At 39.5% G+C, this 144,179-nt stretch overlaps 1 protein-coding gene across 1 annotated transcript; it reads left to right on the forward strand.

Annotated features, from left to right (window-relative positions):
* The first annotated feature begins 5,074 nt into the window (after nucleotides 1–5,074).
* On the forward strand, nucleotides 5,075–91,247 carry LOC149173698 (cyclin-L1-1-like). The gene is made up of 5 exons (XM_089424703.1): nucleotides 5,075–5,263; nucleotides 89,586–89,853; nucleotides 89,978–90,419; nucleotides 90,712–90,750; nucleotides 90,961–91,247. Exons 1-5 carry the CDS (start codon nucleotides 5,112–5,114, stop codon nucleotides 91,014–91,016), a joined length of 957 nt encoding a protein of 318 aa, XP_089280829.1. The 5' UTR covers nucleotides 5,075–5,111; the 3' UTR covers nucleotides 91,017–91,247.
* Nucleotides 91,248–144,179: the final 52,932 nt, after the last annotated feature.

The raw sequence follows: 144,179 nt of genomic DNA on the forward strand, positions 1-144,179 counted from the left end.
AGGACTTCAGTCCTGTTCAGTTCTGAGGCTCCAACCTCTTGGGCTCCAACCCAACCTTGGTATAAACTGGTATGTTGCTAATCTCTGTTCAGCTGAGGTTCTCCTTCACTCCTACTCTCCTGCCTCTGCTGCCTCTACTGCTTCTGCTACCTCACACTCTGGTTCTTCACCACAACAACAAGCAACCACAGTTCTCTGTTTTTACTGTTTTATTCATTCCCATGCCTTTGTCCATTCGTTTCCGCTTACACCGCCTCTTAGGCTTCCTCCTCTGTTGTTGCGGCTTCCTCTGTGCTGTGCAAGTTTATTGACTTTATGGGGACACGTAGATTCATTATATAGGTCCAAACGATCCACGGAGAACACATCTTCCTGGTTTACCGTAATAGTGCTCCTTTAGGCAATAATTGCGGACATACACAGAGTTCTTTCAGTTAAACAGAGATGTTTTGTCCTGGTCGCAATTATAATTGCCATGATTCATCCCTTTCAACTGACGTTCAGCGTTCTGAACCACTAGAACAACCATCGTAAGTCTTTAGGCTTAAAAACACCCTGCGCAAGCCAAAAATTCCATTGCACAGAGAATATGAGAAAAACAGTCAAACAGACTAAAATGCGGACTTGAGGAAATATTACAATCACACCTATTCATGTATCGGGTCCATAGTGAAATCGTAATCGACGCTTTAGACTTCCGGAGGTCCTTTATACATCAAGACCATGGCATCGCTGATGGCCAATGGTCGATCCTCCACTGGACGCGATATTATATTAATCCATGTTATAATGTTTAATCGGGTCCACATGCTTTATCGCAATCGGCGCTTGTAGTTGGACAACCCTTTGTGTAGCATTGCGATGGGCGGATGCGATATGGTATTAAACCATAGTAAATATGCCCGTCGTGTCCGCAGCCTTATCGCAATCGGCGCTTTCATGTGGCAAGGCTTTACGGCTTGCGATATAGCGACGAACGCGATATTACAATTAAGCCAAGTTGTGATGTCGCATCGGGTCCGCAACGTTCATCGCAATCGGCGCTTGGGTGTGGCAAGGCTTCATAACATATGCGATTGTGATGGATGCGATAATAGATTAACTTATATTGCAATGTTGCGGCGGGTCCGCATATATATGTATCGCTATTGGCGATCACAAAGGGGCCGCTTAACACTGTATTACCTTCGCTCCGAAATGCTAATGCGATAATCGCTATCGGCGATCACAATGGTCCACTGGACACATTGTAATGCCGCTCCCGAAGTGCCGATGCGATATGAGGTGCTAGACCCGATATGACTCACCACTCCCGTGTATAAAGTTACAAGTCTGCAATCCGCCTCCGATAGTGTAAAGTCTATATATATGGGCTTTCTGTTCGCCGATAGTGTAAAAGCATGCATTCATGGGTTTTCTGCGCCTCTGATAGTGTTAAAAAAACATATGTATGATATATGCTCCTCTGCCTGTATCTTCTTTTGTGGCCCAATAGCTCCCGATAATATAAATGCACCCATTGCTCCTCTGATGGCTTTGTCTGCTTCCTTATAGCTCTGCTTGTTCCTCTTTTGCTCCGATGGCTGTTTGCTTCCTCTGTTAGCTCTGTTTGCTTCTGTACTTTGGCATATATATATATGACATATACATATGTGGCTCTGTCTGCTCCTCTTGGCTCCTCCGATAGCTCTATTTGCTCCTCTTGGCTCCTTCGATAGCTATTTGCTCCTCTTGGCTCCTCCAATAGCTCTGTTTGCTCCTCGAATATTGCCATAATAACAATCTGTGTCCAACAGTGGCATCATGCATGGAGGATAGGAGGTTTGTCTGGGTAGTGTATCTCTTGATTTTGGGTACAGATTTCCTGTTGAATAGAGCCGCAGTCAGAGGAATGCTTGTTGGATGGTTTTTTGTGCTATTTGGTGAGGTGTATCTTTGTTACAGGCCGCAGGAAGAGAGCCGCTACAACAACTAGTTGTTAAGCTGTTTGGAGGGTATGAAGACATGGATAAGTCCTTCTCTCTAGGCCGCATATGCCCAGGCTTGAGCGCAGGCAGGTCAGAATTCTTTCATGAGTTTGGGACTGTTTTATCTTGCCACTGATTTAGGGTTGTTGTAGGGTTCGTTGAGGAGGAGCCTCAAAGCTCTAAATCAGTGATTGGATGTCTTCTAATGGTAAATCACAGTAATGGAGAACGAGGGCTGAAGCAGGCAGCTCTAACCAGTGACCCAGATTGCAGAGGAAAGACATCATCTCTTGAAGCTAACTGTGTTTGTGCCCTAACCAATGTTGATTTGGGGTAGCATTGGAGGTGCCCTAGCCATGAAAATTGGTGGAGAGGCTAATGCACATGAGATCTCCAAGACCCAGAAATGGTTTGTGCAGATTCTACCTAGTTTGGGAGATATTAAATAATTAATTTTTTTAATGGAGTTCCTAAGGCTAAACCTAGGAAAAATAAAATATTAATGGGTATTAATATAAAATTGGGTTAGAAGGTTCCAAAAGACAGGGATCAAGCCAGATCTAATCTTAGCCGTTCATTAGAGATGTAATCTCAGCCGTTGAAAGACCAACAGGAAAAGTATAAGAGGAGGCTTGAGGGTCAGTTGGAGAATACACTAGAGTGATCAGTCATTCGATTTTCTAGAGCGGGGTTTGCTAAGAAAAGTCGAATCAGTGATCAATTTGCAGTGAGGGGCAGTGAGTACTGGACAGAGAGGCAGAGATAGTGCCAAGAGACCAACGTAGAGGCAAAGAGGTAGACGTAGAAGCCAAAGCAGGCCACACAGAGGCTAGCTGAGGCAGCGCAGAGGCTAGACGGCCTGCATCATCGACGCAAAGTGCAGCAGGAGTGGCGCAGAAGGCCGTAGAGGTTGCATTGTGACTTAGAGGGCTGACACAGAGGCCAGGAGGGTTGACGCAATGCTTCAGTTGTGCTGGAGAGGGTTTCGTGGGGTAGATTTTCTGAATATCTGCTTCCGAATAGAGAGGTATTACTGCCGGTTATTTTTCTCTGTCGGGTGAGCCAGTTTAGCACCTAATTTTGAGGCTGATGTAGAGGCCAGGAGGGCTGCACAATGCCTCAGAGGGCTGATGCAGAGGGTTTTGAGGCTAACGCAGAGGCTAGGAGGGCTGACGCAATGCTTCAATTGTGCTAGAGAAGGTTTCGTGGGGTAGATTTTCTGAATATCTGCTTCCGAATAGAGAGGTAGTACTGCCGATTATTTTTCTCTGTTGGGTGAGCCAGTTTGGCACCTAGTTGTACCCAAGGATATGCTGCAAATAATTAACCATCAGAATTGCTGCACCGGTTGTCCCAAGTTGGGTTTTTCCGGGGATGAGTTGTCCAAAAATAACGGTGTCACTTGTGTGTTTGCTATTTCTTTTAGCTGTTGATCTGTAGATGGTTGAGACTATATTGTGTTTATTTCGATGTTTATATGTTTAAATAACTTGTTTGTAATTAACAAGTAGGAGAAATAAACCAAAAGAATACAGATAAAATTTCTAATGGTTAGACTTAGAAATTTCAACAACCAGTATTTAGAATTGCAGTATAGAAATCTCCAGCCCTTGGTGCCAGAATTGTAGTTTCATTGAGTCATCTTCATTTTTAAGAGCTTTGATGTCAGATCTTCTATGTGGCAAGTCGGTATTGACTTTAAATCATCGTACTCTATCTCTCTTGCTACTGAACTATTGAAGAATATAAGAAGAATTGATCAAGGGTCTCCCCACATTGGGGTTTGTCCTTGGCTGGTGCCACATCTTGTGTCCTCTTGTCTTGGCTTGTCTTCCACTGTTTATGTTTATGTTCTATCTGCGTTTTACTATCATGTTGATGTGATTTCTAATTTGGATATAGATATTGGGCTAATAAAGAAATTGAAGTAAAATTGCTCTAAAGCATAGAACATACCATTGTTACCTAAAATTAACACAATCCAATGATGATTCAAATGAATTCAATCCTCTTGTATTTATAGATTTCCTAGTTGGGATTGTCTCCCTAATTGATTGAGTAAAATTCACACCAAACCCCAACTTTGGGTTTTTTTGCCCAGCTACCCAAAAACTTGCCTAGACATTGGGTATTTTGGGGTTTTCCCCTTTATCAAGGATTATAACCTATGGGGATCGATAGACTACTTTGTCTTTTGGGCAATTAATTTCTTGGGAACATTACAATCCGGTACACATAGAGATCAAACTTCACTAAGCTTTAGGAAAAAATGCTAGTTCCCCACTCTGTCAAAATGTTCTACGCTATTGTAGTTTTGCTTCCTTAGGATCTTGTGGATATGTTCTCTTCAATGTGATTGTGTGCTTCTACAATTCAGATGCTAAAGCCCTCCATGTTTCTGTGCCCTTGCACCAGTACAAATGCACAGTAAAGGGGAGAATGGGAATATACCCTAGAAAAAGAGTTGCTTGTTGCAATTTGTTTTCTTCCATATGCTTATTGATGTTCTTCATCCAAATGTGTATAATATGAAGCTTAGTAAAATATTTTTAGTTTCCTGATTAATGATATGTTTTCGAATTGACAAAGTTTTGTCTTTAAAACGATATCCAATCGTCAAAAGTTAAAACCCAAGGTTAAAAATCTTGGTATTAAATGACAGGACAAAGAGGTGAAGTCCCAGTTGAATTTTATGTAGGGAAAAATATAGGAAGATTTATATACTTGTGCATTCAATGAAAAGTGAAATATATAGACACTGCATGTATGAAATAATACTCCGGGTTTACAATAATTATTCCCTAGATTTGGTGGCTAGTGTGTCTACTTTCTTCACGATGTGCATAAACTAAGATCATTTTTCATTTTGTAGGTGAAATTAGATGTAAACCTATGGAAAGAAAGAAAACCTCTTGAAGGGCTTCAGCTGTGAGATATTATATGATATATCTATCAACATTTCCACTAAACTATGAGTTTTGATATACAGAGATCATACTATATGTTCTTAAAGCTCAATAATGTGAAGAGGTTGTCATATAGCTGAATCATTATTGTCAATATTAAATTTGCTCTATTAACCTAGAAATTAAGAATCTCCATATTGACTTGTGCTTTTAATTGCAGAAATATGCACGGTTGAAGATGGAGTTGAACCGAACAGAACGACATCTGTTGAAAGAGATGGGTTTTATTTGCCATGTTGAACATCCCCATAAATTCATCTTGAACTATCTAGCTCAAGTGGAAGCACCTCCAGAATTGATGCAAGAGGCCTGGAATTTGGCAAATGACAGGTATCCTTGAGGTACTTTATTGATTTTTTATTATTATGCAATTATTTAATAAATTCAAGTTGATTGAATTATATTTATAATAGGTTGATATTGTGGCATTTGATTTGTGACTCAATTAAAGGGCGTAATAAGGTATTCATAACTGAAGCAATAAGCTGAAGCCAAAATATAACTAAAAGTATCTTATAGCTGAAGCTACATCCATTATGCTCACCTGTGCAAGCTATTGGTATTGATCTTGCTTGTGCAGTAACTTTGAATCTACACAGCATGTTAATTGTGCAATATCCTTGCTAGCCCAGCCAACATAATAGTGGCCTGTATGCTGTAACTATAATTTGTGTTTTATCTGGCCAGTATACATTTGCACGAGTATTAGGGCAGGCTTGCTAAGTACATTATAAATGTCTGCTGGTAAATTGATTTGACTGCAATCTAAAAAGCCTATTGCTTGTGAATTTTGTTTTCATTTTAGTTGCATGTACCAATTTTTGCCTGCAACCTTGCCTTTTGCTTGAGTACAACCTGCAGAAATTTGATCTTAATTTTTGGAACATGTTTGTCTCTGTTATTTGAGCTGTGGCAATTGCTTTCCTTTGTATTTTTTGTCCGGTGTAATCTGGCATATCTGATTGTAGGAACATGTTATCAGTTTATTCCATTGACTGTACTATTTTTTTGACAGTAATGGTTACATTATGTATTTAAAAAATTTCAGCTGAACTGGACAGTGTGGTAATACAAAATTTATAGGATTGGCCATAACCTGATATCAAGTACATAAAGTCTGTTTTCTAGAAAATTCCTAATCCCTTACCCTCCAGTTTCTGCCATTATATGCCTGGCAGGCATTCTGCCTTACAAATTGAAAAAGCAAACACTGCACATGGAAAGCAAATGCCAGAACATTTAAAGATCTGTGTACGTAGCAGAAAGTGAATTCTGAGTACCTCTTGCTTTGTTCTTTTCGGCTTCTATTCTTCGATCTTAATGTGCCAAAGTAGAATGTTTCAAGAGCAGGAAGGGGGCCTTCCGTCTCCATTTGCTTGATGCGGAGTTTTTGTGTGTGCCTGGGGCCCCTTTCCCCTTTTCGAATGCCCCCGTGTATTGGGCTGCTTGCTCTGCTCTTCATCGATAAAATGGGCTCTTGGAGTTTCAGCTTCTTCTTGAACAGCCTCTTGATCACCTTTAGTCATGCTAGGGGGTTCAATTTCAGCTCTGAGATTTTCTTGGATTGGCTGCTGCTGCACCTTCTCACTTTCCTTTTCCGTATCTTTAAGGTTTTCAAGGGTCTTAAATCTATTGGAGTTTGCTTTGGATGGTCCTTCCTGGGATTTTTGGATTCTGCAGTATCGTAAACTGCTGTGGTCTGCATCTGCTATTTACTGGCCTAAATGGGTTATGCTTGATTTGACTGGAAGAGTCTATAGCCTGCTTAGGCAGATTCTGGTTCTCCTGATTCTTTTAGCAATTTTTAGCCAAATGCCTGTACTCATGACAAGAGCTGCACCAAATCACATGGTTTTCCAGATTTGAAGGTTAGGGTTCGAATTTAGATGAATCCCAATGGTGAAGGTAAAATTCACGGAACTGTTTCACAAATTCGATTCTGTTTGCAGGGGTGTTCAATAGGTGAACAGAAATGGTTGCAAATTATGAAATTTCAAGCTCACTCAGAGCATTCGATGCACATAAGATTGAAAATAAGTAAATGTAAATAAGAGACACTATCTCCAGCTAAATTCACTGAATATCACCACATATAAATATGATTCTGTTACCTGAAATCTAAGAGCCCAACTGCGATTGTTTACTGTGTTTTCCTAGAACATTTCAATTGTATGTTTTTGGGAGATGCAATGTCACATGGTTTGGGTTCGAATTCGAGTTCGGCAACGATTAAGTCTGATTCGAATTCGAATGCTCTGAGGGGGTTTGCCATCAAATTCGTTTATATACATATTTGAAATTTTCAAAATATAAAAAAATATTTGGAATTATATATATATTTTTATATTAATTTATAATTAAGATATATTTATAATTAATATTGTTGAAAATTTGTAGCTATGGTTGGTATTTTCATTGGCAAATCAAAGAGGAAATTTTGTATTTTTGAATGTTGATCAAGTTGGCCTAAAGTGTACAACTCGGCTCCACCCAAGTGAATGGGTTTGACCGCAGGTCAAAACCTTCCTCCTAAGTCACATATAAATACAAGTTTGTTGGCCTCACATTTGGCATCTCATCTCATCCATCATTCGATCTGAAACAAGGAGAAAATCACATATGCGAAGGAAATAAGAAGAGGATTTGACTTCTGCGTTGACCAACCTTTTGACATCTGTTTTGACCAGCGTTGACTTTGGGTCATTGCTCTCTGTTTGACCAAATTATTGACTAGTTGTGGAGGTCGAGATTCTCTGTGGTTCATTGATTGATGTCAACCGAAAGTTGCTCCTGTTTCTGGCTCGTTGATCACAGGTCAACTTTGTGCTTCGATTGAGATTTTGACTGTGATCATTGACTGAGACTTTGACCAAAATTTGGCCCTCCTGTTCAGAGCTACCTCAGGCCGAAATTCGACCCTCCTATTGCATACTTGACTTTGACCAGCATTGACTATATTCTCTCTCCTTTGACTGCTTTGACTTGGCATTTGTTAAGGTCAGGAAAATTGGAATCTTGTTTGGAATATTTTGATGCACATTTAATGAACTGAATTTTCTCTCGTAAGGAAATATTTTTGTGTTTTCGCCTTGTGGGTTTTGCCCTGGTTGCTAGGCTAAATTCTGGTGTCTCTTGTATCTTGTTTCATTGTTTATTGTGATCTCTATTGCTGTATTGAAAAAAGTGAATGGTTGAATTTTTTTTATGTATAACTGTTTAATGATTGGAATGCTATAAGAAGACTAATTGTATCATTGGAAGTAGTTATCAATTTGAAAAATTGTAGTAGTCTTGATTGCACTAGAAAATCAACATGGTATCAGAGCTTTGGTGAAGAGAAAGAGCATTGAGAAGCACTTTGAAGAAGTTTTGAGATTCTACTTTCTATTTTGATTGGACTTCTTCATCATGAATTCCTTCATGAAGCTTGAGAACAAGTTTGAAGGAACTACAAATTACATGGCATGGAAGGCTAGAATTGACCTAGTGCTTGCAAGGCATAAGGTCTGTTACCCACCACTAGTGGGTGATCCCTCTAGGAGAATTTTTCTCCTAGATTTGTCTTTAGCCGACAACCAACAACCCCTTGTAGCCACCAAATAGCTCGATGTACCACCATCTTCTGCCACCTGAGCTAGCCATTATGTGCCCTCGCCCATCTGTTATGATCATATGTTTGAAGGTGGGCTTTCCAACCCTGAAAGTATGGCTTTCATTATGTAATTGGGTATATTTGCTTGCTTTTCTTGGACATATTTTGACATGGATTAGTGGGGGGATTCGGCGAAAAGAATGGACTTGGTATGTACTCTTGTTCCCTTGTCCCAACTTGGTGGTTAATATTGTATCCTAGTCCCGTTTGATCTCCTCTATTGGCTACTAGCTTTAGGAGTGGCACTCCAGAGTCCATAGGAAACCTTGATTTTGGTTGCATGGTCCTGCTTCCAGACACCATATATCTCACTCCTCTCCACTCATTATAACCCCTTTCACACTTTTCCCACTTGGGTCCACATTTGTCCATTGGGTCCATAAGGAGTTAGCCTCCTCCTCCCCTTGTCCACACTTTGGGTCAGGCTTGGAACGATGCCTTGGAGGTTAATGTAGCGAAAAAGAAAGTTAAAAGCATAATTTGGCCACTTACAATAGGAAATGTACCACAAAATGTAAAAGATGGTTGGGACATGAGAATTTAGCACGTGGGAAAAAGCCAAGCATGTGCTCTACCCCTTATCATTATGGCCATCACCTTGGTTCCTAGCGCCCCTATGTGTGTCCCATGCATCATTGAGGAGCCCATGATTGTCCCAACCCTTGGTGGGCGATGAACTGCTCAACTTTAAAGGGGTAATCGCTGCTTTATCATACGCATCATGCTCTTATCCCTTGGAGCCTCGGGCAGTTAAAAGAAAGAAAAATCAATAAAAGCAAAAGGCATATGAAGAAGGGTGGAAAAACAAAGATCGGGGTATCTCATGTACCATAATTGCTCCCTCCTACATCCGTATACACATGTGTGGGCTTCCCTTATCATAACTACCCTTGTACCATGACATGTGGCTTGGAGCCTTCCCTGTTGCCCCATTTCGTCCCACCATCATTTCACATGACACCTACCATTGACGAATGTCGCATGGACCTATCACTCCTAGGTTGAAACCACCTAATAGGGTCCTTGATTAACCCCTCTTGTGAGCTTGGTGACACTTGTACACTCTTAAGCCCATGAGGAAGGGCATGCCACTATGAAATGTCCACTTTTGACCTTGATTTGCAAACTTATGTACTCAATTGCACTAATGAATTGTTGTACTAGAAGGTGAGGAGACACATTGAATCTTATGCAAGATTGTAGGTGGGTCTTCATCTTGAACTTGGCCTTGCTATACGTTATTCAAGCCCTCGAGAGGGTCATAATGGCACTTGTAGGGTGAGCGTTGAAAGCAATGGGCCTCCACCACTATAGAGCATTCATTGCCATGCCATGGGCTTCTTCAGCATCACATATTGATTGTTCATGCCCCAGCCATACAAAGATGATGATGCCCTTGGACCACTTTTCCCAACCGACCACACACTTGCATCACACACTTGGCAGCTAATCCAGGGCCCAAATCGGGTGTTGTCTCATCCAGAGAGACGCGAGAGAGCTTGTATCATTGTTTTAGCCCTTAGTGATGGAGCATCGACATGTTCGCTCCAGTTGGAGACCCATGAGAACATTCATTGTGCCCCACAACCACTTGGGAGCACCACTGATGTTTTGCTTGGAAACCAAGGGGCCAACCCCTTAGTCCTCATTTTGAGAGCCCTCCTCTTCATCTTGGCACATGGAAGACATATCTTGGCCTTCCAACGACCCTTTTGCATCATTATTCTATCATTTCAACCTTATTAGGAAGGCTTGTTGTACACTTTTGAGCTATTTTGTGGGCCTGTCACTAATAGGTTTGTTATTTTGCACATTAAAGTTATTTCTGGGGGCTCCTTAGGCTAATTAGACTAAATTGAACTCCTTGAGGCTCATATAAATAGAAGTAGAGCCTCATTTGTAAATCATCACACTTGGGTTTTTCGACCTCGCTATTAGAGAATTTCAGCCTGCACTCTGTGGAGTGATTTGGATGATTAAATGCATTTTGATGTATGGAAAATTTTGGCTCTTTCTCTTGGAGCTTCTTGTTGGCAAGATTGTGGATGGATATATTCTTCTTTGTCTTGTAAGTGCAATATAATGCTATACTTCTGTTTTAATGGATGTCTAATGCATGGAAATATTTTCTTATGGTGAAATAAGTGGCCTAATTGATGCGAATTAGTGTAATCATTGAAACTATTGGAGATTTTTGCATGTGTTACTCATTAGACAAAGAATGAATTAATGTTCCTAGGGGATGATTTGCATTTGTATCCTTGAAACTCCATAATCGAAGTGTAAAAGTCTAAAGTTGCTGTGTAACTGCATCCATAATAGTGAAGCTGCTTCTTTAGGCCTCCTTGAAGTGTGAAGTTTGCCAAGTCGAGATCATTTTGACTCCAATCCTCCCAATGGCTAGGCACTGGTCCTAGATCCTTGGTGATCACATTAACTCAATGAAATATCATTGTTTCACCTCTTTTCTTTGTCCCTCTAAGGATAAGGAGATTTTTTTAGGGCTTGGTGCAAAATTTTAGGGAGGAGGAATTTTGGGATTCCATCCAGGGAAATTTCTTCATTTGTGTCTCCTCTAGGCATCCTCTAGTTTTGAATGAATTATTATGGTGGAATTTCAAATAAATTGATGCCTTAGCTATCACACCAAGTGGTAACCCTTGGAGCTGCTTTTGACTTGGGGATTTCTTGAAGGTTTGTGCTTAACTACTTGTTGAAGTACATCATACAAAGCCTTTTCTCTTAACTACCCTAACCTTGGATGAACCCATACTTTGGTACATACATCAACCCTAGGTCTTGTGTAGCTATCTATTACAAGGGGTTTTTCATGAAAAGCCTTTCTAGTTCATCCTAAAGCTTGCACCTTTCTTGAGCCTTTCCATTGAATGAGCCACCTTGCCTTACTTCAAACTTATCTTAGAAATTCTATCACAAGTGAGGGATACTGGGACTCCTCCCGTCGGTGAAAATCTGAGAAGAGAAGGGGACATAGGCTGTGGTGACAATGGGCCTTTGTCCCAAATTGTTGCTGTGCCCTAGTAGTTGTCCCTTTAGGTTCCCCTCTAGGACCCTTGCTAGTTTGTGTGGTAACAAGGTCTTGGGTATTATATTGGAAAAAGTCAATGAACCAGTTGACCAAGTAGGAAAAGACAAGTTTCAAGAAGATGATATCTTGGCTAGGAGCCTCATTGTGGAATTTGATAGGGATCATCTAATTCCCTACATTGCTGATCACAAAACTTCCAAGGAAATGTATGATGCCCTCATTGGTTTGTACACCATTAACAACATCAATCAATCTATAAGTCTAAGGGGTCAACTTCGTGATATCAAGATGACAAAGAATGATACTGTAGCATCATACTTCATTACTTTGTAAGAATTTTGCAAATAAGAGTTCAACTCAAGGCTATTGATGAAGAAGTATCCGACAAAGAATTGGTAGTTGTGGCAATGGGTGGCATGCCTGAATCTTGGGTCCTTTTGCAACAAGCATTACTGGTAGAGAAAATGCACCTTCCTTTGACAAGCTGTGGGTTGTTTGCACTCAAGAAGAATCAAGGCTACTATCCAGGGGTAAGATTGCAAATCCAGGTGAAGGCTCTCCAACTTTTGCAGTCCACTCAAAAAGTAATAGAAGAAGGCCTATTTTTGGAAGATTTCAAAGAAGTTTAGGTGGACGACCTAACTTAGGACCTGCTCCAAGATTTGCTCCAAGAAGGGGACCTGTTTCACAAAGAAGACCTCCTCCTTTCTCTCAAGATAAAAGAGATATGACAAATGTTCAATGCTATCGTTTTCAAGCATATGGTCACTATCAAAATAACTGCCTTCAAAGGAATGAGCCTCGAAGGGATGATGATTGAAAGAGGAAAGAGAAGCACCATGCTTCTGCTGCTGATCTTTATGAACCCTCACATAAGAGGAGGCCTAGAAAGAGAGATTCTAATGATGAATACTCATTATATTACGCATTTACAGGTTCCATTGCAGGTCATGATGAAATATGGTTGGTGGACAGTGGTGCCTCTAGGCACATGATTGGAAGTTGTGAGAACCTCTCTGAATTGGTTGAAAAGAAGATAGCTCAAAGGGTTGAGCTTGGAGATAATGGAAAATACGAAGTCAAGGGCATTGGTTTGTCATCCTTCCAATTGGAATCGGGAGGTAATGTATCGATTAACAATATTTTATATGTTCCTAGTTTAAAGAAGAATTTGTTGTCCATTTCATCTCTTGAATACAAAGGGTATAAAATTACATTCGTTGATGGACAACTTCTAGTATGGAAGAGGGACTCCTCCTTTGAATTTGCCAAGGTCATTGGTGTGCGAATTAGAGGACTATATCATCTCCTTAGTCGATCTATTCAAGCCTTGTTACACAACACCACCGATCTTTGTGAGCTATGGCATCGGAGGTACACTCATGTTCATTATAAAGCTTTGTCTAGAATGAAAGATTTTGTTAAAGGTACTTGAGATCAAAATTGAACATGATGGAGTATGCAATGGATGTGTCCTGTTACCACTGAAACTAGCAAGAGACCTAAAGGGGATCCATAAAGGGAAAATGCTAGGCCAAGGGCAACAAATGGAGACTTGGTCCACTATCACCTTAGCTATGGCTCCCTTCTATTTACAATCTTTCATCGATGGGAGGAAACTCTATATATTGTGGAGTCACCAATGAAGGATAAATCAATGAATGGATATGAGTGACCCAAATAACCCCTTTCCCAGAAGAGCTTGAAGGATGGAGCTTGCTTGCTTTCTAAGCAAGGTACAATGTATTCTAGGGAAAGGAAGGGAGGATTTAAGGGTTAGGTTTATGGGATACAACTTGTGAAGGAGTTTACTAATCGCTCAAATGCTTATTGAAATTGGTATCTCAAATGGTTCTTGAAGAATTGTCTTTTCAAAGGAATGGGACCACACGGGACCAAGTGGACCCAGTCTAGGGTAGGAGGAAAGAGTATGGCAACCAATGATGTTCTTACCCTAGACAAGGTGGGGGAAAGGATCAAAGAAAGAATTTTCACTTGAAGGTGTTGAATTGATCCTATGAGGCACTAGCCTTGGGGATGCTAGGGCAAAGTTTGATCTCAGAGCTAGGGCTTGGCTTTTCTCACAACTCCACCGTCGGAATGGCTTCAAAATTGGAGGAGGCCTTGAGGAAACACCAGCGCAGGAGACCCTAGGAGATCGAACTTTTTGGAGGGATAGTTTGTCGGGAAAATGATGCCCTAGGTGACCCAACTTGGCTAGACTTGGGAAAAGGTGAAAAAGATGTGATTTTAGGTGACCACCTCTTGGTAGATCAATGCCTTAGTCTTGGGAGAATGGAGTCTATGATGAATATGAGTGAGGGCCTTTGGTTCTTGGTCAAGGAGGCCTCAAGACTACTTTGCTAGCCTTCTAGGTCAAAGAGAAGCAATCTTGCAGCTTTTATACTTCGATGTGCAAAGGAGATGGCTTATCAAGGTCAATTCATTGTTAGAATTACCCCTAGGAGATTTCATTCACATTACATGGCCCATCTATTAAGAGATGCCATAATAGAGACAATTCCACAATTTAAAACAGTAAATGCATGCAATAATTAGCCCTAAAAATAGCGAAATCCAGTCCAATGTATATGACAAAGTAGAACAAGAATACCATTAAAAGCATGTACTTATATGTAACAAAATATATCCAACCATCCACAATTGACAAAAGAGAAACTCCAAGATAAGATAGACCAATATCAACACATCAAAATTCATTCATAAAGCACCAATTCATCCTCTAGAAAAAAGTGCGAAATTATCAAGAGAGAGAAAAGATCCAATCCAAATTGATGATGAGTAAATGAACTCATCTCACTTGTATTTATACACTAATGAAGAGTTCGAATTAGCCTCATTGGCCTACATAAGCCCCAAAAATAAAATAATGTTCTAATAATCTAACTTTTGGTGACAAGCCCACCAAACTAGCTCACAAATGAAAGAATAAGCCTCTCAAGAGGTCAAATAATAATATATGCATGTCATAGGGCCCTCTAAGAGGCCTAATGAGGTCCATGGGTGCCATAATGAAGAGTAGGACCCTCAAAAGTGATGGACAAGGGGTTGGCCCCTTGTTCTCCAAACAATAAACCTGTGGTGCTCCCAATGGGTGTGGGGGCACAATAATAACCTCACGGGTCTTCAAATGAGTTGAAGATGCCTGTAGATCGTCTGTAGGGCTTTGATGATAGTGTGGGGGATGCCACAACGTCCTACAAGTCCTGGGTCAGCTGCCAAGTGCATGGTACATCTGTGGGGCCAGCTGGGCAAAGGTGAACTAGGTGCATCTTCCTCGTCCAATGGGAGTATCTCGAGCATCTCTGACCATCCTTGGGGATCCATGGAGTGCTGTCTACTGCTGTGGAGGCCCATGGCTCTCAACACACACCATACATGTGCCAATTTAGCCCTTTGGAGGATTAGGACCTCGTATAGGGAGACTAAACCCAAGATGCAGACCATTTGCAGTCTTGCATAAGATCCAACGCATCCCCTAGCCTTCCAATACAAGTTGTTAGAGAAAATGCTTAAATGAGCTTACCAACCATGGACCACAGGTGGGGACTTCATAATGGCTTGCCCTTCTATAATGGGCTTTGGGATGTGCCAGTGTCTCCTAACTCCAAATGGGGTTAACCAAGTATCCTATTAGGTGGTTTCTACTTCTGAAGGGGATAATAAGTTAAAGGTACATCTTTCAAAAGGTGGTGGCATGTGACAGATGGGTGAATGAAGTAGGGGATGAGAAGGGGCAGCGCTGGGCCACAAGCTGGGGTACAAGGGTAGCTAATAAAAGGGAAGCCCACACTTGGGTTTATAATCTATAGGAGGGAGCAATCATGGTACATAAGGTGCCCCGACCTTGATTTTTCCATCCTTATTTATATGCCTTTTGCCTTTTTATGATTTTCTTTGATTATTTGCTTGGGGCTCAAGGGGTAAGAGCATGATGTATAAGATATAGCAGTGAATACCCCCGTCTAAGGTAGGGCGGTTCATCGCCCACTAGGGGTTGGGACAATCATGGGTTCTTATATGATGAAGGAGGCTCATAGAACTTGTAGGAACCAGGGTGATGGCCATGATGATGGGGTAGAGCTCATGTATTGGCTTTTGCCCATGTGCTAAATGTGTTTGTCCCAACCATCTTTTGCATTTTGTGGTACATTTTCCTGTTGAATGTGGCCAAATATGCTTTTGTCTTTCTTTTTAGCTGCATCAATCTTCGGGCATCATTCCAGGCCTGACCCAAGGTGTGGGCAAGGGGAAGGGGCGAGCTAACCCTATGTGGACCTAGTGGAGGAATGTGGACTCAGGTGGGAGAAATGATGAATGGGGTAATAATGAGTGGAAATGGGATAATATAAGTGGATAAGGGAGCGGGACTATGCAACCAAAATTGGGGTTTCCTATGAAATACCATCCCTAAAGCCAAATGATCAATAAAAGAGATCCTACAGGACTAGAATCTAAGGTTAATATTCAAAAGGGGTCTAGGGGACAAGAGCAGAGACCTAACCCATCATTTTTGCCAAATCCCCCCATTAATCCATGCCCAAAAGTGTCCATGATAAGCAAACTACCATACTCAATTACCAAATGGTAAGGCATACCTTTAGGTTCGGGAGGACCACCTTCAAACATACGATCATGGCAGATGGGCGGGGGACCACATGGTTGGCTCAGGTGGTGGAGAAATGGCACAATGAGCTAGCTAGTGGCTGGAAGGGGCTGCCGGGTGAGGACCATCTTGGAGATTTTTTCTTTTTCTTAGGGATATCACCCACAAAATGGTGGGTATTATGTCCTTTAGAAAAATGTTAAAGGATGATGTACTAGCAGTGATAGTAGATCCGAAGGAATCTTGGATCTTGTGCATTCTGATGTTTGTATGTCTATTAAGTCCTTGGGTGGTCATCTCTACTATGTCACTTTTATTGATGATTACTCTTGTAAAACATGGATTTATTTTTTGAAATACAAGGATGAAGTATTTGAGAAGTTTTGAGAATTCAAAGCACAGGTTGAAAATGCTACAGGAAGAAGAATCCAGACTTTAAGGTCTAACAATGAAGGAGATTATGTATCCAAGAAATTGATTGCCTTCTGCAAGGATGCTAGAATTAAGAGGGAGTTGATAGTTCCCTATTATCCTCAATAGAATGGTATTATCGAAAGGAAGAATAGGACCATTATGGAAGCTGCTAAAGCCATGCTTCATGATCAAGAGATGCTGATGTTTCTGTGGGGAAAAGTTTCAAGGACAACTTTATATGTTCAAAATAGATGCCCACATCGAATATTGGATTACAAGACTCCTGAAGAAGTCTTCACAGGTGAGAGACCAAATGTTGAACATTTAAGAATCTTTGGTTGTCCTGTTTATGTCCATGTGCCCAAGGAGAAAAGGACGAAGTTGGAACCTTCCGGGAAGAAAGGAATTTTTGTTGGCTATAGTGAAAATTCAAAGGCCTTCAGGGTCTATGTATTAGGACAACGTTTATTGAAACTTGCAGGGATTTTATCCTTGATGAAGATGTTGCTTTTTGGAAGTCCAGGGTTCACACTTGGACTCCGATGACGAGATACAAGTGGCTCCAAAGAATGTGGAATCGAAATCTAAAGAACTTGAACATATGGAACAAGATCCTCATGAAGAGTTTGATGATCATGAATTTGTTGACTCTCCAAGAGCCATTGTACCTGAGACTAGAAAGAGACTTGCTTGGCTTGAAAGAACATTGAAGGACGCTGAAGGTCGTACTGCGCCTCGTGGGACCTTCAGGGAAAGCAAGAAGCCAAAGAAGTATTCAAGTTATGCAACAATGATGTGTAATATCATCGAGTCTGAGCCATCCACTTATGAAGAAGTAGTTGAGCATCAAGTTTGGAAAGATGTTATGAATGAAGAGTACGTACCAGTCTATATTGAAGAATGATGTTTGGGAAATCATGCCAAGGCCTGAAGGGAAATATGTTGTGTCTTCCAAATGGATCTACAAAATCAAGCATGCAGTTGATGGAAGTATTGAGAAGTACAAGGCAAGATTTGTGGTCCAAAGATTCTCTCAAAAAGAGGGAGAGGATTATGAAGACACGTTTGTTCCCGTTGCCAGGTTTGCTTCTGTTAGATATGTCATTGCTTTTGCTTCTATTAGAGGTTGAAAATTGCATCAAATTGATGTCAAGATTGCTTTTTTGAATGGAGTCATTGAAGAAGAAGTTTATATTGAGCAGCCTCAAGGCTTTGAGATCCATGATAGAGAGACACATGTTTGCAAATTGAAGAAAGCCTTGTATGGGCTGAAGCAAGCTCCTTGTGCATGGTACTCTTGCATTGATAGCTATTTGTTGAGCCTTGGTTTCAAAAAGAGCAATGTTGATCCAAATTTGTACTTCAAAGTTGTCAAAGGTGAGCCTTTGATTTTGCTACTATATGTAGATGATCTGTTTCTGATAGGGGTTGAAGTTCTGATTGTCTAGTGTAAGAGGGAGCTGATTTCTGAATTTGAGATGAAGGATCTTGGTCTTATGCATTACTATTTGGGATTGGAAATTTGGCAAAAGCCTGATGGAATCTTTGTTGGACAAGGCAAGTACACTATTAAGATCCTTCAAAAATTTGGCATGATGGATTGCAAGTCCATGGACACTTTGATGGTGACAAATTTGAAGAAGATACGTGATTGTGATTCTGATCCCTCTATGTATCGCAAATTGATTGGCTCATTGAACTATCTTGTGAACACTAAACCTGATATTTACAATGCTGTGAACACGTTGAGCCTGACCTGTGCATTAGGTTGCAACGAAACATATATTGAAATATATGGTCTGAGATATGTTTCTAATGGAAAATAGCAGCTGCATGGTTTTACTGATGCTGATTGGGCTGGAAGCTCTGATGATAGAAAGAGCAGTTTTGGGTTTTATTTCAACTTGGGCTTTGCAGCCCTGAGGGTTAGCTTAATTGGTCGAGTTCTTGTCGATAAATCACCTCACTAATGGGAGGTCACAGGGTCAATTCTCCTTTACGCCCTTGGGGTTAGGTTCTGCTAATAAGTTGATGGGATGTGATCCCTTTTGGTGGATCTGCCCGGATATTTCCTCAGAAAAAAAGAAGCTTGGGCTCTGCTATGATTTCATGGTCTAGTAGAAAGTAAACTTCTGCTGCTCTGAGTACGACTGAAGATAAGTATATAGTTGCATGTTCAACTTGCTTCGAAGCTATGTGGCTTTGAAAGTTGTTTGCTAGTTTTTTTGATCAAGTGTTGGAATTGACCATTGTATATTGTGATAATCAACGCTGTGTAAAGTTTTTTGAGAACCCGATTTTTCATGACAGGTCGAAGCACATTGAGATCAAGTATCATTACATCCATTGTCTAGAGAGGAGCTTTGAAGCTCAAATATGTCCCTACTGATGAGCAGATTGTTGATGTTTTGACAAAGCAATTGTCTTGGATGAAGTTTGCTTATTTCAGAGAACAATTTGGAGTTGTTGAGAATCCCTCTCTGGGAGAGAGAGAGCGATGATTGTATAGCATTATATAATTGACAATCTTCCTTAGGCTGTAGCTGAGAGGCCATAGATTATGGTCGGGAAGATTGTCACTTCCTTCGGTCAGTTGATCGAGAGGCCAGTGCCTTGGATCATGAGGACTGAGAAACCAGTTTGGTCAGGGACACTGATTTTGAGATTCTTTCCCTTGGGTCATTTTATTGAGAGACTATATAGTCGGGGATTGAGATAGGGATTCCTTGGGTCGTGGATTGAGAGACCTTGTTTATGGTTGGGGAGATGGAGCTTGTGTACTCTCTTGGGTCATTGTGCTTGACTGAGAAACCATTACATATGATTGGAGAGTTTGGCCTCGTTGATTGATCTTGTGGTTGGTTGGGCACTGAGCTTGATGCCATTGGGTTTTGGCTTATGGGATATGTGGGATGCTATGCATCTTTCCTTATGATGAAACTTGTACATTTGATCTCTCCCTTGGGCAGTTGCTGAGAAACCTATGGTTTGGTGAGGGAGATTGATCTTGAAAGAGAGAGACTTGTACATTTGATCTCTCCCTTGGGTGGTTGCTGAGGGACTTATGGATTGGTCGGGGTAATTGATTTTGAGAGAGAGTGAAAAGTACCTCCCTAGCTAAGATGGAGTGTTGAAAATTGGTAGCTATGGTCGGTGTTTTCATTGGCAAATCAGAGAGGAAATTTTGTATTTTTGAATGTTGACCAAGTCGGCCTAAAGTGCGTAAGTCGGCCCCACACAAGTGAATGGGTTTGACCCCAAGGTCAAAACCCTCTACCTAAGTCACCTGTAAATACAAGTTCGTTGACCTCACATTTGGCATCTCATCTCATCCATCATTTGATCTGAAACAAGGAGGAGAAGATCACACGTGTGAAGGAAAGAAGAAGGAGATTTGACTTAAGCATTGACCAACCTTTTGACATTTGTTTTGACTAACATTGACTTTGGTTCTTTTCTCTCTGTTTGAACGAACTATTGACTGGTTTTGGAGGTTGAGACTCTCTGTGGTTTGCTGATTGAGGTTGAATGAAAGTTGCTCCTGTTTTGGCTCATTGACTGTAGGTTGACCACAGGTCAACTCTATGCTTTGACTGAGATTTTCACTGTGATCATTGACTAAGACTTTGACCGAATTTCGGTCGTCTTGTTCAGAGCTACCTCAGGTCAAAATTCAGCCCTTTTGTTGCAGACTTGACATTGACCAACGTTGATCGTATTCTCTCTCCTTCGACTAGTTTGACTTGGCATTTGTTAAGGTCAGAAAAATTGGAATCTTGTTTGGAATATTCTGATGTACATTTGATGAACTGAATTCTCTCTCATAAGGAAAGATTGTTGGGTTTTCCCCTTGTGGGTTTTGCCTTGGCTGCTAACCTAAATTCTGGTGTCTCTTGTCTCTTGTTTCATTGTTTATTGTGATCTCTGTTGCTCTATTGAAGAAAGTGAATGGTTGAATATTTTCATGTATAACTGCTTAATGGTTGGAATGCTATAAGAAGGCTAATTGTATCATTGGAAGTAGTTATCAATTTGAAAAATTGTACTAGTCTTGATTGTACTAGAAAATCAACAAATATTATCTATTATATTAATAAATTTATAAATTCCTATAAATATAAGCTATATTAATTTATAATATATGTCAGATGAATACAATTTATAGTAACACTACCCCTAATTCCTTTAATTATATATAATTTAAAGTATGTTAAAAAATGAAAAATAAACAGGTAGCTTATATTAATCAAACTGGTAAATGGGCCAGTACCCTTACATAAACAAACTGTTCATCATCTGCTGAGTTCCAAAACTGATCAAAATGGATTCTACTGCTACCTTGCCTATGCCCTACTATGCTTCTAACCAAACTTATCTTATATAGTCTCCAAAATATGCCATTATATAATATTGATTTACATAACATTTATCAAAAAAGGAGATGCTGAAGGATGACTACATTCCTGGGGGCTCACTGTTTACCATCGTGTTGCCAATTTCTTCTGCTGTTTGCACTAGAATATCTGAATTCACCAGATCTATAGGCTTGCCTGGAAATTCTATTTTTGGAGGAGGGTCCTGGAGACCAAAGACTTCTTTAAGGAGACCCTACGACTGTCACTTCCACTATCACCTCAGTTCCTTCCATCTTTGCGCTAAGATTGTCAACCTTGGTGGTCAGATTACCACTATCATTCGAAGCCACTCCACATCCTCCCTCAAGACTTCCACCTCTCCCATTAGCAGTGAGAATGTGATCTCCCTTCCTCCACTAACTGTGCCTTGATGTTGTCCAGGTTGGACAACCTATCCTTCATTGACGCCGCTGCTTGGACGGTCCCCGAGCTTTCACCACCTGCATCAACTGAGAAGGCCATTCTATACAACAGTCCTTGTGTCGTTGTGACTCGATGCAATTCCATCCCTACCTCTTGCCATTTATAACCAGGCATGTTTCCGATTCCGATCTCAGCTATCATTGCCTTGCATTGAATGCCCTTGATGCACATTCGCTTGCTGATTTTACCTCTGTCCTGAAACCTTCCCTTAATCCAACAATCAGACCTGCCACATTTACTCCACTAGTAGGGGAATGAAGAACAAGCCTGTGGAGTGATATATTCAATGGCGCATTCGCATGAGGAATGGCAACAATTGTTCTTGATAACGACAAATTTCTTCACCGTTATCCTCCTGGAGGGGTAGTCCATCATTGTTTCCAAAACCAACAGCCGTTGCTTCAGTCCCATCCCTGCTACCTTAACCATATTATTTATTAGCGCCAGGACAAGCCTCGGGTGTCGTTCATTCCGTCTTATCATATTATTTAAAATATTCCTTACCATAGTTTTAATATAACCTTCGAACATCATGGAATATGATGAAATGTTAGATCTCCTTGATCTAGGAGTAATACACCTTGTTCAAGGGATGCCCCTTTATTAGCTTGCTCATCAACAATTTTGTTGTTCTCTCTTCTAATATGATAGAAGGCAATGGACTCAAATTTTTGAATTTTCTCCTTGATCCGAATGTCCAAGGGAAGCCAATCTTGTTCACCAAGATCTTTAGCTTTATGGAATTTTTGGATGATTAGCATTGAGTCGCCCAAAACAATTAGTTGTTGTATACCTTTAGTGATGGCTAACTTCAGACCTTGCCATAGAGCTAAAGCTTCTGCCTGATTGTTGGTAGAAATCCTCAATCCCCATGCATATTTTATCTCTATTTTTTCATTGGGGCAATAAATTGCCCCATCCCACTCCTTAAGTCGGGACAAGACTTAAGTTCTGTGGAAATTTGAGATGTATGATTTGATACAAACGAAGGTGCGATAATGAGAGATCTCGAACAATAATTCAATTACTCCTGGACTATAATGCAATGTTCTTCTTCATATGAATGCAAGTCATATGATTGTGATACAATTCACTCTTATTATTCGAACTACGGCAGGATCCTAGGTAGGAATTATCTTCTCTGATGCAAGTAAGTACTAGTGATGCGAGAATAATAATGCAAGTTATGAAGTTGCTCTATGGCCCAAGTTCATCCTTCAATATAATGTGAAGTGATACAAAAGAATGCGAGTCCTTGCTCTGTACAATGATAAGAAGCTAAGTTACAACACATAGTGACCTTGTCACAAGTCTCTCTGATGAGTTACTAGATTATGACAGGAGTGACAGTGATCTAAAGTCAACCACATTCTGACAAAAAAAAGAAAATCTAAAGCAAGGTTGACAAATAATAATACACAAGGCATGACAAATTATGGCAGTATTGCAAAGTTCTGAAGAATTCAAGTTGTGTGATCTACTGCAACATGTGAGCTTCCCTCTCTCTCTCTCTCTCTATATATATATATACACGTTTGTAGCATAAACACAATATATTGGGCAGTGGGACAACAAATAATCTAAGACAATGTTGATGACTTGACAACATTTGACAGTGAGAGGTCAAAGATCTCCCTTCTTCACCTAATGAATGACATCATTCAGAAGAACTGAGATAAAGTAATGATATATACTTCAGACTGAAGATTGAAGACTGATGGTAAGTCAAAAGGACTTGATCTCTAAGGTAAAGTTTATATAAGGTATGTATAATCTTCTTTCTTATAAGGTTTGACTCAACTTGATTAGGGTTTTGAAATCTCATTCTTGGATTTGTAACCTTTTGTTGATAAATGTTAAAATTCTTATAAACCCTAGTTTGTTTAGAATCCCTAATATTTGGTCTATAGGAAGTCTAGGATGAATGGCAATCCCCTCTAAAGATTCCATGAATTCTCTAGTTTGTTATCTTGCTCTTGTACTTGTATACCTTTCGTGGTACTTGTCTAGCAAATATTGCAGGTACATAAAGAAATGTTAAATTTATGCAAGAGGGAGCTCTTCAATGGGAAGCCCTACAAGGTTTGTAAAAGAAGCAAGGTATGTAAAAAGTCTTCTTCATTGAAAGTATGATCATTTCAAATTTCTCTGCTTGATATTACTAACTCTCTTATGTCTAGGTTTTTGAATCATAAAGATTCTTGTTAGGGTAATTAATCTCTTGATTAAATCTACCCTCATCATATTATCTATTTTGTTTATGAAACCCTAATCTTAGGGTTCACTGTAAAACCCTAACCTAAGGGTATGTCAATGAAACCCTAGTCTACTTAGGGTTGTTGATGAAATCTAGAAAACCTATTCATTTTATGGTTTTGGTATTGTTATGATAGAAACCCTAGTCCTTTAGGGTTTGCTGTCAATGTCTAAGTTATGTATTGAAACCCTAGAACTTTAGGGTTTATAAGCAAGACCCTTGTATTAGCTAAAATAAGGTCCTAGGATTGAAACCCTAGTCTAAATGAAATTGTTGTATATCTAACTTTGATGTATTGAGTTTACCTAGTAGAATTGTTATCTGATTAAATTGTTGATATCTAAGGCTTTCATATCTGATTATTATTATTACTATATATAAATATACTATATATCTAATATATTGTTATTTTATTTATTTTGTGATCTATATATATATATATATATATATCAGAACCTAATCGCAAATCTTACCTAAACCTCATCAAAAAATTTGAATTTGAACTAAATTTCATCATTGTCAAACTCAAATTAGAACTTGAACCATGTGACTTAAAAGGATTTTGCTAATATTCTAGTTGTTGATGGTGTATCCAACCATCCATATTATTTCCAACGCTTTCGGAAGGCCCTTTGTGAAAATTCCTAGATCTAACAATCTCAGGAATCCTACTACAACCAGTTGAATCTACTTCACCTAGATTGTAAATTACATTACAAACTTATTTCAGATTTCTTCTTGAAATATTGAAGTAAATTACTGAAGTAGCCTACACCAAATTAAATATGATTTTGAAACATAGAAACTGAGCAAGGAAATACAAACACATAGGACACTATTATTTTTGGACAAATGTCCCCGGAAAAACCCAATGCGGGAAAATCGGTGCAACAACTCTGAGGGTTTATTATTATTAAGTAGTAGCAAATTCTGAATACATCTCTAAATACCTCATAGGGTTATTTAGTTATAGAGAGAAATACTAGCAGAAAGAATTGTGAGGTTACCTCACACTATCACTGGAAATCCTGACTGATCCAGCCCCAGATTGATTGCCCTCGACTTTTCTGGCTGCCTTTGCGCAGTATCTGTGTCAGCCCAGTGTCAAGCTCTCTGGGAATTGTGTCACTCCTCTGGTTGGTCGATTTGTTGCCTAGGAGATTCAATTTCTGCCTCCCAGTCTCACACCCTGGCTCCTGGCTTTTGAAACTCAAATTCCCTTTGCAAATTTTAGACTCCTCACTGGCTTTTGCGTTGCCTTTGCGTCAACCCCTTTGGCTCAGTGCTGCCACTGCTGGATTACTCTCTGCCTCTCTCTGTTGATGATTCTCTGGCTGAGAAAATCACTCTCTTCGCAAGCTATCCCGACCCCTCTGCTGCAAGAAATCTCCTCAATTGAAATTTCCTCCTAAGAACTTATCACTTCAGAAAATCTATTTCTTGATCTCTCTTGGTGTGTTTTCCAAATGACCCTCAAGCCCCTTCTTATATCTTTTTGTTAGACAACCAACAGCCTAGATTAACTCCTAATCAAAGGCTCAGATCATTTTGGCTTGATCTCCATCTTCTTTTAGAAGTTACACTCACAATTAGATTGATACCCATTAATATTTTAATTTTCCTAAGTTTAGACTGAGGAACCCCATTAAAAGTATTAATTATTTTAATATAATCGTCTCTGGGTGGAATTTACCAAAACGGTTTTTGGGTTCTTTGGAATGCATGTGCCTAAGCCTCCCTGCAAAATTTGAGGCCTAGAACACATCCAATGCTACCCAAAATCAACACTCCCTCTTAGCGAGGAATGTGCTCTAGCAATATACGATTGCTGCATACTGCTTTGACTTTGAAGCATTGTCCTCTGTGCTGTTGATGTCTGACATGCTGTCCACCAACTACTGTGCTGCTACTGCAACTATACTATTGCCTTTGACACTGCCACTGCCAATGCTACATTTATATTACAACTTCCTCTCAAATGCTACATCTGCTATGCTGCTAGCACTGCCACTGCCAACACTGCATCCGTACTGCAACTCAGTTGCTGAGATAAGCAATTGAAAAACATCCAAAATTACTGAACTAATCGTGTTCAATATGATATCACATGAATGTTAGAACTGACTGTTGCTTGTTTCTGCACTGACCCTCTGAATCTACTGCGCTGCTGCTAAGCTCTGCTCTGTGCCTTCTGCACTGTTTCCAAATCTACTCTGCGCTGTTCAGTCTTTGGTGCTCCAAGCCACTTCAACTGTCACTTTGGCACTCCTCAACACCATCCGACGCTAGTCCATCCTGCTATTGCAAACGGGGCTCCTGTAGCAAGGTATTGATCCAAGAGGTGGAATCCTAAAGGATCCTGCCCATCTGTAGCTCTATCGAATTACAGTTCTAAATCAGCCCGCCTCCCTCCTGGAGGTATCTTGGCTGTCATGGCAAACTCCTCTTGTTCGGTCTTTGCGGTTGCAACCTTAGTATCATGCTTCTCATGTCCTTTTTCTTCAAAGGACATGGGATGAATAGTGGCCCATTTCGCCACATCTGAAACACTTCACCTTGGAGACGCCCTTCTTTTGTCTTTGTTGCCCCTGCTGCCCTTTCGATGCAAGTGCTGCATTATCCTCCTCCTCCTTGGGCTTCGACCCATTGCTGCTGCTGCTTCCGTCAAGCTTAACCTTGAGTAAGTCTCTCCTTAGCTCCTCTTGTTTTAGAGTTGGCCACATCTCATCCCAATTCGGCAATGCTGCTTTGCCTAGGATACTTTGGACAAAGACTTGCCACTCATCTGAGACATAATTGAGGGCCAGTATAACTAACTCTGAGTCCTGAGGTGTATGCCCCGCAACAAACAACTCATCACTGGTTTCCTTCAGCTTCGCGAGGAATGGATCCACATGCTCTCCTTGCTGCATCTGAGTAGATCTCAGCTTCTGCTCCAAGTATATCTTTCGCTGCTCAGAAGATCCCTGATACAACGTGGCCAAGGCATCCCACATCTCCTTAGCAATTGCTCTGCTAGCAACGTGGCACACCACGTGATCCTTGACTCCATCTAGGATCATCGTCTTGGCCTTTACCATTTCAGCCTTGTACTTCTTTAGCGGACCTGCATCCGCAAGTTCAGCCACCACATTGTCGACATACGTCTTGAGGGCATGGAAGGCTGGAAGGAAAGACATTCTAGCCTTCCAAATGACGTAGTTGGATGCTCCGTCCAACCTGTCCTGATCCCTCAAGCCACTGGTTGCCATATCCTCCGAAAACTATCGAACATCTCCCTCTTTCTCCCTACTACATAGCTTCTAGGCTGGCTTACGTACTCCCTGATGGAGCTGGTAAGTCTGCTGCTCCTCTGCTGCCCAACAAATGAGAAATACTGATTTCCTTGGCAAGAAACCACTAAGGAAGTATTCCCTCACTATGCGATCTGCTTCCTTCTTCCAACGTCTTTTTTGCCCAACACTCATCTCACAGAAAACTGCGTCCCTCTAGCTCTGCGCTGAGGCTCTGCGTGGCTCCCTTTGCCTTGGCAAATTCTCGATTCGACAGTCTTACCTCTCTCTCGATTCACTCACAGAGAGAATCTCGAAAATATAGCCCTCCTGGCTAGAACTGCGCAATCCCTCAGGAGATTTGAACTGCTACTTGCTGCAGCAAGTTGGCCCTTGTTTCTATGCTAGATCTGCTCTTCTTGTTTCACATCAACAACTCTGATACCTTGTGAAAATTGCTAGATCTAATAATCTCAGGAATCCTACTGCAACTAACTGAATCTACTTCACCTAGATTGTAAATTACATTACAATCTTATTTCAGTTTTCTTCTTGAAATATTGAAGTAAATTACTGAAGCAACCTACACCAAATTAAATATGATTCTGAAGCATAGAAATTGAGCAAGGAAGTACAAACACATAGGACATTGTTATTTTCGGACAAATGTCCCCGGGAAAATCCAATGCGGGAGAACCAGTGTAGTAGTTCTGAGGGTTTATTATTATTAAGCAGTTGCAAATTCTGAATACATCTCTGAATACCTCACAGGGTTATTCAGTTACAAAGAGAAATACTGACAGAAATAATTGTGAGGTTACCTCACACTATCATTGGAAATCCTGATTGATCTAGCCCCAGATTGATTGCCCTCGACTTTTCTGGCTGCCTCTGTGCAGTATATGCGTCAGCCCAACGTCAAGTTCTCTGGGGATTGCTTCACTCCTCTGACTGGTCGATTTGTTGCCTAGGAGGTTCGATTTCTACCTCCTGGTCTCACACCCTGGGTCCCGGCTTCTGAAACTAGAATTCCCTCTGCAAATTTCGGACTCGTCACTAGCTTCTCCCCTGCCTCTGCGTGGCTCTGCGTCAGCCCCTCTCGGTCAGCGTTGCCACTACTGGATTACTCTCTGCCTCTCTCTTCTGATGATTCTTCGGTTTAGAAAATCACTCTCTCTGGAATCTATCCCTGCCCCTCTGCTGCAAGAAATCTTCTCAATCGAATTTTTCTCTTGAGATATTCTCACCTCAGAAAATCAATTTCCTGATCTCTCTTGGTGTGTTTTCCAAATGACCCTCAAGCCCCTTCTTATATCTTTCTGTCGGACAACAAACGACCTATATTAACTCCTAATCAAAGGCTCAGATAATTTTGGTTTGATCTCCGTCTTCTTCTAGAAGTTATACCCACAATTAGATTAATACCCATTAATATTTTAATTTTCCTAAGTTTAGACTTAGGAATCCCATTAAAAATATTAATTATTTTAATATAATTGTCTTTGGGTGGAATTTCCCAAAATGGTTTATGGGTTCTTTGGAATGCATGTGCCTAAGCCTCCCTGCAAAATTTGAGGCCTAGAGCACATCTGATGCTACCCCAAATCAACACCCTTCTCCAAGTCCACTTCCACACATAAATTGCCATAGGAATATGAATTTCCTTTAGGTTCGACCTAATTAATGTATTGACCTAGTTCGTCTCCAATAGCTCTCCACTATTGATAACACAATGAAAATTAACAAGTCATTCCCACATATATTCGAATTTGTTTATTAGATTCACAAGACAAGATTGAGTTTCTTCGTCTTGAATCACAACTCTAACATGATGAACTACAGTAAACCAATCTACATTCTGAACTAGTTCTTGTTGTAAACAATTCTGTATTTGAGATTAATTTCCATTAGCAGCCAACGCATGATCAAATCAATGACACGACTTTAGGAGCAAATTTAAATGAAGATGCAGAAGTTTAGCTTGCACTTTCTAATCCCATCATCAGACCTCGGGAAGAATTCATTAACAACAAGCACAAAACTGATCCTGGATACCAAAAGGAAGTGACCTTTCACTTTCCAACCTACTCCAGAGTCCAAACCAAGTCCTTCCAATTTCAACTACTCCAATTCCACATCAGATTCCCAAATGCCAACATTGTTATCGAGTTGGCCATATGAAATATTAATGCTTTGATCTTCACCTTTGTGTGCATTGTGGAAAAAATACTCATCATTCAGACAAATTTTCTAGTCACAAGAACCCCGCAAGAGCAAAGATTCACCTTGGATGGATCGCTTCTTGTCAATGGCCTTCAATAGCCAAGAAGATATATCAATCATACCATAGAATTCATTCTCTTGTATTGACACATCTTGCAACAAAGAGATTTTCATCTTTTCACCTTGCATTTGACCAGGGGGGAGTTGATAGTCAACTGCTAGTTTTGAAGTCATATCAAGTGAGCCTAAGCCACAACTAGAAGTAGAGCTAGTAGCGAGAGCCTAGAGCTAGAGTTAGCCAGAGTTAAAGCACTCATGTTCCATGAGCACTTGCTGGTTTGTGGTCTTCCTTAAACCACCACTCAACAAAAGACTTACTGCTTCTACTAGACAACAATTTGTGGTCAACTTCAAACCACCATTTCAATAGTTTGTGGTTATCTTTAAAACATCATTAGGGAGCACTTCCATTTAGCATAAGACATCTACTTCTAGCTAGATTTGAATTGTTTAAGGAATTTATTCGAATTAAGTTCCAGAGTTGGTGGTTAGCCTTCAACCACCACTGGCAGAAGACTTTGGCTTCTACTACCCTTTTGGTTTGTGATCTTTAAACCAATACCAGTAGAAGACTTCGACCACTGCTACCTCGTTTGGTTTATGGTCTTCCTTAAATCATCATATTCAACGAGCACATCCAACCATTGACTGCTATCCACATCTATATTTCAACTCTCTTCTTGGACTCACATGCAACCCCTTGGATTAAAGAGGGGGGTGGGGGGCGGGGGTGGATGTAGGAAACATAATCCGTAGGGGAGGGGGTGGATGTAGGAAACATAATCCGTAGGGGTAAGTAAATTTGGCATATTCTCTTGTATAGAAGGCGAAAAGCCATAAGTGAACATGAAGAGTCACGAGGAGTCCAAGAGACCTTTCGGAAGATGAAACCAAGGGTTATTAAAGAAATGTATTATGTGGATCAATAAGAAATGCATCACACTTATTTATCTCTTGTGTATATTTGTGAGTGTTTCTAAGAGTGGTAATCACCAGTGTATGGGCTAGTCCAACATGCATCAGGGTGCACCTATGTCTTACTGCATGGTTACATGTCCATTGAATCTGTATGTGGCCTTGGGCTTGGTGCAATATCCCTCAGATTGTTCTCATACATGGCAATCTCACAAAGTCAACTTTCGCATTTCTCGAGGTAGTTCACGTTTTGCAATGCAAGTGGTCTTGTAAGTCAAAAGGTCAACTTGGTCAAATTGTTCAGTTTGATGAGAAGATGACACACCACATTGAATTTTTCCTAATTGTGAAGGCAATGTCAAGTTATAATCGGTCAAAGTTGATCAATAGGTACTGTAGGTTTCCAAGTGGCAAAATAGGGGCAATGTTGGGCAGTTTTGGACATGCATTACTTCAAAAGTGGTCGATAGGAAGAGAGGAACAAAGCTGTAGTCTTAGTTTTTTAGGAACATCAAGGGCGTTAGAGATCTTCTACTTGGGCATGATGATGTGGCAACACAGTGGACTTTGGGAGCTATTGATGCTCTTCACAAGTTAGATCACGGTGAATAGTAACCAAAATAGGTGGAACACTGGCCTAATTTATCAATGCATTGGAGATAAGGCAAAAAAGGTGGTGATGTTGACTTTACTATCCATGAAAATTCAAGTCAACTAGCTGTTTGAGGGGATAAGGTAGTTGTTGGAAGGTCAAGTGGAACTCTTGAGCATCTTGGATCAAGAAGTTTGTTGTTGCAAGTCAAAGGGAGGTCATCTTCAACCACATCAAGCCACTAGTCAAGCAAGTCGAACTACTTTCGAGCTGTTGGGTTAATGTTGGAGTTTTCTTGGACCAAACATCAACTTTCAGACCACAAGCAAAGGGGGTGTGGACCTCCAAGGGAATACTTGAGTTAATTTGAGCCCTTATTGGGCAGATTATAAATGCGATTGCAATATTTTATTAAAATTACCAAGTCTTTGACATGTGGATGACTAGTCAATATTATTTTGTAGAGGAGGATTCCTACTAGTCGTAAGCTAGTTGTTAAGAAAATTTTATAAAAGGCTAGCCTCCCTCTAGTAAGAGGTTGTTGTTTTGTGAGATCATATGCCATAATAAAAAGAGCTCATTTTGTAGACCCGTGTTCGTGGCTTATTGTGGTAATTGGGCTTAAATCTAAAATTATTTTCATTGAGTAATATTACACAAAAGTTGCAGGAGTGATTTGTTGACAGGTTACATAACCACACGAAGGAGATAGACCTGGGCATTAGGCCGCTTCATTTCTTTGTTGCAGGTGGGTCGCTCGGACAAAGGTTGGACCATTCTAGAAGGGAGCTTCAACTAGGTGAAGAGTTCGTATTTTACCGCGCAGTTGATCCGAATGCCACACCAGGGGCTGCTCCTAGTTAGATCTGGAAAGTGGAAGGGGTTGTAAGTCAAAGGTGGGGGCAACTTCTCTTAGATACTAGTTTCACCTCCCTGATCAAATGCAAGGTTGACTTAGAGACAAGAGTGTTTCACAACCCAGCTCTTACCAAGTAAGCATTTTCTTTTAGAATCTAGTGGGTAGGCTAATCTTAATATACTTGCTGATATTTCAATTTAGAGTCATAATAATAAGTATTTTCAGCTGTTCTTTCATTAAATTTCTTGTTGGAAATTTTCTGGGCATAATACCCAAAAGGGATTTGATCCCATGACTTAAGAAATTCAATTTCTGGCTTGTTGGAAATTGTAATTTGCTATTGTCCAAAGGCTTGGGAGTGATCTATTAAGGTTAATGTAATGCCTCCTAGTTTTCCCCACCCCTAGATTTTGATATACAGTGCTTTGGTACTGATTGGGTGGTCTTTAAAGGAGAAATTGATTGTTGATCCTTTATTTTTCTACAGATTTTACAGTTTGCAATCATAGGGAAGCAAGTAAATTGACTCTAGAACCCCTCTAACAAGTCATCCAATTAAATAAATAACTTTATATCTGGTTAGAATATTTTCTATACACTTAGTTTGACTATTTACATGCTATCTCGTGTTTTTGACTGTATTATCTTCTTGGTTTTTAGTTTCTGATACAGATTTACACAGAAAAAATCAGTAGGAAAGACTAAAATTAACTCGTCCACCTCATCCCATGACCCCAAAAAAGTCACTGGTGTTAACTGGGTTGGTTGTGGTACAAATTGGGAATTGTCCCTTAGCCTTTTCAGAGGAAGTTGGGCTTAAAGAGTGTGGATTTGGGCCGAAGTGATTGTGGGCCCTTACCCTGTGTCCCTGTCTTAGCAGGTTGTAGGGACCTTTGCAATGCAATTAATTCAATTGGTAACATGTCCTCTTAATTCATCCTTTTTGCCAAACAAATCCTCTAATTTGGTCCATCCATGATTAGGTGTTGAACACGCTTCTACATGGAAGAGCAAATTTGAAGATAGAGACAAGCATAACAACCCATAAGCTTCATCCATCTTGTTGAAGTTGTTTGCCTTCCCTATTGTTGAATGGTGTTGTCATTGATGCCAATGATCATTACTGAACGCTCTTAATATTTGTCTGATTTGCATCAGTTGGAAGCTCCAAAGGAAGAAGCCCTGGAAAACCCTAGAAGTCCCACACTTGTTTGAATTTTTGAGGACAAAGATCAGTCAGGTTGCTCCTAAGATCACCATCATTGGATGCTCCTTGTCAAGTCGATTCCAACGGTATATGGCATGCCTTGAGACTCCACACGGTTTGAGTTATGTTCAGTCAAAGATTGTGCAACCATCTTGTGGGCAAAAGCCCCAAAGGGAGATGATGTGGCACGACATTATAAATTGGCCTAAGGCACATTAAATGAAGAAAGTAAACTTTAATATAATCTCTCCATGGTCTAAGGTCAAAAAGACAATTCAAATCAATTATGAGAGGGAAAATTTGGAAATTTAAAATGGGCTTTCCCTCCAAGGAAAATCGGCCTCAAGTGTAGGTCAAATATTTAATATTTAAAATTATTTATTGCTTTCCTCCTTCATGGTTAGTAGGCCTACTAAGGTGCCTATCCTTTACTATAAATATGTCATGGATTCTCCTAAAAAAATCATCAAGTGAATTCACATTTTTCTTCTCTCTGGAATTATGTGGCCCTGAGGAGTATGGTAAGATTAAATGAAGGCCAGTTTGGAAAGTTTTTTTTTTTTTTTGAAGTACTTTTTGATCAAGTTTTTTTTAAAGTACTTTTTGGCTCAAGGGATTTGTGGGTTTTGCAGATGGATTCTTGGTAGCATTGTTCTGTAATTAAAAATTACACTGGGCCATTTCTGAAATGCCTTTTGACCAGGACGGAGATTGAAGGGTATATTGGGGTTGTAGGTTTTCGCTATTCTGTTTTGTGCTTGCTTTGAAGCTCAAACCAAACTTCTGTGGCATTGATTAGACATCATCACTAGTATTGTTTGATGGAGGCTTAAATTTCTGTCCATTCCAACCTTCCTTTTCTTTTCTCGTAAAGGATAACTTCGGCCCTGGAAAGAGCATTCTTCTGGCACTGTTTAACACATATACAAGAGATTTGTTTTGTGGTTAAATACAGACTTATATTACTAACTTCTGAAAGTTCTTCTATGCAAAAATTAAGAACCAATATCTGTGGCCTCGGTTAATCAACTACACATTTGGAAGAATTTGAAGGAGCTAATTCATATAAACTGATGCTGGATTCACTGGTAATTCTGAGACGTTAAAAGCTGATTTGAAGTTGGTTGCAGCCCTAACCAAAGATGTGGAGGGCCTAATATTTGATGATGCACTGAGCCATTTCTTGAAGTCTGGTGTGGCCTCTTGAGCATGGTTTCAGCTCCTTTTTGAAAACCGCATCTACGACTATCCCTGCATATATCTGCAGTTAAAGTATGGCATGTTTGCAAAATCTGAAGGCTATACTTGCACCTAATTTGAGTCTGCTCTGTTGCTAAATATTGGACACTGCCTTCTCAACAAAACATAATCAGAAGTATGTTTGATTACACTTAAACAATCAAACTCTCGACCTGGCAAAAGAAATCTCCAGCCATATATGACAATGACCTGCAACAGTACGCCAACTATACATAGCTAAGCTTGGCATGATATATGGACAAAATTCAAACAACGTAAGCATGCTTAGTAGAAAGCATGACGTTTAAGAAGGTTAAGACTTTGGTCTGGCAGAATTTATCATTTAGCAATGGTTGAAAGCAAATTTGAATGATGCCCACCTTTTCATTCATCACATACAATATAATAAATGAGGATTGCATATTCCATATTCACCTGACCTGACACGTGTGCGTGCGCACACACACACACATATATATGATCGCCATCGTCTAGAATGTTCAAGATCAAGAGCCAGATTCAGATTCTTGAGCCACGTGGATTTTGTTCACTTTTATAGCTAGCATGACTCTAGTAAAGTCGACCACTTGAAAGTTCCATCTGGATGGGAAGAGATGTATCGGTTGAAATGTGGAGTTCAGTTGATTGCCAACTTTAATAAAACAACAATGGTCAAAGGTTCGATGTTGACAGGTTATTTTTTATGATTGCCATTTTGTAGAACAATTTGCAGAATTTGGTGACCTATATAGAATGCCTAGAAAGGAGCAAATTGTCGAATATTTAATTTATATATGGTCCTTTTGAAATATTTAATTCAATTTTGATCTGAATTGAAAACCAAACGAAGTATCGAGACTAGAATTCAATGACTGACAATGTCTTTACTATTGTGATAGTGTTGCAACAACAATTTTGATTATTAGACATAGATTAACGTGGTACAATGACATCAATGACATTAACAACAATAGTGCAGTGATCAAGTGCAATGGCTAATTGCTGATATACTAGGGTTTGACTGAAATTGTGAAGCAGTGTTTTTGGCCCATGTAGGCAGATGATTGCGCTGGATATTGAGAAAATTTATTGTATTAGTGTTAGGTGTTGCTACATTGTTCAACTAGCGTTTGATGTGCATTTGGAGCATAGGCAGAATTGTTTTGACAGTTCATATTGACAGGTAGGGTTTGATATGTAGTTTGAGCAGAGGCAGTATTGTTTTGACAATTGTTATTGATAGCTAAGGTTTGATGTGCAGTTTGAGTAGAGGCAAAATTGTTTTGAGTCTTGACAATTGATATTGACAGCCAGGGTTTGATGTGTAGATTGAGCAGAGGAAAAATTGTTTTGACAGTTGATATTGACAGTCAGGGTTTGATGTGCAGATTGAGCAAAGGCAGATTTGATTGACAAAGGATGTACTGCAATTTTTGGTATTATAGTTTCTTTCATCTTGATATTGAGCATAAGTGGATCTAGTCTGAAAATTGTGAAACGTGGTTTGCCGACTGATTAGGGTGGCAGGGTGGTGTGAAGTAGGAGAGTGCAGTCTCCTTCAGGTTGGAGCTCGTAAATGAAGGGGTTGGAGCTTCCCTCAGTTGGAGTTGAAAATATTGATATACATTTTACTGATGACAAATATTAAGAAGCGTTCGGTGGTTTTTGTCCCGGAGGGGTTTCCAAAAATCTTGTGTCTACTGTTTTCACTATTGTGCATTGTTGAATGGTGTTGTTTACTGTTGATTTATGTTTCATCTGATGATAATGTTTCATCTGATGATAATGTTAATTAATTCTCTGTGAAATTAAAAATATACTAATTGAAGAGACACACTGATTCACCCCCCTCTCAGTGTTTATTATCTTCAACACCTATAACTAAATTAGAGTTTGGTAATTGAAGGGAGTAAGAATCATTGATATGGGTTGATTCTTTCTCTATGTGCTATGCAATCCTATGTCACATGCAATGAAATATATGTGCTTCTTATTACAAGCTCCTCCTATGCTTTGATACCATGTGATGGGCTTCTACAATGTTCTCGTATAAGCCTTACTTTAATATCAATCTGGGGTTGTTTACTTACAGAACACTCAACAAAATATATGCGTTTTGGGCTCTATGCATTCCCCAACTTGAGACAGTGAGGATACTAATTACAGTTATTTACAATAATTACAAGAAAAAATGTATAAATCATTGTAGCTGAAATTCTAATTTAGTTTCTATTTAAGCACAAAAATAAAGCAAAACAAAATTAACTACAAGAATGCTTACTAATCAACGAAAGAAACTAACTATCAATGAAACTAATTAATAGCAAAGAAAACTAACTACCAGCAAATCTAACTAATCTATTGTGCTGAAGGAAAATAAATCCAAATAAAGTTGATATAGAAATAAAATATAGCTAATTATGAGTAAAAATATAAATAACAAAAATAGAGTGTTGTTGAAAAAGAAACACTGTTAAACTGAAATATATACAAAAATGATTTCTTGCGCTAAGAAAAGTGAGGTCAAGAGGTCAATTCTCATCGACGCCCTCGGGGTTAGGCTCTGCCAATAGGATGGCGGGAAGTGATCCCTTCAGGTGGATCTGCTTGGATATTTCCTTGGAAAAAAAATGTATACCAGCAAGAAAATAATCACCATGACTGTAGAGTGGCCCTTGCTCTACACTCCACTGGTAGATTGAATGCCTTACACACTCACAAGAACCAAAAACAACTGATTTCTATTAACAAAAGATGATAATAACAAATTCCAAAATATCAAAACCTTTTAGTTTGGTTCTCATAGTTTATATACAAAAACTAACATGATTGCTTGCTACTTTTTAGTCGTTCTTGCCAAGAATAAAGGAGGCAATCATTTTCAGTTATAGCATTTCGATGTCTCAAAGTTTATCCAAGACATAAACTAATTTAACTACTTTTTTTGAATTTCCCTTCTTCGACCTATTTTCATGCCTCGTGTGCTGAATGGCCTGAAGTGGGTTGAGACAAAATCGTAAGGCTATGTTGGCAGTGAAAAGTAGTGTTATAATTTTTCGAACCCAATACCCAATATTCGGTCCCATCAATTATTAATTGAACGAATACACGGCTAAGTTCCCAACCCAAAAAATATTTAGCGGAAGCAAAATTACTCGATCTGAATGACATACACAAACATGTTTTTTCCTAATCAACAATTCTTCATCAATAAATTAATCACAAAACTTACTTGGGTTCCCATCTTGGGATAATGGCTCAACTGAGAAAATACTGATTACAAAATTGATTACTAGCTTCACTGCACTCTCTCGGACCCAACACATGCTCACTGAGAAGCCTCTCTCAATCTTGTGATGTTGTTTTGTCTTAGCTCCTTACCTGAGGCTCAATTTATAACTTTCCTAAGCTAAGATTGATGGCTAAAATTAACTCATCAAGTTAACTGAAGATAAGTGACTTTACTTTATTTAACTATCCTATCTTTAGCTTTCTCTACTTCAAAGTACAAGTCATAAATTTAGCTTGCTTTACATGCACATCTCATGCATGTCACATGTAACACATTAGTATGCGTGCAATGCACTTGCCTACTCCACATGTCGCATGCAAGCTCCTAAAGAGGCAAATCAAGGTCCTTCTAGTTAAGACACAAGATTAGAAATACTTGTTACCCATAAAAGGTCTGTACCCGTAAGAATGCTTTTCTTCTATTCATATTCTTCTAGCCAGCAACCAACAACCCCTGACAACCACCTTGTAGTTGATGTGACGTGCCACTTTATCTCTGCCACTTACATCAGTTGGATGTTTCCACGCCCATTTGTCAAGAGCATATGTTAGAAGGTGGGTGATTCAACCCAAAAGTTATGTTTTTCATTGTGCAATTGGGTGCTTATGCTGGTTGCTCATTTGGGCATTTTGGCATGGATTATTGGGTGACTTGGAAGAAGGAAGGGCTTTGACTGTGGTTTTGCCCCACCTTAAATGGGGGGTTAATCTTCAATCCTAGTCCTGTGGGATCTCCCTTATTGACCTATGGCTTTAAAAAGGGCACTACTTGGGAAACCTTGATTTGGTTAGCGTGGTCCCATTTTTCCGTTCCATATTTATCACTTCCCTCGCACTTTACGAGCCCTATTCACCATTTCCCTTCTTTTGGTCCACAGGGTTTAGCACACCCCCTCCCTTTTTCCACATATTTGGGTTGAGCTTGGAAACATTGCCTCAGAGGTTGTTGTAGCTAAAAGAAAGTTAAAAGCATAACATGGCCACAAGCAAGAAACAAAAGAAAAAGAAAATCATAAAATGCAAAAGATGGTCAAGACATTAATAAGAGCATGTGCGAAAAAAGCCAAGTGTGAGCTCTGCCCCTTATCATTATGGCCATCACCCTGGTTCCTAGGGCCACTAGATGACCCATCATGTCAATAAAGGAAACCATGCACATCCCAACCCCTGGTGGGCGATGAACTGCCACACCTTTAAAGGGGTAATAACTGCTATACATCATTCATAGCATGCTCTAATTTCCTAGAGCTTTGAGTAGTAATACAAAGAAAAATAAAGAAAAAACAAAAAGCCAATAAAGAGGGGTGGAAAAACAGACGCTGAGGTGACTCATGCAAAGACGATTGCTCCCTCCTCACATTTGTACACCCAATATGTGGACTTCCTCATTAATGCTACCCCTTTGCTCGTGGCATTTGGCCCTGAGACTCCTTCATCCCCATTCTGTTCCATCAATATTCACATGCCACTTGTTGATTGATGTACTAGGGACATGTCTTTCCTCGTAGGTGCTGGAAGACCTAATAAGGTTGCCAATTAGCCACTCCTACCTAGGAAGGTAATACTATTACGTGATCGAAGGCCCAATTTTGAAGAGAAGCCCGTATGAAGTGTAAATTTGCTCCTAATTAACAATCTTGGTTCACTTAGATGCACTAATGATTAATTGTATGTAATTGTGAAGATGCAACACTGGACATTATGTGTGATTGGTAGGTGGTTTCCATCATGCGTGGGCAACCTAACTGGGGCCTAGTTCCACTAGAGGAGCATCATGACACTCTATAGGTGAAGCGTTGAGAGCCATGGGGCTCTTATCACTTTCAGAGCATAGTTCCATTCCATGGGCACCTACAACACCTCGACTGTCTGCAGTTTGCCCCACATTATCCATGAGATGATGCACTTGGACTAGCATGCCCCCAACTAGCTTAGTAGTGTATACACGGTTTGATAACTGATTTGAGGCCCATATGAGGTTTGTCTCACCCCTTGAGACATGGCAGGGCTAACACCATCCTTTGAGCCCTCAACGTTGGAGCAGAATCGACCTATTCTATCACCAGGAGACCCATGAGACCCATTTTGTGCCCCAAACACAAAACTGGGGTCCACAGATGATTTGCATGGAGATTTAGCAGCCAATGCTTGGATCTGGATTTTTGGGGCCCTCTACACTCGACTTGGCACTAGAGGAGCCCAACACATGCCCTATAAGGGCCTATGCATGCATGACGTTAGCCTTCAACCAATTTTTGTGGGTTAATTTTTGTGTTTTGCATTGGCTATGAGGTTGGCTTGTAACCTCACTTAGTTTTGCTCATCTATTTACAACTTGGAGGGGTTTTTAGACTAAATTAGAGATCATTAGACATGTATAAATAAGAGAGAGGACTTTTCACTCTCTTATCATCATCACTTAGATCATTCGACTTCTTTAGAGAATTTCACACTTGTTCCTTCTTGGCTATTGGAGATCTTTTGGATGCATTTCAATGTTTGGAAGCTATTTGGATTGTCTTTGGAGCTATTTCTTTGGATGATGGATTGATATACTACATGTTGTCTTGTAAGTGCTTAATGTTGATGAAATTTTATCTTGAAATCGTCTAATGTATGGAATGGCTGCTTCTATAATATGCTAATTTATGCTGTGATTGTTGAAAATTAATTTTTGAAAGGCTATTTAGTTGAGAATTGCATATGGTATTCATTGTATGACATGTAATGGATGTTCCTAGTGGAGGAGTTCTTTAAACTCTCCATTAAACTCCATTCTTCGTAGAAGTGTGTAAATGATAGAAATTGATACATAAGGCATCAATTTTTAGCCCTTTTAGAAACAATTTAGCCTATCTTGAGCTTTCGAGACTCCATATGCCCAAAGGACAAGGCACTAATCCAAATCCTAGGTGATCATCATCTCTTTTGATCAATTAATCTTCTTTTTGAATTTGCGATCCTCTTAAGGAAGGCCTTAGAGCAAATTGCCTTGGGAGAGTTTTTGTGGGAATTTAAGAGCCAACATCAAGCTAAGGGTATTGGCTACTTGACCTCCAAGTTTGGTGGGCATCCACTTAAATTTTCTCCATAAAATCTCTTGTCGTAGGTGTTGCCCTATGAAGGAAACCTTAACTATTCTTCCTCAACTTGGGGACTTCTTTGAAGGTTGTATGAGCTTAGTACTTGTTGAAGTATATCACAAGAAGCCTTTTCTCCTTATTGCCTTGATCTCGGGAGTAGCTACAACTAAGCAAATTCATGAAACCCTGGGTCTTATGCATTTTACTCCTAGATTTCTAGTTGAAAGAGACTTGCTTCTTGAAGCCTTGTACCATAAATTTGGGCCTTTCTTGAGAGATTCTAGCCTATCACCTTATTCCATAACCTTAGAATATGATCCATAGGTGATCATATCTTACCGGGACTCCTCCCATTGGTGAAATTCTGTAAAGAGCAAGGGGAGTTGGTTGTGGTGAAAGTGGGCCATTTCCCCATCGTCAGCACTTTATCTAGCTCGTCTTGTAGGGTTTCCCTCACCACGATCTACTAGATTTTGTGGTAACAATACCTTTCGAGCTACGAAACTCAACACTCCCTCTTAGCGAGGGAGGTACTTTTGGAAGAACCTCCTCCACTTGGATCTATCTCCAACACCGCCATGTTATTCGCTATTGTAGCTGCTCCCTTTGAACTAGAAGACATCCCTGCTACCTGCTTCAGAATATGATTTGAAGACATGTTCTTTCCAACCATGCTCCTAGGATCTTACTTTTGAGCATCTAACATTGTCATATCATACCATCTGAGGCTCCTGGCAGTACCTGAAAAATGACTCTTCCTCGCCACTTGTTCCCTCTCAGCAACTAACACTGATCCTTTATCCAAGATCCGCTTAGATATATCCACAGGTTGTACCAACAACCTGTATGACTGCCTCTGTTTGATGCCAAGCACTACAATTGCATCCAAGGTCACTCCCACTGAATACAAAAGCATTTGTCCATCCTGGAACAAAACTTTATATCCAACATCCTCCAAGGCTAATGCTGAGCATTGTTGCACGACTCGTACTCGTATAAGACTCATCGACTCGTATAAGACTCGGGAACGACCCTTATAAGACTCGTCAAAATACAAAAAAAAAACTTAAAATATGGTGAATTTTAAGCACAAAAAAGAATCTAATGACAATTCCAATCCTGATAAGTTATAAAAACCACAATATATGCAATAATTCATAACATCATGTCATCTATAAAAGTACAACATAACATATTCGATTTTTGTAAGCAAAACATTTAGACACTGAATAAGAAAAGGACTCATGATTCCATAATTAAAATAAAAAATGTCAGCAAGTTCAAAATTCAAATACATATGTCATAAATGATAAATGATTGTCTCATAACAATCTTGAGTCTCATCACTCATGGATGACCATGCCTAAAATAAGCCCTCGTGGAGCTAGTGGTAACATCGGAAGGCTGAAGCAACTGTGAGGCAGGTGTATTTGGAGTCTCCATTTGAGATGGCAAACTAGAGAGATCCTCAGTCTCTTCATCAAGCCAACTCAAATCAAGGGCCTCCTCCTCCACAACCCAATTAGACTCTAAATCAATAGTATCCAATAAAATTGGATCTGTATCCTTTGGTTGCACTTGTTTTGTGAGCATTCAAAGGTTGTAGTAGATGAAAACCAACTTCTCCAACCTCTCATGCTCCAACCTGTTTCTCTTTTTGCTGTGGATGTGCTCAAACACTGACCAATTGCGCTCACAAGAAGAAGCACTGCAAGGTTGACTCAAAACTCTGATGGCGAATTCTTGTAATTGTGGTGCCTCAATGCCACAATCTATCCACCAATGAGCTGTAAAAAAATAACAACAAATATTATCAGTTTGCAATGCCAAACATATAAAAGAGAACTAGCAAAATTACAAGCTAAGTTCTAACAATTTGCACTTACAAGGCATTTCCTTGTCCTTGAGACGTTGGTTTGAGCTGAATCCAAACATGCCAGATGCTTCCTTGTACGTATCTCGTTGTATCTTGATTTGGTCTTGGATATCTTGATCCGGGAACATCTTCTCAATGCATATCATGACACCTCTCATCACCTCAGGATCTCTTTGAATGCTAGACCCCTCATTATAGAATAAGCTTGGATTGAGATATGCTCCTGCTGAATGCGATGGTGAATGTAGTTTCCTGTCCCACCCGGAATCAATAATTTGCCATAGAGGGAGATATTTAGATTCATTTCCCTTATAGAAAGTCTTGATGGCCTCTTTGGCCTTGTCCATGCCCTCATAATTTAATCCCATTGCAGGTTTCTCTCCATCAATCAATCTCAAGACTTTGACAAGGGGCTTAGTGAAGCTGAAAATCTTAGTCACTTTGTCCCACAAACTATCAGCAAAGACAAATGTTTTCACAGACATTGCTTCTGGTTGTGTGCTATCTTTCTAGAATACCCATCGTTGGCTACAAAACATTCTTCTCAAAGCTTGGTACTCATACAAAAGGCTTTGGAGGGAAATAAAGTTTGTGGCAAACCTTGTGACAGCTGGGTGACTAAGCTCAACTTGTGTGAATTCCCTAAGAAGGTTCAACACCCAAGCATGATTATAAATATACTTGGTAATATGCTTGCATTCTTGCACAACATCTTGCACCCACTCCAACTTCATAATGTCCTCTAGCATCAAGTCTATGCAATGGGCAGCACATGGAGTCCAAAAAATGGTGGGATATTTGGTAGAAAGCAACCTTCCAGCTACCGCATAATTTGCTGCGTTGTCTGTGATTACTTGGACAACATTTGCAACCCCAACTTCCTCCACCACATTAGCCAATAATGAAAAAATCAAATGTACATCTTTTACATTTGCATATGCATCAATGGATTTTAGGAACATGGTTCCTTTAGGGCAAGCTACAACAAAATTTATTATTGTTCTACCCCTCTGATCTGTCCACCCACTAGACATAAGTGTACAACCTGTAAATTTCCATGAGCTTTTAGTGCTCTCCAATTGTTCCTTGACACACTCAAGCTCCTCATCTAGCTCTTTCCCCCTAAGTGCATTATAAGATGGGGCTTTGTATCCAGGGGCCAGCACATGCAATGGCATCCACCATGGGCTAATAAAAATAAGACTTTGCATAATTGAATGAAAGATTATTATGGTGCCAAAACCTCCTCACTGCCATATCTGCCTCCTTCCTCTTCTTATCATTGAAATTGTCCAAGGTTGGTTGAGATCTTGGAGTTGTATGTGTAGGAATTTACAGGGTAAGTTCCTCAGAAAGAACACCAAAAGGACACCGCTCACAACTAGATCTCAAATCAATACACCAGTATTTTTGACGTGGTTAAAACCCTCAAAGTGCAAGGAGGGAAACAATCCACGACCTGTCCCAACGTGGGTACTACAGGCAATTTATTAATCAAAGAATGAAAATTTACATAAGCTTCTCTCATGCACGGATTACCCGAACAAAGACCCTCCATGCGCTTTAAATAGAACTCATGGACCAATCGGGTGTCAAGCCACGGATCAAGTGTCGGTAATACCGAGGAGAGAATGAACCGTCGGATCACTACATATCGTGACCGTCGGATTGTAAGTTACAAAATGTACAACGGTAAAGAAACACACTTTACCTAACTCTATACCTAACTCTACACTAGACCAAGTTGAACTTAACTATATCCTATGTGTCGGAATATCCTAACATCCCCCCTTAAGAACAACTTGGGATAGGATTGAAGGATTTACAAATATGACACAATAGGAGAAGGAAGGAGGCACTAGAGCCTATCCCCCCTTAGTGACAACTTCCTGAACTCCAAGCATATATCGAAGTTTAGTGAACTTCGCCTCTGTGAGAGCCTTTGTGAAGATGTCTGCAACCTGATCATCTGTTGGACAATATTGCACTTCAAGAACATGGTCATGAATGAGCTTTCTGATGAAGTGCATGTGTAGTTCAATGTGTTTGCTGCGCTGATGCTGGACTGGATCTTTGCATAGCTGAATGGCACTTTGATTATCACACCAAAGTGTGGTTGGATGCTGCTGCTCAAAGCCAAACTCTGATAGGATCTGACGAAGCCACAAGGCTTCCTTACTAGCTTCCACGGCACCACGATACTCTGCTTCTGCTGACGAAAGAGAAATGGCAGCCTGTTTCTTACAAGCCCATGTAATAGGTCCTGAACCAAGAGTGAAGACATAACCGGCAGTAGACTTCCGATCATCAGGGTCACCAGCCCAATCAGAATCAGTGAAACCAACTAATAGAGGAGCTGCTTTGGCACTGTAATGAATCCCAAACTGTACTGTACCTCGAACATAACGAAGTATTCTTTTAGCTGCTTTCCAATGACTTTCACGGGGGTTTTGCATAAAACGAGCAACAAGGCCAACAACAAAGGAAAGATCAGGACGAGTATGGGTTAAATACAAGAGTTTTCCTACAAGTTGACGGTATAAGGTAGCATCAACTTCAGGAGAAGTACAAGAGACTGAAAGTTTGACTCCAGACTGAAAGGGAGAAGGGGCTGGCTTACAGTCTTCCATGTGAAAATGACGAAGAATATCACAAGCATACTTGGACTGGGAAAGGAAAATACCCTCCTTGGATTGCAAGACTTGAAGACCGAGAAAATAGTGTAAGTGTCCTAAGTCTGTCATTTCAAATTTCTTTTTAAGGCTGGACTTCACATGGTTTATAAGGTTGGGATCACTACCAGTAAGAATAAGATCATCAACATAAAGAACAAGGATGATAAGAGAGTTGCCCACTTTCTTGGTGTAGACAGTATTGTCAGAATGACACCTAGAAAAGCCAGATTCTAAAAGAAAGCTATCCATTTTGGCATACCAAGCCCGAGGAGCTTGCTTGAGGCCATAAAGGGATTTCTTAAGTCGACAAACAAGGCTGGAGTCTGTTTGTATGAAGCCAATGGGTTGTTCCATATAGATTTCTTCCTGCAAGTCCCCATGCAAGAAGGCAGATTTAACATCCATCTGATGGACTTCCCATTTTAAAGAGGCAGCAAGGGAAAGAACAAGGCGGATAGAGTTCATTTTGGCAACAGGGGAGAAGGTTTCAGTGTAGTCAATGCCTTCAACCTGTGAAAAGCCCTTAGCAACGAGACGAGCTTTATGTTTATCAACTTTCCCATCTGGTCCATACTTGGTTCTGTAAACCCATTTACATCTAACAAGTTTGCGTCCCTTTGGTAGAGGAACAAGATCCCATGTATCATTTGTCATCAATGAATGATATTCTTCATTCATAGCTGCTTCCCAATGTGGATGGCCTGAAGCTTCTGCAAAAGTGTCAGGATCATGATTTACTGGAGCTTGAGCCAGTAAAGAAGAGGCTCTTTCAAACTGAGAACGTGTACGTCGCTGATCTGTAGGATCACCGGCAAGATCACCTGCTGCATCCCGAGTAGCACGGACCCATCTTGGAAGTTGAGGATCCTGAGAAGGTGGGGGAGGATTATCATCCTCGCTTTCATCATCTGAAGAAGAAATGTTTTCAAAAGTAGAAGAGATAGGAAGAGGTGGCACATCCGCCGGACTAGGCTCGCAGGCCGATTTATTTTCATCAAATTTTACATCTCTTCTAATGATAACATTTTTGGACTTAAATGGAATAAGTCTATAACCTTTTACATCTTCAGAATATCCAACAAAAGTACATTTCTCACTCTTAGGTTCTAAAGCTTTATGCTTTTCATCTGGAATATGGGCCCATGCTTCACTTCCAAACACACGAAAGTGACTTACATCTGGTTTAATGGAACTCCAAGCTTCTTCTGGAGTGATATTCTCTAGAACCTTAGTAGGAGTGCGATTGATTATATAATTTGCACAATTAATTGCTTCGGCCCAAAAACTAAGACTGAGTCCTTTAGATTGCAGCATACAATTAGCCATTTCCTTTAAGGTGCGATTTTTCCTTTCAGCTACACCATTTTGTTGTGGAGTGTATGGAACAGTATGTTGCATTTGAATTCCATTTTCGGTGCAAAAGTTGATGAATGTGTTTTTAACATATTCTCCACCATTATCAGTTCTTAGCTTAAGAATTTGATGTCCAGATTGTTTTTCAACAAAGGCTTTGAAGGCCAAAAATGTGTTAAATACTTCGCTCTTGAGTTTTAAGAAGTATACCCAAGTGCGTCTGGAGAAATCATCAATGAAAGTTAAGAAGTACTTGCAGCCAGAGAATGAAGCAACAGGAAGAGGACCACATAAATCACTGTGCACAAGCTGTAAAGGGGCTGAGGCGTGCCAAGAGGCACGTTTGTCAAAACTGTCCCGATGATGTTTTCCGAGTACACATCCGGAACAAACACCATCTCTGCAAGATACCATAGGAAGACCTGTCACCATATTTTCTTTACATAGATGCTGAAGGGAGCGATAGTTTAAGTGACCAAATCGCTCATGCCAAAGTTTGCTCACTTCATCATTATGAGCAACAAATACTGAGGGAAGATTTGATGACCCAAAGTTGTGAAACTTATACAACCTTGTGGAATCATCAGCAAGACCAGTAGCTAGAATCTGTTTAGGATCTTTTAGATCCTTGATTACAACATCATGAGGTGAAAATTCAACAATTTTACCTTCACCTGAATGAGTTATCTGATAGACAGATAGAAGGTTGCAGGATAAGGTTGGAACACATAATACATCATTAAACTGACCATTGTCTAGATGAACAGTTCCAGTCCCTACAACATTAAGAGATCTATCATCACCAACATATATATTTTTGGTGTTACAATCATTTAAAGAAGAAAACATGGCTTGGTTTTTGGCCATGTGATAAGAGGCTCCAGAATCAATGAGCCACTCATGAGAATGAGAAGAAGAAGAAGATACATTTAATGCATAACCAGACTGAGATGATTGACAACGACATGCAGAAAGTGCCATTCCGGAAGTTGAAGTTGAAGTAGGCTCCACATGGATGTTATGTTTCTTCATTGCGGCTTCCAAGGCTTCCATCTTCTTAAAGCATTTAGATTCTAAGTGGCCATCTCGATTACAAAAGTTACAATGTCTATCAGTCTTCTTCCATTTGTTTTTATTGGTCTTATCATTTTGTTGAAATGATCTTTCATTTTGAGGCTGAGTTGTTTTAGGACCATTCTTTTGAGGATATGACTTCTTAGGATTCTTTGAATTTGGTTGCTGCTGGGTGGCTAACGCTTTTGTGGAAGAGTTTCCAAGATTAAGAAGACCAAGGTGTAAGAGTTTTTCTTGTTCTCTTATTAAGGAATCACAAAAGGAGTCAAAGGAAGGGGCCTTGTAGTCTTTTCCTTGACAAATGAAAGCTTCCCTTGTAGAATGGAAAGTGGAAACAAATACAGAGTAGGCTGGTCCCAACTTAGTAAGGATGGAATAAATAAGGTTACCATCTTCTTTCTTAACTTTAACACCTTCCAAGAGATATCTAAGGGTCTTGAATTTGGACAAGAAATCTTCAATGCAAGAAAAATTATTAGGATCCAAAGTAAGCAACTCATTTTCAAGTTGATGGGCTCTAATTTCATTTTTAATCCCAAAAACTTTAGCGAGTTTTTCTAATGCTTCATGAGGAGTTTCAAGGTCTGCAATGTGGAATCTAAGATCAGGAGAAATAGACATCCCTATCAAACCACGTGCTTGATCTTGTCTATTTTCCCATTTTGCAACCTTGTCTTCATCTTTTGGTTTCTTCTCTTGGTCTGTGGCTATTCTGAAGAGACCTTTACTTCTAAGTAAATCTTCCATGTAGGCTACCCATTGGAAGTAGTTAGTGCTGTCAAGAATGACTTGGCATGGACTTTCCATTTAAAAAAAAAACTGAAGCTGAAGATGCTGAAAGTAAGTGTTCCAATGGATAGATCTCGAAAAAATAGGCGGTTTTAAAAAAAAACGGCTCTGAAAAAGGCTTCCGGATGAAGAAGTTATGGCTTTTTGAAAAAAAATTGTTGAAGTTGCCGGCAAAGTGCGCGAATGTGCGGGAATGAAAAAATCCGCCCCACAAAATGGAGACTTGAACCCAAGACCTCTACTCTCTTAAAATAGCTTTGAACCAATTGATCTATACAAAAAATTTGAGAGAGAGAGAGAGAGAGAGAGAGAGAGGGGGGGGCCTTGGTTTGTGTGCTTGCCTTGAGAAAGCTCTTTTTCCCTACAAAACACAAAACACAAAACCCAACACGAATATGCAAAGAAAAATGAACCTTGCGGCTCGAAGTTAGCTTTAGCCAAAAAACTAGAAATTTTTTAAAAAATCTCAAAGTTAGCTTTAGCCGAAAAACTAAATATTTTTCTCAATGTTTCTGATTTTCCGAGATCACACTAAGGTGCAGGGAAAAGAGCATACGCATGAGAAAAAACCTTCTTTTCTATTTCTGATTTGCCCAGATCGCACAGAGTCGCAGGGCAAAGAGCATACGCAGAAATGAAAGGTATAGATCCGGTTTAAAAAAAGGGCTAAATAAACCGAAACCGAAATAAGTAGAGAGAAAATAACAGTAAACTGCAAAAAAAAACACTGTATACCTCCCGATCTGAAAAATGACGCAGCTAGGGCTACCGGAAACCTTTTCGCGTGAAACGAAAAGGGTTCCTCACTGGAACAGATGCTCCGAACGCAACAGAGCAGTCCTCTCGGCCCGAAAGCAGTCAGAAACAACAGATCTAGGAAACGACAGCCGCATGCAGTTCTACCGGCTTCAGATTTGGATCACCAACGGACGCGGCCCTCAAATAGCTCTGATACCATGTAGGAATTTACAGGGTAAGTTCCTCAGAAAGAACACCAAAAGGACACCGCTCACAACTAGATCTCAAATCAATACACCAGTATTTTTGACGTGGTTAAAACCCTCAAAGTGCAAGGAGGGAAACAGTCCACGGCATGTCCCAACGTGGGTACTACAGGCAATTTATTAATCAAAGAATGAAAATTTACATAAGCTTCTCTCATGCACGGATTACCCGAACAAAGACCCTCCATGCGCTTTAAATAGAACTCATGGACCAATCGGGTGTCAAGCCACGGATCAAGTGTCGGTAATACCGAGGAGAGAATGAACCGTCGGATCACTACATATCGTGACCGTCGGATTGTAAGTTACAAAATGTACAACGGTAAAGAAACACACTTTACCTAACTCTATACCTAACTCTACACTAGACCAAGTTGAACTTAACTATATCCTATGTGTCGGAATATCCTAACAGTATGAGGATTGAAGAAAGAAGAGGTTATACTCCTGTTTGCCACAACACTTGAGGAGTTACCAATACCTGGACTTTGAAACTATGTTTCACTCTGAGATGAAGATCTACCTGTCCCAACAATCTCATCCTTCCTTCTTGCCCTCTTAGAACTTGCGTCTTTAATGGATTCCAAAGCAACTACCATTTTAGTAGTGACTTCATCAGGGCAGCTTTGACAACATCCCACACCATTCCCAGGAATTCTGGCTAGGTGGTATTTTAGCCTGTTTATGCCTGCATGCATTTTGGCATTGCAATAATTGCACTTGATATTATGGTCATTACCGGGAATGATTCGTTGACCATGTGCCCATGTCGGATCACGAGAGTATCTGAAACCCTTTGGTGGCATGGTGACAAAATCTGGAAGAACAAAATAATTTAATTTATTTTTTAATTTGCAATTTTTTTTTGGTTGTGTGGCTAAGTTTCTCAGCCACACAACGGCCCTGTGTGGATGAGAAACTCAGCCACAGGCAGCCCCAAACAAAACAAAATTTGCAAACATAAAAAAATAAAAAACAAAAAAAAAAACAAAAATGAATACATGGAAAACATTCTAACTAGGTTCATGAAGCCTACCTGAAGCTTAGTCTGATTCGATGAAGCCTCCTTTAGCCTCCTCCAACAACTCCTTCACGCTCCTTTAGCTTCACTCTCAACACTCACACAAATTAGCCAAACACTCAAATGACAAGTGAATGAGAAATAGAAGGGAAAGAGGTGCTTACAAAGCTTTTTTTTTCCCTCCAATTACCCTTTTCCTCCACCTCATTTCCAAAAAAGAAAAAAAAATCAATTTTTTTTTGAATTTTTGGATAGTTCGTGGGTTTTCATGCCTGGAGGGTCTTATACGGGTCCGATGCAGGTTTCATGGGCTACCCGTGGGTTTGATGCAGGTAGCTGGGTCTTATACAAAACCCGCTGGGTCCAGGTCTAGATCGCGGGTTCTATGTGGGTGACCCGACCCAAGCATAGACTTGCCCTTACCTGCGGGTTTAAAATGGGTCGTGCTTCATTGATACTGAGAGCACGTGTACCATCAACCCTGGAACAAACAACATCTTTGTCACCTCGATAAATCCTCCTGACTCTAGCTGGAATTTTACACATCCAACGTCCTTCATTGCATGCATAGTCCCACTAAACACACTGCAATCTGAGCATGTCTTTCAAATACTATGGAACAATGACTTCATCATCGTCATGTGACTTGACTCTCTATTGTCCACTAGCCATAACCCACTGTCGTCGTACATAACAATATAATACCAAAAACACAGGCAACTAGAGAAAATTCCTTCTCAAATTTCTTCGTAAAGTCATTAGTCTTAGCTGACGGTGATGCAACCACTTTATCCTCCTCCTTCTTCTTCTTGTATGGACACTGGCTCGCATAGTGACCAGTCTTGTGACACACAAAGCACTTCACTTTGCCCTTGTTCTTCACGAAAGTAGATCCACCACTTCCCTTTACTCTTGACCTTTATAATAAGAGCAAAATTCTTCTCATCATCCTTACCATCATGTTGGACTGTAGCTTGAAACATCTCCTTGTCTCCTTGTCTCTTCCTGTATGAAATCATCCCACAATCTATCCCATTGGGTGGATTCTCCCATGCAACAATCCCATCAACAAAGATATCCCATTTCAGAGGAAAGCCACTCAAGGCTGATTTGACCAACTCTTCACTATCAATAGTTTCCGTCACTGTTGCCAAGTCATCTCTAATTTGAGTGATCCTGCTTAGGTATGATGTAGGTGTGTCAATTTTAGATATCTTGGCATTTTTTAGTTTCTCCTTTAACTACATCTTTCTGTTTTGGTTTGTACTTTAGTATAACTTGGTTAAAGATGCACACATCTTAAAGGCATACGTCTTCCCAGTCACATGAAGTATAATATGGTCTTTAATGGAGTCCAGGATTTTTCTCTTGACTTTCATGTTTTTCTTATTGAACTCAGCCAACTGAGTAGGACCAGTGGCAATTTGGATGGCCTTCTCCATGATGTCCCATAATTCCTGCTCCTCAAATAATAGAACAATCCGCTCCTTCCATGGGTTGAAATTTCCTACCCCGTCCAACTGATCCATAGATTAACCTAGTAGTCATCCCTGTCAAATTGACCAACAATTAATTGGCTGATTCGCTACCTCACTTAGGCCCGCAATGGCCTTGATCACCCTTGCAATTTAACCGCTTACGTGCTTTGGCCAGCTGTTGGACATCAACCCTGTGACCTTGGCCAATCTGCAACTGGTCGGTCACTCCCAACAATTGCTTGACCCATAGTCTCTGTCGCCACATTGGCCTCCGCTAGTCACCAGTGATCCAATTCCTTGGCTGCTTGGCATGACAATCTCTCAGTGGTTTGATAGTCCCGCGATTGTCTTTTGTTTCCCACAACCAGTAACTAAAAACAATCTATGTGCTAGTCCATCCGACTCCCGCGGCCTATTTGCTAGTTGTCGTTGCTGTGTTTACATGCAACTTCGACTGACTTTTCAACCTTGACATGATAGGGTTTGTTGTAGATTAGTTGCTGTCCCCAATCTGATCCGCCTACTTTGCTTATAGCTCCCCGCATACACGTCCTTGGTGGTTGTGGCCCAGTCATGCCAGCCACTGCACGTCGTGTCTTTGCCACATGACCTCTGCCTAGTTGCCTATACTTGTTGCCTTTTGTTGTTGTTGGCATGATCTGTCTATCGATACTCAGCTATGGCCAAAAAATTCCTTTGTCGATCTCCCCTGTGGTCGATTTCCTTAGCCAGACTTTGCTAGTGTCGTTGATCGACCGGTTGGTTGGCTATTGGCTGCCTTGGCGACAGCTAGTTGGCCCGACTTGTCGGCCACCAACACGATCAACTCCCCTTTTTTTAATTATTAAAAAAACTGGCCACTTTTATTTCTCTTATTAAAGATTTTTTTTTGCTCGGAAACAAAATTTCCGCCGTAAAAAGATTCCTCTCTGCCTAAAAAAAATCTCGTCCCTTTAATTTTTTTTTCCATTCTTATGATCCCAGTGAACCTAGCTCTACTGATCTGATATGAACCTAACACCTGTAATTTTGAGATTGATTAAGAGCTGGGGCTCTGATACCATGTTAGAATTTCCCAAACCCAGCACCCGGTATTCGGTTCCCAACAATTATTAAAGGAATACATGGCTAAGTTCCTAACCAAAAAAAATATTTAGCAAAAGCAAACTTACTCGATTTGAATCACATACACATAAACATATTTCTGCGCAATCAAAGGTTCTTCATTAATGAATTAATCATGGAACTTGGGCTCTTGTCCTGGGATAATGGCCCAACTATGAAATACAAATTACAAAACTGATTACCAGCCTCATTGCATTCTCTCGGACCCAACACATGCTCACTTAGAAGCCTATCAATCTTGTGCTACTGTTGTGTCTTAGCTCCTCACTTTAGATTTTTAAAGCTAAGATAGATGGCTAAAATTAGCTTGTCAAGTTAATTGAAGATAAGTGACTTTATAGTCAACTATCCTATCTTTAGCTTTCTCTACTTTAACTCATGTATAAGTGATAAATTTAGCTTGCTTTACATGCATGTCACATGCAACACATCGAGATGTGTGCAACTCACTTGCACACTTTGCATGTCGCATGCAAGCTCATAAAGAGGCAAATCAAGGTCCTTCTAGTCAAGACACAAGACTAGAAGTACCTTCTGAGCTACAAAACTCAACAAGTAGTAATAATAATAAAAAGTAAATATTTACAAAAGGAAAAATGTATCGCTGTTGACGGAAGTTTCAATAGCAATGGTCTTTTTTCTTGAAAATGTTTTTGGCTGTAAAGAATCTTCATAATATGGCTGTACATATTGGTACAAACTTCAATGCTGTAGAGAAAATCCTCAGCGTGGGTGCTATCCAAGAGATTTGCGCAACTTCATGATTGCTGACAAAGGTTTCTGCAGTTGTTCTTTTCACAATTGAAATCATAAAAGGGTGTCCCACTTGATACTTGCAAAGTCATAACCAACCAACATTCACTAGAGCACGCCAATTGTTAACTTATTGTAAAAAAAAATTGTTCATTACTTCTAGATCCAATCACTCTAATTATGATGAATAAGTGGAATAGGAATGGATGAAAATAGATGAAACATATGGTTTTTATAAGGAAAATGGTGATAAAAGGGGTGATTAAGAGCAATGTTTTAAAACATTGACTCGAGTTCGGAATTGGCTGAGGGTTGACTTCGACTCCCACTCCGACTCAGTATCGACTCGGCATAATTTTAAAGAACAAACATAATTTTAAAGATTTTCATTCATGTTTCCAAACACGAAGCATTATAATATAGAGAGAAGACAACATATGATCAAAGTAGGCTCATGAATATATCCATTATATCAAAATGGCACCCAGTGCACTATCCAATACATACATGATATAGAGATCAGAAAAAAACCACATAACCAAGGAGGCTCTAAATGGCCTCTACAACAAAAGTAAAACATCATTAGTCACTAGTCACTATTGGCTACTGCTAGAGAAGTCAACATCATCTGGCTCAGACTCTGAATCAATGTCAGACAGGGAAACCCATGGCTCCTCCTCCTCATCACTATCTCCAATTGCAACTGTAGAAGTAGTAGCACTAGCAGGTGCAACGAGGGGGTTGGGTAGCTTTTATAGGCTTGGGAGAGGTTAGATGGACAAGAAAAAACCTAAAACCAAAAAATAACCAAGTTTAGAGTCTGCTTTCCCTCCAAATTCTGCCGCTGACTGGGTTTGAGTGGCTTGGCCGATTTAAGTCAGACTCGGCCGAGCCAGCCGGTCTGTTACCGAACCGGCCAAATCGGTGACCGACTTAGCCGGTTAGGTAACAAATCAGCCTTTGAGCCGGTTTTTGTATCGAGCCGACCTGGACAGGAGTCCGGCTTGTCCGATTCCGAATCGGCTCGGTTGAATTTTAAAACACTGATTAAGAGAGACAAATTCATCCCTCATGACCATGTTAGATTTTTGAATTTTTGATATCATAGAAGCTTTGATACCATGTTATATTTTGATGACAAGCATGCAAGAATCTAGATGTGAAAAAAACAACACTAACAATTGCAAGCTTCAGAGAAAAGAGGAAGAAGAGGGAATGAGAGACCACTCTTTAGACCGAGACAAAGAGATCGATTCGAATTACGAGGCCAAGAGGCCTATGCAATTTCTTGTTTTACATTGAATGTCGTGAGTATATATTTATAACTCTTTTTGATAGAGGAACAATGTGCATTAGGTGTGGTTCTTCAACACATGCACATGTAAAGAAAAAATAAACTACCCCTTAGTTTTAGTTAACTAGCCCAAGAATGGAGCTAGCTAGGCAAAAATGTAGTTAGAGCCATACATAGAGTTAGGTAGCTGAAAATAGAATAAGAACTCAAGCATAACAATCCAAGTGAGGTGCAATTTTACTCCTAGAAAGTAGGGTGTAACCCCTCAAAAGCACAATTAATCCTAGAAAGTATGAATTTACCAATGATGGTTTATGAGCCCCATGGTTTTGGTAGGCAATTAGCACTTTATTGATTTTTTTTGAGCATTAGTAAACTTCAAATATTAATTTTTTTTTTTTTCAGTAAGAGCAGTGAACAACAATGCAAAAATAGATACAGTAGGCACAAGATTTTTAGGTGGAAAACCTCCTCCGGGTCAAGAGCTACCAAACACTTTTCTAATAAGTTCTTTAATCTTCAGTGCCAACTGAAAAGAAATCTACAACTTCCTAGAACTCTAGAAAAACATTTTTCTATAGCTTCCAATGGAAGGATACCCCAACACCCTGGTTTTTATCAGCAATCAGCTGAAAGGATGCACCAACACCCAAGTGAGCCACAACTCACCCTAGCACCACCCTGCCACCCTGAAGTGTTTACAGGGCTGTTAAAATTGGCAACTAGGGCCAAACTCCATGTGGGTCATCTTATTTATAGCAACTGATATTTTTCTTGGACTCCTCTCATCAAGAGGTGTAGAATTGATCTAAATATTATCCGATTCTGATAAGTATTCATGGAGATAGGAATTTATTTGTGTTATGGGACAATTCGTCAAGGTCGGCCAACAACCAAATAACCCCATGTTGAAGTTTCTAAGTCTATTAGTTAGAAAAATAGAAACCCTCCATGTACTTTTTGATTTATTCCTTCTTACTTGTTCTAATTAATTAACAAGGTATTTACCATGTAAATACTCAAAATAAACGCAAGTACATGCTCAACACATTACAGATCATCAACTGAAGGAAACAGAAACAAGCACACAAATGACACCGTTATTTTTGGACTAATGTCCCCAGAAAAACCCAATGTAGGAAAACCGGTGCAACTATCTGATGGTTTGATTTATTAAGTAGTTTTAGAATACAATTTGGGTGCCAAATCCGGCTCACCCAACAGAGAAAAAATCTCGGCAGCAGTACCTCTCCTTCGTAGACAGATGCCCGGCTAAAACCCCAGATAAACACTTCGGAAGCTCCTCAGCGCCAATTTGCCCCACGAAAAACCCTGTGTCAGCCTCTGTTGCCCTCTGCGTCAGCTTTCCCGACAATTCCGGCTTCTGCCCTCTACGTCAGCATTCCCGACAGTTCTGGTAGTTCCCGACAGTTCCCACTGTTCCCGACAGTTCCGACTTTTGCAACATGGTAGTGTGGCAGCATGACTAAAGTAGTGTGGCAGCATGACATAAGTTATGGAGCAGCATGGTGGTCAATGGTACATGGTGCAGCATTGGTACAACAATGGGAGTTGCAAGTACAGTGCAATGAAGAGCTCAACAGTATAGTGATGGGTACAATCATGTTTAGTGAAGCATGATGAGATGCAACATAGTGATGATGAGATGCAACATGGTGCAACACAGTGAGGTGCAACATGATGATGAGGAGCAGCACAATGATAGGTGCAGCATGGTAATAGAGTCGCCTTGGAGAATCAGTTGAAGCAGCATGTCTTCAACTGAGTTCATCTACCTCATGTATCATCTTCTTAGAGATGATCTATGCTCTTATTTAGATAAGTCAAAGTGTTGACTTCTGTTGTAAATGTACTATCTCTTTCTCTGTGTTGGACTATTGAAGAACATATAAGAAGAATTGGTCAAGGGTTTCCCCACATTGGGGTTTGTCCTTGGCTAGTGCCACATCTTGTGTCCTCTTGTCTTGGCTTGTCTTCTGCGATTTATGTTTATGTTCTATCTGCAATTTACTATTATGCTAATGTGATTGCTAATCTGGAAAATATATTGAGCCAACTATGAAAATTGAAATAAATTGCTCTAAGCATAGAACATACCTAAATTTAACATGGTATCATAGTTGAGGTGAAGACAAAGCCTAAGCAAGAGTGAAAGAGCAATCACTGAAGACCGTTGGGAAAGGACAAAAGGCTCAATGGATTCCTCATCTCTCTTCAAATTCACCAAGGGTGAAGTCGAAGCAGATAATATTATCAGAATGGCATGGCGGAAGCTTCTGATGGCCTACCTAAAGATCACTTCAATGGGAAGTTCAGATCTAAGGGTAGAAGGAAAGGCAGATGCCTTGTTTGTAATAAGTTTAGCCATTATGCGAAGGAGTGTCCGAATGGTAGGGACACATCACTTGATGATGATAACAATCATTCCAGGGACTTCTTCAATGATTAGATGAATGACAGGTAGTGCAGGTCATCAAGGAAATAATTGACTCTTCAAAGAAAGCAAGGAACCCTAGGTATGAAGAATCAAATGTTGTTTCTGATAAGATAAAGAAGCATTATCTTATATTGGCCCTCTCCTCCAGACTCTTTGAGAATTTGGCTTATTGATTGTAGTGCTTCAAGGCACTTCATCAGATAGAAGGGTGCTCTCTCTAATTTGGTAGAGATGGAAACAATCATGGGATTATACTTGGAGTCAATGCCACCTATCTTGGAAAGGGTGTAGGGAATGTTACCCCTCAATTGAATAAGGGTAACTTGATTCATTTACAAGAATCTCTTTTATGTACCTGATTGCAAGAAGAACCTGGTGTCCATTTCGGCAATGGAAATCAAAGGTTTCAGGGTGGCATTCATCGATGGAAAGGTATGTGTTTGAAAATAGAATTTTCAAAGATGCTTTTACTCATGGATTCAAGGTTGGCAATTTGTATCAAGTTGCAGGAAGTCCATTGGGGACCATGTCAGTTGACACATCTCATCTATAGCATCGGAGGTCTGCTTATTATGGGGCCCTACCCGATGTGAGTCAGATGGTGACAAGGATGCCTGAATTCAAGAAAAGCATGAAGGTACATGTCCGAGATGTATCGAAGGAAAATCTTACAAGGGGACCATTTCCCTCATGTAGCAGGTCCACAGGTGTGGAACAACCCGAGGGGTTTGAGATTCATGATCAGGAATCTCATGTATGTAGGTGGAAGAAAGCCTTCTATGGCTTGAAGCAAAACACCCTGGGCTTAATATGAGAGGATTGATAGCTGTTTGATGAAGCTGAGATTCACTTGGAGTGAAGCCGATCCAAACCATTGCTTGAAGGTTGTGGATGATAGACCTCTCATATTGGCACCTTATGAGGACGACCTCTTTCTAATAGGTGCAGACCCTCTCATTTGCAAAAGTAAGAGGGAGTTGGATTTCGGATTTGGAATGGTGAACTGCAAGCCCGATGGATCTTAACTTTCAGAAGTTATGTGGTAAGGATGTCGAACTTGATTTGGGAAATGCCTCTAAGTTTCATAAACTCATTTTAGCATTGGTGTTCGTGGTGGACTCCTGTCCGGATATATGTTTTGTAGTTAGCATGTTGAGCTCATATATGGTTGAGCCTCACTGGATTGGTGCCAAGAATCTTCTGAGATATCTTCAGGGTACAATCTCTCATGGATTGAGATACATTGCTGGAAATGTGAAGCTGCATGATTATTCGAATGCTGACTGGGCAGGAAATGTGGAGGATCGCAAGAGCACTTCTGGGTGCTGGTTCTCTTTGGGTTCTGCTCGATATCCTGGATGAGCAGGAAGCAGAAGATGGTTGCTTTGAGCATTGCTGAGACCGAATTCATAGCTACAAGTATGACCTCGTGTGAAGTTGCCTGGTTGTGGAAGCTCTTCAGTGAGTTGTTTGTACACATGATGGATACCACCGTGATCTTCTGTGTCAACCAGAGGGGGATTCGATTATTGAGGAATCCCGTATTTTATGATCGCTCCAACCATACAGACTTCAGGTACCACTTTATCTGGGATATGGTACATCGATGAGCAAGAAGGCTTCATCGCATTGGGATTGATATGTAGGTCGCAGACATTATGTCGAAGCCTCGAGGAAAGGTCAAATTTGTGACTTTCCAAGAACGACTTGGAGTCATTGAGAGACTCTCTTATGAGGGTTCTGTATGATGCATGCATTGAGCTCTGGGAGCTCCAGGGGGCTTGGGGTACTTCTTGGAGAAACAAGCAACCATAGGGCGACTCACCCTCCCCTAATGGTGCGCTGTGTACAGGGTGAATGGTTTAGCCTTCCCTTGTGATACCCCGTGGTGACTTATGGACGGGATGAGCTGTTCTCCTATCGAGGTATCCTACCAATGTAGTCTGGGACTCATGGGAAGTACCTCTCATTTGGCCAATGAGTAGGGAAAAGGCGTTAGGGACCATAGTAGTACCGATGGACGCATCGTGTATCTACCGTACTCCCTATGCTAGGATGACCGACATTGATCTGGGATCAATTGGAACTGACTTTGGGTCAGTAAGAGTGATATAGCTCACTCTCTCTTGGAACTGATCTGGGATTAGTATGAGTGGTTTGAGACACTCTCTTGATATTGATCTGGGATCAATGAAATTGACTTCAGGTCAATATGAGTGGTTTGAGACACTCTCTTCATATTGATCTGGGATCAATGAAACTGACTTCGGGTTAGTATGAGTGGTTTGAGACATTCTCTTTTGATATTGATCTGGTATCAATTGGAATTGACTTCGAGTCAGTAAGAGTGACATAACTCACTCTCTTTTGGAACTGATTTGGGATCAATAAGAGTGGTATGACACACTCTCTTCATATGGGACTGACTTCGGGCAGTAAAGAATGGTATGAGACCTTCTCGATCAGTTCTTCTTCTTCATGGTTCAACTGAGCAAAGTAGAACAGAGCAGTGCAGGGCACTGATGACAGAGATAGTATAGTCTGGTAGATGGATCAGTGGATGGAGTTCTCCCTAGTTGAGAGGGAGTGTTAAAATTGGCAACTAGGGCCAAACTCCACGTGTGTCATCTTATTTATGGTAGCTGATATTTTTCTTGGACTCCTCTCATTGAGAGGTGTAGGATTGATCTAAAGATCATTCAATTCCGATAAGTATTCTTGGAGATATGAATTTATTTGTGTTATGGGACAATTTGTCAAGGTTGGCCAACAACCAAATAACCCCCATGTGTGCTCAACGTTTTAGTATAAAAGGAGGTGACTTGATAGTCATTTGTACACACACTTCACTCTTGATTTCTCTCCACTTGTTTTGGGTTTTAGTGGAAGAGAAGTCTAAGAGGAGGAAGCCCTAATCACAGGTCTAGAAGGAGATCGTATTTGCTGTAAAAGAAGGATGCCCTAGCCACAGGTCTTGTGAAGGTTTGGCCGCAGTTCAAAGGGAGATCTAGCACGGTGAAGGAGGCCTAACAACTGACCCTAAATGCAGTCTTATCATACCCTAGATGCCCTAATCTATACGTTGTTTGAGACAACCCTTAGACGTTGGAAAAGAGGCAGTAAAGAGGCTCCCTAACTCGTTGCCCTAACCAACAAAGAAGGTAGGGACAATGTGGGTGTTTTAGGGCTGTTAGAGCCTCTTAGTGACTGCGTGGAGGGTTGTTCCATGCTACAAAGAGGTTGAATTAGGCAAGGAGAATTGCGGACTGTTTGTGGGCAGCTTCAAGGTAAGGGTGACACTATTTTGGTTGGCTAATAGGTGACAACAATCCCTGTGGTAAGCTGTAGGCCTTGCCTGACTAAAATAGGGATAGCGTGGAGGCTTCTTGGGCTGAAAAGTGCCCAGAACAGCGACACGAATGGAGGAGACCCTTCCTTGATAAGGCCACAGTCTTCGAGGGATGTTTTAGGGGACTGTTTGAGGGTTGTTGTAGCACATGGGTGCCCTAACAAGTCACAGTAAGGAACAGTAGCAAACGCAGTCTTCTACACCTCCTATCTGCTGTTAGAAAGTGACGTTGGAGGGTTCGGTGCTACCACAGTATGGAGGGCTTGGTGCCACAATAGTGTGAAGGATTCAATGCCACCACAATGTGAAAGGTTTGATATCACCACAATGAGAAGATCTCGGTGCCACCACAGAAATGAAGTCTCGGTGATATTACTATGATGAGTTCTTCTTAATATTATAGTGACAAAGTCTTGATGGAATTGCAGTGATGATGTGTCGTGAAACAAGGATGACTTGATGGAGGTAGTCTCGAGTCTAGTTTGTAAGGGTCTTGGTCGTCTCATCTTGAATCTACTGAAGGAAGAATTTTGACCGGGTTTTTCCCCTAGAGTTGGGTTTTGCCCTGGCAGTGCGCTTACATCTTGTGTTCTCTTCTATTTGTTGCTTGACATTAGTCTTGATGATAGTAAAAGATAATTAAAAGATCTAATAATAATAATGAAAAACATCACAAGTTAATATCATAATAAGAGAAATCGTTTAACTGCCACTCTGTGGATTTCTCAACAGTAGGTTCCCAAGCAAGAGGCTCAGCCAACTCCACATATTTAGTCACAACCAGTTGTTGGGTAGGGCAAGCAGCGTGCAGATGGGGAGAAAGCCACATCTTCCGAGAGGGGTCCAGATTCACACTAGCCAAGACGAAGGAAAAGGAAATGATACCCGTTCACCTGCATACCCGTTCACCTTCATCACATGCCACATCCGCCGGTACGGGACGGCACAGGACGGGAATAAGGTACAGGACGCGTGACTTAGGTGAGTCAGTGAGTGAGGGTCATTCACAATACCCCGTGCCCAGTTCGACGTGAACAGTTATTGATCCCACGTGCCCAGGAGGTATGTGTTCGTACCATGTGTGAACGAATTACAGTCAGCGATGGCGAGTAGCACCGGTTAGTTCATAATGATTGATTCCACACTTCTCCACAGGGTGAGCAATAAGACACAGGGAGGAGCACAGGTACGCCACTAATCCAATGGGGAGGGGAGGGAGGAAGGGAATAAGCCAATGGGACTAATCAATTGGTTTTCTCCTACAGTGATCCCATGGGAATCAAGGTCCCGGAGGGGCTTGCGCTTCCTAGTGCAAGGGGAATACTCCTACAGAGGTAGGACCAGAAGGAGAGAGCAGAGCGAATGGAGCCCACTCAGCGAGAGGCTCCCAACATAGGGAGAAGATGAGCCAAGTGGGTAGATCAGTTGATCAGGGAGGCTCAGTAGAGAGTAATGTTATCATAACCAGACTAGTCATCGAATCAGTGAACCCCCCAAATAGGGAACCGGTCAGAAACGGGATCAGAACCAGTGAAAAAACCAGACCCGGTAAAAAAACTAGACTTGGTAAAAAAACCGGACCAAAGAAACCAATCAACTAAAAACACAAAATATTCAAATTTTAAAGAAAACCAGATATATTCATATGCATCCCACCTGAATCCAAACCATTTATACACAAATATGCAAAAGTTCTCATTTATAGAGCATATAAGGGTGCACATAACCAAAATAACACCGAATGCAATCCATATTTGAACCAAAAATACTTAAAAAAACAAGAACTAGATGACCTCTAGAGTTTGACATAAAAAAATACATTCTACAATAAATACCTACATATCATCAAAATCTTTGCCTATATTGGGATCTTTGTCATCCATATCACCCTCTAAGCATTAAAATAAGATTAAAAAATGCTTAGCATGTCAGTTCAAGATTTTGTTTTGAGTGATGGGTACATTTTTAGTAGGATCATAATAAAGGAGTTCAACAACCAATGACACTAACATCAAGGTACATAGATGGATCGTTGCTCTTGATTAAATGCTAGTTTGATACCCTCATACATGATAAAATCCAATGGAAACATTGCAATGTCCTCAATCTTGAAATCCTGAAAAATTGTTAAGTTTGCTGGATTTTGAGTGAGATCTAAAATTTTACTTTCTCCATATGAAATCCAATGAGGTTGGAACTACTCTCAAACATCCTGAGTTATTTCATGATAATGTTAAAAATTTAAGTAAAAGGATGACATTACCATAAATTGCATAGCAATAGTAGGGCCATAGGCTTGAATATTAGGCACCTTTTTTGGGCTAGTGCCCAACTAAGACAAAAATTAAAAGGAAAAAATAAAAACAGGCCCCACTTGTTGCGTTCTACGCGACTTTACTTTACTGAATAGACAAAAAATTATTCAAGTCAATGGTTCGAACTAGTTCTTGCCTCAAAACGGTCGGACCAGGCAGTTCAGACAGGTTCGGTTCGGTCCTGATAACACTAGTAGAGAGTTGAAGCCCCTAGCTCCACATTCAGATAGAGTAGATAGCCATAGAGGTACACGAGGTACATGACATTGATGACTGAGTTGCTAGACTTAGAGCCTTCTTGTTACAAGCAGGCAACCTCTCAATAGGTATGGCAAGATGCCATGGTGGATTATTCCTCCATCATGAATAATGACATGTGGGAGTGTTAGATTTTGTAGCATCAGATAGGTGTTTTAGTCTCGATTTGTGTCTGAGAGACTAAAGAACATGAGATCCCCAAAATCTAGAAAAGGTTTCGCGAGATAAGCTTGCGAAATGCTTAATTAAATTAATTGATCAATAATTAAAAAATGTCTAAGTCTAACTTAGGAAAATTGATTAATAAATGGGAATTAATTAAAGATGATTGAGAATGCGCTAAGACTCACACGAATCAAGTCTAAGATGATCTTAGCTGTTGATGGGGATTTAATCATGGTCCTTGAAGCTCCAACGAGAGATTATAAGAGCAAGTCGATGGGTTGGAGATAGAAACATTGAACACGAGGGGAGCGAGTTCCTTGGTAGATCGAGCTGTCTAGTTGCAGAGATTCAACAAGGAAGTGAGTTCGAGCCAGAGAAGGAGAGGGAGAAATAGAGAGAATTCTAGAGGAGTTTCCTAACAATTTTCCAATGCCGGAGAGGTAGGAATAAGAAGGCTGAAATTATTCTGCAGAGAGGCTGAATAGCTAGTGCGAGCAACCAGAAAACCCAGTGCGAGTGCCGGAAAGGGAGTTGTTTCAGTCGCTGGAGACTAGGAGATCACTCGGAAAGCAGAGCGAGTCATTTCCAGAGGTAGAGGAAGGTTGGACAACTCAGTTGGAGTTGAATTGCAGGCAAAACGAATTTCCTAGGCCAGTAGTGCGAGTTCCAAGCAGACTATGTTGCTGGGGAGAGTGAATGGGCAGGCTAGAGGGAGGTCAAGTTTGTTTGCAGAGGGAGAATTTTTCTCCATATTATTTTTGCCATATCATTTCCAAAGGATTGCAAGTTGGGCATCCAAATATTGTACTCAAATTTTTTACTATTGAATAATAATAAAATAAACCCTCATTTGCTGCACTGGTTTTCCCTTCAGGGTTTTTCCGGGAACTATTAGTCCAAAAATATTGGTATCTATTTTATTGTGTATGTGTATTATTTTCTCAGCGTCCAGTTTATTTTCCGCATCGTATTTTATTCTTGTTGAAGATTGCAATTGTGAGTTTATCGATATTTTCCGTAATAACAAATAAATTGCAAAACAATTAGGAGATAAATTTCCAGTTAGTTGCAATCAAGGAATTCTCACAGGGAGGTGGTGCCAAGACCGGTTGGCAAATTAGTGGTTGGATCATGCTAGTTCTATAAGATCAAGCATGGCGCTGATGGGAGTGTGGAGAAGTATAAGGCCAAATTTGTGGCCAAAGGGTTCTCTCAGGTTGAGGGGATAGACTATGATGAGACGTTTGCACCTGTGGCTAGGTATTGTCCATTGGGACAATATTGGCTATTATAGCATAGATGGGGTGGAAGGTCCACCAAATGGATGTACAGTCTGCCTTCCTTAACAGAGTTGTCGAGGAAGAGATATATGTTGAGCAACCTGAGGGGTTTGAGACTTTCAACAGGGACACACATGTTTGCAGGCTTAAGAGAGCCCTATATAGGGCTCAAGCAGGCACCGAAGGTATGGCATTCCCGAATAGAATGCTACCTTTTGGGACTGGGCTTCACTAAGAGTGAAGTGGACCCCAACCTATACTACATTGTGGTTGGAGGTCTTCTGCTCATTATAGTGTTGTATGTAGATGACTTGATATTGACAAGGGAAGATAACCTGATCCAGGAATGCAAGAGAGATCTTGCAAAAGCAGTGTTATTAGGACTAGATCGAACTGGTCTGAACCAGCCGGTTCGACCGTTTTGAGGCAAAAACCGGTTTGGGCTAGTGACTTGAACCGTTTTTCGCCGGTTTTGTAAAGTAAAGCTGCATAAAATGCAACAAGTGGGGCTTGTTTTGTTTTTTGCTTTTAATTTTTGTCTTAGCTGGGCACTAACCCATAATAGGTGCCTAATATTCAAGTCTATGGCCCTAATATTGCTATGCAATTCATGGTAATGTTAAAATTTTAAAGTAAAAGTGACATTCTCCTTTATCTTTCATCTACATCTTTTTACTTAAATTTTTAACATTACCATGAAATGACTCAAGATGTTTGAGAGTGGTTCTGATCTCGTTGAATTTCATGTGGAGAAAGTAGAATTTTATATCTCACTCAAAATCCAGCAGACTTAATAGTTTTTCAAGATTTTAGGATTGGGGGATTGCAATGTTTCCATTGGATTTTATCATGTATGAGGGTATCAAACTAGCATTTAATCAAGAGCACCAATCCCTCTATATACCTTGATGTTAGTGGCATTGGTTGTTGAACTCCTCTATTATGATCCCACTAGAAATGTACCTATCACTCAAACAAAATCTTGAATTGACATGCTAAGCATTTTTTATCTTATTTTAATGCTTAGAGGGTGATATTGATGACAAAGATCCCAATATAGGGAAATATTTTGATGATATGTAGGTATTTGTTGTAGCATGATTTTTTTTGGATGCTACAGGGCATCTAGGTCTTGTTTTTTTGATGTATTTTCGGTTCAAAGATGGATTGCACTTGGTGTTATTTTGGTTATGTGCACCCTTACATGCTCTATAAATGAAAACTTTTGCTTATTTGTGTATAAATGGTTTGAATTCAGATGGATGCACATGAATATGTGGTTTGCTTCAAAATTGTAATATTTTATGTGTTTTTGGTTGAATGGTTTTTTGGTGCGGTTTTTTTATCGCTTCTGGTCTGGTTCTGACCAGTTCTCAGTTTGGGGGGTTTACTAGTTCGATGACCGGTTTGATTTTGGCAACATTGTGCTAAAGAGTTTAAGATGAAGGATCGAGGGCTGATGCACTATTTCCTTGGACTGGAGGTATGACAGGGTAATGGGGAGATCTTGGGACAAGGCAAGTACATGTTGGACATTCTCAGGTGGTTTCACATGCAGGATTGCAGTTTTGTGACCATGCCTCTAGTCACAAACTAGAGGGTGGTGGACGTTATTAGAGCAAAGAGAGTTGATACTAGACCTTACAGGCAATTTATAGGGTCGTTGATGTATTTGGTGAACACACGACCTGATATTTGCTTCGCAATCAACCAGTTGAGTTGATTCATTGTTGAGCCTACTAGAGTGGATTGCGCTGCTACCAAGCACGTGCTGAGGTTTCTCAGGGGCACACCTTATTATGGGTTCTTATATAGGTAGGATGATGGAGTGAGGCTTCAGGGCTTCATAGCAGGGAGCTCTACAGACAGAAAGAGCACTTCAGGTTGAACCTGTAGTGTTGGGTTAACATCCGTTTCCTAGTTCAACAGGAAGCAAAGATCAGTGGCACTGAGCTTAGTCGAGGCTGTGTACATGGCTACCAGCTTGGCAGCCTAAGAGGCTATCTAGTTAAGGAAGCTACTTGTTGGGTTGTTCAATTAGGAGTTGGGCCCCACAATCATACACTGTGACAATGCGATTGGCATTAAGCTCTCTGAGAATCCAATGTTTCATGACCACTCCAAGCACATCGAGATCCGGTACCACCATGTCAAATATTGTGTTTAGAGGGGTATAGTTGGACTTCAGTACGTGCCTACGGAGGAGCAGACAACAAATATCTTGACTAAAGCTTTGTCTAGAGGGAGATTTGTCTACTTCAGAGATAAACTGGGTAGTACAAAACACCTTCCTCTCTAAGAGGGAGTGTTGAAAGGAGTTAGAGAGCAAGGGTTCTGCCTAGTTTGTGATGCCTAGACTAGCAGAGGGACCCACAGGTTTCCACTATTACAGATTTTAATTATTTTCTATGTGTTGACTTAAATATTTTTCCAAAGTAAAGCTATAATTTGATCTCAGCCTAATGTTAAAAAGCATTATCAGCCTTTGGGAGTGCTTAGTGGGGTCTAAGTCGAGTTATAAAGGGGAGATAAGGAAACTGGTGGACAGATCGAATCAGTGCATTAGATTTGTGTGTGTTCTTAGCATTTTGTAGCCAACATGCTCAGCTCTAGGGCACCACTTCCATTGTAAAAGGGCAGAAGAAAAGAGGCTGTATGACCCTCAAATTTTCTAGCTAAGTATTTCCTACAACCAGCTCGAGTTCACTTGCGTAGAGGGCTGTAGAAAGGGCGTTTGAACGATTGTACGGATCCCGTATTGTGCGCAAGAGGGTTAGGCAAAGAGGGAAGTGCGCAGTCCACAAAAGGCACAAAGGGTTTTTCAGGGGTTGCTGGGTGTACAGGGAAATTTTCTGTCATCATTGTAATTTTATGGAAGAGCAATTGCTGAAGAAGAAATAAGAACACACATTGCAAGTTTTCCCCGTTGGGGTTTCTTGGGTAACTTCTAGTGTTATGTGTTTTTTAATGTGCTTTTGTCTTCAATGATTTATTTTCTGTTGTGAATGTTCAGTTAGAATATTCAGTATATTTGGTGAATGCATAGTTGCGGGGGAGCGCCCCCCCCCCCCTCGAACCCGCTCCCGAAAAAAAAATTGCGCTCCCTGCCAATTTCGTGAACGTTGCAGGGAGCGATCGCTCCGTCACCCCCAGAGCGATTTTTAACGCTCGGGAGCGATCGGGGAGCGATCGCTCTTGGGCAAAAAAATCGCTCCAGGAGCGTTTCGACGGGCGTCGGGAGCGATCCGGCGGAAAAAATTTCCGCGGACGCCAAAAAAAATCGAATTTTAATTTTTAATTTTTTTGTTTTAAAAGCCCAATGGCCTAAAAAAATTTCATTATCACTTCACTGAGCAAGAGTTTGGAGCAAGAGCAAGAGCAAAGGAGCAAGGAGCAAGTGCTGAGGAGCGAGGAGCAAGCCTGCAGAGGTAAGTAACTTAGTAATTTAGTTAGTCTAGTTAGTTTAATTGAGTTAGGTAGTAATTTAGTTAATTTAATTTAGTTTATTGAGTTTATAAATCATGAATTTAAATTAAATTAGTTAATCCCAATAAATTGAATTAATTTGCAGATTCAAGAATCAAAACCCTACAATCATCAAACACCATGGACCTGGCTATATTTCTTGGCATTTTCCTCTTCCTGGTCCCTTTTATGGTTATTATGGTGCTGGAGAGTAGGAAACGAAGGGGCCAAACTGAAGGGGGGATGAAGAAGCTGGAGAAAGTCAAATTGGTGAAAACCCCGGTGAGGAGGAGCTGGAGGAGGGTGAACATGACCCTCAAAAAACTAAACAAGACCAAACTCCATTGTGGAAATATGTTAACAGGGTTGAAACAGGGAGAGGGGGTGGAACCACTTAATTTCATTGCCCCCATTGCAACACTGATTACATAGGTTCATACACCGGTGCTGGAAGACACCTCTGCGGGAAAAGGCCATGGGATGGAGACAAACAAATAGGAATTAAAACTTGTACAACGGTGTCAGCAGCGGATAGAGCCAAATACATAAGGGAAGAGGAGGAAGCCCAATACAGATCAAAAAAATCAAGGGGTTTCTTTGAACCAAGCTCACAATCACAAAGAACTCCTTCAACATCCTCCCAAGGCAGTGGATATGGAGGCACCGGGTCATCATCTTTAAGGCGTAGAACCATATCAGATTTCCTTGATGAGGGGTGTAGGAATGATGTGGATTCAAAGGTTTACAAGTTTCTCTATGCATGTGGGATACCATTCAATGTTCTTCGCTCACCTTATTGGCACGAAATGGTTTCTGCCATAAATGATGCCCCTAAAGGATACAAGAGCCCTGGGTATGACAAGGCAAGATCCGTTGGCCTTGATCATGAAAAAGCAAAAATATCACATTCTTTGAATAGAATGACAAGTTCTTGGACTGACCATGGGGAGTCCATTGTATCTGATGGATGGACAAATGTAAAAGGCAAGCCATTGATAAGTGTTCTTGCTGTGTCTGTTAGTGGTCCCATCTTTCTAGCTGCACATGATTACTCAGACAAGTTCAAGACCGCCATCAACATTGCAGAAGCATTACTTGAAACAATTGAGCGTATTGGCCCATACAATGTCATCCAAGTCATCACTGATAATGCTCCTAATTGTAAGGCAGCGGGAGCAATTATTGAGGATAAATACCCCAACATATTTTGGTCTGGATGTTTGGTTCACACGTTGAACCTTCTGTTGCATGATATTGTCAAGAACAAAAATGAACAATACCAATGGATTGGTGATTTGTACAAGAAAGGCAAACAAATGATAAAATTTATTACAAATCATAGCAATACGCATGGCCTTTTCCACAGTCACTCGAGATTGGAGTTGTTGAAGATTGCGAAGACCAGATTTGGTAGCTATTACCTCACCTTCAGGCACCTTTTGAAGGTAAGAGAGGCATTAGCTAGCATGGTATCAAGTCCACATTGGCAGGTATTAAAGGAAAGGGCTACAAATGTAGCTGACATGGGAGGTTTTGAAATGGTGGAGGAGGCCGCTCTTGATGGGCAGTTTTGGACAAGTGTGAGGCAGGTATTGGATTTCACCAAGCCAATTTATCACATGATTCGGTTTGCAGATACAGACAAACCAGTGATTGGCGAGGTGTATGAGCAAATGGATACCATGTTGGGGGAAATAAAAGATATTGTTCATAATAGAGATCCCAACTTGTACAAACTGATTCATGATTGTGTGTGTGAACGGTGGAATAGGCTTAATATTCCACTACATTGCTTGGCGTATATCCTTACGCCAAAATACTACTCTACATCTTGGTTGGGCCAACCTGCAGCAGGGGGTGGGGTTAGGACCAAACCCCATTTAGATCCAGAGGTAACTAAAGGATATTTGGAAGCATTAGAAAAGTTGGTACCTGACAGGGAGGAATGTGTCGTTGTGCGCTTTGAAATAGGCAGATACTTCAATGGCACTGGTTTGTATGGTAACTTCCATGCAATGGACGACAGAGATAGATTTGATACTTTCACATGGTGGGAAACATATGGCGGGCATGGACTTTTGCCAAAATTGGAAAAAAAGTTCTTTCACAGGTTGTAAATACTTCTTCTGCAGAGAGGTGTTGGAGCACCTACAGCTACATACATAATGTGAAAAGAAACCGACTCAATGAAAACCGAGCAGCAAGCTTGGTTTATGTGCACTACAACTTGAGGTTGTTGAGTCATTACTGTGATCGGGCTTATGAGGATCCCACATATAAAATTTGGGACAATCACCCAGAGGATGACAATTTGGAGGATGGCATTGTACATATTGAAGAACTGGAAGAGGAACTTGTAAGGGATGAAGATGAAGCAGCTGCAGCAGCCATGCCACCTCCACCTCCACCTCCACCATCCAGTAGCAGTGCTCAAGGTCCGAGTCTTGTTCCTTTGCTGTCGCCACCTCCATCTACACCCTCACGTGGAGGTTCTAGTTTTGGTCGTCGGTCTGTGCGGGAGACTCCTAGAAGACACCACGACCTGCTTATACTCCTGGAGACTCTCGTGGCAAGGGCCAGATGTAGATTTACAGTTTACTTGTCTTTTTTAGTTTCTATTAGACTTTAGTTTTCATAACTATTGAGTTTTGAGTCCTTGACTCTTGACTCTTGACTCTTTCATATCATAATGATATTTTTTGTAAACAATATATCACTGTGACAATGAAAATTTGAAGTTTGAAGTTGGGCCCTTGGCAATTATAACTCATTGGTAATGATTGTGAATTATGAATATGATGCTTCGTGAAAGACTAAAGTTGTTTCATTTCATTTCATTATTCATGTTTCATTTTATAAATTTATAACATTTCATATCATGTTAACAGTTAGAAGTTAGGACTTAGAAATATCTTAGATATTACTTCTTGTAATGGTTAAACTTAGCTTACAAGTACAACTTTGGTGATCAATGATGATAAATGTTATTGAATTTTCAATTTTGAAAGCTTGAAGTTGAAACTCTAAGATTGAATTTGATGAATCATGATTCATGAGACTCAATATGTTGCAGTTGTAATATGTATTTTACTAACTTGTGGACATGGTTGATGACGATTATAATTTCTAGATGATTGATGTGATATCGTTCAATGATCAATCTATGTATTTTTTTTTTTTTTTTTTTTTTTTTTTTTTTTTTTTTTTTAATGTCTAATTCATCATTCTACATGTTTTTGTTGACATATGTGTCTCAAAAATTAAAAAATATATATATTTAAAAAAAAACGCTCCCGGATTCGCTCCCAAACCAGGAGCTTCTGAAAATGGTCGCTCCCGCTCCCGCTCCCAAGCAACATTGGGTGAATGCATTTGAAAGTTTCAGTTTCAGTTTCTTTCATTTATGAAAATTCATTAAATTAGTTGTTGGGTATTAAATAAGTCTAATAGTCACTATTAGAATTTCCAGTAAACCTTGCACTAGACACTTAATTCCTAACAAATTATAGTTCTACCAGTACCGATTAATTGTACAGCTAGGTTCCTAACATTAATTAATTTAGCGGAAGTAAAATATACCAATTTCAATCACAGTGACAATAGTTTATGCCCAATCAAACCCGTTCATCAGTAATATAATTTAGAACCTACTTGGTCTCCCGTCTGGGGATAATGGCTTAGTTGAGGAAATACATACAATAACTGGATTTGATCCAGCTGATCAAGCCCTCCTTGGTTCATTTGGATCTCCTTGCTGCCCCCTTCCCAAAGAGTATCATACTCATGAATAAGATGCCTCTCTCAGCCTTGCTCTTGTATATGGTGTGTTTTCTCCTTCTCCATCGCCTTGTTTTTATAACTTTACATTGAGCTAAATCCATAGCCTTAGTCTCCAAAGTGATTGAATGCTAAGATTAGATCTCACCTCAATTGAGATCAAGGGTTGAGATTAAAACATAATCACTAAAGTAACTTACTTTAATTTTCCTAAATTTACTTTAACTCAATAAGGAAACATAATAAATATGTGCTTTTCTTAAGTCTAACTTAGGCTAAGTTACAAAAACAACTTGCTCACACTAGGGCAAGTGTCTAAGGAGACTTTGGACAAATTTTGCATGCCTAGACACTTAGGCTTGTTCAAAAGTACATATTCGAGCTACAAATATCAACACTCCTTCTCATTGAGGGAGTTACTTCTGCCACTTGGAACTGAATTCAATCTTGGGACTACATGTGTTGCCATGGCCACCCCCTTTGAATTGGAAACCTTCCTTGCCATTTGTTCTGGAAATATCCTCGATGTCTTGCTATCCTTGACCTGGTTCTTAGAAGCTTGTTGCTCTTGAACATCTTGTAAGGTCATCTTGTACCAAGAGACCTTCTTGACAGACTTGGGGGAATTTGTTGACTGCTTCTCCCCTCTTGAACCTGAAGGTTGACTTCCTATGAGTTGCCCTACCTTCGGAGCAACCTGCTCCTTGTTCTTTGTCATTTCTCTGCTTCTACTCGTGCTAGGTCCTTGTTACCGCTCAAACTAGCAGGGGTCCAAAGAGGGGATCCCAAAGGGACAACTACTAAGTCAAGGGAAACAATGGAGCAATAGCCCACTATCACCTCAACTAAAGCTCCCTGCTCTTTACGGACTTTCACCAATGGGAGGAGACCCGGTAGTAAAGGGAATCACTAGAAGGATGAATCAATGAAGAGAAAAGGAGTGATTCCTAAGGCCTATTCACAAGAGAGACTCAATTGTATGGTTTGCTTGCTTGAGAAGCAAGGTGTAAGGCTCTCTAAGAAGGGCCAAGGGAGTTTCAAGGGCTAGGGTTTGCAAATGAGACTTATCAAGGAGGAACCTAGTCCTAGAAACCCTTGTGAAAACTTGGTTTCCAAATGGTCTTTGTAAAATTATCTTCCAAAAGTTGTGGGACCACACGAGACCAAGTGGACCCAAAGTTAGGTCAAGTGGGTGGAGTTGATCAATCAGGGGTGTGCTTGACCTAATTGAGGGGGAGAAGGGGATCAAAGGAGAAATTTTCAGTGATTTTAATGCAATGATCCCTATGAGGTCACTAGCTAATGGGAAACCAAGGGCAAGAATCGATCTTCAAGGTAGGGCTTGGAATATCTTGAGATCCCACCATCGAAATTGCTTCAAATTTGGAGGGCTCCTAGGAGACACAACAACACAATAGAGGGCAAGAGATCAAATTTTTTTGATGGGTGAATTGTGAGAAAAATGATGCCCTAGGTCACCTATGGAGGCTAGGCCTAGAAAGAAAGAGAGAAGGTGAGAAAGATGTGCTTTAGAGTGATCACCAATGGAGGATCAATGCCTAATCCTTTGGGAGAAATGGAGTCAAGGAGATTCCAATGCTTGAGATGATTTCATTTAGTCAAGGAGGCCTCTAGAACAATTTCACATGGCAATTAGGGCATGGGACAATTGCTTCAAGGTCTTTACACTTCGATATGCAATATATGATGACTTATCAAGATAAAATTTCGACAAAATATCTCTAGGAATATTCAGTTATTCATACATTGCCCATGACATGATGCAACGCTATAAAAACACAAATTTCTACAATTTCACTTAAGAAAAACAATAAATTTCAGCCTAGTATAGCGAAAATCCCTAGCAACATGCATGTGACATAAGAAAATGACAAAGTAGCATTGAAAAAGTACTTACATGTAAGAAAAGGTATATCCAATCATCATTATATGCTAATAGTGAGGCTCCAAGACAAAAATGAAGGGATCCAAACATCAAAATTCGTCCATTCTTCCAATTTCGTCCTCTAAAAGAATAGATAAAATATCACAAGAGAGAATGATCCAATCCAAGTGATGATGATCAAAATGTTTCATCACAATTGTATTTATACACTTCCTAATGAATTTGGTTTAGCTAATTTGGCCTAATTTATCCCTTGAAATAAAATAATGTACATAATAACAAAAATTTTGGTGACAAGCCCACCAAATAGCTCAATAATGTAAAGATAAGCCTCTCAAGAGGATCAAATGATCAACAAAGTGATTAGTTGGGCCTTTGAGGAGGCTTGATGAAGTCCAAGGGGTGCCATGATGTAGAAATGGACTCTAAACATAGTGGACAAGGGGTTGGCCCCTTGTTTTTCAATCAAGAACTTGTGGTGCTCCCAAGTGGGTGTGGGGCACAAGAACATCCTCATGGGTCTCCAAATGGATCAAATATGCCTGTAGACCATCTGTGAGGGCTGGAGTAATGACATAAGCCCTCCCTCTGCAACGAGCGTCGTCCTAGAACATCTGCCAAGTGTATGGTTCAACTATGGAGCTGGCTGGGCATGGTGGACCAGGTGCATCATCCTCATCTGAAAGGTGGAACACGAGCAATCAATGAACACTGCTGGGGATCCATGAAGTCATATCTGCTATGGTGGAGGCCCATGGCTCTCAACGCTCACTCTACAAGTGACAATGTGGCCCTCTAGAGGGCTAGGACCCCGTATAGGGAGACCAAACCCCAAATGAAGACCCACCTGCAATGCTGCATAAGATCCAATGCGTCCCCTTGCCCTCTAATACAACAAATCATTAGAATAATCAAGTAATAACGCTTACAAGTCATGGGATCAATGGTGCAGTTCATGGCGGCATGCCCTTCCATAGTGGGCTTTGGCATGTACAAATGGCTCCAAGCTCAATAGGGGGTTAAACAAGGACCCTATTAGGTGGTTTCAACCTCTAAAGGGGGTGACATGCCCATGGTACATCCTTTAAGAGGTAGGTGACAAATGATATAATAATGGAATGGGGTGGGTATCAAGGGAATTATCCAGACCACATGTCAAGGTGCAAGGGTAGCTATAATAAGGGAAGCCGACACCTGGATATATGAGTGTAGGAGGGAGAAAATTGTGGTACATGAGTTACCCCGACCTTTGTTTTTCTACCCTTCTTCATATGCCTTTTACCTTTGATTGATTTTTATTCATAACTGCTCGAGGCTCTAGGGAATGGAGAGCATGATGTGTAATATGTAGTAGTGGATACCCCCTTAAGGTAAGGCAATTCATCTCCCATCAGGGGTTGGGACAATCATGGGTTCCTTAATGATGGAGGGGGCTCATCTAGGGCCCATAGGAACCAGGGTGATAGCCATAGATAAGGGATAAAGCTCATGTTTGGCTTTTGCCCATGTGCTAAATTTGTATGTCCCGACTATCTTTTGCATTTTGTGGTACATTTCCTGTTGAGAGTTGCCAAATTATGCTTTTTACTTTCTTTTTAGCCGCGTCAACCTCCAGGGCATTGTTCTAGGCCCGACCCAAGGTGTGGACAAGGGGGGGAGGCTAACCCTACGTGGACCCAATGGACACATGTGGACCCGAACGAGAAAAGAGATGAGTGGGGCTCAAATAAGTGGAAAGGGGTAATGTAGTTGGTGTTATGAAGCAGGACCACGCAACCAAAATTGGGATTTCCCATGTAGTGCCAACCCTATAGCTAATGGCGAGTAAAGGAGATCCCACAGGACTAGGATACAAGGGTAACTGCGAAATCAGGCAATGGAGACAAGAATACAAAACCTATCCCACTCTTTTCGTCGAATCCCCCCACCAATTCATGCCCAAAAGTGTCCATGACGAGTAAGGAAAACTACTCAACTATACTAATGAAAAGCGATACCTTTGGGGTTAGGAGGCCCACCTTCAAACATACATTCATGACAGATGGTTGAGGGACCACATGGCTTGCTTAGGTGGCGGAGAAAGTGGCACATCGAGCTCCCTGGGGGTTGCAAGGGGCTGCTGGCTGAGGACCATATGGGAGAAATTTTTTTTCCCATATACACTACACACAGGTGGTGGGTAACAATCCTTATAGCACCCTCAAGAAACTTGCTGGTTAATAGATCTGTTAGATATCGGTCCTTTCAGACATCCACAAAATCTATTACCACACCCTCCACTAGTATGGTTTCCTTCTCTCCTTCTAAGGGTTGATCTCTGCTATTCCTGCTAGCAAACCTTGTTGGTGATATCCTATACCATGCTTTCACTAGCCACAGTGTCCTGCAACTACTTGCTCATGCCCAACGTGACACACTCCTTGTAGCACAATCCTTTGTGCTACTATTTGCACTAGACCCTACCGCTCCCTTTTCGACTATCCAGTCAATAGCCTGACTACACTCTGCATTGTTCAACCCTTTTGCTATTGGCTAGTTCCACTGACTTGGTGGCTGTATCTTGTGCTAGTGGTGGCAGGGCCTGTTGCTACAAACGTTTGTCTCAACCCCCAAATTGCACAACTTGCGACTGTGCGACCCTCGACCTTCACCTTTGTCGTCGTTCTATCCAGTGACCTCCACTTCCTCTCCTCGCCAATAACTTGCAGCTTCATGTGGGCCTTGGTGGCTACTAACCTATCCCTTGGTTGGCAGTTGCTATTTGTGGCCTGCTTGAATGCCCGAGCTGTTTGTCACGGTGACCATCGTGCTTTGCTGTCCTTGTGGCTCGACGACTACTCCTATACACCGCAAACTTCACTCCTCCAATGTTTGCAACCCATGCCTCGCTGTGTGCTCTGCGCGTGCCCTTCGATTTGTGCAACAACTTTGTCCCGACACCCTTGTTTGGACGTTAGCTTGACTTGCTTGGCTCCTTCTTTGACAGTGGTCACTTGCCCTATTGCGTCCCAACCATTGGAGCAATGACGACTGTTTTTAGTTTACGGCAAGGCCTGGCCTCGGTGTCTTCTCTGCCTCAAACTGTTGGCCCCCATGCGTCTGGCTTCTAATGGCATGTGCAATGTGCCATCAGCTAAACTCCCCTGTGGGTCCTGCAACTCACTTTGCCCCTTTTTATTTTTGTATTTTTTTGGTTAACCTTAACTTGGCATGAATTTTTTTTTGGCCCTCTCATTTTTTTTCCTTCAATGGTATGTGGGCTTGGTCTATTTCTTCAGCTTCGCTTAAAAAAAACTGTTCGTATGATCACAAGTGAACCTGGCCTTGGCGATCTAGTATGAACCTGGTAGCTGTGATTTAGAGATCGGTAATTTTTAGAGTTTTTGCTCTGATACCATGTTTGAATTTCTTGCAAACCTAGCACCTGACACTTGATTCCTACAGATTATAGTTCTATTACTTAATTGCATAGCTAGGTTCCTAACATCAATGGATTTAGCAGAAGCAAAATATACCAATCTCAATCACAATGACGCAACAAATTCTGCTTGATCAAATTCGTTCGTCATTAATATGATTCAAAACCTACTCTAGTTCCTGTCCTACGATAATGGCCTAATTGAGGAAATATATACAACAATTGGATTTGTTCTAGCTAATCAAGCCCTCCTTTTGTTAGTGGTTATTTTTTGAGCAAGTGTGTAAAAAATCCAACCTTTACTCTTAGTGACTAAAGTAACCTAACAACATAATTTGGAAGAGACTCTAGATTGCAATGTTACACACACGTCTTCAGATCTGCACACAAAATAGTTAAAAAACACTACAAAAACAACAAAAGGTGAAAAACATATGTAAAAATATCACAATACAATGCTCAATGGAAATAATTTTATATTTTATTAAACGAAGAAATACTTGATAACACCTGAGGAGCAGGAATACGCTGACATGGTTCATTACTTCCTCTTCCTTGGGAGGGTTCTTTGTGCCACTTTTGCTGCAAGATGCTGACTCTCTCTTTTGTATGCAAGTGGGCAAAGGAATGGCAATAAGAAAATTTGGAGAACTCAAATGGAGAGCTCGAATGCTATAGAATCAGAATGGTGGTGATGATAATGATCATGTGTGTATGGTGAAGGAAAAACCTCTCTATTTATAATAAAATGCTAGATTAGATTTGATCTAGTCAAATAATAAAATATTTGGTAGACCAAATCAAGATATAATCGTTATGAGTATTTATTATTTTTGAGAGGAAAAGATTAAAGAAATGGTCGATAATCTTTGTTCAATTAAATAACTCAAAAAATAATGATTAATTGAGTTAATTAACAAAAGTGGGTAAAATAATTAATAAATGAAAATGATTTATTAATTATTTCTAGGTGATATGGTCAAAATGGGTTAGAAACAATTATTATATAAATAATTATTTCCAAGAAGAATGTTTAAATGATTAAGGAATAATAAATAAATAATGATTTATTTAATTATTCTTATGGAAACGGTAAAAGTGGGTGAAAATAAAATTAATTATTTTCACATAAATGGGTAAATATGAAAATAACATGAAATTAAATAAATAAATTTATGGATTATTTTCATGTGGGTAAAAATAAATGGAAAATAAATTAGGAAAAATGGTTCATTAAATTATTCCCTAGGGTGAAAATGGGTTTTAATGTGTAAAACCCATGCTACATGGTGTCTCTCGATCAATGTTGCACGAAGCGCCCCCCCCCCCTCCCCTCCCCCCCCCCACGGTTCCAAGCCCCGAAGCGCATCCTGTACGGAAGCGCCTAGGAAGCTTGGCCGGAAGCGCGCTTCCGAAATTTGGAAGCGCTGCTTCCGAATTTTTTGATGCTTCCTGGAAATTCGGAAGCGTGGCACGGAAGCTTCGAAGCGCGCTTCGTACGGCGCTTCAGGCGTCGGAAGCATGGCGCTTCAGAGGAGGAAGCGTACGCTTCCGGAAAAGCTTCCAGAAAAGCGTTTAGAAAATCGTTTTTTTCCAATTTTTTTTTTAAATTTTAGGTGAGTTTGCTTGTTGGGGGTGGTCCACCTTGGGTTAGGGTGACGAATGAAGGAAAAAGAAAATATAAATATAGCAGATGCTCCCTCATGGTAATATTAAATTCTTAAAGTAAAAGTGACATTCTCCTTTATTTTTCATTTTCATCTTTTTACTTAAATTTTTAACATTACCATGAAATGACTCAGGATGTTTGAGAGTGGTTCCAGCCTCATTGGACTTCATATGGAGAAAATAGAATTTCATATCCTATTCAAAATTCAGCAGACTTAACAGTTTTCAGGAATTCAGGATCAATGGGATTGTGGCATTTCATTAGATTAAATGAAGTATGAAGTTATGCGATTGGCATTTAATCAAGAGCACCAAGCCCTATATGTACCCTAGTGTTGGTGGTGTTAATTGTTGAACTCCTTTGTCACGCGGCATGCCCTTCGCAAAAAATTACCTTTCAATCAAGTCAAAATCATAGATCAAGCATGTTAAGATTTTTCTACCATATTTTAAGTCTTGAATTAGGTAGTTTGATCTAAATCGGGCAATGTTGACTAATATCCCTAGACAATCGAGGTAGAGGCAAAGGCTAGACAAGAGGAGAAGAATCTAGATTCTAGATGGTTGATGCATCTAAATGGTTGATGCTCGAATAATTAATCATTAATGTACAATGGATGTTATATCTATCTTGATTTATGCAAAAATATGCATGTTTTCATGTCTTGTACAGTTAATTTGCTCTTTGGGATGTTTGTTTTGAGTATAAATGCAAAATAATAATAATAATAATAATATATATATATATATATATATATATATATAGCAGACGCTTCCGCAGACGCTTCGCTTCCTAGATTTTTGGAAAATGATGCTTCCGCTTCCCCGCTTCCAAAAAACGCTTCCGCTTCGCCCCCGCTTTGTGCAACATTGATCTCGACCAACCTAGTAGAAAATGGCTTTGTGATCGCTTTTTAGGTGATAACACCTTGGCTGACCTAGATCTCCTTGTTGCCCCCTTCCACGGACCCAACGCACTTACAGTATCAGACTCCTCACTGAGATGCCTCTCTCAATCTTGTGCTGCTGTATATGGCGTGTCTTCTTCTCCTCCTTAGCCTTGTTTCTATAACTTTACACTGACCTAAATCCCTAACTCTAATCTCTAAAGTGATTGATGGTCGAGATTAGTTCTTGCCTTGCTTGAGAACAAGGGTTGAGATTAAAACATAATCACTAAGGCAATTTGCTTTATTTTTCCTAAGTTTACTTTATCTCAATAAGCCAACATAATAACTGTGTGCTTTTCCTAAGTCTAACTTAGGCTAAGTTACAAAAACAACTTTTTCACACTAGAGCAACTGTCTAAGGAGACATTAAACGACTTTTGCATTCCTAAACACTTAGGCCCTTGTAGAAGTTCTCGCTCAAACTACAAAGATAAACTCTGTTGTCCATAGATTGTACACCCAAGACTTGTGGGAAAAATCCTCAACCCCACAAGGTGTGTTGTTTGTGGCAATGCTCAGAGAAGGCGCTGTCACCTAATCCCAACTCTCTCCGTCTAGGTTCTCTTCTAGCTAAGCCAAAGGGGGTAGACCCTAAGGAATATTTCAAAGGAAGACTTGTTAAATCTAACGAGTTCTAGGAGATAGTTAGCAATTGGGCATTCACCATTTAAATAACTTGAAATAAAATTGATTAGCAAGTACAAATATCTATGAGCATATAAGCATCAACAATGTAAATAGATCCAATAGATTCAACAAGATATCCTGCAAGGCAAATTGTAAGTAGACCAGTGCCAATAATAATATACTTGCAAGAAATATATGCTCAAAATGAAATCACAATACTTGCAATAAAATATAACTTTCAAGTTACAACAAGTTGCAAGAATGGGGAAACTGCAAAACAAGTGTTAGTGGATCATACCAAGACTACAATAGCAAAAGATTATATACAACTTTGAGAGATGAGCAACTAAATAGAAATAGAGCTTGCAAGTGAACAAAACTTGTACTTGAAAGTGAAATTGCTCAAATATGACATCAAAGGAAATTTAATATGAGCATGTAAATGAAATAAACAAGTACAAGAACATAAAGTGCTTGCAAGTAAATGTAGATGCTCACAATCCAACTTGTATGTATTTGAGAAAGAGCTTAAATGATAACCAATTACATGCAAGGTGAACCAAAGTTGTAGGTGAGTGTGTGAAGTAAAGTGGTCTTGGTTAATTTTATTAATGCCTATTCTAGGGTGTTACTTCCTCTCAATTCCTTTAACTTGGTAAGGACTCGAGGTGGTTGCAAGAAGGCTAGAGTGAAGAAGCTAAGACTTCATTAACGATATCCACCTAGTTCTTCAAGACAACCTGCATGCCTTCATTCCTACAAGGGACTCGACCATGCAAAAGAGCTGCGAGGTCATGCATTTTACCTTTCCTCCAAACTCAAATCTTGGAAAATTGAATGAAAGTTGAAGACAATTTCCTAAAAGTCTATCAACCAAGCTTATGCTTGGAGGTAAATTTTAGAGAAGCAAAATTGCAAAATGCAAGTTAAATGTAAAGTTAATACAAGTGCTTAATGACAAGATTGTTTTATGAGTTGATAGTGCCAATTATAGCTCAATAAAATGTCACACTTGCATAAAATTGTAAGATGTGGAATGCAAACAAGTTAGACTATGAAATTAACAATGAAATAAGTGATGTACCAGCAATAATATGAGTTATATCAGCAATGAATATATCAGATCTAAGCCAGTAAATCAGCTATGGAAATGAGTGTACTTCAATGTGATAAATACGCAATTAAAAAAACAATAGAGATGAGATCTAGCATGTGAATGAGAAATTAGATGATGAAATGAGCAAGTAAATAAACTAAACTAGCAAATGAAACAAGTTAGTCACCAATCACCCAAAGATCCTCCTTCCAAATGAGGGGACTAGGATGCCAAGGGGAAAACCGCAAGCTCCCTCAAGGCGAAAATTTCTTTTCTTATTTTTAGAAATGTCCCTCTCACAAAGAAATGAGGGACTTAGATCTTGAGGAGGGTTTACAATAAAAGGATCAAGGAGAAAATACTCCTCAAAATTCAAGATGAAGATGAGAAAAATATTACAATGCTTAAGTATTACAATGAAAGAGTCCTCCAAGAGATCTAACTTTGGCGACTCAAACTTCAAATCTTCAAGAGGAAGATCTGCCTAAGAGAAAGAGATGGAGGGTTTATATCTTTTTATCCACGGAAAAGGGTAGGAAGAGAATCACAAATATGTAATTTTCTTGATCCTCAGGCCTCCACCTATAGATCCATTCAAGACGTCTTCAAAACCCCACTGAAGCCTTCCACAAGAAACTGTGCAAGCATAGAAGTATAGATCGTATGCAAGAGAAATAAATCACAAAATAGTGAGAATATACATTTAAAAATACAAATGCGAGCAACAAGAGTATGAGGACACCTCCGCTCTTGTGCAAGAAAGAAGGGTTTAGCCCTTCAACTAAGCTCTATAAAGCTAGATCTGTAAATGAAAGCACATAAAACAAGTAGATCTTGATTTAAAAATGAGATGTCTTAGAGATCTGGGGTAGAAACTCCCTTTTCAATCTTTAGATCAGACTTTGAGAGAAGTAAATCAATGTGGGTTCTTGCTCCTTTCGACTTGGGAGTGGGTTCGTTCAACCAAAAACTTACCCCACGCTCAAGATCTGCTTCAAAAAAACAAAGATCTTCTACACACTTGACAAAAAATTATTAGATCCACAAGGAACTAGACTACACAATGAAAAAGAAGGCTAGGGGTTCAACCAAAAACCCTCTAGTGCTTCTCCCTCTAGAGTGGTCCTCCAGCTCAAAAATTAACGCAAGATAGCTTACATCAATAGATCCAAAGCCTGACAAGTGGAAATAATAAATCGATTAGCACAAGTAGAGCATTAAGCACAAATTGAAACAATTATACCTCAAAAGCAGAAGAATAACACCACATGAATAAACCCTAAAGTCTTTCGCTTTATTAGATCTAGGAAAATAGAGTACAAAATTTGCAGAGCCGCTAGCCTAGTAGCATTGTTTAAGCATTACATGGTATCCAAATGAGGAGCTCAAGTCTCTCTTAAATAGAAAAATGGGAGTAGATCCCAATGATAAATCTCATCACCAAGTGCAAAGTGTCGATCCCAATGAAAAACGTCTTGATACCTTCAAGAAAAATTCGAAACCCTTAGAGGCCCTACGCAGATCTTCAAGTAGCTAGTCGTTTGCAACTAGAAGTAGTGGCAATTAAGTGTTGGATTAGTGGGAGACCCATTTCCAATTCATATCAAGTTAAATTTTACCAATATTGAAATCCCCTTCAAATCTTTGAATTCAAATTAACTTCCTCAAAAAGTGCGAGTTTTTGGGAAAATCGTTTTTGCCAGGGACCATCGAATTTTTTCTGGTGGTTAATTTCCTTGATCAATGGGATAAGTGGAGTCCACATCACCTTTTTTGACTTGATTTTACCCCTTGTGAATTTCCACTTCATTTTTGAGCATCTTCAACTTGGAGGAATTTTATTTTTCTCTTAATTATTAATTGTTGGCTATTTTATTTACCAATTTTTGAAAAACTTAGAAAAATGGGTTTTGGGGGGTAAATAATAATTTTTTGACTCTCAAAGTGTGTCTTAGTAGAAAGTTGAGGTGTAGAGGTCTAATTTTGAGTACTCATACCCCCCACAACTTCTCTAAACAACACTTATTACATCTTACATCAAAAATTTATTAAAAATCCCATTAAGTGGAACTTTTTTAATAATTAAATATTGACAACTAGACTAAACCAAATTCCGCAAAACTTTAGAAATGATCTAGTATGGTAATATACATTGACTCTAGGCACTAGGACTCACCTAAAACTCTACCATCAAGCAACACTCCGACTTTGGGGTGTATCTAGGAGAAAAACTCAACTAATTATTTAGTGCTAAAAAATACAACTAATTAGCTAAGGAAAAAAACACCCTAGAGTGAACTCACTTGCTTGTAAAGTCTTAAGCTACCTAGGCCTGTTACATGACTCTTTTTCCTCATACTAGCATCATTTTTACATTATCCCTGCAGGGTTGCAAAATCTAAAAAATAGAATGTTAAGAAGAAGAAGAAAGGGGCTTAAAAGCCTTGATGAAGTTTGGAACCCTGACTGATCTAATGATCCTGGAATGCTCTAAATGTACTTTGATCATGGAGTCTTTGACAAATCTTCAAATGCAACTTCAGTGGTTAGCATGCACTTCCTTTGAACAGGGGAAGGCACACAGGGGAGATAGCTATTAGAGAAGTCGAGATGCCTTTGAGAACCAACCTTGAGCATTTCTTGAGGATTTGGAGAGGGGGGATTCGAGGCGAGAGCTTCTAATGAGCACAGAGGAAGATACAACTACCTCTTTCTCTCGATGGAAAAGTCTTTGAAAGATCTGACTCTATGACGGAAAGCAACCAAATAGAGTGAGTTGAAATGGGTGGATACCAAATTCTACTTGAATAATGGGTTGTGAAACTGTATGCTTATAGTGGATAATGTGTCTAAGAAGCAAGGTCTGGACTCTCTCCAAGCTGGCCCAATTTGTTTGCAACAATCTCGATCACTAGACATGAGAGCCATAAAGAATTGTGGGTCTAATAATCGCCTCCATAAGGTGAAGTTTGGACGAGATGTCTTAAAATTGAGTTTGGAAACACTATCTCTCAATGAGGGTTAGGGAACCATATTTTTTACTGATCCGAGGTTGGAGGGCCCGTGCATACCAAAATGAGGCCCTGTGAATTGTAAGTCTAGGTAGGTGTAAGCTATGCGGATCTCAATCTTGGCAGCTCGGTAGCAAAAATGTAAGTCTCTAAGAGATCTCTTTTATGCGTTGAAGACCAAAACCTTGGTTTTACCTAGGTTAACTGTCAATTATTGAAGGTCTCAAAAGTTGGACAGTGTGTCGATCTGCCTTTGCAAGTCCTCAGGGGTAGAAGCCAATAAGGCCATGTCATTGACGAATAAGTCTCTAAGAGATCTCTTTTATGCATTGAAGACCAAAACCTTGGTTTTACCTAGATTAACTGTCAACTATTGAAGGTCACAAAAGTTGGACATTGCGTCGATCTGCCTTTGCAAGTCGTCAGGGGTAGAAGCCAATAAGGCCATGTCATTGACAAAAAGGAGTGAAATCAACACTTGGTGTAGAAGACGACCATCTCTCTCTTGGATATGCTCATGTAGTAAAGATTCCAGGTCATCAATATAGATCCCAAAGAGGGTTGGCGAGAGGGGGCATTGGTACTCTGTATGAAATTGGAAGGGCCATTTGCCATCCCGAGTCTTCCAAAAATGATTCATTTTGTCTCATAATGATTGCCCGGAGGGTCTTGGATAAGCTAATGTTGTGGAGCGTTTGGAACAATGCCTCTCTCGAAACTATGTCAAATGCTTTCTGGAAGTCTACAAAGCAACTATAAACCTTCAAAGAGCGATGATGAGCCTCCTCAGTAATGGCTTAGAGAGTGAAATGTGATCAATTGTTTGGAAGTTTTTCCAAAAACTTGTTTGCGCTCGAGCCCTAAGATGACGACTCTTCAACTCCTTAGAGAGCCACTTGTGTAAGACTGTGGCGTAAATCTTGGAGAATTTATGACCCACCATGATAGTTCGGCAGTTGTTCAGATCAAAACTACTACCTGATTTGTGGATTTGATGAATAATGTGTCTCTTCCAAGATGGGGGGAAGCTTGAACACACCACCAGCTATAAGTAAGCCACCTGCTAATAATAGACATGCTAATAAGCAGTCTATAAATAGACACGCTATAAATAGCAGTCCTGCTAGACAGTGGAAAATTGTATGAAAATGTGCATGTACACCAACACACTCGAGTTTGCCAAGAATCCCAGATTCCATGATCAAACTGAGCATGTCAACATGAAGTACCCTTTGATTAGATATCATGTAAAGGCCATGACCATTCACTTGAGACATTGTTCCTCAAATGAACAAATTGATAACATATTCACCAAAGCACTTGAAAGAGAAAAATTTAAAAGTTCAGAATGAGTTTGAACTCACGAACACCTACAATTAAGGGGGGAATGTAGATACCTAATCCTTAGGGATTGCAGTACTTTGTAATATTGCTGTTAATATTAAATCAGGAATTTGAAGAGCCATAGGTGAATGCCAAGTCATCAGAGATCTTGGAAAGTTAACCCAACTGTCATCTCGTCTCTTTATTTATGTTCACATTAATGAAATGTATTCATCTGTGGAGTTATTCCTCAGCCTGACAGCATCTGCCACCTCTGAATAGTGCCAATGATGTTCAACTGTACATTTTGAGCAGATTTTAGAGTGTTAACAGCAGAAAAATGTTCAGAAGTAATAAGAGCTCCTGAATATTTGAAAATTACAGCAGAAAGACTAACTTACCTGAGAAGATATGGATGCCTCCTTATGCCCAAATTCAAGGGCAGCAAGGAGGCTGCTCTTTTTTAGCTTCTGTCTTTTGCATGCTGGATAACTGGACTTTACATAAAACTCCTTTAATTAACAGAAGAGTACAACTATTTGACATAAACTTTATCTTAACATAGAGTATGTCAACTAACATAAAGTTATAAATGACTAAAGAAAATATTAATGACTCATATGGAGTACCAATATTTAACATTGAAATGGGTTATCTGTAGACATTTGTAACAGATTCTATGTGCAATTTGCAATACGGTTCAACTATAAAAGGTAGAGACTTTGCATTCACGACTGATCACATATTTTATTAAAACAAGATAAACCACCAGAATTCAAAACTATGATAGAGTAGGAGAGCAGGTTGTGTTTTTCTGAGTGCTGCAGGGCTACTTGCATCTTGCAGCTTTCCCAAGCTGAGTTGGAACTGGTTAGTACATCTAGGCTCTAGCAAGGTTTCCAAGCCATGAATGACCTGCTGAAAGCTACATCAGTTTTTAAGAAAAGTTAGTGTCCGATCTCCCCACAGCTGTGAGTAGATGGTCTAGGAAATTTAACACTTTCTGCCCAGATCTTCTCTGTTGCCAGATATCTCATCTCTTTTCCTGGTATAAGATTTAAACAGGGTGCAAGGAGTCCAGACTCCAGAATTATTTCATTTGATACCCAACATCATGGCCATCTTTCAGGGACATGGATGCAAGTTTCATGGCCTTCCTATTCCATGAGCCCCCTTTACCATTCCTGAATGTTGAAGACAGATTGAGAAGCTTTGCAGTTTGTCTCCTGGTACTTGGGTCCCTTGTTTGTGGTTCAAAGTGTTTGCCATTCTGGTTGTAGGAAGCAGACCAATATGACAATGAAGTTGGAAAATGAAGGGTGGCAATCAACCTTGTTTTTTATGGTTAAAATAAATAGTCTGCATTTAATTAGCATGGGTGTCATGCGGGGAGTCCAACACAATTGTACTATGTTAATTTGTAATATTAGATCTGATTGAGTTTTCCTTGCAATTTATTTTACACTCAAAATATTTCACCCAGTAAAATCTTTTCTGAAAAAAAACTGAAAAGAAATACACTGGTATTTTAACTTCACAATTTTACAGTGGAATTAAGAATAGAAAATCAGTCACAATAACAGGAAAAATTTGCCCAACAGAGTCTCCTTCACTTTTTATTGCTCCGGAAAATTAGGGCTCCTTTACCATGGAAAATAAGTTATAACCCTCAGAGTATACACAGAAAATACAACAATTTAAAACCTGAAAATAACACCTGGAAATTTCGGCCTGCTCGAAAAATTCTGCCCTTGGATATTTCCATCCTCAGGAAAACTCAGCTCTTCCCCTTGCAATTCACCTGCCTCTTTCCACCTGTACACACCCCTGCACTCTAGAGAAATCGACCTCTCTCCTAGGCTGTATGCCCCCCTGCACAAGCCTTCACTGGGACTTGGACTCCTTACAAAAATTGGGCTCCTCACTCTCCAAAATCTCAGTCCCTGAATTCTTGCTGAAAATCTCCTTGCTGCACACTTTTCTTCTTCTCTTCAGTTTTGAGTCTCACTCGCACTTGAGAAAATCACTCTCCTAAGGATTCAATGTGTCTTCTTATTGATTTAGTTCTCTAACCCTAGATCTCCTAAGGGATGGATGGCTAGGGTTAAATCCTAACCCTCACTTGAGATCAGTGGTTGAGATTAGATCTAGATCACTTAAATAAATAATTTATTTATCCTTAAACTTAGCTCAGTAGTCAACGTTAATGATTTAAATGAATTAATGTGCTTTTCCTAAGTTAGACTTAGGAAAGAAACCATAATAATTAGTAATTACCGACTCTTCATCAGAAAGCATCTAAAGAGGGTTTTGGGCATTTTCTGCATGCTTGACACCTAGCCTATGCAGAAGCAGTGAAGCACCTGTCCAAGTTATAATCATCAACACTTAGCTTGTGAAAGAATGTCCCTCCAAATTTGTCAGCATGTGAGGGGATAAATTAGGAGGAGTGCTGAATTTATTAAGGTGTAAAGTGGGGTGGAGACCCTTTAAGTCCCTTAGGCTATGGGTGTTTAAATGTGGAAGTGGGGCACTATAGTGCCTAGGTGTTAGAAAGTTGTCAGTGGTTACTTTCAAATTGTCCTATTCCATGAAGGTGGAAGTTTCAAGAAACATAAGTTCATTCTCTTTCCTGGAGATGGCTCTATTTGTTGGCCAGTCAGCTAGTTGATTAGAGGTTCTTACATGGACAAATGCACATACTCTACAATTTCTAGAGCAAAAACATAATCCTTGTGACATGGCTTCTACATTCCCAGGAAGGCGTCGGAAATTTTCTGTTTTGGCAGTTTATGACTAATTTGGAGTTGCCCTAAAATGACTTTCTTGAATCCTTGTTTCAGAGTTTCTTTGATACACAGATCAAAGTGCCACTTCTACTTGCTTGTTTGTTTTGTGACCTAGGAATTGTAGATGATTTCTCCTATGTTCCCTTCATTATCCCTGAAGATGCTGCCTGCCCTGATTGTGCTTGGATTATCTTTGGAAGAACCATCAAAGTTATATTTGATCCATTATCTTGGGGCAGATTCCATGCCTGTTGGCTAATATTAGGATTGCCTAGTTTCTCTCCTTTAATGGTATTATTGACCCTGCACTTAGTTGACATTGTTCTTTTCTGGTCTCTGAAAATCATCTTTGCTTGCATGCCGAGTTTTGTTTCTTCATTGCTTTTCTATTTTGTTTCCTTTTTGTGTGTGAATTATATTTATTGTCTTCATGTCTTTGAAGCGATGAGGTTGACCCAAAGCAAACAAGAGAGACATGCAATTTCCAGTATCCAAAATGTCGGTGGTGATTGAATGTGAACCCAGAGGAATAGTTGTAACATTTATCTATAGATCTTAGAAGTCTGAACCCTACTTGGGTCATGGTGAATGCTTTAAATCTCTTTTCCTTTAAGTTAAATTGCAAATCCTAATATAGCATGACTGCTAGTAAACCATGGTGGCTTTTAATATTAAATTAAATACTAATAACATTCCGATACATGATAGTGATGTGGTTCTTTCGTTTCTTTTCTTGTTACACTGATGGTGAGTTATCTTATGCTGTTGGCTGACCAGTTTGCGGACAACATTATGTGTGCGTTTCAAGAGTGAGGTTGTGGCCTGTGGAGTCGTCTATGCAGCGGCTCGCCGATTTCAGGTTCCCTTCCCTGAGAATCCACCATGGTGGAAAGTCTTTGATGCTGAGAAGCATGAGATTGATGAAGTATGCAAGGTTCTTGCCAACTTATATAGGCAGCCTAAGGCACACTATATTGAAATATGCAAAGAATCAGAATCAAATATATTGACAAACAAGACTTTGGACCCATCACCAGATGCTAAGGTAAGCCTGATCTTGGTTTGGAATCCTGTTGTAAAAGGTATTTTCTGGATTAAGTCTTTTTTTTTGGATTCTGAATTCCATGTGTGTTTAGATTCTGATATCTTACAGATCTGATAATTTCTAGGAAATATTTCCAAAGAATTCAACAAATGCAGTTAAGACATCAAGTCAATATGAACTGTCTAATCCAGAGTCATCTGGTGGAAAGGATGCAATTGTAAAAGTGGCTCTAGACAAGCCAAAGGGATCAAAGAAAAGTGAGAACGAGATTCGTGATGCATTGGTGAATGGGGAATTGAGAGATGACTCTACTATAGGAAAATCAAAACAACAAAGCCACAGGGCATTGGCAGATGATCCTGGAGACAGAAGTAAAGAAAGGGATAAAGAAAGATCAAGAGCTCGTGATCGTGAGAGGGACAGGGAAAAGGATAAAGAACGAGACAGGGGTAGAGGTAGAGAGTGGGAAAGGGACAGGGAAAGAGAAAGGGACAAAGAATTAGAAAGGGAACGTGAAAAGGGAAGGGACAGAGCTCGTCGGAGTGATGAGAGGAGCAAAGATACAGGTGAGCCATCTAGTTGAAAAGCCTGACTGTTTGATGGAAAATATCTCATTCTAGTTTTATGGTCATTTTCATTACAGGTTGAGTTGCTACTAGTTATTCAGTCCTCGTCGTGGCATTGAATTTTTCATTTGGTGGTTTTCTGTTCATGCAAAATCATCATGTGATTTTTGATACTTACTGTGTCAATACTATTTTTCTGTGATCTATTTGTAGTGTGGTTAGTGTTGTTTACTCAATTTATAGTGGGATCTTTGCTTTTGTTCTGTGATTGGAATTCCTTTTCTTGTTTCAGGTCATTCTGAAAAGTCAAGGCATCATTTATCATCCCGAGGTATGTCTTAGGTCTTTTTTCTTGCTTCCTTTTAGGTCCTATTAAGTGTAACCTTAGCATGTGTACTTAAAATATTAGAAATAAAAAACCAGTTAACATTTGGTAATCCTCCTTTTAGTTCCTATGAAGTACAAAGTTTAGCATGTTTATTACAGATAGTAGAAATACAAACCATTATTCATTTTAACCAATTGGTAGGTTTCCTTGCAGATCGTGATTATCAAAGCTCCTCCCGCACCAGTTCTCGAGATAAGGAGAGACATTGAAATCATCAAGCTTATGCATGAAGAACATGGTGGGGAGCCCAGTCCCAAGTTCTGGGACTTTAAATGCCCATCAAATACCAGCTTACCTATATCTATACTTCTAACTTCTTTTACATATTATATTCTGTGTGAGATACATAGCTTCATAGCCTTTATTTTCCGTTATTCACTTTGCATATTGTATTTATTGTGAGCTGCAAAGCTTCATATCCTTTGTTTGTTGAAATCTTAGTATCGTTTAAAAATCAGGTTCTAGAGGCGAGTTAGGGTCTGTCAATGTTTTTAGGGCCTAGGGTGAGGCATATGAAGAGATTTTTCAATACTAAACTCAGGGTTTGTGAGGGTTTATGGAGTCAGTCTTGATGTTGAAATTTCCTATTTTGTCTGACCATAATAGCTTTTAAAATACATCTTCAAATTTGCTGTCCTTAAATCAGCTAGTTTAATTTGAAGTCATTCTTGTATGTTAATAACTAAATTTTGTAGGGTTTTTGGCCTTTTCGGTTATTGACTAAGGTTCTGCCAATTTCAACATGTAATATGTTGAAATGCTGCTGTCTTAAATGGTCTTGTTTTGATTTATATCTCAATTTGGCCTCTGAAAGATTTGTAATCTATGGTACTTTTACTTTATTAGAAAAAATTGAGGTGCCACAGTGAGTAATGAATTGTTGTTAGATGCTGGAGCCTGTGAATAGCAAGCAAGTTTTTGTGTTAGATGGGTCTAGGGCACAGAAAGAACAGCTACTAGTGAAATATGAAATCAATCCTAAAAATCATATGTTATATGAGAGTATAATTATGTACATATTTTGAACACATGAAATGAATTGTTTTTAAAGGAGAATATGTTTTCTACAAATATTTCATAAGAAATTTGGCAAATATAAGATTATGATGCTTTGAAATTAGAGAAATTGTAGTGATTGTTTACTGTAGTTTTTGATTAGATGTTCAGAAAATACAAAGCTGTGAACTAGTCATAATTCGCTCATGAGATTTTCCTTCTGTTCAATGTTTTGATCACCTTTGGATTGGTAATCTAGTTTGCAGGCCACTGAAAGTTCATGTTATTGTATACACAACATTTTTTATTTTTTGGAAGACCTGTGATCTTAAAATATTGACAGTTTGAGAACATCAGCACATTGGTGAAGGTAGCATCTGTACAAATAAAATCCTATTGGGCTAGTCTCTGCTCAATGTTTTGATCACCTTTGGATTGGTAATCTAGTTTGCACGCCACTGAAAGTTCATGTTATTGTGTACTCAACATTTTGTATTTTTTGGAAGACCTGTGATCTTAAAATATTGACAATTTGAGATCAGCACATTGGTGAAGGTAGCATCTGTACAAATAAAATTCTATTGGGCTAGTCTCTTTGCCAAGGTTAAGAAGACGAGAAACATTGAAGACGTTATTGAGTGTTGGCTCTGGTATGCCCACATTGATGCACTGCATGTGATCTTGGTGGTGGTGGTGGTCCTGCTGCTGCAGCTAAAGAGAAAATGGTCAGTGCTCTGTGTTGTATCTCTGAGATGATAATGGTCAGCTATCACGCCAGAGCATCTAAGATAATTGTTTTGGGGGTTTTGTTTTAATTTGGAGGACCAATGTAAGACACTGTAATGCCTAACTTTGTCGATAATATTAATATCAAAGCAGAGGGCTGCTATAAAATCTCACATAGTGATATAGCTTGTATGGTGGCGAGCAGAAACATAGAAATAATATGATTATCACAGTTTTCAAATTGAAAATAAAATAATCATAAGTGTGAAAACCTTTAAACTATGTTCAGAAGGTTTAAGAGAATATGCTTAAGTTTACAAAAGATGCTGATGATTTATTGATTCAGGGGGAATTAATTAAACAAACAGTCCATTAATTCATTTTCTTTATAGATTATCACTTCAGAAGCTTATAAAAATATATTGAAACCCAATTATTCATACCTAATTATCTGTAAGACATAAGAATATGAAGAAAAACATAATGAGTAACATTAGAAAAACTTACAGGAAACACAAACTATGTAAAACAGAGTTCAGAATCTTGTGCTTTGTATTAATGATCAAGAAAAGTCAAGTACAACAAATGTTTAGAAATGCTTCTTCAAGGGTGCAACCATTAATAACTCGTGAAGAAAGTTATTTATACAACAGAAGAACTAAGAAAATATCTTAAACTATTTTTATAAAAATAAATTATTCTAAAATCAAAATAAAGGCTGCTAGTTGATCTAGCACTATTTTGACGCTGCGCTGTTGGTGACTATCGCTATAAAAAACTGAAGATTGTTGACGTTGGCTGACTGTTCTTCCAAAAGTTGAATGTTTTTCGATTTTTACGCTAGATGTCATATTTACTCATGACCTTTCATCTGATACAATTTGAATTGTATTTCTTTATCTGTCTCATCTGTTTATTCTTTTACCATGAATGCTCTATCACCTGCTTTTACTTTTACCGGTCACAATAAATCACATCATTTGGTATCTTTTACTTTTATCTTGCATTTATGTTTTTAGTAGAAGTGAATTTTACTAAAGCCCTGTTTGACTTCATGTGAAAATGTGATATGTTGTCGCTGATTTATTTATGTTTTAACAGTGACTGCCTCTGTGTAAATGCTTTTTCTGTTCTGTGTATAATTGGTCTTTTCCTTCTGAATAAAGCCTTTTGAGTAGATTTCTTTGCAAATCTTGGAGTAAATATGTTTTGGAACTAGTATCAAAACTGTTTATCCAAGCTTCTGGCTTTCTAATCACCTATAAAATAAAACAATTTATTAATAAAAACACAGGTTGGCAGGGAGGTGATAATGGCTTCAGGGAACAAGGAAGTCTGTGGACGGAGTCCAGAGCGTGTTTCAGGAGGTAAACAGTGGTTAAATTGGGTTGCAGATGCTTAGGGTGGCGCATGAAGGCTTAGACGACTTTCAGTGAAAAAACGAGCGAAAAGAGTGAAAACGAGGGTCTTCGGCTTTTTAACGGGTAACGTTTTAAAATTTGGTACGGAAATCAATAAATGAATAGTGGATGGTTTCGACATATGCGGGGAGGTAGTATTAAGGTTCATCGCCCCACTTTTGGCACTCAGGAGGTTTTTCCATGAGGGCACGTGAGTTCATGTAAAGCTACCATGTAACCGAAAGGGACCTGAGAAAAACCACAAATCTCAAGTGCTCTCGGGCTGGTAAAGGTCGGATGTCGCGAGTTTGTGACATGGATGTGAGTCGTTGGATTTTGAAACGGGTGATCAGAGGGCTGTCGCGTGGTTGAGATGCATGGAAGGAAATCAGGTGGAGATTAGTAGGGCCCAGGGGATAATTACAAATGATTTGTAATTATTTAATGATATAAAGCGGGTTAAAAATATAATGGACGGGGTTATGGAGTAGGACTAGGGTTAAATGCGACGGGGTTTGTTAACTGCACCAAGGGGGTGGGTTAAAAGGTTTTATATCGGGAAAATGTGAATTTGCGGAGTTAATTAAAATAAAGCAGGGGGAAGACAAAACTTTAGGATAAAGGGTCTTTATAGGTTAAAAGGGTTTTGTCGGGAAAAATATGGATTGGCGGAGTTAATTAAACAATGTGGGGGGTGGGGGAGGGGGAATTTAAACTTAGATCAAAGGGGTTTTATGGGTTTTTTTGGATGAAATAGGGAAATTAATAAGGGAAAAGTGATTTCTTCAAAAGGGAATGAGTTTCACACTAGGGAAAAGGGGTTTTGGGTTGGGAAATGACCTTTGGAGGGTTATTTGCCAGGAAAATGCGCGAAACCAAAGGGCGAGTGTGAAAATGAAAGGAAAAATGGTATTTTAACAAGAAATGATGGGATAACGGGGAAATTAGTATGTATGTAGTAGAGGATGAAATGAAATGAGGGGAAGTTAATCAAATTAGCTAGTGAACATATTTTCACTTTCATAACTGCGCCTGCACACTGAAACATTGGATCAAACATGATAAATGTACTTATTCTTTAACAACCTTATATTTCTGCAACCTTTCTTCTACGTACCCTTTACTTATTCTAACATTTTTTACTTATTTTTCAGAGTGCATTTAAGCTATCAACCCAATATTGCTTTTCATGAATAATCTACCTTTATACCTTATTCTCTCCATTGACTCAGATTATACTGTTGAGCCAATTTTATTTTTTACTTATGACAATCAATTTAAAACAAATCCAATTATGATTAAATTGTATAATTGGATTAAATAAACTAATGTGACATCTAAACAAATTGCACACAACTATTATTTTCAAAAGTGAATTAGAGTAAAAGTAGTGGCATTTAGATTTACAACACTTTCAGAGTTTATTGTTTTTGGCTTTTCTCTTTAACCTAACATTATATTTTTGCCTTCATTTTTTAGGGCATCTATTCCAACATTTTCTTTGATATGAACGTATTTATCAAAATATTTCCTAACATTTTTATTCAGTATTCTTTTTGTCCATATCCTAGCTTAACATTTTTTTATTTATTTATTTTTTCCATTTTTTGGACTAATTTATTTTAACTTACCAAAAGCAAAAAATGCTACAACATCGGCTCCATGTGGGGACTGATTTTTCCTGTAGAATGTAGAGAACCTGTAGACCCATGTGCCTTCTCCTCGTGCTATGGAGTTTTTTGCTGTAAAAATCGCACTGACAACTTGAAAAGTAAAAGAAACTAGAGTTTTTACAATGGTAGTAATGAAATCTAATTCAACTTCTGAGTATTCAATGTAATGTTTGTGAAACCTCTCATTTACAGGATAAGTGGAATATAGCCCCTTAAGATTTTGTAGCACAAAAGTGTTGTTTCCCTTCACTTCAGCAATTGCTAAAGCTCCAAACCATAGGTTGTCAAACTTGCCATGTTTCCCCTTTTTCTCTCTCCTGGAATCCCATTTTAGAACTAGATCACCTTCCTTGAAGTCCCTTTCTTTGGCTCTTTTATCAAACAGGCTCTTCATCTTATTTTGGTACTTTTTCAATTTGTATTGAACTTCATCTTTGTTTTCATTTAGCTCAATAATTTGATTTATTCTCCTTGAAAAATCATCAGGTTAATCTGTTGAATCCTGTAGGAATTTTAAAACAAGGCCAAATTGGTATGGGAGATTGCATCTTTCCCATAAACTAACTGGAAAGGAGATTTTCCAGTATATCTCTTTGGAGTAATTCTGTTTGCCCATACTACATAAATTAAATGAGAGTCCCAACTCTTTTTATGATATGCTAGAGTCTTTTTTATTACTTTTAACAAAATTTTATTTGAGGATTCTGCAAGGCCATTACCTTGTGGGTAATATGGAGTTGAATGATGTGACAAAATCTGATATTTCTAGAAAAACTCAATCATTTTAACACTAGAAAAAATTGTTGCATTATCAGTGACAATTTGAGTTGGGCAACCAAATCTAGATATGATTTTCTCTTCAATAAATTTGATTACTACTAAATCAGCAACATTTCTCATTGGAATTGCTTCCACCCATTTAGTGAAGTAGTTTGTTGCAGTGATGATCCATCTATGTTGATTACTTGAAGTGGGATGAATCTCTCCAACAAAATCTAATCCCCAGTGGAAAAAAGGTTATGAGACTATTGATGGAACCAATGGAAGAGCTACTAATTTTTGTTTCCCAACAAACATTTGATAAGGAACACAACCTCTGACCTTTGCTCCTACTTGTAAGAACAATGTTGGCCAATAAATCCTCCCCTTAATATCTTATATATTGTTGCTCTCCAAGCATTATGTCCTCCACAAAACCCTGTATGAAACTGGTCAATGGTTCCTTTAGTTTCTGATTTTATTAAACATAATAACAAAATATTTAGTGGGTCTTTCCAGTACAAATTTGCATTTATGATACAATACTTGACTACTTTCAGTTTGAGAGTTTTACACTGGCTTTTGGAGAATGATGTTGGACATTCAAAATGGATCAAAAAATTTACAATGTGTTGGTACCAATCTGACAACAGAAATTTGTCATCAATGTACAAAGGGCGGATTTGATCTGAAGGTAAAGGTTCTTGTGGATTCTTTTTTTTAGGATGAAGGGAAGGTTCTTGTGGATTCTCCCCTTCTGCAAGGATGAGACGGAAAAACATGGAGAGCCAAAATGGTGATGCCTTGTCTGTACGAGGATGGTCCCAAAACAGAAACAAAAATAAGTCATCGAGTGGGAGATCTAAATCTCCAGGAAAACCTGTGAAGGTGGTGTGTTGGAAATGCGGAAAGGAAGGGCACTACAAAAGGGACTGTAAATCTAAAGCTCCTGATAAAGGAAAGGGATTTTATGATCTTCTTATCTGAAGTTTGAGAAGGTTCTTGTGGATTATTCCATTGTATCTCTAAAACAGAATTGATTCCGAGCACTTTACAGTTGGATTCAACTAGAAGCTTAGCTAATCCTTGGCCTTTTACTAGCTTTGTAGTTTTGATAGTTAGATCAAACTCTAGTATTTGAGTGATCCATCTACCTCTCTTTCCATCAGTGTCTGGTTGAGTTAAAATTATTTTCATAGCGCTGTTAAGAATATAAGTAGTAATAGGAGAATGTAGGACATACATCCTGAATGATTTCAGGGCTTGAATAAGGGCATATGCTTGCTTCTCAATTATGTCATACTTAAGCTTGACATCTCTCATAACATTACTGAAAAAGAGTATGGGTTGGTCATGGGAATCTTCATTTTTTTGTAGTAGAACAACAACAAGGGTTGTTTCTGAGGCAAAGGAAAAAATACTGAATGGTTTAGTGTAATCAGGGCTGGCTAAGGTGGGAGCTTCAAAGATAGCTTTCTTGATCTGATCAAATGCATGCCTAGAAGAGACAGTCCATTTAACTTCATGATCTTTTTGGAGCATGTCAGTTATATCCTTTACAATCTCAGTGTAATTTGGGATGAATCTCCTTAAAAAATTAATCTTGTCTAGAAAAGCTTGAATCCCCTTCTTGTTTCTAGGTAAGGTCAATGTTTTAATGGCATATACACGCTTGGGATCAATCACCACTCCTTTTTTGAAATTATACAACCCAACAATTTTCTTTCTTTGATAGCAAACAGAGGCTTTTTAGGATTCAATGATATCCTGAATATTCTACACTTGTAAAAAACCTTCATCAAGTGCTTTAGATGTTTTTGATCAGATTTAGAAAAAACAGTTAAAAAACAGTTATGTCATCAAGATAAATGATCACAAGTTTATTTACCTGACCCACAAAAGCTACGTCCATAGCTCTCTGAAATGTTGCTCCAACATTGGATAAGCCAAATGGCATTCTGGCATACATGAATGTACCCCAGGGTGTAGTAAAGGTTGTCTTCTCTCTGTCTTCTGAATCAACATTTACCTAATTATAGCCTGAAAAACCATCAAGCATAGAAAGTCTTTGTGCTCCTGAAACCATTTGAAATAACTGATTCATTTTGGGCAAAGGATAGTTATCCTTTAATGATGCTTTGTTCAAATTTCTAAACTCCACATAGAGTCTGATTTCTCCATTCTTCTTTTTAACAGGAACTAAAATTGCAACCCAATTAGAATATCTAAGAGGGAGAATGATCTGGACATCTAGCATTTTTTTAATTTCCTTTTCTACAGTTGGTAGAAGAGCTGGATTGATCCTCCTAAGTTTCTGTTGATAAGGAACTTCTTATGGCTTTAAATGAATCTTATGCTGTATTAATGAAGTATCATAGGTTTTTAGATCAGCATAGGTCCATGCAAAAACATCCTTATAATTTTGAAGTAACTAAAGATATTGAGCTTTGATCTCAGGGTCTAGAGACACACATATTTTGATGTTTTTAATATCATCATTTTGTTCCAATATTAATTTCTTCTATGTCATCTTGTGAAGAAATGGACTGAGGGTTTCAGAGGACATCATTTTGATCAAACAAATTTTCTAAAGGAATGAGGCCTTTGGGAATAAAATTGTTAGACAATTGAATAATGTCATGATCAACAATTTTTGAATTGAAATTTGAAGTATCATTTCCATTTGTATTTTCATTTATTTATGTTCTATCTTCATCAATTTGTAGAACTGAAAATTCATCTATAACCTGCAGAAAATATTTCAAATGTTCATCATCTTCAAATATATGCCAGTGTTTTAGATTTTCTGGGATGGATGGTCTGTACTTGACTTGTATTTGATAGAGTACATTGGTCTGATCAGGAATTTTAAATGACTAGAAGAAACAGCTAAGACATATGCATCAATATTCTAATTTATTGGAATATAAGTCAAATTAAAAGTATCAAAGGAGTTTTTGACTGAATCCCAAACTTCATTTCGATAAGACTTAAGTCTAGGATGCTTAGTCTGGCAAATATTTCTCACTTGTTTGACAATAAGTTTTGAGTCAGTAAAAAAACTTAAGTTTTGAACCTTTAAGATTTTGGCTAATTGGAGTCCCAAAAGGAAAGCTTCATATTCAGCGACATTATTTATAACTTCGAAGTCGAGTTTGCATGATTGGGTGATATTTTCTTTTTTTGGTGAAATTAAAACTACTCCAGCTCCTGATCTATATTTTGTATAAGAACCATTAAAAAATACTTTCCATATATCAGTTTGATTTGTTACAAGACTTTCAATTACATCTTCTATTTTAACTTGAGTTTCATGTATTTGGTTTGAAGAGAGTTGAAAGTAACCAAAATCCTGATCAATTGCATAAATGGGATGGTTCCTTGACTGGTCTGTTTTGCAAACAGTGTGCACAAATCTTACCTCTCTATATAACCTTAGTTGTTCTCCCCCATAAACTGGAATAGTGGCATAAGACATATCCATCTGATGAGTTCCCCCTAATTTCACACAACAAGACCTAGAAAGGAGCATTCCAAATTTGGGAGGAATATCTGTGACAACTATATCAAGCACTACACTTTTTACTGGAATTTGGGCAAGGGTGACTACTAAATCCTTAATCAATCTTAAGCAGGGCACCTTTTTAGAATCAAAGGTGTACAACTCATGATATGATCTAGTTATGTCAAGTTTCAAATGGTCCATGATAGTTTTTGGCATGAGGTTATGTGATGCTCCAGAATCATGCGTACAATTATATGATATGGAATCATTTGTCTTAAGAGTTACATAGAAAGGAAGCACTATTTCATCTATCATATCTGAGCTAGGACCAAAGACAATTGCTGGTTTTTCATCTTGCAGACTAAGGATATCATTTTCAGCGTCAACCGAGGTGTTTTTTATCCATTTGGAGATTTGAGTTTTATACCTTGGGTTTTTGGAAAGTTTTGAAAGTGGAAATGGGATTTTAACTCTTTCTAACTCTTTTTCAACATTAAATGTAGTCAAAGCATTTTTATCATTTTGACCAGTATCAATTGTCTGATTTAATGCTCGAATAACAATTGTTTGAGTTTCAACAACTTAGGTACGAGGTTCAATTATTGGAGTCTCCTTACGAGGTCTTCCAGGGCCAAGTCTAGGCCTAAGATCATATCTCTTATTCAACTCTGTAATTAAAAATTCCGAGAAGGTATGGTATTTAGAAACCTGTGAGGATTCTTGATCTTCTTGAATCTGATTTTGTTGTGAGAGAGGAATAATCACTGTTTGATTAGAAGAAGTATCCATGTTATTGATATCTTTGGTAATAGTCATAGTATTTTCATCAGGTTTCTGGTCATCTATTAGTAAAAGAGTGGGAACCTGTTGATCATTACTAGGTCTCTGAAGAATTTGTAATTGTGGATTCCTTTTATACTACCTCGATTTTTATTTTTGGGTCTAGTAACTGTTTGTTGAACTGTCCTAGGTTGAGTCTCAATCTTGGAAATTCTATTAGATAGATTTCTAATAAGAGAAGTTATTTCATCTATTTTAGAATCTTCTGTTTTAGTCTTAGAAGAACTGGAGGAACTAGAGACCTCTTGAATAGATTTGAGTTTTCTTTGGGATTTTTCCTCTTTAGCTTTCAAGGAAGTCGAAGCAACCCTATTTTCTTCCACCTCTATAGCATTTGTTTGCATATCTTCAAGAGTTCTTGAAGTTGTCTCTCTTAGCATTACAACAAAATCATCGTCAAAGGCTTTAGAAAACCTAGACTTAGCTACTTGTCACACGAAATAAGTTGATCTTGCGGACAAGATAGACCTTCCTAGAATCTAAAGAAGACCTAATGACAAGCAAACCAACCAGACACTATCTTTCTCTAAATATGCTTTGATAAACAATGGCAAACAAGTGTTTTTTAGGGCCTACCTTAGCTCCAACACAAGCTTGTGGATGCCCTCGCTCTTTCGATCCAAGTGAGCTTCTTTGTCTCGAATCTGCAAACACAAACAAGACAAACAAATTAAATAGCACCTGAAAAGCCAATTGCATAAAACATATTTAACATGAAAGTCAAGGAGTCCATGAAACAAATAACATGAGATACTTGTTGAGAAAAATGAGTTTGATTGTATTAATTCAAAAGAAGAAGAACTTTACAACCTTTGCCTTGACGCTGTACAAGCTCCTCCCAGGGTCCAGCAAGAAGTATCCTTTACTTTGACAAGTTTCACTCACGCCCCAATGAAGCCAAAAAGGTATGTGATATCTCCTCTTAAGCTCAACTAGGAAGTCTTTATTTCACAAGCATTTACCCTAAAAAATGTTCAACTTCTAACCTCCCCAGCAACCAGCCCAATGCCTGTATTTATAGTGCAATGGAGGGAGGTTACTAGGTCCTCCTTCAAAGGGATAAAGCCCTCCTTCAAAGGGATAGCTCCTCCCATCAAGGGATTAGCTCCTTCTATTTTGGGATGCATGAACCACCTCAGAGCGAACAATCCACGTCAAAATTCCTTCTAGAAACCTCTAGAATCAACCCAAAGTGAGTTTTTTAAGATAAAACTTGCGCCTTTTGACTTTCACAGGGGTCCGCACCTACACCATTAGGGACAGAGTGGGCAGGTCCGCAATTTTTGTACACAGAAGGTGCGGGACCGTAGGTGACAGTGAGAGAAAGTGCGGAACCAGAGTTACATTGATTTTTAATGTCTTTCTCTTATTTTCATAGCTTGACTTGAAGAGCTGAGGTCTGAGACTTGCTTAGGAGGACAGTACAAGTGATTGTAGACCCATACTGACTGCAAATAATCATGGTGACGATATTTTTGTGTAACAGATTGCCCCCTAAAGTGCGAAGTCTGTAGTAGATGAGGATTTCATTGATCATTTAGGAAGAGTGAAGTACTTTAGCATTTCGAGGATCATTTGGAGAGCCCGGTTGGAACCTGTAAAAACATTCAATGCAAGATATATATATGAGATCATATCATCGTTGAGGTAGGCATTCCCATACTCAGATCAAAACTGACTAGAAAAACTAACTACTGCTCTGATATAGGAATGATCTTGTAAAACATCACAAGTATAGACTCAGGTGGACACAATATGGACGCATCCATCTGTTTATGAATAGTCCATTATATAATGAATACAAAATTCCTCGCAGCCTGGATTGTGGAAACTAGATCCAGGATCTTCATCTCTACTTCCCGAAACAGTACGATTCTATCCATGCAAATGAATGTGTTGATGTCGAACATGGTAGAAACCACTTGATTACCAGTCAATGATGTAAACTGTTAACAAGTGTGAGAGAAACCACCAGTGATGTCAATTGCTCTCAAAGTACTCAGTACAATCCATGAGATGCGAATAAATGTGTTGATGTCGAACATGTCATGGAATCCTTTGATCGAAAGTCAATGATGTAAACTATCGTCAAAGGCGAGAAACCTGCCATTGAGGGATGCAGATCTCAAGGTACTGACGATTCCTAGATCATCTTTCTAGATAATGAGTTGATGTCGATAGAAAACGATCCGTCGTAGGCAAGCCTACAACACGAAATCATTGATCAAGTCGAAGAAATTTAGTTGCAAGGACTGACTCAGAGATGGTCAAGATGGATGACAGATATTTTGCAGATGAATGGCTTATTGGCAGTGACCTCTTGAACACATAACGACACGACAGATGGCTTGGTGACAATTGACTCAAAGTTAATACCCGGAAACTGGCTGAAGACTTTCAATGTGGTTTGATCAACTGTTAGGCAAAGGATTTCCCAACCTAGGTGAATAAAAGTGTCGTGTTCAAGAGTGGTTACAAAGTATGACAAAAAGACTCATTTCTCTCTCTTTTCCCCCACCATTTCTGGCAAGTACCTCTTTATTTTTGACAAGTTTGAGGAGGATAACATTTGCTTGATTATAAGCTCATCCTTCAGATGAGTCCAACTTAGTTTAAATTCGAACCCTAAGAAGGAGTGGTTCGTTCCTGTTTGTAATTGAATAGGTCCTGTGAAATTTTAACGAGTCCGGTATAAGAGAAACTCGACGTTTTTCAATTTTAGAGAGTCTGAAAAACTTAAGAAGACTCCAGGGTTGACCTTTTTCGTAAATTTGTGTCTCCCAAGCTCGAAAAAGTATAAAATAATACTTGAGAGTACCGCTTGATCTTTTACGACCAAGGAATACTTTTCGTCATTAGTGCCCTTGATCCGAAAAAGTAAAAAAGTGATCAATGACACGTCGTTTTATAACCGATATCAAATTTGAAACGACAAAAATCCGGCAATCTTTTCATGTTTTTATGGTCGGAAAAGAGCTGTAAGTGGACCGTCTTTTAATTCCGTTTTAACGAGTTTAAAAGAAACACTCGGCAATCTTTTCATGTTTCAGGAGTCAGAAAAGAGCTTAAAGGTGACTCTAGATGTTTTTTCGTCGAAAATGATAGATTTCGCTTGAATAATCCGTTATCCTGCACAAAAACACAAACATTTCTCATACCTGTTTGAAATAGATAAAAATGTCGCAAAAATACCTTTTCAAAGTGAAACATAAACAAATCTGCAATTTATTTACTCAAAAAACTTATAAAAAGGGCCTTTGTCAATTCATTTTTACCGTTTGAGTTTGGGTGAGAAAATAGTGCTTTTGCTCAGAAAACTGCTCGTGAAGATTGCGGAAAATCCAACCGTCGGAATTGAACACCGTCTTCTCCACGTAATCCACATCATCCCACTCTTCATTTTTTGTTTTAGTCATTTATTTCATTTTTGGGAGGGTTTTTAGGCATAAAACCCACGCGCGGGGGCCTACAGGTTTAACACTGCTGACATGCGGACCCGGACTTTTTCTCCATTGGGAAAAAGCTCGGGGTCCGCACCTTCCATGTAGACAAGGTGTGGTCCCACGCACTGTGTCTAACCCGGAGGGTGTGGTCCTCGTCGCAAGGGTTTTTAACCCAAAAATTCTAAAAAATGGACCAATCAAAATAATTTCTAGCAATTTAATTTATCCTTATACTTGATGCAGAGAGTACATCATCCTAGATTGGCATGAACGAGAGCATGAGGACGTGGATGCTGCCGCATGGAATCATCAGCCTTCACTTGATGCTTTGAGGGGGTGCGACTTGTACAAATTCTGGGCCATTCCTGGCATGAGGGCTCAGGTGGATTTCTTACAGTGGATGGTTGACAGATGGAGCGTACAAGACAAGTGCTTCTTCATTGGCGGCCACCAGCTCGAAATCAAGCTGGCGGACATATATTTCTTGACTGGTTTGCTTAAGAGAGGCGAAGACTTGACTCTGTTTGGGGCTAGGGCAGGTGGCCAGTCTGTCAATAGCCTTAGGCTAGAGTACTGCAACAGCCAGTCTAGAGACAAAGGGATAGACATAAAGACCATATCCCGTCTTGAGCTCATGGTGATTGCGTTCACTGTCACCAGACTTTGCGGAGCTACCGCATTACATATTGCCACTGAATCCCAGATGCGTATGGCATTTGATTGCTTTCGAGGCACCATCTTCAACTGGTGCGATGCCGTGTTGGCCAATGTGGAAGGCCAACTGACCAGGGCCAAGAACGGACGACTAAAGACCTTTGGTTATGGGGCTTTGCTCATGAGTTTTGGCCTGGAGAGGGTTCCTATGCTGATTCCACAGCACCTTACTATTGGAGCTGGGCTTCCTCGAGAGCCCAAACTGATGCCATGGGTCGTAGTTATGACCCGTCACCCGGACGAGAGGACAGAGGTTGCTTGATTCAAACCTGAGTATTTCCGATGGCTGGAAAACCAGGTCTTTTCTATTCAGGACTTCCCTTACGCTGGGATAGATTTTCGTGGTGACCCAGACATGGTTCTTCCACCAGGAGAGCAGTGGGATGAGTCAGGTAAAATCCTTTTCAACATTTTTTCTATTTTAATTTTTTTTTATTTTTCCATCGTCTCAAAACAGATAGTAAAAAATTTCAAATGCAGATGTGGGTCCACAGTGACCAGCCGGTCTTCGGCCTTACGAGAGGAAGCAACCAGTTGCACTCGTGCCAGCCCCATAGGACAAATCAGCAAAGGTTTTGGCCGAGTTGGAGGGTCATCTCGAGCGCTTGACAGGAGATATTCCTGAGACCACTATAGATGACATTCCTAGTCGACTTCAGCGCTATGTGATTGGGGTCCCGGGACCTTTTAGGAGGTTCCTTTGCAAGGTGGCCCATGCAGTGGTTTCTTATAGAGATCATCACCAGTGATAGGATGATCGCCTATTGTGGGCACATGTGACATTTTTTTTTTTTGTACTTATCATTTTTGCCAATCATAAGGTGTTTTTCAACTTATGATCGAGGACGATGTATTTTTTGACACACTCCTATATATATATATATATATATATATATATATATATATATATCACTATTACCGGCTTATCTTGTAAATCATGTTATGGAATGGTTTTAAATTTACATGTATGATTATTGCAAATGTCTATTTAACATTCGAGAAGCAATTGCATCTGCTAATGTATTTAAAGATCTTGGAATATGCTTATATTCAATATAATCAAATTCACGTTCCAAGAGACGCTCTCTCAAAAATAATCTTAATAACACTGAATTTCTAATGGCATACACTCTATTAAGCTGTAATACAACGAGTTCAGAATCTAACCTCACTATCAAACTCCGAATCCCAAATGAAATAGATTCAGATAATAACTCAATCACTGCACTATACTCGACAATGTTGTTCGTTGTTTGACCGAGGCTTACCCCATGCATAGATATTAACTCGTCAGAGGGCGAATAGATAACCCAAGCTGCGGAAGAGATGTTCCGTGTATTACGACAAGCACCATCAGCGAAACCAATGTATGTTTGGAGAGGCATTGACATCTGCAATATCAAGAGTAAAACCAAGATAAGCAGGAATAATGACGAAAAACACTTTCTAAGCTAAGCACACTGTTTAAACTAAAACACACCAGCTAGAAAGAAAAACTATCATAACTAAAAATCTCCATACCCATTCTTTTAAGCAGAATACCTCTTCAAGTAAAGGATATTTCTGGGTTTACCCAAAGAGTCCCCGTCAAAGTCTACCAATTCATAGGCCCCTTCTTAGACTTAGATTTCTCAAATTCCAAGTCGAACTCTTGCAGGATAACGATCCATTTAAAGTACTTGCCCCCTAGCAATTGCTTGGTCAAAATGTAGATCATAGATTTGCAATTCGAAATTACCGTAGTTTTACGTAGTAGAATGTAGTGACGAAAACATTGGACAGCTTGAACAGCTGCCAATGCCAATTTCTCCACATGTGAATATTTTAGCTCAGTTGGATTTAAAGTTCGAGTAAGGTAATATATCACATGTTCAGTTCCGAATTCATCTTCCTGAACTAAGACCATTCAAATGGTGGAATGAGAGGCGGCGAGATACAAAAAGTAATCCTGGTTGTAGTTGGGAGGATGCAACAACGGTGAATGGGTCAACGCATGTTTGAGTGCATCAAAAGATTTCTGAGCTATCTCATCCCAATAGAATGGAGTATTTTGCTTCAACAACCGGGTGAAACCCTTTGTAACCTCGGCGTAGTTAGGAATGAATCGTCGTAAAAAATTTTCTTTCCCTTGCAAACTTTGGAGTTGGCGAAGACTCGAAGGAGGAGGCAATTTGATGATAGCTTCGACCTTTGAGGGATCAACATGAATGCCGGCTTTCGAAACTACAAATCCCAAAAATCGACCCATTTCTATACAGAAGACACATTTGTGTGGGTTCAACCGAATACGATAATGCCTACACCTCATAAAGATTGCTTGTAAATGGACGAGGTGATCAACTCGATGTAATGAAAGAGCAGGCAAGTCATCGAGATAGGGTTGCACAATGTGCTTGATGTCATGAAACGCATAAGACATTGCCCTTTGAAAAGTTGCTCCGGCATTCTTAAGCCCAAAAGATAATTTGCAATAAGCAAATGTCCCCCATGGACAAATGAAAGCCGTTTTTGGTTGATCGGCAGGTAGAATATTGATTTGATTGTATTCGGAAAAACCGTCCATGAAGGAGAATATTTCGCTGCCGACACAATCATCAATGATTTGATCGATATAGGGAGTTGGGTAATTGTCCTTTAGACAGGCTCGATTTATGTCCCTATAGTCGATATATTCTTATTGTTCACTGCTTTTTGTTAACCGGAACAATATTCGATACCCAATCCGTTAACGGGATCGGATAAATGAGACCCGCTTTCAACAATTTTTCAACTTCCGCTTTAATTGCATTAGCTTTTCGTGGGTGAATCTGACGCAAACGTTGCCAGACGGGTTTAGCGTCCGGGTAAGTCTTGATCTCATGAACAACAATCGCGGGATCAATTCCTGGCATTTCCTCATAGGACCAGGCAAACACGTCGTGGAATTCTTGAAATAGGGCCTTATATAGCTGAATTTCATCATCTGTACACGAGGCACCTATATGAATGTACTCAACAATTCCGGGCTTAACCGAAATGTCAATAGGAATAGTTCGAGAGATCTTTCCCAAATTTAACTCTGAATCAGGATGTTTCATTGGATTCTGAGGTTCCTTGACATATTCAGTTGTAAAAATTGATGAGAAATCATTTTCAAAACGATCATCCTCAAGTAAAAATGAAGATCTGTGATGGAGATCTTTCCATGGTAAATCATCTACACATAGGATTTCACGAATTTGCTCATCAGAGTGAACAAGTTCAGAAAACGTGGTTAAATCTGAGGTTGATGTGAAAAGTGATTCCTCACGGACCACATTCATTAAGTCATTTTTGGTTGAACATGGGTCGGTAAACGACTGCACAGCTTCATAGGCAATTTCATATGGACTCAAAGGCATGACATTACCAAATGAGTCTATCTCAGATTTAGAAGGAACGATCCAAGGATCATCATAAAAAATGGTGTTTGATGTAATCATATGAATGGTTGCAAATGAAGATGATGCGTTGATCGGAGGAAAAGGAAAAGTTCCCAGTAAACCGGCATCTTTAACTAGCCCTACTCCAACATCCTTATACGGGATAGTCGTTTTACCGACATGCTGAATACTCTCCGAAGAGGCTGGGTCGGATGAAAAGTAAGCCAGCTGGTCTATTGTTACGATCTTTCCATTATGTGGAAACTTTATTACTCGAAAGACCGATGAAACGACCGCTGTCATAGCGTAAGACCAACTTCGACCCAAGAGAAGGTTGTAATCTAGAGGGGCATCAACCACCTCCACATCTAGACTAACGGTTTTTCCTTCAACCCCTATAGGCAAATCCTGTAGAATGCCAAAAGGATGAAACCCACGGCCATCAAAGGTCTTTAGAATCGTCGGGGATTGATTTAGCGAAGGAGAACCAAGCGATCTCGAACACTGTATCGACATAATACACGTTGAGGCTCCCTCATCAATTACAGTCCGATGAATAGGCCTTTTTTTGACTATCACTGGTATTTGGAAAGCCATTTGATGAGGCAAACGCGGTGTACTATTTTCTAGATCGAAAATCATTAGGTTCAAGTCCTGAACATCAACAGCTCCTATAACCGACAAAAGTAATTTACGTTGTGTTGGACATGATTGCAACACTTCCAAAGCCGACATTGCTGAGAGTGAAACAACTAAATCCTCAACAATATTATAATTCTGAGCCGCTCTCGCATGTGGATTGAAAGCTGAATTTCAAAGTATTCCCTTGGCATGCGGTTTGATTACCAAGTCTGGATTAGGTTTCTCGATCTGTAGTGGATCGGAACCGGGAGCTGAGGTTGATGGATTAGAATGAGAAGATTCTGCTTCTTTACCATCAACATGACTTTTACTACCATAATCTTGCGATCGAGTCGCAATCCTAACATGGGACATCATCAGTATGGGTTCTTCATTGGCATTCGAGGATGAACCTATCATCTTACTGTCTTGAGCCGGAAAAGGATCCTTCAAAACAGCAGGAGTTTGGGAACCCTTGACAATCTTCGCAACCTCTGCACGATGAGGGCAGTCTCTTGTAAAATGTTCATCGTCACAAATGAGAAAAGGATAACGAGGTTTGTGCTTTTCATCATTGGATTCCGCCTTTTCAGGTTTCTCCTTTGAACTTTTGTCTGTTTTATTCTTCTTCTTTCCTTTCTTCTTCCCACCGGATTTTGATTTGGCTGTAGATGACTCTACAACGTGAATAGCGGCGGAAATCTCTGCAGAAGAATCTACTGTTGGGGAATCAGGCAAGGTTATGATAGGAGAAGAATTCTTGGAAGATTTCTTCTTACTTTTAGTGTTAACCGTACCGATCATACCATCGACGGCATGAGATCCCGAAGGAGCTGCAACGATTTGATTTTGCTTGGGAAGATAGGGGATTTTTTCATGTAACGTACCTGACTGAGTATAGACCAAGTCAAGGTACTGTGCTTGAGCAATTATTTGCTCCTCAGTAACAACTCTGGCTTTAGCAACATCTTCAGTGATCTTTGGCAACAGGGATTTCACAAACCACTCGGCCAAGATCTGATCCGGAATAAATACCTTCACTAAACGCCGTCGACGTTTCCACTCATGAATATGATCTGAAATGTAAGTGGATGTCGATTGTTTTAGCGAAGTTAACAATTCCGTGCCATTGTCATATCGGACTGGAAACTGAAAATGAGTTAAAAACGAGGTTGCTAACTGACTAAAATTATAAAAAGTGCCTCGCGGTAACTCAATGTACCACTTGGCCGCGAGACCAATTAGAGTGCGCTGGAAAAGTCTAAGACGGATTGAATCATCTGTAATGGAGTTAGATGCACACCAGAGGTGGTAAGTCATCACATGATTCGACGGGTCCTCTCCTGATTTACCTTCGAACTTGGGAATGTCACTGGGCAACTTATTCGACATTGGCGGCCAAAACGGAAGATAATTAATGGGATCGTTCGTTAGGCGCGATAAGTCAGGTAAGTCTAAAGTTGCGATAAACGGTAACTGCCGATTAGGATCCCTAAAACTCTAGGTCATAAGACCAGCCCCAGGAGGAGGATATCCCGGATAACTAGGAATAGGAATTGCGTTCGGGATATTGTATCCTCCCGGAAAACTAGGATTAACCGGACCGTACTGGGGTTGTTGAGGTTGTTGATAAGTGTACCCAGGGTACGGTTGATACTGATAGACTGACTGCTGCACAGCAGGACCGAATTGGTACTGTCCCTGGTACGATTGATAAGTAAATTGTGGTTGACTTGTGACAACCGTACTTGAACTAGGTTGTCCTACAGGTATCTGAACCGAAGTTTGAATCGTAGATCCAGACGGTGGTAAATATGTCTGAGGAGTAGATACATGAACAGTAGAAACCAGAGCTGTCGATACTCCAAAAGTAGGTGGGGTAGATTGAACAGATGTTGCGGCAGTTGTAGCAGCCGTTTGGGGCGGAGTATGAGGCGTACTAGGCCCAGGTTGAGAAACTACCGAAGATACAAAAGTTTGAATGTTAGACTGGACTGGTTGCTGGGGTGTACCAGAAACTAAGGGTTGTCCAGTTTGAGATGACAACTGTACACTTGGCTGCAACACCTGTTGAGTTTGCAATGGATCCCACACTATATTCATCCTGGGGTACTGACCCATAACTGGTTGAGGGTACTGAGGACCATAACCGGGTTGAGGGTAGGATTGATAATTGAAAGGTACATTTCGCGTTCCTGGAACATACATTTGATCAGAGGGTGGTTGGAAACCTTGGTTCGAGTATTGACCTTGGGGTTGATACCCTTGAGGCACATACTGATACTGGGGTTAACCTTGAGCTATAAATTGATACTGGGGTTGACCTTGGGGTACATATTGAGTCTGGGGTTGACCTTGAGGAACGTACTGTCCTTGAGGTTGCCCTCCAGATGCAAATTGTGTACCTTGAGGTTGCCCCCCAGGCGGTAACTGGCCAACTTGAGGTTGAGGATTGGGAATAGAACCTGACATCATAAGAATGTCTTCTACGCTCAACAGCTTAGTACCATTGCTTCCAGTTAATAACCCTTGCTCAATGGGTTGAGGAGATGCTCCCGAAAAAGTACCAGAAAGGGGCTGATACTCGGAGGGAACAGAAGGACCGCCGTACAAAAAGGATTTAGGCGATTGAGTAAACATGGATGACTGTCCTGACATATTTACGAGAGTATAAAAACCTCTAGGTGTTGGGTGATAAGGAGCGCGAGGTGGTGAAAAAATTAACCCTGAGTTTTCTAAAAAATTAGTCAAAGAAAGATACCAAGAACTGCTCCTAGGTGGACTGTAAAAAATTGATTCACGCTCCCTTAGCTCAATAACAGGTTGATTTTCAGGGATAGGGATGCCTACTTCTTCTTCTGGAGCAAGTTCTTCAATAGCAATAAGTCCAGAAGGAAGATCTTGGGTGATTACTCTTTCTACCCTAGGTGAACCAGGACCACTAGAAGTTGGAGAAACAAACCCCAATTTTAGAGTAGCAGAAAATTCACTTTCAGGCTCGGATATTTCAGGTTCCTCACCTATATCACTAGTAGACGAAAAGCTACCAGCAATTTCGGAAATAGACACTGACTGTGGATTATAATCTGCCATTAACGGTTGAAAATCAGGATGTACTATCAAAGAAGATTCTCCTTCCTCAGGTGACCCAACTCTACTGTCTCTAGGAGTTACGAGGACTTTCAAGCCTTCAAGCTGGCTCGGTACTTCCTCAGGAGGTTGGCCCCGAAGTCTACGGGACTTCCTCAGTAACTCAGCCACGTTTACAAACTCAGGAGATTGGCCCCGAAGTCTACGGGACTGCCTTGGTAATTCAGCCACAGTTGAAAACTTTTAACTACTTCACACGCAAACAAAGTAAAATCTCAATGAAAAGCACCTAAAGTCTCTAAAGAACCAAACAAATTTGAATCACACGCCTAAAGAATCTAGGAGATCAAACACATACAAACATTAACTTTCCGTACTGAAAACACTAGTTGGCGATGAATTCCAACGTTGCAGAGTTCAATACAGAAATGGCGGTTGGAACAGTTACCCCGTCAACCTGCTTAATGAATAGACTGGCACAAGTTCCTCCACTTAACCGTCTCGAGTGAAGAGAACCCCTCAGAAAATCCAAGTGAGTCTAGCCGACGTCTGCTCCAGGTACAGTGGGATCTTCCCACCACTGTCACCTCAGGAAGAGTCCTAAAGTATATGGCCACTAAGGTTGCCAACTGAGACAAATATACCTGGGGGAACAGTCTACGATCCGATACGCACGCAAGGGCAGAGTAGCAAGCTCAATCCCCTTGAAGGCTCCTTGACATAATCCAAGGTTTACCAACAAGTGACCCCAGGCTCCTCGATAATGGTTAATCCGAGGTTTACCATTTTTAATATGTGAATATCTGGCGTCGTTCCCAATGAGGAAGGATTGATTCCCACACTGGTTCGGACACGATCTCGTGCTTCTCCTTTAAGAGGAGCTTTCCCAGAGCATAAATGCAACAATTGGATTTCTTCCCTACCACAAGATACAACTATTTGTTTGCTTTTACTGTCTTAGGGAGTTAATTACTCTCCTACTCCAAGACACTAGCCTAAGCTAAGTTGGTGTATCAGAGCCCTAGAAATAAAAATATTACTAGATGAATTTTACTTTAAGCGTTATTTTTTATTGGTTTTTGTTTAAGTCCAAAGGTGTGGAGATGAAACTCGTGGTATGAAGACTCGACTCAAAATCACTAAAAATGCACCTAAGATGATTTAAACAATCTTTTTCTCTTCGATGAACTTCTAAACTAAGAAAGAGTTTGAGAATGCAAATACTTTGTAAACACAAATCTTTCTCAATCAAACAAATTAAAAGAAGAGTTTTTGTCCTTTTCCAATGCACTCAAAACGAGACAACTAGTTATTTCACAAAAATTTCCCTTTTTCGTTTCAAAGCACTCAATCACTACAAAACAAACTTTTTCCAAAAAATATTTTTATATTTTTTAATAAAACACTCAAAACTATGAAAATGACTAACTTTGAGATCTACAAATTATAAAAACCTATTTGAAGTCAAAGCCTACTAAAAGTCTTTTTTAAGGATGTTTTAATTAGCTAGATGTAAGCTAAGGACCAATTTATGCAGAATCACAAATAAGTCAAGAAAAACCAATTTTGTTTTCTTTTTGAAAATGAAAATCCAAATTCTCAAACACAAGCTTTTCGAAGTTTTGTAAAGAGAAAACTCAAAGCGGATTCCTCAACAAGGGGAGATTTCATAAATGGTCAGACTCATAAGAACGCTGGTAGACACTAAGGTGATCTGAAGTCCCTACAACTTCTAAGCTCAGAGCCACTACACAACCAAAATGAAAAACAAACCCAACAAGCAAAACTCCTAGGAATTTCACTTAACACCCTAACACTAACGAAATCAACCTAAGGAAAGCTTCTGACAAGTTATATGTAGGTCTGGGTAGTGGATAACAATTTCTAAACAAACACTAAGCTGACTAACAGAGGAAATCTTAGGTTTTTTCAAAATTTTGACAGGGTCCGCAGGCCCACAGTTGACACAGGTGTGGTCCCGCTCTGTGCTAAAAGCCAAGCTGCGGGTAGGTACGCACTGTGTCAAAGGGTTAGGGTGCGGTCTTCTCCCAAAGCTATGAAAAACAAAAAATAACCCTGGATCTATACACTCTACCCAATTTTACACACAACAAGCCAAAAATAGAAACAAAAACACAGTTTCTCAGGTCAAAGTAAAAACAAGGAAAACAATCAAGTCCCCAACGGAGTCGCCATTTTGTCACACGGAATAAGTCGATTTTGCGGACAAGATACACCTTCCTAGAATCTAAAGAAGTCCTAATGACAAACAAACCAACCAGACACTATCTTTCTCTAAATATGCTTTGATAAACAATGGAAAACAAGTGTTTTTTAGGGCCTACCTTAGGTCCAACGCAAGCTTGTGGATGCCCTCGCTCCTTCGATCCAAATGAGCTCCTTTGTCGCGAATATGCAAACACAAACAAGGCAAACAAATTAAATAGCACCTGAAAAGCCAATTGCATAAAACATATTTAACATGAAAGTCAAGGAGTCCATGAAACAAATAACATGAGATACTTGTTGAGAAAAATGAGTTTGATTGTATTAATTCAAAAGAAGAAGAACTTTACAACCTTTGTCTTGACGCTGTACAAGCTCCTCCTAGGGTCCAGCAATCTCCTCTACTTTGACAAGTTTCACTCACTCCCCAATGAATCCAAAAGGTATGTGATCTCTCCTCTTAAGCTCAACTAGGAAGTCTTGATTTCACCAGCATTTACCCTAAAAAATGTTTAGCTTCTAACCTCCCCAACAACCAGCCCAATGCCTGTATTTATAGTGCAATGGAGGGAGGTTACTAGGTCCTCCTTCAAAGGGATAAAGCCCTTCTTCAAAGGGATAGCTCCTCTCATCAAGGGATTAGCGCCTTCTCTTTTGGGATGCATGAACCACCTCAGAGCGAACAATCCACGTCAAAATTCCTTCTAGAAACCTCTAGAATTAACTCAAAGTGAGTTTTTTAAGATAAAACTTGCGCCTTTTGACTTTCACAGGGGTCCGCACCTACACCATTAGGGACAGAGCGGGCAGGTCCGCAATTTTTGTACACAGAAGGTGCGGGACCGCAGGTGACAATGAGAGAAGTGCGGAACCAAAGTTACATTGATTTTTAATGTCTCTCTCATTTTCAAAGCTTGACTTGAAGAGCTGAGGTCCGAGACTTGCTTAGGAGGACAATACAAGTGATGATAGACCCATACTGACTGCAAATAATCATGGTGATGATATTTTTGTGTAACACTACTGCTATAGGGGGTTTACAATTAGGGGGAATCTTATGATAAAGTTTATTGAACCTTTTGATAAAATCTGATACAGGTTCACCAAAGTTTCTTTTAATTTCTTCAAACTCAGTCAGAAAGTAAAGAGGATCTTTCTTTACACCCCATTGATTTTTAAATATGTTTGTAAGCTCTTCCCAATTTCTAATGGAATTTGCAGGTAACTGACTAAACCAGATTCTCACATTTTCTTCAAGTGACTGTACAAACAATCTCATGTAAACATTTTCTTGTTCGATATTCATGTTGTCTGCAAAGTCTAGAAAAGCTTGAAGATGGTCCTCAGCTGAGGGACCAGTTTCTCCATTATACCTGGGAAGGTATTTCAAGTACCCAGTTGGGAATGCATCGAGGTTAGCAGGTAAGACTAAAGCTGCATATCTAGCCTGTACAATAGGTCGGAATGCCATAGTAGAAGGTGGTGTATGAGGTGTTTGTGTGGATGAAGAAGAAGAAGATGAAGAAGAGGTAGAAGAAGGTAATTGAGGGGGTGTGTGACTATGTGGAGGTGAAGAAGGAGGGGATCTCCTGAATAACTTTAAAGGAGTCTTAAGAAATAACTTTTGGACCTGTGAATGAATACCCTCTTTTGTTTCAAAGAGTGGATTTGAATATACAGAGAGGGTCTCTTCAGGTTGTTTAGAAATAAAAGCTTTAGGTCGTTCAGAAGTGGAAGCTAATGAATAAGTGGTAGGGGATATGAAATCTGTGGGTTTGTATTCAGGTAAATGAACATCCATGTCAGACTCAGTTTTAGGTGATCTTGGTGGTAGGGGGGTTCTTGATGCGTTTCAAAAGAATGAATGAGGAACGCTAAATTTAAATCAACTCCCCTATCTAATAGTTCAGAAACCCTAGGAGGTATTTGTGTCCAATCATGATTAGATGGAATATTACTAAAAGGATCAAATGATACTAAATCTTTAGACTGCAAGGTTGAAGAGGAAGAAGAAGATGGTTGATGTCTCCTTTTAGAACTGGTTTTTCTCAGAATCTTTTCAAGATCTGATAGACGATTAACTAAGACAGATTCCGAATGAGATCTGGTGTACTTAAAAGGTGCCAGTTTGGGCTAGTGGAGTCGCTAGGTGAAGGATTTTAACTTTCCTAGACCTTTAATCACCTTAAAGGAATAAAATGAATATCATTGCCCCCAGAAAACTTAATGAAATTCGAATCCCCGGCAGCGGTGCCAGATTGATGTTGTACCTCTGAGATGATAATGGTCAGCTATCATGCCAGAGCATCTAAGACAATTGTTTTGGGGGTTTTGTTTTAATTTGGAGGACCAATGTAAGAAACAGATGTAACACTGCAATGCCTAACCTTGTGAATAATATTAATATCAAAGCAGAGGGCTGCTATAAAATCTCACACAGTGATATAGCTTGTATGGTGGCGAGTAGAAACAGAGAAATAATATGATTATCACAGAAAACTAAATAATCATAAGTATGAAAACATTTAAACTGTGTTAAGAAGGTTTAAGAGAATATGCTTAAGCTTACAAAAGATGCTGATGATTTATTGCTTTAGAGGGAATTAATTAAACAAACAGTCCATTAATTCATTTTCTTTATAGATTATCACTTCAGAAGCTTATAGAAATAGATTGAAATCCAATTATTCCTACCTTGTTATCTCTGTAAGACATAAGAATATGAAGAAAAACATAATGAGTAATACTGGAAAAACTTACATGAAACAAAAACTGTGTAAAATAGAATTCAGAATCCTTTGCTTTGTATTAATGATCCAGAAAAGTCAAGTACATCAAATGTTTAGAAATGCTTCTTCATGGGTGCAACCATTAATAACTCGTGAAGAGAGTTATTTATACAACAATAGAACTAAGAAAATATACTAAACTGTTTTTACAAAAATAGATTATTATAAAATCAAAATAAAGACTGCGAGTTGATTTGACACTATTTTGATGCTGCACTATTGGTGACTATCGCTAAAAAAAACTGAAAATTGTTGAAACTAGCTGACTGTTCCTTCAAAATCTGAATGCTGCTCGATTTTCACACTGGATGTCATACTTACTCATGACCTTTCATCTGATACACTTTGACTTGTATTTCTTTATCCGTCTCCTCTTTTTAGTCTTTTACCATGAATGCTCTGTCACCTGCATTTACTTTTACTAGTCACAATAAATCACATCATCTGTTATCGTTTACTCTTATCTTGAATTTATGTCTTTAGTAAAAGTGAATTTCACTGAAGACCTATTTGACTTCATGTGAAAATGTGATACGCTGCTGTTGATTTATCTCTGTTTTAACAGTTACTGCTTCTGTGTAAATGATTTCTTTTGCTCTGTGTATAATTGGTCTTTTCCTTATGAATAAAGCCTTTTGAGTAGATTTCTTTGCGAATCTTGGAGTGTACATGTTTTGGAACTAGTATCAAAACTGTTTATCCAAGCTTCTGACCTTCTAATTTCCTGTAAAATAAAACAATTTATCAATGAAAACACAGGTTGGCAGGGAGGTGATAATGGCTTCAGGGAATAGGAAACTCTGTGGACGGAGTCTGGAGCGTGTTTCGGGAGGTAAATAATGGTTAAATTGGGTTGCAGATGCTTAGGGTGGTGCAAGAAGGCTTAGACAGCTTTCAGTGAAAAGAGTGAAAATGATAAATGAATAGTGGATGGTTTCAGCCTACATAGGGAGGCAATATTAAGGTTCATCGCACTGCTTTTGGCACTCGGTCGGTTTTTTCATGAGGGCACGCGAGTTCATGTAAAGCGGCCACGTAATCGAAATGGGCCTGAGCAAAACCACGAATATCGCATGCTCTCGGGCTGGTAAAGGTCGGATGTCGGGAGCGTGCGATATGAATGTGGGTCATTGGATTTTGAAGCGGGTGATCAGAGGGCTGTCGTGTGGTTGAGATGCACGGAAGGAAATCGGGCGGAGATTAGCGGGGCCCGAGGGATTTAATATATTATTTGTAATTATTTAATGATATAAAGCAGGTTAAAAATATAATGGACGGGTTTATGGAGTGGGACTAGGGTTAAATTCGGTGGGGTTTATTAATGGCACTAAGGGGGTGGGTTAAACGGTTTTATATCGGAAAATTTGAATTTGCGGAGTTAATTAAAATAAAGCGGGGGGAAGACAAAACTTTAGGATAAAGGGTCTTTATAGGTTAAAAGGGGCTTGTCAGGAAAAATATGGATTGGCAGAGTTAATTAAACAATGCCGGGGGCGGGGAGGGGTGTGGGGAATTTAAATTTAGAATAAAGGGGTTTTATGAGTTTTTTGGGTGAAATAGGGAAATTAATAAGGGGAAAGTAATTTCTTCAAATGGGAATGGGTTTCACACTAGGGAAAAGAAGTTTTGGGTTGGGAAATGACCTTTAGAGGGTAATTTGCTATGAAAATATGTGAAACCAAAGGGCAAGGGTGAAAATGAAGGGAAAAAGAGTATTTTAACAAAAAATGATGGGATAATGGGGCAATTAATAAGTATGTAGTGGAAGATGAAATGAAATGAGGGGAAGTTAATCAAATCAGCTAATGAACAACTTTTCACTTTTATAACTGCTCCTGCACACTGAAACATTAGATCAAGCATGATAAATGTGCTTATGCTTTAACAACCTTGTGTTTCTACAACTTTTCTTCTACCTACCCTTTACTTATTTTAACATTTTTTACTTATTTTTTAGAGTGCATTTAAGCTAGCAACCCAATATTTTTTTCATTAATAATCTACCTCTATACCTTATTTTCTCCATTGACTTAGATTAAACTGTTGAGCAAATTTTATTTTTTACTTATGACAATCAATTTAAAACAAATCCAATTATGATTAAATTGTATAATTGGATTAAATAAACTAGTGTGACATCTAAACAAATTGCACACAACTATTATTTTCAAAAGTGAATTAGAGTAAAAGTAGTGGCAATTTAGATTTGCAACACTTTCAGAGTTTATTGCTTTTCACTTTTCTCTCTAACCTAACATTTTATTTTTGCCTTAATTTTTTAGGGTATCTATTCCAACATTTTCTTTGATATGGACGTATTTATCAAAATATTTCTTAACATTTTTATTCAGTGCTCTTTTTGTCCATATCCTAGTTTAACATTTTTTTTGGCAAAATATTTTCATTTTTTGAACTAATTTATTTTAACTTACCAAAATAAAAAAATGCTACAACACAAAAGATATATATGTTTATCTTTCCCTGTAACTTGGCCTTTGTACTTCTATGAGGAGCCTTAGGAGGAGAGAACATGGGATTTAGCTTATTTGATTGAGCAATTTATATTGGAAATATTGATTTGGTAGTTGTAGTACAAGTGAGTATTTTTCATCTTTTCTCTTTAGTGTTTCAATGTGTAGATGCGGATGATGTCAAATGCAAACGGATGATGTCAAAATAATCAGTTCATTGGTTTTAGGAATTCTTTTCTTGGAAACTTCAGATCTGTTTGTCCAGTGATAGTCTAAAATATAATGTGTTTGCGAGTTTCAATTTTCTTACCCATGAAATATTTTTTGAAAACTGCTTTTTATTTTGTGATGAAGATTTCGTGGAAGGTTTATTTGATTGCTTAGTATACCATCTTCTTGTACATTTTACAACTATGCTTTGTTGGGGTGACCATGTGCCTGTCGAGGAATAAGTTTGCAACTTACAGTCGGTAGCTTGGATAAAGGGAATCCATTGGCCTGTCACTGTTAAGATATTTTTCTTCATGATCATTTGTTAAATTTATCAATTTTCTCACGCAGTTCTGGAAGTTACCATATGATCAATGTTAGCTTCAATAGATTTCAATGTGTCAATAAGAAAACTCATCTGAAACTTATTTTTGAAAACACTGTCTGTGATTTGTTGTGACCATCGAATTAATTACATCTTTTTGACAATTCTATTAGATAAAGTTTTTATTTGTGTTATTCTGTTAAATGTTGTTTATAATGATTTTTCAAATAATGTATTCCATCTTTCTCGTCTAATTTTGTGCCGGTGTAACTTTCGGCTTAAGGAAACTAGCAGTATCAAAGTTCCATATAAAATTCAGTTTCTGTTTGAGGCCATGAGCTTTGCCAACTGAAAATTAAAATTTGTGGGGGTCTATTGATGGCTTCTGTTCGTATTGCATGTAGAAAAGCACCAAAGTTTGTGGGATTTTTTTTTTTGGTTATAAATTAATTAATTTATTTAAATTAGAGAATTCTCAACTGGGAATATTCCCGAAAGCTGTTCAATTCCCATCAGAGAATTGAAGTTTCAATGGAATATAACAGAGTTGGGTAATAGGGATTGCAAAAGGGAGTCGTTACAGTTATATAGGACTTGGGTCTAGGGCAAATTTCTGGTTGCAAGTTGGAATATACTAACATAATATAGGGAAGAAAGGCCGAAGCTTACTACCTGTTGAACCCATGAAGAGGAAAGATTTGATGCAATATCTGGCTGCAAGTGATGAATAATAGGAGGTCTCAGTCAAGTTACTGTTGAAATTTGTAGCTTGGGAGGTACTCCAAACCCTAGGCTCGAGGGTTTTGTGGGCTTAGAACCCAAGCCTGGGGGTTTTGTACCCAATGGCGTGGGGCCAAATCCATGAGGAGCTTCAATGATTTGACACTTGAAGATTATTGTAGATCGTAGACCCCAAGAGGAACTAGGGACCGCAAAGAACACCAAAATTGGGTTAATAGAAATGGAGATTTTTTATTTTTTATTTTATGTGTTTCATGTGGGTTTGCAACAAGAAATTTAGGTCGGATGGCTTGTAAAGATACCCTAAAGGGCTGGTCGTTGCACTCTGTAGGGGACATATAAAAAGGAGAGTGTTGGAGGATCATTTCCTCATCCAACAAATGCAAGTCTTCCTCAAGAGTACCTTGCATACCTCAGATGAAGCCGAGCAGATCAGAAGTGAAAGGAGGACATGTTTTGTCTTTGTTTTGGGTCTGTTTTGGCACAGGAGAAGAGGAGAGAAGCCGAGTCTTTGAGAAGCCTATCAACTGCGTAGGAGCTGAGAGTTGGAGGAGCAGTTTGGGCTGAAATGTGAGCTAATTCTTTCTGAATTAGGTGAACCGCAGAGGTCTGTCTATTGCATGGGGCCGAGGTATTGCTATAGCGTTTGAAGAGTGACCAAGATCTTGATTTGGAGGTCCAAAAGTTTAAATGAACAACTGTGACTAGCCCACATGGAATAAGATGCCAACATAGAGATTTAGAGGGAGTTGGGCATATTTTAAGGAGGATTACCAGTCCTAGTGAGGGCAGCCTAGAATCCCTAACCAAAGAATTGTTGCTCAGATCCAAGGCATGAAAGAGGGCTGCAAGGATGCATGGGCTATGGAGGAAGGTTGCTAGGTTGGAGAGCTGTTCCTAAAGGAGCTTTAGCAACAGTTGTGAAGATCATCCAAAGAGAAAACATCAAACATCTCTATGATTGTGCCAGACCTACAGGAAGCTTAATGAAGGTAAGAAGGTCTACTTGACGTGGTTCTTCTAGTGACTGTTGGGCCTAGTAGGAGAGAGTTGACAGTGAAGGTTTGAGGGAAGAATTAGGCAGACGTAAGCCCTAACCAGAGCCACATTAGACTTCAAAAATAACACAGGTAGGGACTTCAAGAGGCAGCAAAAGGCAGCTAATTGAGGTATGTGTGTTGATGTTGTTTGCAGGGTCCTAGTTTAGGACTAAAGTGGAGCAGCCAAAAGAACAATTGTTCGGGAGGGTTGTAGTGGGATGCTCCAAGTCCTAAGTGTAGGTTATTGAAGGAAAAATGGTCTACTAGATGAGGCATAATTGGGTGAGCTCAGGACTGATTCTCAAAGGACGAAGAAAGGAGGTCAAGGGAGCAAATCACATCTGCCCAAGTTCATTGTGGGAGAAGGACATCTTGCAATGATAGGTGGCGACCCTCTGTGCCCTAAGTGTGTCTTCATCAGGAAACACAAGAAGACACTAGTGGGAAGAAAGTCCCTAAGAGTTGTGTCCTTGAAGGATGAAGGAGAAACTAGTTGGGCAAGAAGTCCCAAAGGAGTTGAGGAGCAGTAGTGAGAAATTGAGAGTTGTTCACAAACAAAGTTGTGAATAGCTCGACAAGAGTCTTGATGTGTTGAAGGACTAACGATTAGCTAGAGAGAAATTGAAGCCATGTTCAATGACCTAATGGAGCTGGTTCATTGATAGAGGCAGATTGGAGTTGATGCAAAACAAACACTGAAGGACTGGGCAAGTGTGTTCAGGGTATGACCAAGGCAACTGTGAAGTCGACTACATCAGCTAGGCGGTTAGTGTATCTTGTTCATGGTAGATTGGTTGTCGAAGTGTTTGACACCAAACCCTAGTTGTATATCTTTGTATCAGTGGATGTATGAGGGCCATTATCCTTGGTATGGGAGCCTTAGACTATTGTATTATCAGTTGATTAATATAACGAAGTTGGGTTGTTACTGAAATTTGTAAAAAATTGTCTATATTTGTGCACTAGAAGATTTATTGTTGTATATTGTTTCGTTGTGAAAAGTAGTTTGTTGTGATATTTGGATTGGTAGCATCATTGATTGTAAGATTCTAACCTAGACTCTAGTACCGGGGAAAAAAAATAGTTACATGGCTACAAAGAATGTCTAATAAAACGGTCCCAATAGTTACATTCAAGGTATGGAGTTTCCATTAGTTTTTCTCTTCATTTCGAAGATGGTACCCAATGAGTTGGTTAGGCTAATGTATCTTGACATTTTAAGTGAGTTGTCCAGGCTAGTATACCTTGACATGTATGTTGTTGCACCATACATTCTCCAAAACAGTGAGTTTGTGGGGAGGTTGAATTGGACAATGATAGAGATGGTCATATACAAATTGGAAAGTAGGATAATAACAAACAAATATTGGTCAGAGGCATAATTTTATGTATTTTTTAATTAGATATCCTAGAAATGTTGTGAAATACTAAATTAAAAGGATGGGAAATGTAGGAAATTGACGTGAGTTAGTTATTATAACAACCAACATAATGCTCAGGGGTTGATAGATGTTATTATTAAAAATGTAACAATCCACTGGTATGTCTTTGTTGAGGAAAGTAAATGAGTTTTTCCAAGAAGTTTAGAATCTGGAATATGATTTCAAACTTGAAAATGGTGGTTGTCTTGTGGTTGAAAATTCAACTAAGTTTCATAACATGACAATGCATGAGGAGAGACCATCACTGGGAGTAACATTGGCCCAACAAGTGGATTGGAGAAAACAAAATCAATGTTATCACAACTCTTTGGAGGACATGTTGGTGGATGATGTTTCTCAACTAAGAGAGGGAATGCCAAGGAGAGGTAAGTACTTAGGTGCATGTTTAGTTTTTCCAAATGACAAGAAGAGTGGGAGAGAGCCAAGAAAGCATGGCATACTCATGAAGAACGTATGGGTGTTGAATGGATTGCCTTGAGGTAAAAAGGCCATTTGTTGTAAACAATTTTTTTAGATGAAGTATATTGTAAATTGTTTGGTGGGTAAACATGAGGCAACGTTAGTTGTAAGGGATTTGCATAACATAAGTGAATTATGAAGAGACATTCATTCCAAGAACAAAATTAAAGACAAATAGGTTGATTATGGCCATAGTAGGATATTTTGGCTAAAGGATCTACCAAATGGATGTAAAGGATGTGTTCATCAATGGTGACTTGGAGGGGGAAGTATTTATGTATCGACTTTAGTGATACCATGTGGTATGATGTCATGTAACCAGATCACAAAAACAGAAGAAAAGATAGATCAACAACTTGAAAATAAGCCTCTTCGAGGGGGAAACCTCCTTTTACATCACATAAATGAACAATTCTTGGATGCTTCAAATGACAAGTCCCCCTTGGTATATAAATAGCAGTATAAAGGGTCAAAATATAATTAGGGCCTAAATAACAATAATAATGTAAGGGATCTACAATAACAATATCGGGTTTCAATGGGGCACGAAAATAACAATACAGGGGTCCTATGGTGCGCAACGATAAGAATATGGGGGATATACTAATATTATAGGGACCTAACATACCCCTATCTAAAGAATTGTTGTCCTCAATGCTTGAGTAGTTATTGATGATTTTGTATGAAACACTCATCCTCCCGTGTGGAACATTTAGTAGGTATGTTCTTCCATTTAATTAGATACTCTGAAATTGATCAATTCCATAGCTGTCGAATTCTTTTTTCTGTGATTGCTTCAGGTTCCAATATGATTTTTCCTTCCTCATCAAGTTATGGCAGTATAGATTGAACTAGGAGTGTGTCACATATAACCTTTTTTAAGCATGAAACATGGAAAACTAGGTGTACTCATGAAGATGCAGGCAACTCCAATTTGTATGCCATAGTACTAATCCTTTGCAATACCTTGTAAGGGCCATAGTACTTGGGTGATAATTTAATATCCTTCTTGGCTTGTTTGAGGGACATTTGTTTGTATGGTTGTAACCATAAAAATACCTAATCATCCACATCAAAACTTCTTTCACTGCGATGTTTATCTGCTTATTGTTTCATTCGTTTCTGTGCCTGAGTTAGGTTATCCTTTAAGGGTTGGAGAAGAACCTTTTGATGCTCAATGTGATCTTCCAATGCTTGAACCTTAGAATTATCTCTTAAAGACGATGTGATGGATGGTGGACGAGATCCATAAATTGCCATAAATGGGGTTGTTTTTGCTGCGATATGGAAGGAAGTGTTATACCATCATTATGCCAGAGGTAACCACTTAACCCATTTTCTTTGTTTATCATATAAAGCAATGAAGATATCCTTCCAAACATTTGTTTACTATCTTAGTTTGCCCATCGGATTGAGGATGATAAGATGAGCTATGAGCTAATTGAGTACCAAGACAAGAAAATAATTTTTTTCAAAAACTTCCAATGAAAATGGGATCTCCGTCACTTGCAATAATCTTTGGGTTTCCATGTATCTTTTGAACTGTTTCCACAAATGCAGTAGCAACTGTACTAGCTTTGAAATGATGAAAAAATGCACAGAAGTGTGCATATTTGGTAAGTCTATCAACTACCACCATGATGACACTCTTTCCTTCAGACTTGCGTAAACTTGTGATAAAATCCATTAAGATTTCCTCCCAATGCTGACTTGGAATGGCTCATGGTTGTACAAGACCTGAGGTTTTAATTGTCTCAACTTTGTTGGAAAACGAAACATTTTGCCACAAACTTCTGAATTTCAGATTTAAGGCCATCCCAAAAAAATTCCTTCTTGGTCATGTGGTAAGTTTTTAAAAATCCTGAGTGCCCTCCTATAAGAGAGGTGTGCAATTCCAAAATAACTTTTTGTTTTAGTTGGGAGTTCTTACATATATATAAACGATATTTGTACCATAATGAATCACTTTTCTAGATAAATGTATTAGATGCACTAGGATCTTGTTGCAACTTTTGAATGAGTGTCCATACCTCTTCGTCACTCTTCCATTCACCCCTTGCTTCAACTATCCAATTAGGTTGGATAATATAAATGTCACAAACAATGCTTCCACATCCTCATCCCTTCTTGAGAGTGCATCTGCAACAACATTTTTCTTCCCTTTTTTGTAGATGATTTGAAAGTTATAATCCAACATCTTTGTGACCCATTTTTGCTGCTCATCTAAAGATAATCTTTGTTCCAAGAAGTATTTAACACTATCATGATATGTTTTTACCTTGAAGTGTCTTCCCATTAGGTAAGGGTGTTGAGAAATCCAAGGAGTTGGCAGTTAAAACGATTTCCCTTATTATGACATTAACTTGTGACGTTTTTCACTATTATATTAGATCTTTTAACTATCTTTTCTTATTATCAAGATTAATGCCAAACAACAAAATAAGAGAACACAAGATATATGCACATTGTTAGGGAAAAACCCCCATCGAGGGGAAAACCCAGTCACAAGTTCTTCCTTCAGTAGATTCAAAAGATGAGACAACCAAGACCCTTACAAACTAGACTCGAGACTTCCTCCATCAAATCACCCTTCTTCCTTTCACTGTGTTAGCATCGAATACTTGCCATTGAGTTTTCACTGAGACATCATCACTGCAATATATCTGAGGTCATATCATTGTAATAGCAACAAGAGACTTCATTTCTGTGGTGGCACCGAGCCCACCATACTTGTAGTTACACCAAGACATTATTGGCACCAAGATTGAAGCACGAGGTAGCATCAAAATGTGGGAGTACCGAACTGTGGTAGACTGAATCCCCAATCCGTATTCCCTTAACTGTGATAGCACCAAGAATATGCCTCACTGAGATCCAAACTTCTCACTATAAATGGCACCAAAATTTTCTCTGAGATTGCACCAAAAATTTCTTCTGAGATGCATCAAAACTTCCTCTCTATGATCACCAAAATTTTTCTCTAAAAGTGCAAGCTCTGAGATGGTGTAATGTGAAAATACCAAGCTTTTATATATAGTGTTTTTCCCATCATAAATGCACCGACATGAATCATGAATAGTTATGACTTTGTTTTAGGTCGACATAAGTTCACTTGATAATTATTCCTTTGAGGTCGACTTTGAAGAAGCTGATTTGAGGACTTTGATGAAGAGGCCGAGTTGATGACTTGCTGAAGAGGATGACTTGATGGAGGAGTCTTTGTTCAATAATAAATGACTTTGACAATAACCTAAAGCCTACAATGGAGGCTTGACCTATAATTGACCCAAGCATGAAATCCATGCTTTAATAAGTCAATTCAAATTAATAATAAATCTTTTCACTTTCTTTTGACAAATATATTACATTTTGACTTAAGTACAATAATGAAGATCGAATCTAGTTACATTTTCCAATAAAGGATGCCATTTATTTAGAGCATGTAGTATTGCCAACATTTCCTTCTCATAAATAGGTTTGTGTAAATACTTTCCCTTGATTGGACGATTTTCAAAAGCATGGGTCTTCTTTCATGCATTAAAACAACACCAATGCCATTTCCTGAGGCATCACATTCCACAATAAAAGATCTTGTGAACTCTAGTGTAGTTAAGACCAAAGCTTGGCACATTGCCTCTTTATGATGTCCAAAGGCATTAGTTGCTTTTGGAGTCCAAAAAAAGACATCTTTCTTCAGTAATGTTGTTGGTGGTGCTACTATTTTCCCATAATCCTTAACAAACTTGTGATAGTACCCTGTCAACCTGAGAAATCCTTGAAGATACCTTAAGATTATGGGGATTTTCCATTTCTTTATGGCTTTACTTTTGTTAGGGTCTACCTTAACACCTTCATGAGATACTATATGATCCAAATATTCCACTTCCCGTACCCCAAAGAAAAATTTGGAGTGTTTTGCATACAATTGTTTCTCCTCCAATAGTTTGAACACCCTTCAACATGTTGAAGATGATCTTTCCAAGACTTGTTGTAGATTAGTATATCATCAAAAAAATATTAACCCAAATTTTCTAAGGAAGGGTTTGAAAATAAAATTCATCAAACCTTGAAATGTGGAGGGTGCATTAGTAAGACCAAAAGACATGACCAAAAAATCATAATGACCTTAATGAGTTCTTAATGTTGTTTTTGGAATGTATTTTGGCTTCATTCTAATTTGATGATACCTTTGTTGAGAAATCTAGGGCATGAATAATTAAAAGATTTCTCTTCTTGATAATTGCTTGTGATATACTTTTATTTCTTAGCTTCTTCATTATGTTATTATTGTGTTATTTTCATCAAGACAATTACCAATATGCATAATAAAAGACAATTGACAATGTGTAGGCTTGTCAGTCAAGGCCAAAACCTCTCACCTCTTGAGCAGAAACCTGATCAAAATTCTTCTTCTAGATCTTCAATTGATGAGTACCAAGACCATGACAAAGACCCTTGACTCTAGTATACTCCCAAGAACGTTGTCACTAACCTTGATGCTCTACCTCTTCCCTCCCTTGACTTTCTTCTTGATCTCGAATTGCTCTCCTTTGCTCCTTTTAGAGAAACTCGGTCTCTATCCTTCACACTGCTTCTTCTCTACTTCTCCTAAAGAATCTCATTCTTTATGATCTTGATCTCTAACTCATGAAGAAATTTCAACCCCCACTTCGGTTATCAGTTTTCCTTATCCTTCCATGAATTTAGTTTTAAATCCAAGCATGATAGAAATTCTAAAATCTGGAAATGATAATATTTTTCTGAAAACAAAAATTTAGAGATTTCACAACTGTTGAAATTGCAAAAATAAAACACAACAAAATTATGACAGCCACACACAGAAAATAACATAGTGATTTTTGGTCAATGTGACCCTGGAAAAACCCCCTAAAACCCTTGGGGAAATCCAGTTTGAGAGCTATTCTTTATTTCTGAAAATGCTTTTACAAAGAAACTGAAATACATAGTAAAAATTCCAGCAACCACAAATTACAACTTATCTTGATTTCTGTGCTTGAACTCCACCTCAAAAATCGTGCCAATCAGCAAACAGCCAAAATAGAAATTTTTATAGCAATAAAACAACATTAAATGCTGTACAACCAACCTCAAAAAATGTGCCCAAAACTTGCTGTCCATATTCCTCGATTTCTGTGCCTTTCTCCTGCTGTACGGTTTTTCCTTAGGATGCGTGCCAATAAATGCTGCTGCCCAGATTTGCTGAAATGTCTTCTTGCTACTCTCCTTCACTTCCTCACTGCTCAGAAATTTTCTCCTTGCTCTCTCTTCTCTTTCTCTCAAATGCTCATGAAAGAATCTCCTTGCTCTCTCTTCTCTTTCTCTCAAATGCTCATGAAAGAATGAATGATCTTTTCCTCTTCTCTTCTCCTTTTATTCTCTAAATGACCTTTTGGGTTACCCTAAGATCTAATGGCTGAGATTCATTTAGATCTAGGGATGAGAATAAATGTGCATTTAATTCCTACTTTCTATTTTTTAACTCACCCACTTATGTTGACATAGATTGTCATTGATGTCAATACATAAATATTTGAGGAGCCAGAGGAAGCAAACAGAGCCATCGGGGGAGCAAAACAGAGCCATCGGAGGAAGCAAATAGAACCATCAGAGCAATGGATGCCAAAGAATACATTACTGGGATCTATCAGAGCAAAGTAAGTCAAAGAATGCACTGTCTGGAGAAATATATGCCACAAAAGAGTTATATGCATGCAAATACACTATAGGAGGCAAAAGAGTTAAAAGAGGCGGAAATCATGTATATAGGCTATATACACTATAGGAGGCAAAAACATATATATATATATATATATATATATATATATATATATATATATATATAGATATATATATATATATATATATATATATATATATATATATATATATATATATATATATATATATATATATAGGCTATATACACTATCGGAGGCAAAAACATGTACATATAGAGGAATACACTATCAGAGCGGAGAAATATGTATAGATCGACGATATTGTAATCGGCGGGTTCGGTTATGTGCCATCACCCCAAAACCCCCGACAACGATATATATGTGCAGACCCGACGAAACATATGTGTTCGGGTGTATAAACAGGTGAAGTCTGCCAAAAGTGTTCCGAAGCATGTTTTTTAGTGTATTTCAGATTTTTGGGCTCTAAGCCTTGGCGCATTAAAACTTGCGAATTTGCAACATATATACATATATATTATATAATTGCAATAAAGCATGTGGACCCGCTGAGACACTGCAATATGACTTAATGTTATATCGCATCCACCCTATCAATACTCGCATATCTCAATGCACAAAGGGCTGTCACTCCTACAAGCACCGATTAAGATGAATGTTGCGAACCCAATGCAACATTACAGTTTGGTCTATTGTTATGTTGCATTCGACATATCGCAAGTGCTTAAGGCCTTGCCGCCCTGAAACCACTGATTGCGATATATGTTGCGGACCCAATGCAACATTACAATTGACTTAATGCTATATCGCGTTTGCCATGTCGGAAGTGATCCATTGGAAGTTATAAAGGGATGGCACGATAAGCTGTGACTGCTGATTGCGATTACACTGCGGACCCGATGCAGGTATAGGTACAGGTGTAATAAATTTGAATTCCGCCCTTTAACATTTCGGCTGGTTGTTTTTCATATATTCCTATGTATTTGAATATTTATATTGCATGGGGTTTGAAGGCAAAAATGCATAAGAAACACTCCCGATAGTTTAGGAGGCTTGAATGAAAGCGGATTACGATTGCGATTAGGACGTGGCATGTGGGTCCATCCTAATTGGTACAGTCTCTCTGTTAAACAATAAAGTCCTGTGTATGCCTATTATCATTGAAAAAGGGGCTATATTACAATTTTAACATGCAACAATTTTTCTCTGTGTATTTGGTCCTCGCCATTGAATCAACGTGTCCCAGGAGTGTTGGTGAGCATGAAGAGACAGAGGAAGCTACAATGACCGAAAATCCAGGAAGCCGAAGGGTAAGCCAGCGCAGAGGAAACCGAAAAGCCAAAGCAATGAAGAAGAGGGAAGCCAAAGGACAAGCTAGCATAGAGGAAGCTGAAGCGAGCGTTGAAGAAGCCGAAGAGCCAGTAGAAAGCGGAAATGAATAGTCAAAGGCATCAGGAATAAATAAAACAGGAAAAAGAAAGTAAAGGTGTGCGAATAATCAGAGTGAGAGGAAGCCGAAGTTCAGGCAGAGGCAGGAGAGGCAAGAGAAGTAGGAGAACAGGAGTGAAGCAGAAGCTCAGCAGGCTTGGGAGTAGAGAACTACAACAAAACAGTTTCTACCAGGTTAGGGTTGGAGCCCATGGGGTTGGAGCCTCAGAACTGAAAGGATTGGAATCCTTGGGAGTTGGTGCTCCTAAGTGCAGAACTATTGCCTTGGCAAAACAAAGTTGGTGCTCTGGAGGTTGGAGCCTCACAAAAGTCCAAGTTGGTGCTTGGAAACTGATTGCAACTATTTATATATTGTATCTATTTCATTGCACTGTTTGTGTTAATAAAAACATTTATTCCAGCTATCTATTTCTGTGTTCCATATATAAATGTTTTGGTGATAAAAAGAACAATTAAAAAGAAATACTAATTCACCCCCCTCAGTATTTCCAACAATTGGTATCAGAGCGGGCTTCTTCATATTAGCCTAACATCTTGAAGAAGGATTCATAGTCATGATGAGAAATCACGAAGCATCAGGAAAACCTCCTCTGTTCGATGACACCAATTTTGGTTTTTGGAAAAAGAGAATGACCTACTACTTAATGTCCCTTGGACCTGAAGTCTGGCATTTCGTTCTAAATGAGTACCAAATTCCTCCCACTCTTCCAACAGATCAAGACAAGAGGAAAGCCTACATTGAAAATGCAAAAGCCTTGAACTCCATCACTAGTGGAATCACTGATTCCGAGTTTACAAAAGTCATGAATTGTAACTCTACCAAAGAAATGTGGGATAAGCTAATTGGCTTATACGATGGAGACTCAAAGTCAAGAAGGCAAAGCTTCAAACTCATATAAGCAATTTGAAAGTCCGAAAATGGAAGATGAAGAAGATATTGCATCATACTTTCTTTGAGTAGCTGAAGTGGTCAACTCTCTTAAATAATTGGACGAAGAGATTGAAGAAAGTACCATTATTCAAAAGCTCTTAAGATCTCTTCTAGACAGATTTGACTCCAAAATAAGCGACATAGAAGAAGCAAAGGATCTAGATACTCTCAAGATGGATGAACTCCATGGAATCCTCACTGCTTATGAGATGAGAAAAGGTGGCCCAAGCTCCAAAGATGCAACATTCAAGGCTTCAAAATCAAATAAGGGGAAAGAAAGGAATGACTGTAGTGATGAATCCGATGTGGAATCCAAATTGGCACAATTTGTACGAAAGCTAAATAAAGGATCTAAGCTAAAAGGTAAGTACCCTCTTATCTGCTTCAAATGTGGAAAAATAGGTCATTATGCTGCAAAATGTCCTCATAAACATGATAGTGATGATGAAGGAAATTCTAAAAGAATGGTATACAAAAAGAAAGGGATCAATAAGAAGAAATTCTTCTCTAAGCAAGATGAGTCTGATGAGGATGAATTTGTAGTCATCAAAAAGAAATCAGATGAGGAAAGTGACCATGATGAAAGCCAAGAAACATTATTCATGGCATTCACAAATGATGATGACTCAGGGCTAGAAGGAAATGTAGATGAACTGTTAATAAGTGCCATTGAAGAAAATGAGAAATTATAGAATAAAATCATTTCTCTCAAGGTAGAAAATGAGGAAACAAGAAGAAGAGAAGATCTCTTGGAAACAAAGCTAAAAGAAAAAGAAGAGACTTGTGAAGAATGTGAAGCCGAAATAGTATCTCTGAGGAAGGAACTGGATCAAGTTAAAAAGGGTTCAAAAGGCTATCAAATACTTGAGACTATCCTAAAAAGTATGACAAGTCTGGAATAGGTTTTAAAGGAGAATCATCAAGCACTAAGAATAGTGTGAAAAGCTATGCCAATGCACTTTCCAGCAACCCAAAAGAAGAAAAAGTATGTCATCAAAAGCGCATCCCAGATCCAAAGAATGAAGAGGGAATAACTCCAAAGAAGAATGTGGATTCAAGTCATGGATATTGAAGCAAATACAAACTAGTATTCCATCAAAGGCCCATCTCAAATCCAAAGAATGAAGCGGGAGTATTCCAAGGAAGGAAGCTGACTCAAATTGTGGCTACTACAACAGGTACAAAACTATCTTTCTTGGACATTGTTTTCATTGTAAAAACTTTGGTCATCAAGCCAAACATTGCATGGCTCGCAAGAGTGAAACACCAAAGCTAAAGGATCAAATAATCAAACCATATGGCCCCAAAAGGCAGGGACAAATCAAAACCTTCAATTCGTTTGATCCCTTGACCAAATTTGATTTGATTTGCTCATTATGCTACAATAATGGACACTATGAACAAAATTTCCCACTCAAAAGAGGAAAAGAAAGTAGTGAGAATCCCAACATGGATAAATGTGGCCTGGCTCTATATGCTCAAAATAATGAAAATCATTGGTTTGTGGATAGTGGGTGCTCTAGACACATGACAGGGGACAAAAGGAAGTTTGTCTCATTGAGCAAAAAGGAAGGAAATGTATCCTTTGGAAGTGGATCTGCCAGAATTGCTGGAAGGGGAACTGTTACTCTTATCAATGGAAAAGGAAAAGCCCAAAATGCTCTGCTAGTAAACAGGCTCAAACACAACCTCCTGAGTGTTAGCTAGATCTGTGATCAAGGACATAATGTTGCCTTTAGCACCAAAGACTGTGAAATAAATAACTCTTCCTCAGGGGAACTTGTGGCAAAAGGGATTAGAACACCTGACAACGTTTACATTCTGAATAAGTTTCAAGAAGACAAATCCTACTTAAGTCAAACAGATGAAATTTGGCTATGGCACAAGCGACTTGGACATACAAGCTTTGAGAACTTGATCAATATCAGCAAGATTAAAGCTGTACGAGACATCCCAAAGCTATTCAAACCAAATCAAGGAGTATGTGGTCCATTTCAACATGGAAAGCAAACCAGAACCAACCACAAGACCAAGGATTTCTCTACATCAAAGCCTTTGGAGATCATCCATGCTGATTTATGTAGACCAACTAGAAATCAGGCACTCCAAGGAGAAAGGCATTTTGTTTCATTTGTTGATGACTATACTAGAATGATGTGGATATATTTTATAAAATATAAATTTGAAGCATTTGAGTGTTTTAAGAATCTTAAATCTCTTGTAGAAAATGAAAATGACACAAAGATTAAGTGCCTCAGAACAGATAGCGGGGGAGAATTCACATCAAAAGAATTTAATGAATTCTGTAAAATACATGGAATTAAAAGAGAATTCTCCGCTGCTAGAACACCCTAGCAGAATGGGGTAGTTGAAAGAAGAAACCGAATAGTTCAAGAAATGGAAAGAACAATGCTATTAGCAGTAGATTTGCAACCAAAATTCTGGAGAGAAGCAGTGTGGACAACTGTCTATATCTTAAATCGAACTCAATTAAGACCAAATAGTGAAAAATATCCTTATGAACTATGGAAAGGAAGACATGCTTCAATAAAGTACTTCAAGATATTTGGAAGAAAGTGCTTCATAAAAATCAATGATGGCTCACCAGGAAAGTTTGATTCTCGGGCTGATGAAGGGATCTTCCTTGGATACTCTACACAGAGCAAAGCCTACAAGTGCTACAATAATCAACTAAGGAAAATAGTGGAAAGAATTTATGTAAAGATTTAGAAATTCAAGAACACGAAGTTGATCCTTTCATTGAAGAAGAAGAACTAGAAAAGGAAGAAATAGATCAAGAAGAAGAAGAAGAGGAAAAAGAACCACCTCATAACCCTTCAAAGATGAAGTTTCTCTATAAATATCATCCAGAAGAGTAGATTATTGGTAATAGCGATGAAGGGATGCAAACCCAAAGAAGGATGATAAATACACTAAAGAAAAACGATATTGCTCTTCTATCCATGACAGAACCAGAAACATATACTCAAGCGAGTAAGGATCCTCATTAGGTAAAAGCCATTGAAGAAGAAATGTCCCAAATTGAGAAGAATGAGACATGGGAGTTGGTACCTTGTCCAAAGGACAAAAACATTATAATAACCAAGTGGGCATTCAAAAAAAAAATGAATGAAGATGGAAAAATCATTAGAAACAAGGCAAGGCTTGTTTGCATAGGCTATTCACAAATTGAAGGAATTGACTTTGAAGAAACATTTGCACCAATAGCTCGTATGGAAGCTATCAGGATGTTCTTGGTGTTTGCTTGCTCAAAAGGATTCAAAATCTATCAAATGGACGTAAAATCAACATTTCTGAATGGGGAACTCAAGGAAGAAGTCTACATGGAGCAACCAGAAGGGTTTGATCTAATAGAAGGAAAAGACTTAGTCTGTAAGTTGAAAAAGGCATTATATGGGTTGAAAAAAGTTCCCAGAGCTTGGTATGCAAGATTGGATCACTATCTACAACAACAAGGCTTCAAGAAGGGAGTGGCAGGAAGTAATCTCTACATAAACACGGATGAAGGTAAGTTACTAGTCACACTTGTTTATGTTGATGATATGATTTTTGCTAGCAATAATGATGAGATGAGCCATGGATTTTCTCAAAACATGTCAAAAGAGTTCGAGATGTCGATGATAGGAGAGTTATCTCACTTCTTTGGACTACAAGTATCTCAAACCAGAGCATGATTGTTTATATCTCAAGCCAAATATCTTAAAGACATGCTTAAAAGATATGGAATGGAAGACTGTGCACCCATGAGCACACCTATGACCACAAATTGCAAATTGAGCAAAAATGATGATTCCCCAGCAGTAGATGCAATTCATTACAGATCAATAATTGGAGCCCTTCTGTACTTAACTGCTACGAGACCCGACATAATGCAGGAAGTAGGAATGGTGGGAAGATTTCAATATGCTCCTAAACAATCTCATTTGTTACCTGTAAAAGGAATTCTCAGATATCTGAAAGGAACTCCTGATTTCAGTCTTTGGTACCCTGATCTAATATTCACCCTATGAGTGACATCAGTTAAAGATTTATTAAACAAAGGTATTACAGACTCATGTGCTGGTGTGTGTTCTATGTTATTGAAGCAACAAATCGATCAAATTGCCAATACACAGACAATAAAATGGAAAGACAGCAGAGAATACAGTAAGCAAACACAAAGACACAAGAAATTTTTAAGAAGGAGTTCACCCTATTCTCCAGGGCTACATCTCCAGTCCAAATTTCAATGGTGGCCTTGTTTCATTGTGCCTTTAAGCAGAGAATTACAATACAGGGACTCAATGTGAGTTCTCCTGAAGCAGGTTTTGCTTGGCAGGTTGGTTCTTGGATTCCCCAAGCCACTGGAGTGCACAAACTCTTCTTCTTCCTACCAGCACGGTGAACTTCTGGTCTACAATGGCAAGAGCCCAATGTGGTGCTCAACCTAGACAGATTCCTCTATGGGATGGCTTGAATCTCTCAAGATCTCTGGTGCTTGATGTTGCTGCTGGTCAGCTCGACCCTCTGTCTCTTCTGCTTTGCTTTACTACTCTCTGTGTTCAGTCCTCCTCTCTGGGTTCACTGTTCCACTTCTTCGTCTCTCGACTTCGACTGTCTAACTTCCTTTTAATTCGACTGTCTTTGTTCATGGCTTTAGCCATTTGACCCCTATGCCTATTCAGTTCCTCTTCTGCCTCTATCGATTCACCTTCTGTAGCTGCGCTTGGAGTTCCCTGTTCGGCGTCATCATGAATGCTCAGGGAGTGGACACTTGTCCTCCTCTAACTTCGTCGGTTCGTTTCTTTAGTTACATCGTGGATGCGTTCTTTCTCCACTGTGGTGGTCAAATGGATTCCAAATCCTTCTAAAACGCGGCTTAATTCCCTGTCGATTCTGCTTCCTCCATTGGGCGTGATCTCAGTTGTTCGATCTGAGTCCCCCAGATCCAACGCCATACTCACGTTTCACACAGTTGACTTGCTCGACCGATAGCGCGCGATCAATGACAATTTTCTCTCACCTCCACCTGCCATGCGTCAATCGATGTATGGAATCACTCCGCTCTTGTCCAAAACCTCTTACCGTTTAAGGGCGTCCCGATCAATACTACCGGTTTTCCAGAGTGCGGGTCCCGCCTTGTACTTTTAGCGCTTTTACCTTTTCTGCCCTCGGTTCTCTGGTTCCCCCACGTGACCGAGTGCTCGGGCTTTTCCTTCACGGCCCTATTCACCCAGCGATCGCTAATCGTGCATCAAAAACCACCTCTGTTTCTCGATCCGGGGCTCCTGGGGGTACTTTGACCTCCTTCACAGTCTCCATGGGCCTCGGTCAGCGTGCATTGACTGAGGTCCTCGTTGTTCCACGATGGCTGCCATTGCCATTGGTTCAGGGTGTCTTTGATCACTGTTTTGGATTTCTTTAGAGATTTGTTCGAACTGATACAGTCATGGTTCTTTGACAGTCTTTTATGGATCCAATTTGGATCACGACCTTCGCACTGAAAAAGCTTTTGGACCACCAAAAGTTGGTTTTCAAGCATTGACTGAGGCTGCTGTTTTCTCACTTGTCCAATCTTAATCCACTTTGCACTGCTTGGCTTTGAACCTTTGAGCCCAATCCTAAGGTACTCAATATCTCCCTTGCACGTTGTCCTCACCTTCCTGTCCAACACTGTATTTTCCTACAATTCATTAAGATATTCAGGTAGCAAGTCATCAATAGAAGGAAATTAACTCTGCTCTTCATGGTCCTCGATCTTTGAAGGTTCAACCAATCTCAAGCAATTTGCATTTACGACTAAGTAGATGTGCATGTAAGCTGGTACATCAAGGCAAAAAGCGTTTTCACCAATCTTCTCAAGTATCCTAAAAGGTCCATACCTGATAAGCTTTAGCTTTTTACCTTCACCTTGCATCATGTCCTTGCTGATATACAACCAAACTTGGTCTCCAACTTGAAAACCATGCTCCATCCGATGCTTATCATGCCTAGCCTTGTACTTGTCCTGTCTCTTTTCCAGCTATTCTTGTACTACTTCGTGGATCTCCTGGATCTGTTCACTGAACCTAGTTGCCTTGTCCACATCACTGTATCCATCAACCATGGCATCTTTACCAAAGACAAAATCTAAAGGAGACCTTGGTGTGAAACCAAAACGGGTCTCCAAAGGAGATCTCTATGTAGAAGAGTGTTTGGCTTTGTTGTAAGCATGCTGCACATAACAGAAGTGTTCATCCCAAAGCTTAGGATGTTTGCTGCAATAACCTCTCAGTAACTGGATCACTGTCATGTTTACTACTTCTGTCTAGCCATCTGTTTGTGGATGAAAAGCTATGCTTTTCTTCAACATGGTGTCCATCTGTTCCCACAAACTCGACCAAAACTTACCCACAAATCAGGTGTCTTGATCAGATACAATGGAAGTGGGTAATCCAAAATGAACCCATACATGTTCAAAGAACAATTTTGCAGTTTGTTTAGCTGTGATCTGTTTACTACAAGGTATCAAAATACACATTTTACAGAACCTATCCACAACAACATATAGATAATCATGACCTTTCTTAGATTTAAGCAGTCCTCCAACAAAATCCATTGAAACACTTTCCCAAGGGTGAGAAGGAACTGGCAATGGAGTGTACAAGCCTAGTTTTCTATTGCTAGGCTTGCTTTTAGCACACATGGCACACCCTCTTACATATCTAGAAACCGTCTCATTCATTTTCGGCCAATAGCAGAATCTTTGCAACTATGCAACCGTTTTACTTACCCCAAAGTGACCTGATATTAGAGAAGTGTGTGCTTCCCTAATTATCTTTATCCTCTCAGTTTGTGGAATGTAGAGTTTCCCACAATGGCATAAGAGTCGGTCCTTTATATGATAATCCAATTCTTCTACTCTTTTGCCTTGACTCAAAGTTGCATATACATCCTTAAAGTCCATATCTTAAGCATATTGTTCTATGTAGCCTTCATGTAGCACAAAATTATGCTTAAGTATGGTAGATGCATTTATAATGGGTCTAGATAACATATCTACAACCTTGTTATGTATGCCCTTTTTATATCTGATGACTAAATGAAACTGTTGCAGAAAACCCATCCATCTGTAATGTCTTGATTGCTGCAACTTAGTTTGGGAGTGTAGATATTGAAGTGGCTGATGATCAATATTTATTACTGTCTCTTTGCCCATTAAATAATGTTTCCACTTTTTCACACTTTGAACTAATGCATACAATTCTTTATCATATGTAGGATAGTTGACTACTGCAGGATTAAAAGTATCAGAATGATAACATATGGGTTTACCGTGATGTGTCAACACTGCTCCGATGGCATAGTCATTGGCATCAGTTTGGATCTCAAATGGTCTTTGTAGATCTGGCAGTGCTAATACAGGTGCTGTACTAATTTTCTCTTTCAAGGTGTAGAAGGCTTTCTGATGTTTGCCTCTCCACTGAAACACCTTATTCAATCCTATTAAAGAATGTAAGGGAGCTTCAATCGAGGAGAAGTTAGAAATGAACTTCCTCCAATACTGTGCTGCTCATAAGAAGATTCTGACTTCTTTAGCAAACCTAGGTTTAGGCTAGTTCACAATGACTGCCACTTTAGAGGGATCTATTTTCAATTCACCTCCCCCTACTATATGACCCAAGTAGTTTAGAGAAGTTTTTCCAAATTCACATTTTGAGAGTTTAACATAAATTTTTTCTCTTTTCAAAACATCTAATGTCTGCTTAACATGCTTTAAATGTTCTTCCCACATTTTACTAAAAATCAGAATGTCATCCAGATACACAATAACAAAATCATCAAGAAAAGGTTTGAGTACATCATTCATTAATCTCATGAAAGTAGCAAGAGCATTAGTTAAGCCAAAAGGCATAACCATCCATTCATACAATCCCTGCTTTGTTTTGAAAGCAGTCTTCCATGCATCTTGCTCTGCAACTCTGACCTGATGGTATCCACTGTGCAAATCCAGCTTGGTGAAATAAACAACTTCCATCAATTGATCTAAGAGATCATCTATGCGAGGAAGGGGATAAGGATTTGTAGAAATTTTGAATAATTTAACACATATTCAACAGAGATTATCCTGATCATACAATTTAAGCGGAACATGTATAATACATAATCTCCTCTACGTTGATCAAGAATATAGCAGCATCAATAACAATAAAACATCAAGAGCATTCACACATTAACACAGTATGTATCACGGGGAAAGCATCTCGCTAAAAACCCCACACTATCTGTATATTAATGATTGAGTCATGTAACATTACACAGCATAATACTTCTCACAAGTATCTCCACCTCTGTTACACACAATACAGCTCAGATCTGATCTCCAAATCTCTTCCACTGCTTGCCTGCCTCCACTGCTCAATACCTGCTCAAGAACTGATGAGAATTGCTTCCCAAACTCGATTTTCACCCGCAAAATAGTCACTCACTCTTTGTGGACGTGAGCAAAGGCTGAAATGCAGGCCAAATACGTGAGCAAACTCATTGGCATACTCAATCCCTTGATTGTGCAAGATCTGGTGCACAACTATAGTCACAACTGATAGCAATCTGATTCTCTACCACCTGTCCCTGTTGAACTGAACATGCACTGACATGCAACTGAGTTAACTGATGTATTCTTTAGTTGTATTATGAGTTAATAATTAGTTTAACAACTCATCATTAGTCTATATGCAGTTAGACTAACTACAACCAGTTTAACTAAGTTAAACTGAACACAACTCCATCAACTGTACCTCCAGTCCACTAAACTCAACTCACTTGAGTTCTAACTGAAGTCATGCATGCAACAACTCAACTGACTCATAAGAAAAACGAATTTCCTTCTGACAGCTGCATGTGCCACTTCCGTAGCTCAAACTGAAGTGCTCCAAGAGAATAAGATTAAGTTTATAGTCCAAATATTATTGTGAGATAATAATATTTGACTTTTCTATTTTTGACAGCCAGTCTAAAAATAGAATTGATCACTCACACTGTGATCACTCACACTTTCATCAAAAATAGAAGTCCATCTATTTTTCCCAACTTGATCAATCATCCATAAACATAGACATGATCCATATGTCTAAAAATAGACATAGTCTAAAAATAGACTTGCGCCAAAAATAGCCTGCGGGCCCACTTAGTGAAGGCGACTCTTTTCACTAAGCTCCATCATCTTGTTGCAATCTCAACACTCCCTCTCGACAAGATATGGATTATCAGCAACCCCTATCCTACCTCGGTGGTACTCGAATTTGCTCCTGGTGAGAGCCTTCGTCAGAATATCAGCATCCTGATCCTCCGTTGGAATGTACGAAAGTAACATGATCCTCCGCTGCACACAATCTCTGATATGATGGTACCTGATGTGCTTGGACCCGAAAAACCCGACCAAGATCATCCTCATCCACACAGATCTCTGCTTCCTGCTGTACCAAGAAACTACTGTCGATCCGATACTGAAGACCCCTCCTGATGTGCTCTTTCTGTCCGTTGGGCTCCCTACCCACTCTGCATCCTCCTGCCTGTACCAAGATCCATATCCCGATGTGCCTCTCAAGTGGCTCAATACATGCTTGCCCGCCTTCCAGAAGAGCTTGGTAGGCTTAACCATAGCTTGTGAAAGTTGGTTAACTGCATAGCATATATCAGGTCGTGTATTGACCAAATACATCAGCGACCCCACCAGCTGTCGATAAACAGTGGCATCCACTTCTTCTCCCGAAGTGGCATCCTCCTTCCTCCAACCTCCAGGAAGAGGAGTATCCACAGGCTTGCAGCCATGCATGTTGAACTTCTCCAGTATCTCCCGAGCATACTTGCCCTGAGAAACAAACAGTCCACCACTGCGCTGCCATATTTCCAATCCTAGGAAATAGTGAAGGAGGCCCAAGTCCTTCATCTCAAACTCTGTAGCAAGATCCTTCTTGCATGACAGTATCAACAGCTCATCACCCGTTAGAATCAAATCATCAACATACAGTACAATGATAAGCAACTTACCCTCCACCACAATCTGGTATAGGTTCGGATCCGCCTCGCTCTTGGAGAATCCAAGTCCTGTGAAATAGCTGTCTATCCGTGTGTACCAAGCACGTGGTGCTTGCTTCAACCCATACAACGCTCTCTTGAGCCTGCACACATGCGACTCGCTGCTAAAGACTTCAAAGCCTTTGGGTTGCTCAATGTACACCTCCTCCTCAATGACTCCGTTGAGGAATGCAGTCTTCACATCCATCTGATGAATGTGCCATCCCATCTGCGCTGAGAGAGCAAGAATCGTTCGTATGGAAGAATACCTTGCGACAGGTGCAAAGGTCTCCTCATAATCGATCCCCTCAATCTGTGAAAAGCCTCGGGCAACAAATCTTGCCTTGTACTTCTCCACACTCCTGTCAGCTGCCTGCTTAACTTTGTAGATCCATCTCGAACCCACCACTGATTTCCCTTTCGGTCTAGGAACAATCTCCCATGCACTGTTTCTGACAATAGAATCATACTCTTCCACCATGGTGTCTACCCATGCGGGATCCTCCACAGCTTCCTCGAAAGAGGATGGCTCAGTCACAACACACTTGCTCATAAGAGCCATGTATCCAGTGTACCGATCAGGTGACTGTCTCTGCCTGCGTTGGGCTATAGGTGGTCCTACAACTTTCTCTGCATCTTGAGCCAGTCGCTCAGCTTCTGTCAAGCGCTTTCGCCCTCTGATGGTTGGCGCTGCATGAGTGGTCTCTTCCACTCCATGAACCTCGTCCTGTGGCTGATCCATGTCCTGAAGCTCATCCTTAGGAACTAATAGCTCCTCATCTGCATGCAAGTGTAGCTCCCTCTCAAGCGAACACTTCATGGCTTTCTCCTCCTGAAATTTTATATCCCGTCGCACAACAGTTTTACCACTGTCTGGCAAATACACACGATAGTTGTGGGGCGTATCAGTGTACCCCACAAATATCCCAACCTCTGCAGTCGGCTCCAACTTCTTTCTGGCATCCTTCGTCACATGCATGTAAACGTTAGCACCAAAAATCCTCAAATGAGAAAGATCAGGCTTCTTACCAGAATAAGCCTCCTCGGGTGTACTCATGCCAAGTATCCTATGAGGACAATGTTTCTGCACATAAACTGCTGTATTGCATGCTTCCGCCCACAAGTGAAGGGGTAGGCCCTGATCATGCAACATTGCCCGTGCAGCACCCACAATCGTTCTGTTCTTCCGCTCAACTACCCCGTTCTGCTGTGGGTTATGGGGAGCTATGACCTCTCTACAAATCCCTTCTGCCTTGCAGAAATCCTTGAACTCGTTCGAGATGTATTCACCACCATTATCGCTCCTAAGAGCCTTCACCTTCTTCCCCGACTCCTTCTCGACCAGTGCTTTGAATTCACAGAACTTTGAATATGTCTCGCTCTTCTTCTGCATGAAGAAGATCCAGCACTTACGAGAGAAATCATCAACAAAAATCACATAATACCTGTGTTTTGCTGTCGAAGCAACTGAGAAAGGTCCACACACGTCTGTGTGAATTCTCTCAAGGATCGTCGTGGCGCGACTATCCTTCTCGTGAAAGGTGGTTTTCACAAACTTCCCCAAAGTACACCCCTTGCACTGATCTGACTGCGCAAGTGTGCCTTTAGGAAGCCCTGTAGTGATCTGCTGCAGTATCTTCAAGGCTCCATGGTGAAGGTGACCCAATCTCCTGTGCCACAACTCGCCATCATCCCGGCTCACCAATCCTTCTGCCTTGCCTGCCATTGCTGCGCATCCATCTACATGCAACTGATAAAGGTTCCTCACTCGAACCCCTATCTTCCGGGTCTCACCAGTTGTCTTGCTGCGCAGGAAGGCCTTTCCCTCGCTGAAAACAACATCATACCCCTTGTCTTCTAACATTGCCACTGAGATGAGATTCTTCTTCAATCCTGGAACATGCATGACTTCCTTCAATACAAAGGGTTTACCAGAATCCCTCTCAAAGGAAATGGTACCGATACCGGTCGCACTGTATCTACCATCATCGCCCATGTCGATGTGCACTCCAAGATCTTTGTCCTCCAGATCAGAGAACAAATCTCTATCTCCCGTCATGTGAAAAGACGCACCACTGTCCAAGAACCACACTGATCCCATCACACTTGAAACCAAGCATGCGATCAATGAAAAATCAAGCTCAAACTGAGAAGCTAAGGCCTCTCCCCTTGCAGATCCAGCAGCTTGCTTGTTCTTCTTCTTCTGCGGACAATTTGTGGCATAGTGTCCATGCTGGTGACAGTGAAAACACTTCACTTTGGACATATCCTGCTTCTTGCCTTTCGCACCAGACTGAGAAGCTTTCTTGCTCTTCCCTTTCTTTGCTTCGCCAGCCAAAGCACAATTC

This window comes from Pinus tabuliformis, chromosome 4_2, assembly GCF_031772625.1.
Source record: "Pinus tabuliformis cultivar Carrire ecotype Pingquan chromosome 4_2, CPIR1, whole genome shotgun sequence".
In the NCBI taxonomy this organism is placed as follows: domain Eukaryota; kingdom Viridiplantae; phylum Streptophyta; class Pinopsida; order Pinales; family Pinaceae; genus Pinus; species Pinus tabuliformis.

Excerpts from the sequence above, each read along its gene's own strand:
- LOC149173698 (XM_089424703.1), top strand. The coding sequence starts at position 5,112 with ATGGAGTTGAACCGAACAGAACGACATCTGTTGAAAGAGATGGGTTTT. Across the intron at positions 90,420-90,711 it reads TGAGAGGAGCAAAGATACAG|GTCATTCTGAAAAGTCAAGG; the intron begins GTGAGCCATCTA and ends TTCTTGTTTCAG. Across the intron at positions 90,751-90,960 it reads GCATCATTTATCATCCCGAG|ATCGTGATTATCAAAGCTCC; the intron begins GTATGTCTTAGG and ends GTTTCCTTGCAG.